This window comes from Eschrichtius robustus, chromosome 1, assembly GCF_028021215.1.
Source record: "Eschrichtius robustus isolate mEscRob2 chromosome 1, mEscRob2.pri, whole genome shotgun sequence".
In the NCBI taxonomy this organism is placed as follows: domain Eukaryota; kingdom Metazoa; phylum Chordata; class Mammalia; order Artiodactyla; family Eschrichtiidae; genus Eschrichtius; species Eschrichtius robustus.
The window spans coordinates 199,715,632-199,837,527 of NC_090824.1; the positions used below are offsets into that span (position 1 = coordinate 199,715,632).

General features: G+C 42.1%; 1 protein-coding gene across 4 annotated transcripts; it reads right to left on the reverse strand.

Moving 5' to 3' along the window:
- Nucleotides 1-26,618: 26,618 nt before the first annotated feature.
- WAC (WW domain containing adaptor with coiled-coil) lies at nucleotides 26,619-108,655 on the reverse strand. Of its 4 annotated transcripts, none has more exons than XM_068562851.1 (14): nucleotides 108,422-108,655; nucleotides 107,580-107,616; nucleotides 105,876-106,071; nucleotides 61,932-62,038; nucleotides 55,808-55,923; nucleotides 55,101-55,213; nucleotides 50,856-51,164; nucleotides 38,805-39,050; nucleotides 37,291-37,413; nucleotides 36,269-36,417; nucleotides 33,036-33,154; nucleotides 31,285-31,471; nucleotides 29,944-30,071; nucleotides 26,619-28,067 (listed from the first exon to the last, which is right to left on the reverse strand). In XM_068562851.1, the coding sequence occupies exons 3-14, from the start codon at nucleotides 106,012-106,014 to the stop codon at nucleotides 27,998-28,000; spliced, it is 1,806 nt and encodes a 601-aa protein (XP_068418952.1). In that variant the 5' UTR covers nucleotides 106,015-106,071; nucleotides 107,580-107,616; nucleotides 108,422-108,655; the 3' UTR covers nucleotides 26,619-27,997. The 4 variants fall into 4 exon arrangements, with proteins under 4 accessions (XP_068418952.1, XP_068418946.1, XP_068418960.1 ...); XM_068562845.1 differs by lacking the exon at nucleotides 108,422-108,655 and adding an exon at nucleotides 107,875-108,232; XM_068562859.1 differs by lacking the exon at nucleotides 107,580-107,616.
- Nucleotides 108,656-121,896: the final 13,241 nt, after the last annotated feature.

The window sequence follows — 121,896 nt, forward strand, 5'->3', positions numbered from 1 at the left end:
GTCCCATCTTTGATCTGCATCACAAAGCTAAAAGGCAATGGGGCAGGGACCCAGGACCCACCCAAGGCTTTAGAGTCACTTTACCAAGCCACCCTTCCAGATACTCTTCTGGGTAATTGGGGCACTGTTTCTAACCAAATAATTATTTCTTTGAGGTGCTAACTTGGTATCATCTTAACACAGGCAAAGCCATATTATTCAGAAAGCCCTTTTCTCTGGCCCAACTGTCATAACCCAGTAGAAACCTGAGCGGGAAGCCTTACTCTTGCATTAGAATGTCAGCCACTCTAGTGAAATAGTAAATTAATTTAGATCATATTTCAATCATCATTAGTATCAAATAGTTTTTCTGCGCTGCCCCACGTGCTAGAGAAGGGCTCCCCAGATAAGATTGCCAGAGGGAAAATTTGATACTTAGTTCTCACTTTTGATTTTTAAAATCTCTTATCGCTTTCTGGATTCCTTTCTGTGTTCACTTAACTTGGTTAACAGCAAGTCCTCGGAGACAGTTGGCAGACAGGCGGTATAAAGTGATGGCTGCAACTGGAGGGAATGAAGGCGCCCTCCCCTGGACACACCCTTCACCATCAATGGCGATGAACTTCGCAAGTACGTCCATCGTCCCTGCAGGGAGCGCTGCCTGTGATGAATCTTTCATGCTGAAAGCTCCAGTGCGGCCACAGGGAATGTGGGCCTATTTATTAGGATAAAGGAACCACACCAAAAAAACCACCCATCATCTTAAATGTTTCTACTTGAGGACAAACGGACTGCCTTACAAGGACTCCACTGTGCTTGTTGTGTTATGAAACATTGACTCGGGATAGAGCTTTTGCAAGAGAGATTAAGAACCTTGCTCCTTCTTCCTGAGATTCTCACCCCGTCACAGGGTCCTGCATCCCTCATTAGCCACGCGGCAAGGCTGGCTGGAGCCTAGGTTCTGACCAGTGGGATCTCCCAAGTCACACGGTACCGAGAGAATCGAGCTTTCTGTCTTGCAATCAAATCCCTGTCCAAGCAAGCCTGAGGCCCTGAGACAAGATTCTAAGCAGAGAGGGAAGGACAAATATCGTTGGCCTCCTGGCCGCCATGCAAGTTGGATAGTCTCCAAGCACCAGTTGGAAAGCGATGGGCCTGGGAGAACGGCAGTGGCCGAGCAGAGGAGGGTCAAGGCTGGGTTGGTGTGTGGCCTGGGGTGTGAACGGTGCTAGCCATAGGGAAAGGAGCAAAAAAGTTATTAAGATAAGTGTTTAGTAAAAGCTTATTAAAGAAGTTTCAGCAAAATGATTTCTAGCAAACTGGCTGAGAGCCACCCAGAGATGCCAACTGGTCTCTCCCTTGACGTCTTCCTAGCCTGGGTTTTACAAACTCAACCAACTACCTTCTCACCTAAATTTGGTAGCAGTTATGCCTCTTCTTCAACTATTACCTTGGTTTAGGATACAAAGCACTGGCTTCTGAGTTCACGGTTCAACGAGGACGCTTTTCCGCCTGTAAACTTCCCTGGCCTCACACCCCCTAAGTGTTTCTCCCCCAGGGTTTAGGGGGCAGTGGACTGGGGTGAGGAAGGCACACTTGGACCCCAAACACCACCTGCACCCTGGCAACACCGTGACTAGGCCTGTGATTCCTCCAGTCTTTTATTTTTCTTAATAAAGATGGATTTAATGGAGCTGTTTGCTTGTCATACACTTGGTGGCAGTCTTCACGTCTTCCTAAGCCTTTATTTTTTCATCTGTAAAATGGGAATAAAATAACCATTTCATAAGGTTACCGGGAGGAAGAATAAGACGTTACGTGCAACGCACATAGCACAACGCCCCTCATGGAGGACGTGCTTCCTTGTTATCTGAGTATCTGGTGAGGGCAGCCCTAGGGTTCCGAGGGTTCTGGCCAGGAGCTGTGTGCTGCACAGGTTATGTGATCTGAGAAGTGATGCCAAAGTGTTTCCTGCTTCAGTGTCTCCCTCCATTTTCTCGATGACCAAGTGGAGGTCCCGACGATAATTCCTGCTGCCCGGGAACATCGTGAGGGTTAACTAAAATACTACGTGAGGGGCTGTCTCCTAAGCTGCAAAGACTGGTTCCTAGTACTCTAAGGGGCTGATATGTGAGGAGGGACCATGTCCAGGAGAATGAGGACGAAGAAAGAAGAACCGGGAAGACACTGAATACAGACTTTGCCCACCCTAAATCACACCCAAAGGCTACCCCAGCTGTCTTTGAAAAGTCCAGCTCCCCAGATACGGTTGTGCTGCTGCAATGAACGGGCTTGTGCCAGAGGCAAACAGTTTACCATCACTTACTCTTTAGATTGAGAGGTTCCAGACTCACTGCTCATATTCCTGGGTCAACAGCACACAGATAACGCCGGAAGCTACGGCCTCCGGAATGCAGGGCCGTGGGGCTACAGAGCGCCTCCCTCACTCCTGCTACAGGATCGTCCTTCCCTCCCCACGCCCACCCGCACTGGAGAGACGGGATGGCCAGGGCAGCGTGGACTGCAATTTCCCCTCAGGCACTTCTGTTCCACCAGCCAAGGCCCACCAAGCAAATGGCAAAGTATATGGACACTTGCTGTCCTGCCCAGACTGACCTTTGAACACATGAGAAAATGAATAACCACAAAAGAGTTAGGTTATCGCAAGGTTCATTCTCTTCTAAAGTAACAAAAGTCACAACCAGTGTGTTGAAGTCTGATACCCTCTCCCCCTCCCCCTGCTACAGGGTCCTCAGTAATAACATTACGAGCTCAGGCTGGAATGTCAACTTGAACTTTAGCATTTGCAGCACAACCAACCATAACTCCGTTTAAGCAGACTTTTTTTATTTGATTGAGCATTCCAATTTACTCTGCACTTCCTGAGGCCCTTGGGTTAAAACAACATGATCTAATGCAATGAAAACCAGCAAGAAAATATATTCCTTACTTCCAGTAGCACCAGGCCAATTGAATCCACCCAAGCACACTTCAACGGTGTTAATCAGCCTGGAGATGAAATGGTTTTCTCTCCTTTCTTTATGTCCACACGTTCAACTCAGAAGCCCGCCCCCCATTCCACTCAGTCTTTTGATGGTATATAAACGTTCACAGTTTCAGGAATAACCCAGCATCTCTTGGAGCTAAAAGGTAGTATCACTGAATAGTTTTGAGGCAGAAAAGAAGTTCAGCCTTCAATAGTTAATTCTATAACTCCTGCCAGGAGTGTGGGGTATAAGAACTTTATAATATTCTTTTTTTTTTTTTTTTTTAGTATTTACTTATTTATTTATTTTGGATGCCTCAGGTCTTAGTTGTGGCATGCAGGATCTTTCGTTGTGGCACGCGGGCTCTTCAGTGTGGTGCACGGGCTTCTCTCTAGTTGTGGTGTTTAGCAGTTGTGGCGCGTGGGCTTAGTTGCCCCGTGGCATGTGGGACCTTAGTTCCCCAATCAGGGATCGAACTGGTGTCCCCTGCATTGCAAGACAGATTCTTAACCACAGGGAAGTCCAAAACTTTATAATATTCTTGAGGACATAAAACCAGGAAAGGGATCAGGGAGAAGTTGGTGCTGACTTGGGCTTTAAAGCAAAGACAGGACTTGGTAGATGAAAAGGAGAAAAGAGGGTGAGCTGGCACATGGGGCCACACGGTGAAGGCAGGTACGCACAGGTAAGCATGGCACGCGTGCACTCAACAAGTGTTAATAGGCATGTGCTGTGTGCCAGGAAATGGGCAGATCCGGGAGCCATCGATGAACGCAAATATCTCCTGGAATTTGCACTCTCGTGAAGGCAGACAGACAACAAAAAAATAGGTGAGTAACATGTGGAGATACCAGATGGTAACAAGTGCTCAGGTGAAAGGACAGAGCCAGGAAGGGAGTGGGGAGCTTGAGTCACAGAGTCACTCTTCCCACAGAGTGACCGAGGGATGCCTCTCTGAAAAGTGACCGTCTTAGTAGGACCTGGGGGAGGTGAGGGAGTGAGCTCGACAGCTCAATGGGGGAAGAGTGTTGTGCACAGAAGGTACAGTAGGTGCAAAGGCCCTGAGGTAGAACTACGTGCAAAGAGTGAAAGCACGCATTCTCAACAGGGAGACATCGTCCAAAGGGGCAGAAAATTCACTCTTGGAGGATGAAGAAAACTTACTCTTTTAATGTGTGAAGCAGGGTCCCCAGCCTCCAGGCCATGGACCGGTACTGGTCCACGGCCTGTTAGGAACTGGGCCGCAGGGCAGGAGGTGAGCAGGGGGCAAGCGAGGGAAGCTCCATCTGCCGCTCCCCAGAGCTCCCCGGCGCTCCCCGTCTCTCCTCGCCGCTCCACGTCGCTCCCCATCGCTCCCCATCGCTTGCACGACCGCCTGGACCAACCCCCCCACCCTGTCCATGGAGAAACTGTCTTCCATGAATCCGGTCCCTGGTGCCAGAAAGGTTGGGGACCGCTGGTGTAAAGCACAAACATAGAGACAGTAGATAATCAAATGGAGTATATTTATGGCATTAAGATTTCATGGGGACAGCAACAGTCAGCTCTACCCACCACCAGAGCCTCCCATCAAGCCTCTTAGATAGCCTCAACCACCAGAGGGCAGACAGCAGAAGCAAGAAAAACTACAATCCTGCAGCCTGTGGACCAAAAACCACAGTTACAGAAAGATAGAGAAGATGAAAAGGCAGAGGGCTATGTACCAGATGAAGGAACAAGAAAAAACCCCAGAAAAACAACTAAATGAAGTGGAGATAGGCAACCTTCCAGAAAAAGAATTCAGAATAATGATAGTGAAGATGATCCAGGACCTCGGAATAAGAATGGAGGCAAAGATTGAGAAGATGCAAGAAATGATTAACAAAGACCTAGAAGAATTAAAGAACAAACAAACAGAGATGACCAATACAATAACTGAAATGAAAACTACACTAGAAGGAATCAATAGCAGAATAACTGAGGCAGAAGAACGGATGAGTGACCTGGAAGACAGAATGGTGGAATTCACTGCCGCGGAACAGACTAAAGAAAAAAGAATGAAAAGAAATGAAGACAGCCTAAGAGACCTCTGGGACAACATTAAACGCAACAACATTCGCATTATAGGGGTCCCAGAAGGAGAAGAGAGAGAGAAAGGACCAGAGAAAATATTTGAAGAGATTATAGTCGAAAACTTCCCTAACATGGGAAAGGAAATAGCCACCCAAGTCCAGGAAGCGCAGAGAGTCCCATACAGAATAAACCCAAGGAGAAACACGCCGAGACACATAGTAATCAAAGTGGCAAAAATTAAAGACAAAGAAAAATTACTGAAAGCAGCAAGGGAAAAACGACAAATAACATACAAGGGAACTCCCATAAGGTTAACAGCTGATTTCTCAGCAGAAACTCCGCAAGCCAGAAGGGAGTGGCATGATATACTTAAAGTGATGAAAGGGAAGAACCTACAACCAAGATTACTCTACCCGGCAAGGATCTCATTTAGATTTGATGGAGAAATCAAAAGCTTTACAGACAAGCAAAAGCTAAGAGAATTCAGCACCACCAAACCAGCTCTACAACAAATGCTAAAGGAACTTCTCTAAGTGGGAAACACAAGAGAAGAAAAGGACCTACAAAAACAAACCCAAAACAACTAAGAAAATGGTCATAGGAACATACATATCGATAATTACCTTAAACGTGAAGGGATTAAATGCCCCAACCAAAAGACATAGACTGGCTGAATGGATACAAAAACAAGACCCATATATATGCTGTCTACAAGAGACCCACTTCAGACCTAGGGACACATACAGACTGAAAGTGAGGGGATGGAAAAAGATATCCCATGCAAATGGAAATCAAAAGAAAGCTGGAGTAGCTATACTCATATCAGATAAAATAGACTTTAAAATAAAGAATGTTACAAGAGACAAGGAAGGAAGGACACTACATAATGATCCAGGGATCAATCCAAGAAGAAGATATAACAATTATAAATATATATGCACCCAACATAGGAGCACCTCAATACATAAGGCAACTGCTAACAGCTATAAAAGAGGAAATCGACAGTAACACAATAATAGTGGGGGACTTTAACACTTCACTTACACCAATGGACAGATCATCCAAAATGAAAATAAATAAGGAAACAGAAGCTTTAAATGACACAATAGACCAGATAGATTTAATTGATATATATAGGACATTCCATCCAAAAACAGCAGATTACACGTTCTTCTCAAGTGCGCACGGAACATTCTCCAGGATAGATCACATCTTGGGTCACAAATCAAGCCTCAGTAAATTGAAGAAAACTGAAATCATATCAAGCATCTTTTCTGACCACAACGCGATGAGATTAGAAATGAATTACAGGGAAAAAAACGTAAAAAAGACAAACACATGGAGGCTAAACAATACGTTACTAAATAACCAAGAGATCACTGAAGAAATCAAAGAGGAAATCAAAAAATACCTAGAGACAAATGACAATGAAAACACGACGACCCAAAACCTATGGGATGCAGCAAAAGCGGTTCTAAGAGGGAAGTTTATAGCTATACAAGCCTACCTAAAGAAACAAGAAAAATCTCAAGTAAACAATCTAACCTTACACCTAAAGAAACTAGAGAAAGAAGAACAAACAAAACCCAAAGTTACCAGAAGGAAAGAAATCATAAAGATCAGAGCAGAAATAAATGAAATAGAAACAAAGAAAACAATAGCAAAGATCAATAAAACTAAAAGTTGGTTCTTTGAGAAGATAAACAAAATTGATAAGCCATTAGCCAGACTCATCAAGAAAAAGAGGGAGAGGACTCAAATCAATAAAATCAGAAATGAAAAAGGAGAAATTACAACAGACACCGCAGAAATACAAAGCATCCTAAGAGACTACTACAAGCAACTTTATGCCAATAAAATGGACAACCTGGAAGAAATGGACAAATTCTTAGAAAGGTATAACCTTCCAAGACTGAATCAGGAAGAAATAGAAAATATGAACAGACCAATCACAAGTAATGAAATTGAAACTGTGATTAAAAATCTTCCAACAAACAAAAGTCCAGGACCAGATGGCTTCACAGGTGAATTCTATCAAACATTTAGAGAAGAGCTAACACCCATCCTTCTCAAACTCTTCCAAAAAATTGCAGAGGAAGGAACACTCCCAAACTCATTCTATGAGGCCACCATCACCCTGATACCAAAACCAGACAAAGACACTACAAAAAAAGAAAATTACAGACCAATATCACTGATGAATATAGATGCAAAAATCCTCAACAAAATACTAGCAAACAGAATCCAACAACACATTAAAAGGATCATACACCACGATCAAGTGGGATTTATCCCAGGGATGCAAGGATTCTTCAATATACGCAAATCAATCAACGTGATACACCATATTAACAAATTGAAGAATAAAAACCATATGATCATCTCAATAGATGCAGAAAAAGCTTTTGACAAAATTCAACACCCATTTATGATAAAAACTCTCCAGAAAGTGGGCATAGAGGGAACCTACCTCAACATAATAAAGGCCATATATGACAAACCCACAGCAAACATCATTCTCAATGGTGAAAAACTGAAAGCATTTCCTCTAAGATCAGGAACGAGACAAGGATGTCCACTCTCACCACTATTATTCAACATAGTTCTGGAAGTCCTAGCCACGGCAATCAGAGAAGAAAAAGAAATAAAAGGAATACAAATTGGAAAAGAAGAAGTAAAACTGTCACTGTTTGCGGATGACATGATACTATACATAGAGAATCCTAAAACTGCCACCAGAAAACTGCTAGAGCTAATTAATGAATTTGGTAAAGTTGCAGGATACAAAATTAATGCACAGAAATCTCTTGCATTCCTATACACTAATGATGAAAAATCTGAAAGAGAAATTATGGAAACACTCCCATTTACCATTGCAACAAAAAGAATAAAATACTTAGGAATAAACCTACCTAGGGAGACAAAAGACCTGTATGCAGAAAACTATAAGACACTGATGAAAGAAATTAAAGATGATACCAACAGATGGAGAGATATACCATGTTCTAGGATTGGAAGAATCAACATTGTGAAAATGAGTATACTACCCAAAGCAATCTACAGATTCAATGCAATCCCTATCAAATTACCAATGGCATTTTTTACAGAGCTAGAACAAATCACCTTAAAATTTGTATGGAGACACAAAAGACCCCGAATAGCCAAAGCAGTCTTGAGGCAAAAAAATGGAGCTGGAGGAATCAGACTCCCTGACTTCAGACTATACTACAAAGCTACAGTAATCAAGACAATATGGTACTGGCACAAAAACAGAAACACAGATCAATGGAACAAGATAGAAAGCCCAGAGATTAACCCACGCACCTATGGTCAACTAATCTATGACAAAGGAGGCAAAGATATACAATGGAGAAAAGACAGTCTCTTCAATAAGTGGTGCTGGGAAAACTGGACAGCTACATGTAAAAGAATGAAATTAGAATACTCCCTAACACCATACACAAAAATAAACTCAAAATGGATTCGAGACCTAAATATAAGACTGGACACTATAAAACTCTTAGAGGAAAACATAGGAAGAACACTCTTTGACATAAATCACAGCAAGATCTTTTTTGATCCACCTCCTAGAGTAATGGAAATAAAAACAAAAATAAACAAGTGGGACCTAATGAAACTTCAAAGCTTTTGCACAGCAAAGGAAACCATAAACAAGACGAAAAGACAACCCTCAGAATGGGAGAAAATATTTGCAAATGAATCAACGGACAAAGGATTAATCTCCAAAATATATAAACAGCTCATTCAGCTCAATATCAAAGAAACAAACACCCCAATCCAAAAATGGGCAGAAGACCTAAATAGACATTTCTCCAAAGAAGACATACAGACGGCCACGAAGCACATGAAAAGATGCTCAACATCACTAATTATTAGAGAAATGCAAATCAAAACTGCAATGAGGTATCACCTCACTCCTGTTAGAATGGGCATCATCAGAAAATCTACAAACAACGAATGCTGGAGAGGGTGTGGAGAAAAGGGAACCCTCTTGCACTGTTGGTGGGAATGTAAATTGATACAGCCACTATGGAGAACAATATGGAGGTTCCTTAAAAAACTAAAAATAGAATTACCATATGACCCAGCAATCCCACTACTGGGCATATACCCAGAGAAAACCGTAATTCAAAAAGACACATGCACCCGAATGTTCATTGCAGCACTATTTACAATAGCCAGGTCATGGAAGCAACCTAAATGCCCATCAGCAGACGAATGGATAAAGAAGTTGTGGTACATATATACAATGGAATATTACTCAGCCATAAAAAGGAACGAAATTGAGTCATTTGTTGAGACGTGGATGGATCTAGAGACTGTCATACAGAGTGAAGTAAGTCAGAAAGAGAAAAACAAATATCGTATATTAATGCATGTATGTGGGACCTAGAAAAATGGTACAGATGAGCCAGTTTGCAGGGCAGAAGTTGAGACACAGATGTAGAGAATGGACATATGGACACCAAGGGGGAAAACTGCGGTGAGGTGGGGATGGTGGTGTGCTGAATTGGGCGATTGGGATTGGCATGTATACACTGATGTGTATAAAATTGATGCCTAATAAGAACCTGCAGTATAAAAAAAAAAAAAACAAACAAAACAACTAATACTAAAAAAAAAAAAAAAAAAAAAAAAAAAAAAAGATTTCATGGGGTGGTGTAAGAGGGTTATTAGGAAAAAAATATCTAAATAGGCATTTCCCTTTTGCTCCCGGTGGGGGCAAAAATGAAGAAAAGTCAAGAAACAGAGTTTGAGGAACAGAGGGCCGAGATGGCTAGAATGGAGTGATCAAGACAAGGAGTAGAAGAGGACAGAGCAGTTACGGGAAATGGCCTGATAGGTCACTGTAAACCCTTTGACTTTTACTCTGAGGAAATGAGACATTGCATCACAGAGGAGTGATGCAACTTAGCTTTTAAAAGAATCCCTCCGGCTGCTGCGCTGAGAGTAGACTGTGGGATGACCACTGTGGGTGGTCGCTGTGGCCCAGGTGACAGGTGACGGTGCTCTGTCTAGGATGTCCAGGCGAGGTGGTGGGAAGCAGTGGGTTCTGTGTCTGTTGAAGATGAGACAGACAGGAGACGCACGGATTGAACGTGAGGGTGAAAGAAGGAGAAGAGTCGAGCATGACTCCAAGTTTTGGCCGGAAAGCCAGGAAGGATGGGGTGAACGGTGAGCAAGAGAAGGAGGATGAGGAAGAGCTGCCATCGTCTTAGAGGGGACCACCGAGAGGAGAGCAGGAGAGGGCACCCGTCAGGAGACGGGGTGTGGTATGAGTGTGAGACGCCTACTAGGTGCCCAAAGACAGACGTTGAGGAGAGAGTTGAATTTCGAAGTCTGGGGTCCAGGGGAGGGGCCTGGGCTGCAGATATAAATCTGGTCCGTGAGGCCTGGCAGTGAGATCAAGAAGGCTGTGAGGCGGAGAAGAAAAAGGAACAAAAAGAGAGTAGACAAAGAGGAAACAAATTCAGTGGTGGATCCAAACGCAAGTATGTCAATAATTACATCAAAGATTGACGGATTAAACACTCCAGTTGAAAGGCAGAGACTGTCAGAATAGAGATTCTATACATATGCACTGTCCAGAAGAAATGCAGGTTAAATATAACAACACATGTAAGCCGAAAGTAAGTGGATGGAGGAGGATACATGAAGCAAAGAGCGGGCATGAGACGGCTGGAGTCGCTGTGTGACTACAGAGGAAACAGACTTTAAGACAGGAAGTACTTCCAGAGGTGAAAGGGGACATTTCATTGCGATAAAATGATCGGTTCATCCAAAGTCATAACAACCATAAACGGGTGTGTGTCTAACTACAGAGATTCAAAACACATGAAGCAAATACTGCTATAATTAAAGGGAGAAGGAGACCTCGCCACAATTCTAGTGTGAGATTTTAACACCCCCCTCTCAGCAATTGACAAGACTGCTAATAGAATAACTAGGCAAAAATCAAGAAAAACAAGAAGATCTGAACACTACCACCTACGTTTTTAGGTACCTGACAGGGGCAGAACACCGTTCTTTTCAAGTACTCATGGTACCTCTACCAGCATAAACTATACGCTGGGCTATAAAAAAGTCTCTATAAACTTTAAAATATTGAAATCATATAAAGTATGCTCTCTGACTACAACGAAATTAAATTAGAAATCAATAATGAAAATATAACTAGGAAAACCCCAAATATTTGAAAATTAAACAACACACTTCTGAACAATCCACAGACTGAAGAAGAAGCTAAAAGGGAAATTAGAAAAGGTTTCAACAGACTCACAGACACAGAAAACAAACTTATGGTTACCAAAGGGGAAAGGGAGTTTGGGATTAACAGGTACACACTACTATATATAAAATAGACAAGCAACAAGGACCTACTGTATAGCACAGGGAACTATATTCAGTATCTTGTAATAAACTATAGTGGAAAAGGATCTGAAAAAGAATATATAGATGTAATTTAATATATTTATATATAACATATATATATAACTTAATCACTTTGCTGTACACCTGACACTAATACAACACTGTAAATCAACTAAACTTCAATAAAAAAATAAAATAAAAATGAAAGTAAACAAAACAAAAAACAAAACAAAGAAGTTTTCGAACGGAAGGATGATAAAAATACAACATATCATAATTTGTGGAAGGCAGCCAAAGCGATACTTAAAGAGAAATATGCAGACTGCAATCTTTTAATTTAGAATCTAGAAGTCCAGCACAGGTCACCCCATTCTATATTTTGAGTGCTTCTGACATTTTAATCCTGCCTCAACAAGGGAGAAGCTCTCACTGAATAACTGAAGGTCTGCAAGCTTATCACTGGGTCCTACCCCCAACTCCCAAAAGCCCAAGTGTCTCCAAACAAGATGCCTGGGCTACAGGAGAACTCAGAGGAGAAGGCAAGCCTCCAACACCGTAAGTGCAGGCTTGCTTTGATGCAGATTTCTGGAAGGTTGGTGAATGAAGGCCATGAAATACAGTAAGTTTCTGCAAAGTCCAAGAACTTTAAACATCACCATCCCAAATAAACTGTAAAAGAGGAGATGCCACCAGAAGGCTCTGAACACTGTGAGGATGTTTTCCCAGCTCTGGTCTAGATACGTCACAGCTCTTGGTTTTAGGTCCAAGCCTGATTCCGTTTTCTAGATAAATAAACCCTCCCCAGCCCTGATCCTGCAGCTTTGCTTGAGCAGAACTGGTCTGGCGTCAGTGGAAGGCGTCCAGAGCAGGACTTCACAGCTGAGGCCGGAGCTGGTGTTCCGTCAGGCGCCTACGAGCCTCTGGAAGAAAGATCAGGCCCCGTCAACAGGTCTGCTCAAGTGGCACCGGTGACCATGCTGGCCAAGGCAGTGTCTAATTACAGCATCATCACGAAACTCATATTTCTCGCTCCTGCTTTGAATCAGAAGGCGTCAGCGCTGGATTTCATGCCGCGCCTGTGCGCACCTTGCACATGGTGCACACGCCCGTCTCTCAGCTGCCTGCTGGTCTGTACAGGCTCTCCTTCCCCCTGAACCCATTCCTTTGTTAACTCAGATCCCAGCGCATCCCCAGGCTGGAAGAGGCCTCCACACTCACACCCCGCCTGGCCCCTCGGGCTGCCGCAAGCAGGCCCTGCCTCCTTCTGCAGCCCTCCTGGGGTTTAGTGACCCTCCTGCCTGGAAAGTCTTCCTTTGCCAGACCTACAAACTTGACAGGATTCTAAAAATTACACGTCCCCTCGGGGCATCCTTAGCTGTGGCACCATCCCTGCGGGGACGCCCCTTCACCTGTCTGGGGACCACTGGACGTCATGGCCCGAGCCTCTCCGGACGTGACCCGTTCCAGGTCTCTGCAGCTCTGAGTCCTGCCGGGCGGGGCCGCGGCTCGCAGAGCCCAGGGCTGCGCACCACGCGGGCTGGGCTGGAGAGGGTGCGGCAGGGACGGGACGCGGCAGCCTCAGCTGGACCGCGGCCCCGCTCCCACTCAGCAGCGCTGCCCCCCTGCCCCTCCGCCCTCCCGGCCTGCCCCGGCGCTGGTCGCAGAGCTGGTGGCAGAGGTGGCAGGGGGCGGCGGCGGCGGCGGCGGCGGGGGTCTCCGCGCGACGGGCCACACGAATCCGCTACCGTCAGCCCCGGGCGCCCCGGCGGGGAGAGGCCTCGCTGGCTGCCTCCGTGCCTGCACCAGGAGCCGCCGCCCAGGCCTGAGCTCCCGCGCACAGCCCCCAGCCCCCCGCCCGCAGGGCGGGTGAGCGGGCGGCCCCCCGGCGGCAGAGGCCACGACCCCAGGCGTCCCGTGGCGCGAGCAGGGCGCTCGTGGCCCCAGGGCAGGAGGCCCGGAGCCTGTGACCAGGCCCGCCTCTGCCCGCCTCCCTGAGGGCCACCCGGCTCCGGAGGGAAAGCGCTCCTCCCAAATGTTTATCCGGCACCGCGCAGGACAGCTAGAGCGGAGGGCTCAGGACTTTCCCGCACGTCCTGCAGACCTGGCTTACGCGCGTGCGGTCAGGTCTCGCGCCCTCGCCGCGTGGACGGAGGCTTATTCACGCGGGGGGCCGGCCGCGCGGGCGGGGGCGCCTCCCCGCCTCCGCTTGCTCCTTCAGCCCCCTCCTACCTTCCGGCCTTTTTATTTTATTCTATTTGACTTTAAATGGTATTTATTTGTTTGTCTGTTGGGCTGCGCCGGGTCGCGGCGTGTGGGATCTTTAGTTGCGGCGAGTGGGATCCAGCTCCCCGGGCGCGGATGCAACCCGGGCCCCTGCCCTGGGAGCGTGGACCCTTAGCCACCGGGCTCCCAGGGCAGTCCCCCTCCCTGCCTTTCTGGTGGGCTTCTGGAGGCTTCCGTGCACATGCCCCGCGTCCACGACCCCCGAGAAGAGGCCTTCCTTTCTCCCGGGCCCCGACCCTTCTGGAAAGGCGGGCTGGGTTCGCGCCGGGAAGCCCTTGGCTGCTCCGACTCTGCTAAGTGGCTGCGGATGCCGTGGAGAAACAGGCCTTGACCTCGTCACCGACCCTGAGCCCCGCTTCGTTCGGCCCTCCTTGCGGGCGGCGGGGGCGTCTGCTCGGCCGGCGGGGCCCCTGGCTCAGGCAGCGTCGGGCTGGCGGCCCCACAGCCCGTCACCCACACGGGGGCGGTTCCGAGAGGGAAGGTCGCGGTCCCTGGAGGCGCCCGCGGCGGAGCTGAGCCGCGCGGCCCCGGGCGAGCCTCGGTCCTCGGCGCCGGGAAGGGCGCTGACTCCCGCGGCTGCCCCGATCCGCCCCCGAGGCGCCAGCCCGGCCGGATGCTGAGGTCCCGCAGCCAGGGCCCAGCAGGGCCCACAGCGCCAAGGTGGGCTTCTATTCCCTCCAGCGTAACCAACCTCGCTGGGCCTGGTGGGCAGGTGCATGGGGTCCCTGCCTCCCCGAGGGCCTGGGGCCCTGACCTGCCCAAGGCAGGACCCCCTCCCTGGCACACGCACACACACGCACACACACACACACCCGCGCACACACGCACACACACCCCATTCCCCAGCGGACCCACCTCACCCGCCAGCATTGTGCCCCCCTCACCCCCTTGAGGGCCGCAGGGACTGAGCGGTGGAAATGGGGCCCTTCCACCCGATCCCGGGCCCTTCGTGGAGGCCACGTCCCGCCGTGCCAGCGCTGCAGGTGCTCAAGCGGCCCTGCACCATCCGCAGCTGTGTCCTGGGAGCAACCAGGGCCACCTCCCACCTCTCTCCTTCACTCTTCCCAGAACCGCGGGGTGACCCCTGTCCCCCAGCATCCAGCTCACCAAGCAGTGAGGTCGGCCGCCTTCCCAGTGCTCCCGGCGTCCTGCTCCCGTCACCGCCCAGCCCCCAGCACCTCGCACCTGGACCGCTGCAGTAGCTCCTAAGGGCCGTGCTTCTCCCCTCACTGCACCCCCGTTCGGTCTGTTCTCGGCACACAGCCCTCCAAGATGTAAGCGCGATCTGCCCCAACCAAAACCCTCCGATGGACCTGGCTCACTTGTCACATGCCTCCAGGGCCCCAGGTGATCTGGACCCGCCACCCATCCAAGCTCATCTGCCGGTGCCCCTGCCCATCACTCCGCCCGCCCCACGCCAGGCCTGCTCTAGCCGGTGGGCCTTTGCCCGGGCTCTTCCTCTTCGTGATGTCCCCCAAGTCGTGGCTCCGTGTCACCGCTCGACCATGCTGACGCCCCAACACGCTATCTAAAGTGGCAACATGGGGCTCCCCCACGGTCCAGTGGTTAGGACTCCGCACTCCCACAGCTGGGGGTACGGGTTCGATCCCTGGTCGGGGAGCTCGGATCCCGCGTGCCATGGGGTGCAGCCAAAAAAATCAAAAGACAAAATAATTTTTCAAATGAAATAAAACAGCAGTCTGTTCCTGCACCACCTACACATCTGGATTTTCTCATCCTGCTCTTCTTGTGCTTTATTCACATCACTTATCACCTTCTAACTCACCACGTAATTTACTTAAGTGTGATGTTTACCATTTGTTGTCTGTTTTCCCGTGGAAGCATGCGCGTTCCAGCGGGCAGGGGGTTTTCAGTTCACTGATGTGTCCCAAGCACTGGGGAAATTTTCTGGCACACGAGAAGATGCTCGATTAATGTTTGCCGCGTGAATGGGCAAAAAGAATGTCGCCCTTTACCAACAGACACTGCGGCTCGTACTGGGCCCTGAAGCTGCCCTGCCAGTGCCACCGGGACCCCCAGAACCCATGGTGCGAACCCCCCTTCCTGCTAGCTCATGGGTGTGTGTCTGCACCTCGGCGGTGACTGCACAACTGGGATTAAACCGGCATCACCTGTTTAAGCCAGAGATGGAAGGAAATACAGTGAGTCCCCTACATCCGAACGAGTTCCATTCCAAGAGCGCGTCTGTAAGTCTGATTTGTTTGTAAGTCCAACAAAGTTAGCCTAGGTACCCAACTGACACAGTCGGCTATATACCGCTGCTTTCACGCTCGCTTCCGAACATCCTGGGCTTGAAATAAAGATGCTGCACTACTGTGGTCTACACAGTCCTGTACAGTAAAGTACACAAAAGCACGACCACTTGCAGAGGATGCACGCACGTGACAACGTACGCCAGAGACGTGAACTAACTCATGTGACTGGACACGCGAACGCACGTTGGCATCTTTGAGAGCTCGCGACTTGAAGGTTCGTGTGCAGGGGACGTACTGCACGAGAAAGGGCAGGAGAGCCCCCTGGGGATGGCCTCCCGCATGCGGCTCCCCGCCAGAGAAGCAGAGGGTGGGGAGGTGGCTTGGTCCGGTTCACAGGCCTGGCCTAACTCGCAGCCGCTCCACCGCTACCTGGGCGGGTGGAGGACAAGCGCCCCGCAGGGTCGTCACAGCGGCCACGGAGATGATCTTGTGCGACACCCCAATCTGTAGTAGGGACTTGATCGATGACTGAACGCAGTGGCGGCCTTTGTAGCCCAAGCAGCGTGGCTGCATTTGCCTCGCACGTTGGTCCGGCATCTCTGAGGCTCATCACTGCTGTCCGGGCACCACCGGCTCGGCTGGTAGCTACCCCGCAAAAGTAACATCCTGGCCTCGTACACGCACTGGCCTGGAACGGAAAGCTGAGAGATCAGAGAAGTGCAGGGCACGGAGCAGTCACTTATACAAAAGCAACCAGGTAGTTCAATTTGCTAATCCCCTTCATGGCTTCTCACCACAGGACGGTATAAATGAAGGCCCGATAGAGGGTGCAGCAAATACGCACGTTCCTGGTTAAAATGAAACATCCACAGGTGGTAAACTGCTCCATCAAACTCATATTCTCTTCCCCTTCGGGAAGATTTTTCAACTTCCTTCCTCTTCAGGTAGAGGAAGTCCCAAGCTTTGTTTCTAGAGCCACCACGGTACTGCTCACAGGTCTGCAAATACCGGACCCCGTCACTCCCCGGCCTCTCTCTTCGGAAAAGAGAGAAATCTGTTTCATTCGGTAGATTTGGCTTCTCCTGGCTGGGCTCTGCTTCCTTCTGTTCCCCCGGGGTCTGAGCAGAAAAGCAAAGATCAGATCGAAGCCGGTCTATCCCATCATCCGCCTACTGAGGTAACTTTCCCCACTTTTAAATTCTTGCCAACTCCTAAGAGATAACAAACCCCACTAACAATAATGCCTGCTTTCCCCAAAATTAGGTAGATAATAAGTACCATCGCTTTAGCACCTTCCGTTACATCCATCATCTCTCATTTAATTGTCACAATCACCCTTCAAAGCAGGTCACACAATCCCCGTGTTACCCGCGAGGAAGCTCACACTCCCCAGAGCTGGTTTTCACAAGGTCTCGGAGCTAGAAATCCGCAGGGTTGAGACGTGAACTCAGGTCTGTCTGGATTCCTTTGCACTGATTGTCCTGGCTGACCATTCGGTGTTCCCAGTGGAGATTAATCGCATCTCGCCCTGGGCTGTAAACCTAGCAGGTAAGGAAAGCCAGGTACCCAGGTGCCAGCTGACTCTCAGCTTGTCCCTAATATCCTCTCGGGGTGCGGCCGCCTTAGTTTCTTCATCTTCCAACCCCGACCCTACTGAGAACAGAGAGCCCAGCCCTGAACTACACTGTGAGTTTCTTGCAAGCCGGGAGCTTCGTGCCCCTGATCTAGGCGCTAAGTGTTCATGGTTGTTGAGCTAGACCTTGGACTCCTTGCCCGTGATCTAGTCATTTTTCCCGGTTCATCCAGGGTCCCACCCCCAAGGACCAGTGCTGCTATCATCCCCTGGCTGGCGTCTTCCTGTATAAACGGACCCCCCTCCGCCTTGGGCGACTGTCCCCCTGGACTCCTGACCTGCCCCATCCACCGGCCGGCGCTCTCATCAAATGGCCCACTTCCCCGTCTCCGGTTTCCAACTAGCCCGCTTTGTTCCTCCTCCAATCCAGTCGCCAGCACGGCGGTCCTGGCACATTTGACACTCAAGACCACTCGCATGATGAGAGTGGGTGGTGAGTAGAACCCCACCAGCCAAAGCCTTTGGGTATTTCAGGGTGGACAGAAGAGGGTAGGCAGACGGCTTCCTGCAACAGCCCAGCATGTCCTTCCTGCAGGTTCTGTGTTGCTCAGACGATATCCTCCCGTGTTCCTTCCCTCTGTCCCAGGCACTACCCTAGACTGCTCACCTCCACATGGACAACTACGTGTTCTGTCCATAGGGGCATTAGAAGAGTGCCCTCGAGGATGTCACCCAGCTCTGAAACCTCCAACTCTATGATTTAAACACCAAACAGTAAACCTACAGCCAAAGAAATAGCCAAAAACAGCCAAGGAACTGCTGTGCCCAAGGCAGGCATCTCATCGGATGCAAATCTGAGCTGCTCTCGCGGGCACTGCTTACCATCCCGACAGCTCCAGAACCAACAGATCCAACGCGACAGTGAGAGTTCAGATGAAGGGGGAGAGAATTTAGCAGAGGGTGTGATTGCTTCCAGTTAAGGGGTAGGGGGTTTACTCATTCAGCAGACCTTTAGTAAGCACTTACGTGCCAGGCCCTATTCTAGGCGCCGGGGACACTGCCGGAAACAGACGAGACACATACAGGCCCTGCCTTTGTGGGGTTTACTCCTCAAGTGGTGGGAGAGAAGCCACAAAGACATAACGACTGAACCTCATGAGGATGTGCGGTCCTGCTCAGAGCACGAGGGGCGGCTGTCCCCCTCCCTAACCTGAAGAGGAGCCCCTGACCACCCAACACACAGGTAGCTCTGGGAAGCAGCTGGGCTAGGGCAGAGGCAGAGAGGTTCTCAGCGGGAGAAAGCCAACGGGGCCTCGATGCTGGGGAGAAATGGATGACCACGGCCGCGGGGCGCACCTCGTGCGTTGCGTCGGGCACGTGCTAAGGACTTTCCGAGCACCGTCACGATTGTCCCGCCCAGCAGGTCCTACACACTATCGACAACATCGAGCCTCCTTGAGTCTATGGCAAGTCAGCTTTGAAGGGGCAGAGCCTGGATTTGACTTCAGTAGGTCAAACTCAGAGACGGTGCTGACTCAATATCCCCGCAAAAGAAGTGTGTTCATTAAAATTTAAGTGCTCCGCCATTTCCCCCTTCCTGTCTCTTCAGGGTCTGCTCGCAGTTCTAGCAACTTCTCTGAAAGCGTAACCATCCTCCTCTCCCGCCCCAGCCCTAAAGTGTCTGGGGGACCTTCCTGCGGGTTTGGATGATCTGCCTGAAGGCAGCCCAACACCGCCACCTAGTGTCACCAGCGGGACGGCCCAGCCCACCCCGTGCTGAGATCTGCAGGTCCTGATGCCGCTTCAAACCCTTTTTTTTTTTTCCTGACTGTGAAAGAAGATGCTTATTGTAAACCTTTCAAGTATGCTTGTCGAGAATGACTCTAAAAGCCCACTTACACAGTGGAAAGCCAAAGCAGCCCTGATCTGACCTCCATATGGATGTTTCTCTAATTTTCCTTAACTCCCAAACCCCCCAAATGGTATGTGTTCTTGTGATAGTGTTATTGGTTATGGGAGGTGCTACCCTTATCTGTGGGAGAGTCACGCTGCAGTGTGGAGGGTAAGGGCTGCAACGTCTACCACTGACTTCCAGATGGTCTGCGGGGAAGGGAGGGAACGGGGCTATGACAATGTTAGTGACCGATTCCGGATGGTAGCACACAGCTGTCCGTTGGACAGTTCTCTTCACGTCTCACATGTCTGACATTGTGCAAAATAAAAAGCCACAAGCATCACCGGGACGGGTGAGGAGAGAGGCCAACCATGTTCCCAATGTCAATATCCAGACTCAGGAATGGGGACCGTGTGTGCACTTGCGTGGGACTCCTCGGGGCCTGTGTGTTGCTTACGGGCAAGTCGGACCCTGGGGGACTGGATTCCAGCCAACAGCCTCAAGGGCAGCCTCGCACCTTCTTAGAGATCAGTGACTTTCCCTGCTTGGTAAGCTCGGTGGAGCCAACCAAACAAAATATGGGAAACCCTGCACGGCATTAGACAGAAGATGATGGACATGACTGACTGTTTGGAAGCAGAGAGGATGCAGGGAGAGGGGTCTCCCGCTGGCCTGCAGCACAGGCGCTGGTTTGAGTTGACTCGTCTTTTTTTTTTTTTTTAAGATTTATTTATAATTTATTCATATTTGGCTGCGCTGGGTCACAGTTGCAGCACGCAGGGTCTTCGTGGAGGCGCGCGGGGCTTCCCTCTAGTTGTGGCGTGCCGGTTTTCTCTCCTCTAGTTGTGGCACGTGGGCTCTGTAGTTTGCGGCACACAGGCTCTCTAGTTGAGGCGCGTGAGCTCAGTAGTTGTGGCGCGCGGGCTTAGTTGACCCGCGGCATGTGGGATCCTAGTTCCCTGACCAGGGATCGAACCCGCTTCCCCTGCCCTGGAAGGCGGATTCTTTACCACTGGGCCACCAGGGAACTCTCAGAGTTGACTGTCTCTTGAGCTCAGTTTCTCTCTCTCCCGGTTGTTACACAGGTGCCGTTCCAACCCCTCTCAATGTTGGACACAGTTTTCCTTGTAGATGCTCACTTTCCGTTCTTGATCAGCTGACATTCCTTTTCTATTTCTACACTAAAGCAGGAGAGGAGTCAGAAACAAAATGGAAAGTAACAATAGTTGAAGGGACTCAGGGAAGGGCCCCGAAGGGTAGGCTGACCCCTTCTCCGGTGGGGTTTGGGGCAGAGGACACAGTGCGTGTGGGAGAGGAGAATCCTCCAGGCTCCTGATGGGACCATGTGAGTCAGAGGTTGCGTCACCCCTGAAGTTAACTGCGCCCGTCACCCAAACATTCTTGCTGTGGACAAACCCCGAGCTAAAGTGAAGGGTTAAAAAAGTGTGCCACTTCTTTGCGTAATTGGAAGCACCGCCGAGGGGGGACACAGGGGCAGGGAGAGGGCACTTTGCAAGCGAGCTTCATGCCCGGATCCCCATCCTTTCCCTCCAGGCCTGTGGCGCGGTTCCCCTAACTGAAGTCATGGACGGAGCCCGTGAAAGTGCTAACTGACAGGGCGCAGGAGGCCGGTCCTGGTCAAGAGCGGCCTGCCCGCTGCCTTTCCCTCCAGTCGTGTCCAGGGCAGGGGAGACTGGCCTGGGGACTTGTCCACGTTTTTATTAACTAGACATTTGGTAGGGCGACAATGCTAGTCAGATATGCAGAAGTGTGCTGATGAATACTTAGCAACAGGCCCGGGGGGGTAAGTAAAACCTGGTTTGAGGGTTAGTCCATTTCCACGGTGTCCATATTACCACCGTGGCCAATTTCGAGCTGCCAACGTGCAGTCATTAAACACAGAGCTGGGAATAAATGCGCACAGTTGCACAGCCAGCGCCCTTGAGCTTGGCTTCCTCGCATCACTGAAAACCACAGTAGTATTTCCCAAAGAGCATTGGAAGTAACAGAGGCGATAAAAGCGTCTTTCTGTCCACGAGGCTGTCCGGGACAGCTTCCCGTGCTGTGCCGCTGAGCCTCACGCGACGTGGGGCCTGACATGCCGCCTCGTTCTCCCTCCTCACGGCTCAGCCCAAAGGTCACGTCTGAGGAGAGGCTTTTCCAGGCTCCGTGATAAACCCCTCGCCTCCCTCCCTTGTGGGTCTCTAATTTATTACCGTGTTTTGTTTTCTTCACAGCAACTATTTCTGTATGTATTAGGCATTTTGTATTGAATTCTGAATTTTTTGTGCATTTACGTTTTCAAATTGTTCATGACTGTTTTGCCTTGGCTGGAGCAAGCGCTTCACCTGTCCATACAGAGCATCTTTCTATCGATCAGCCTCCTGTTTTCTCCCTGCTAAGAAGCCAATGACTGCACTTGAATCTCCTCCCATTTCCTTACCCCAACGTTTCCGCGCTTCCCTACATCACGGGCCTCGTGCCCCGCCTTCTGGGGTCGCAGGTCTAGGTTGCTTCCACGTCACCAGTGGTGCTTTCACCACCTTCTCCCTCCATCTCTTGGTTAGATTTTGTCAGTTATTGCTTTCTTCAAGGTCTCTGACCCTTTTATGTTTGGGAATGTCTGCTGTCTTTATATTTGAACAACTTACTAACTGTAACATTTGGGTCAGAGTACAGTTTCTCAGACATCTGTTAGAACTTCATAGACGGCACTGCATCACATCCTGCCAGGAAGCGTTGCTGAAATTGGCACACTTTCTCTCGTCCCTTGTTCTGCTCGAGCTGGTTATTTGCTTGCTCGCTCTCAGGTCCGTTTTCTCCTCCCGTTTCTTCCCGTGTCAGGGCCGCAGAGCATGTGCCGGGCTCTCCTGCCGTCCTGCTTCTGGGTAAGCTCTGCTGAAGCGGGTCGAAGCAGAGGTGGGGAGGTGGGCCTTTCTCCCTCTCCCCGCAGCTGGCATCTTCGTCAGTGGGCTCGCCTTTGCCTTGGACCGGCTCCCCGGGCGGGAGCTGCCCCTCTGTCCGCCCTCCAGGTCGCTGCCCCGCTGTTCCCTCCAGTCAGGCCTGCCTTGCTTTACCCTCCGCCAGCTTCAATTTCCCTCCTTTGGGAACACCCAGGGTGACTTCTACCTTCTGGCTGGGCCCTAAAGTCAGGGGTGATTGATTGGATGTGCTGAACTCCACCAAAATTTTCTATCCGCTTTTCTCTCCAGCACCTTTCACAGATTATAGGACAGGTTTGTGATTTTTTCATTGTTTTGAGGTTTGTGGAGGAATATATTGGCTCTTCAAATACTTTTGTTTTGTTAAGAATCAGGGGATATTTCATCAACTATCTTATGCTGTAATTCCATCATCAGTATTTTACATAATATCTTTGCAACCCTTGTGGCTTGTCAAACAGGTAAAGAGAGATGGAGCCTGAGATTCTGCATTGGCATTTTAAAAATTAGAGCTTCTCCAACCATGGAACTATCTTCTGCTTATCACTTTTAGCAGTTTTAGCTCAAAAAGATGATAAAACGTCAAGGTATCAGAATAGAAAAAAAAAAAAAGTGAAATTTAAGGAAGTGGCCTGTTGATATTTCACAATGACTCTGTTCAAGCTCTCCTCTTTAATCATGAGTTCTTTTAGAATAAAAATGTCTGAATGCATTACATTTAAATATTAAATACAAATTTGAGCAATCCTACAAAGAGTTAAAATGTTTACTTCACTCATTCATGCAAAAATATTTGAGCATACACTAGGTGCTGATTTTTCTAGGTGATGGGAATACACAATAAAGAAACAAACATCATTGTCCTTGCATTCTGCCTTTTTCATCCAAGGTAATAACCCTGGAACTACCTCAACAGGATGAGAAAACTTGAGGTCGCAACACACCCACATAGGCTGGTCAAACTGGGCAATTAAACAGTAGGCACACGAAAAAAAGAAAAAGACGCCTGTTTATGAAGCGCACCCAGTCGCAAAAGCAGGGAATTCTCACACCCCAGCTGTTCTCCTCTAGGGTAGATGTGTGTAATAAAGATGCTCTTCCATCAGCGACACATCGCAGAACGTAGTATGTGTTTTCTGCCTACAACACCCATCCTGAAAGAAGGATCTGGTTGGATGTCAAGGCATCATCTGAAGCAAAGACATGAGCCTAGCAAACCTTCCCTCCCTGTGAATCTGGACCCAGTCTCCAACCCCGCTCACCCAGCCACGCCCTGCAGAAGCAGGGCCAGTTTCTGCTGGTCCATCTCCCCAGGCTTATCCCATCAGAAGTAGCATCTTGCTTCTCTGCGGCTTATTTAATCTTAAAATGTGTTCAAGTTGACTACCTTGCTGAGAGAGAGCGAGTGAGCGAGCGAGCACATTTCGTAATGCTAGCAATTAAAATGGGTTTGGAGTTCGGTTTTGGTAACCAATTGATTTCTTAAAAGGAAAAAAAACAAAACTAGTTGCTGTTCCGTTCCTATCTCCCAAGGCGAGAGGACCAAAATTACAACTTGAAGAAAAAGCTCCGTAATCTTTGTCGATCAATCCTCTTAAATTGATTCTGTCCATAGCCCCTTAACACTCGTAATTCATTCAGTAACTGTCTTCCGAAGAACGCCAGCGCGCAGGCATAGAGAGTGGTGTTCTGATTTGGATGGGAGGTCGGGGAAGGCCTCTGAGAAGAGACTGCACGGGCGGCCGGCTAGCTGTGCAGGCCTCTGGGAGCAGGGCTTCCCAGGCAAGGGAACGGAGGACCCTGGGGGACTGCCTGCAGTGAGCAAGGGAGGAAGCAGACACGAGACAGCGCCGACGTTCGCGGCTTGAACACAAAAGCCACGGGGCAGCTCTGGGTTTTGTTCTGAGCGTGACGGCACGGAGAGCAGGCTGTGCACGTGTGCGCGCGCGCAGACAGGAAGGCAGGAGGCCGTGGCAGCGCCGGCGAGGGCTGGGCTGGAGGGGCAAATGTGGGCAGGGGCTCTCAGGCCCAAAGCACATCGTGAAGGCAGAGCACGTGTGAGAACAGAAACGTCTGGGTCTTGAGCAACTGGGGGAACCGCGGTGTCGGCCCCTGAAGACGGGGAACAGGGAAGGATAAAAGTCTTGAGCGCAAGAGCTCCTCTTTTTCTTAAGAGAATTTGCCATGCATGGTAAGGCCAAGTGTTTAACTTGTCGGGAGCTCAAGGGAGAGACCACGGCTGGAGATAATCTGGGTGAAACTGACCTAAGAGTGGGATTCTTAAAGCCAAGGGCCTGGACGAGCTCACCTAGGCAGGATGCACTTTCAGGGTACTCCCAAAGCTCAGAATGAGGGGAAAAGGGTACAGCAAATCCTAACAGGATCCAAAGAATCCCAACTCTAAGCCAAGTTTTTCACTAAAACAGTGCAATTAAGAAATCATATGAAACAAGACTGGAACACAACTATTTAAAAATTTTGTAGTAACCTGGTATTTTACGTTTTCTTCTCCAAGCGCATAAAATTATGCACTCTTTCAAAACAGACTGTTCTGAAATAACTGCACAATGTAGTCAAAACATATTTATTACTTTTCAGTGTCATTTTGTACACTCCAGTACAAATACAAGAATATAGCCATATTTACAGGTATTGAAAAGAAATCCGTATATTCAAACCCCACATCTAAATACAGTAGCTTTAAGTCCTGAACTACAATAGTTCTGGTTTGCAGTGAATTACTTCACGCCCTGCCCCCTCCCCTTTGAAATAATCCCTTGAAGTTATTAAGGTCGTGTTTAAAGACAACAATAGATTGTTTCTCAAATGGATTCACAATTAATTCTTTGAAAAATTTTAAGCACCTCCTTTCCAAGATTTTACAACTGTGAAGCAGATACATAAAATCTGGAAGATAAAATCACTCATTTGGGCTATTAGAAGCAGCATAATGTCTTTAAAAAGGGCTGACAGAGTTTTCAGTGTGCTTAAAATCTGGAGATATAGACCAAGTTCTAAAATTAAAAGTTAGTCAAACTAGTTAAGCAGAAAACAAAGGGGAAAAAGACAGGGAGGCTGGCTCCTCGGGGATAAGACTCTAACAGGTCCACCTTCACAAAATACATTTTATTACAACATCAGTTTTTAAGGTTTGAATGTAACACCACTCATGTCCCTTTTAAAACAGAAAAATAAAAACCCTGAGGTTTCCCAGGGGCTATTTGCATTTCTAGTCTCAAACTATCTGAGCCAAGGTGTCCACCAAAATGAGATACATGCTCAAAGCCATGGCAACAGGACAACTAGATAAAGAATATTCTGGGATACTATGCCTATTTTAATAAATATTCCCTGGTTACCTCAAGAAGGTTAGTAGCTGGACACCATGTGTGTATTAAAGTGCAGTATTTAAAGTAATTCACTACAGAATAAGTGAATCAAATATTATAAAAATACTTCCACAAAATTTTTAATTGTTTAAAAATTCACCGGGAAAATTTCAAATTAGGCATCACATATGTGTATGTGAGCAGTTCCTTTGGGGATATAAACATTTTTAAAAGTCAAAACAATAAGGTGACATAGATCAATAAACCATTAGCAAATCAAGTTCAAAGTTAGCTTAAATCACAAGTTGCCATCTGACTGGGAAACATCTGCCTACTACATCATCTCTCCAGAAAAGATACAGGACTACATCAGTAAGGGTTCTAACTCTAACTTAACATAATTCTCCGGAGTTTCATTTACATGCACTAATCAAGTCCAGCAAATATCAACAATCTCACAGGTATTAACATTTCATGGCGATATAATTTATAACAGTTATTTTTTCTTACATTTTAAAAGTATCCTCAAGTTACAATTAAAAAAAAATCAGTTTCCAGTATGACTTTTAATTCTTAATTACACTGGAACATTTTTGTATTTTAGAAAGTATCATCCATACTATTGCTTACAGTTTACCTTTTTTTAAATTTATTGAAAAATCTGAGCATTATCTTCTATGCTTTAAATATGCTTAAAGCACAAGAGCAATTTGGAATTTTAGCATCCCAGAATGTAGAAACAATGTCTAACATCACAAAATAAGCCCTTGGTGCTGGCAGTTCTGAAAGCACATGAATACATCTGCCTCGAGAGGAAGAAAAGTCTCTAAATTGGGTAAGTTAAGATTTTGAAATTAGGAGGTTTTTCAGCATAAAGAAACCCTTGTGATCTGATTTAATACTGGCAGTGTCATGCTAAGGCCATGTGACCAAGATTTTAGCAAAGAAAAAAAAAAAAAAGCCAGGGTAATTTTATAGTAGCAATAGTTTCTTTTTTTATTTTAATATAGTTTCGGAAACAATATACAAAGCTGAGCTTTCCCACCATTTCCAGGTAACAGCAGGAAGCTCCAATTACACAAATTTAGCGTTTTGTGATGGCTAAGATCAGCAGTCAGCACCAGACTTGAACAGTCAGCTACAACACAATCATCCTTGAGAATGAAATGTCATTAATAGCAAGACAGGTAAACCAGGGTTTAACAAATGACAACCACTTGGGAAGTGACTTAATCATTCTTGTTGAATTTCATATTTCATTAAATATTCTTATACACAATTTCCTGTTAATCGCTTTAAACAAAACCTCCCTTAAGGAATTATTTCAATTAAGTATAAATGTTCAACAAGAATAGTTCTGACAAAGAATCCCCAGGTAGTTCAAATTCTAATATGCATTGACCGAAGGTAAAGAAAAATAACGATTTTTGTTTGTTTTAACATGTTTATTATAACAGATACAATTCACATCTGACTAGCTGTTTCCTCTTCCCCCCCCCAACCATGTTCATTGGGCCATTTCCTTATATTTGAGCCATCAATGTACTTTCAGCACACATGCCCAGCAGTACTTTTAAGTCCATTCTTACAGGGTGCAAATGGATTTCAATAATTTACACAAACAAGTGGGTTATGCTCAATCACTGCAGTTTTAAGCTACTGTACACAGGAATGAAAAGGTTATAGAAAAGTGCCATAGCAACAGTGCCTTAAGAAAGGAGGAAAAGAGGAGCCTTAAAAAATGGATAAAATCAGATCAAGGATTTCAGAGGGAAATGGAACACACGGGAAATGAAAAACATTTCTCTGCAAAACAAATGGAGAAGCACTGCTCTTGATCAGGTGCAAGTGTGGAAACAGTTGTTTCATGGTATTTTGTACACTGCCCATATGGTTCAAAATTGTATCCTTAGACACAGATCGCCTGGCGCTTGCACTGAATTTTTTGAAAATGCAAGATTTCTGAATGATAAATTAACCCCCCAAATTTTTCTTTAAAAAAGCTAATTTTGCAGACAGGTTTACATGTAAAAGGCTAGGTATTTAGCCACTTCAGCATTGATTAGTTTTGGATGTCTAAGCTCTGTTACACATGGCTTCCCATGGCTTCACTCTACAAAACATATTTACAACGTGAAGAATACATCTACAAGAAATCTACATTTCAAGGGTTTTACAAATCAATCTTGTATCTTTCCCCTGAATTGAATCTCACAGACCCCCACCCCTTGTCATTTCCTTTGCCCAGCTTAACGGTCCAAAGTCTACTTAAATGCAGCTCAAAAATGTTAAGACTGGGCAACAGATGTACAGTTCTGTTCTCAACACCATGTGCAATTATTCACATCTTCACACCATGAAGGAATTCTGATTTTTTAGCTTTTCGAGTTCCTTAATTTGTTGTCTCAAAAATAGTATCCTGAAAAATAAAAGAGGGCATTAGAACCCATGTGGTCATTATAAATGTTACAGAAAAATCAAACTTTTAACTATAAAAATAACTTTACAAAGAAAATGAGTAACTACTAGTTAAAACGAAGTAATTTAATAAAACTGATTAGTGTAGTTAGGACAAAATCACCATTTAAGTATCAGGATGACAAAAGTTAGAAGGTTTCCTAGTTTTCTAAAACCCGTTCTCAATAATTAGTTTGAATATAATGACTGACTTAAAAGGTAACTGTTCACTGTATCATCACCAGACACAAGAGGCAGCAGATAACATGAGATAAACTTACACTGCATGTTTTCTGGACCACAATATAGTAAGCCTAGAATTAACAAGCGGCAAGAGGCTAATCGTTTCTGAAGAACAATTCTCAACATAAATGTAGGTTCGTAAAAATGGAGCAAAGTCCAATTGACATGTATATCTAAAACAAAAACTAACACACAAATTCCACAGCTAACTCGATTTCCATGAACTCTGTTAACACTGTTCCTCTTCTGACCCCTTTCTTCTGCGAACTACGACGATTACTGCTTTGATATAGCATGGTATCTGTGTACAGTCAAACGTGATACGTGACATATGACTGATACGATACGTGACTGTTCAGTAAGCTGCTGTAACGAGTATCGCCTGCCTAGCAAGCCAAACTAAAGTTAAGTTTTATGTACGTCAGAACTACTTTCAGAGCAATCCTAGAGTAGAAAATTCCCAACTGATATTCAACAAGTACCTCCAGACATTTTAGTAGTTGAAAGGTTAGATAAAAACTCACTTTTCCAAGTTTACTATAAATCCCAACTTGGCATTTATTAAATTTTTGTGATTTCATGACAAGATTAACTCTACTTATTGACCCAGTCGCTCAATATAGACAGGAAGTGAAGCCATTGAAAGTTAAGTCCTCGATTTTGTAATAGGCATTGAAAAAAATATCTATACTATTTAACACGATATAGAAATCCTACTTGAGGTAAGATACTAGATTAAGAAATATGAGACAGAGGGGCTTCCCTGGTGGCGCACTGGTTGAGAATCTGCCTGCCAATGCAGGGGACACGGGTTCGAGCCCTGGTCTCTGAGGATCCCACATGCCACGGAGCAACTAGGCCCGTGAGCCACAACTACTGAGCCTGCGCGTCTGGAGCCTGTGCTCCGCAACAAGAGAGGCCGCGATAGCGAGAGGCCTGCGCACCGCGATGAAGAGTGGCCCCCGCTTGCCACAACTAGAGAAAGCCCTCGCACGGAAACGAAGACCCAACACAGCCATAAATAAACAAATAAATTAAAAAAAAAAAAAAAGAAATATGAGACAGAGTTTAAGTGAAAACAATTAAAGAAAGCAGATATGTATCGTTAAACTTCCTGGACAACTAAGTTCTTAATGCAATTGCCAAGGGGTCTATCGATGCTGCGAGGACACCGCAAACAGTGACGTGAATTTCAGCTGAAATACGTGCCCTCAGCAGGAGAGCGCTGCTCCCAACCGGACAGGGGGCTCCCGGTAACCGGCTGCTGGCAACACCCCGCTTTTTAGGTAAAACATCACTGGCACCGTGTACTGTCATGACGCAAGAAAAAAAGTCTAACAATGAAGCATTTACCACGGGTGAAGAGAAATAAAATCTAGATGCCGCTACCATTCGCTGGGAGTATTATCAAATTATGAAAACACAGTTTACAGTATCATGGAATGATACTGATGTATCAGAGAACTTTAAATTTCAGAAATGAAATTCGACTTACGTTCTTTAGTCCAATTTAAGATCTAATTATTTTAAGATATATAATTTTTAGCATTACCTAAAAAAAAACAGAAAAGAATTCATTTCAGTGAAAAGCTTACCTTTGCTCTCGCAAAGTTGCTTGAATTTCACATACTCGGACTAAAGATCTTAAATTTTTTAATTCAGTACAAATTTCTGACATATGAACGCTTCCCATGTTATGGGCTTCCTCTCGCAATCTCGATGCCTGTAATTAAAGAAATGAGAATCTCATGAAATATAAATCATATTCACATGCAAAAAATAAAACATTAAATTTGAGTGTAACTTTATACCAAGGTTACAGAGTAAATCTTTTCCTTTAAATTCACAAAAATGCTCATGAATCTAAGGGGGAAAATGATTTTCTTTTAAAAAACTGTCTCTAATGGTGGAAGGTGTTCACTTTAAGATTTCCCCTTCAGGTTTCCTTGGGGGGATAGTATTTCCCATCTCACAGTAGTTTCGTGCTGGGATAGAAGGACTCATGATTTGTGGTTAAATAAAGATGCTGGATCAGCCAAAGCAAAGTTCAGGTATTAACACTGATAAAAGGGCCTATATTGTATCCCTGTATCAAGAGACACACAATGTATTTCCGTGAACTTACAGAACATTTCAGATGGTTAGTCATCTGATAAAAGGGAAAAGCCAATGGCAGTAACTGCCATGTCCTAAGGTCCCTCATCCCAAAGCAGAAGTGTTTCCTAACTCCAGTAGCTAGTCTGGAGGGAGAGTCATATGATTAATAGTACAGCTGAACCTTGAACAACAGATTTGAACTGTGCAGGCCCACTTACATGTGGATTTTTTTCAATAAACACCACTGTACTACATGATCCACGCACGCTTGTGTGAACCTGAGGATGACGGACTCCGGATGTGGAGGGCTGACTGTAAACCACACTCGGATTTTCGACTACGTGGAGGGTCGGCCTCCCAACCCCTGAGCTGTTCAAGGGTCAACTGCACTAACAGGTTCTAAAGCTATCAGAGTGGCCGGCTGAGTAGAAAAAGCACAATGGCTTTGAGTCATAACACTGCAGAAACTGGGTGACCCTAGTGTAAATCTATTTGGTCTTAAAGGCCTCATTAGTAAAATAGAAAACTCATTATCTGCACTGGTTAGTAGTTTTAGAAAGTGGAGAAAACAAACATAAAGCACTTAGCACAGAGCTAAATGCTGAGCACTTGATAATGGGGGCTATACTGATAATTAAAATATTTTATGTGAAACCACAAAAAGTTACCTCACAAATATCCACATCAAATATTTTATAAAGTGACCACAGACAATCTAATTAGAAATTAGTTGTTTTAAATACAGCTTGAATCCTCTGGTCCAGATTAGATTTTCTCAAAGTAGAATTAAGTTGCCAGTCATCCAAAGGTTAAACATCTGCTGTGATCATGTAACATACCTGCTTCTCTGCATGATCTGCAGGCCATCCTTGAACATGTTTGATGAGATTTTCATTGAAGTGTGCTGCTAGCGTAGGTGTTAATGAACACGTAGGACGGGCAGATGAATTCTGTGGTACAACTGTTGCATTTGAGGCATTACTACTAGAAGTATGATTTGGACCAGGTGACGGACTTCTCTGGCTACTAGAAGAGAAAACACAATTGAATGTGTAGTATGTTTAAAAGTGGTCTCTGGGTATCCTAGACACTGTCTGTCAATACCTTTCATTAATTTAAAGGTACACAAATTCCTAACAAAAATTTCTTATTTTAACATCAAATAAACACAACTTAAAATCCGAAGTATACTTATATATCGTGTATTCCTAATACACTTTTGGGGGGTTACAAGAGCCCCTTTAACACTAACGTCAGAGTTGAATTTAAAGTATCAGTACTCTCCCAAATTTGACAGCAGAACCTGTTGACTTTGTATACTACACACACTAACAAGAATGTAACTAAGCAATGGTCACATTTGAACAGTTGTCGATATAAGGCACATTATTCTACCTTAAGTACATGAAGATATGGAGGGGGAAAAAGTACACTGTCTTTGACTGTTTAATATCAGAATAAAGTGCTGAATCAGAGGGTGAAATAATGTGAAGCAAAATAGACTTTTAATTGCAAAACAATGAATGAGTTTAGTGGCAAAATAAGACCAAAAAAAGCAACACTCTGAGGTTGCTTATCTTCTTCTAAAACTGTATGGCTAGGGCTAGGATTTGGGGATATAAATAATCACCCAAGTTGATTTCCTACCTGCTTCACATCAGTTATTTCCAAAAACTAAGTCTCCCAAAGGATGAAGCGTTTTCACCACTGAGGATATTTATAATTATACTGCAGCCTCTAATGCCAATTTAAAAGGAGACCTTCCCCCAAACGTTCTGAGCAACGGCAACGCTGCTAGCAGACAGCTTCCCAAAGCGATCCCTGTAAAGGGAACGACGCTCATGTGCATGTATATGCTCCGAAACGCTTGTTCAGACAACAACAATAAAAACAACCGCTGAATTATGCTGCCACCTCACAACAAGAAATAAAAATAGGAAAGTCCATCAAATGAAAATCATTTAAAGTTAATTAACCAAGAAAACCGACAACACAGTACAGCTCTACACAATACAGCTCTATGTCTGACAAGCAATCCGTATAGGGTCAGAGTTGAGGCTATTATTAGGAAAGACACACACACGCGTGCGGACACACACACGCGTGCGGACACACACACACACACACACACACACCAGTTGTAAAATACTGGCCCAAGTTTTAGATGTGAGATATCTGGCTTTATCAATACATTCAAATCTAAAACTGCTATTAGGAAGTTAAAAATGGTATCATTTCCAACTAATGAAGGAGTATAAAATCATGTGCCCTCTACAAGTATCACATATTATTACTCCCATCATATTTCACCAAGTAAAATTCTAAAGAGCGAGCCACTTTCTTCAAATTAACCCAGGATTCATTACTAGAGACAATCTACTTATTGTAGTAAGATTTGCCTTTGTAAATTTTACAATACAAAAAACTATGGTTAAGCTATTCACGGATTCTTCCAAGATCAAGTTCTACTACATATATATATATATATATATATATACACACATATATATATATAAAATAATATCCAAACAATATGGCAATATGCCACATTAAGGAAAAAACAACGTGGCCTCAACACACATCAACTTACTTTGAGCGCTGAAGACTTCGAGGAGAGACAGGTTCATGACCTTGCTGCTTGTCAGCAGTTACAGGCTGCTGTGTGGCTGATTGTGAAACTGGTCCTTGCTTAACTACCGGAGTATTAACCTGAAACGTCAAAATCTGGTGAGACAAGGCTTCTGCCACAGAGACAAAAAGCATGAAAACTAGATAAGAACGAAAGTTCTACCAATGAAATTATTTCTGTTATTATTCTATTATCTTCCCAATTATTTCTCTGCAGTGATTTTTAAGGTAACAAGAGTAGTCCTAACTGTCCTTACCTAATAAGATTAGTATTAGTGATACAGACACATGTAATTGTGTAAACTATTATCATTTAGGGCCGAAATCCACATACTTCTCTAAGTCTAGTTAGTAATCTTAAACACTTTATAATCTAGAGATTTGAAGAAGTAGAATCAAATGAGTTTCCAAAGGTCATGTAGTTAGAAGAAAGTCAAGTTTTGAGACTTAGATCTAATATCATAAAACAGCCCTGGGCCAAAAAATTACTTAGCAAACCAGCATAAGAAACTAGTTCTCCTGATTTTGAGCCCAGTTTTCTTTCCAGTACACTATATAATACCTCTTCTGATTTACTGTTATTTATTTACTGTATCAATAAAAATAAATACGTTACCACATCATACAAATACAGCTGCTCAAATTTCAACCACATATGAAGAGAATGTATATGCCAGTCTATCAGAGAATGAGCTACGGCCCATACATAATTCAACTGGAGTGGGCTTCAAAGAGATGTCACCCTATACAGGCAGACCAAGAGGTCCATGACTGCAGTGGGGACACATATAGTAGGGTGGCCAAAAAGTTCATTTGGGTTTTTCTGGAAGATGTTATGAAAAACCCAAACGAATTCTCTGGCCAACCCAGTATCATTCACATTCAGACACGACAGAGAAAAAACAAGCAGTCAAAGGTGGAAGCCCGAAATTAAGGCACAAAGGCAGACAGAGGCACCTGTGATTAAGTCTCACCGCTTGGCAGCAGAGGCTGTTATGCGGTGGGGGGGGTGGGGGGGGGATAATTAATATCGCCCCCCAGCGACTCTGGTTAGCACTGCTCCTTCTGAATACAGAAGAGCACGCTCTTTTATAAAGAATATTTTGTGAGATCAAATGTCCGCTTACTTTTAAAAACAACTCGTAAGTTTTTAACGCAAAAAACTGAGAGCCACCTGCATAAAGGATCTGAAGTGGCAACGTTAGGACCGACGGTACACCCAACACTGCCACCCACGCCGCGTGCTCTCAGGACGCCACCGCAGGAACGAGCTGTAAGCTCTAAGAATAAGGTCTCTGGTGCTAGAACTCACCTTGTAATTCTTCTCCCATCAAATACAGGCAAACAATAAAGAACTGCACAAAAAAACTAACAATTGTGACTCAAAATTTAAAAACTTAATCTAGACTGACCCCAAAACACACACAGACCAACGGCTGAAGTAGGGAAGATAAGCCAATAGAAGACCGAAGATCCGGCCCACCATCCATTTCAAGCTGTTTCAATACATTTTTATTTTTAAGCTTCTGCTTATGATTTTATTTGAATAAAGAGTTCTTTGGCATGAAAGTCTGAAAACAGCCCACTGTTTTACAACTAAAAAGAATTTCCTCCTATAGTTACCATTAAGAGTTAAAAAAAAATTAAACCTGTACATTCCAACCTCCAAATAGCTCAAGTTTTCCTGGTGGTGTGCTACAGAGCAAAGAACAAGCGTGACTGGGAACTGCTTATGAATCAGTGCGTGAGACTCCAAGGATGTAACATCAAGCTGACAGTAGCACGGTAAGGTCCTGTTCACAGCCCAGCAAGAATAGAAACCAGCAGCTTTCTAACTGTGCTCTGAGGAGCCAACCATGTACGATTTTGCTTGGACAACCAGGCAATGTAGCTTAGTATTAATAAAATGGGTTCTGTACTCAGAAAGACCTAGGTCTCAAAATCTGACTTGACCACAAAAATCAGACTTAACGGAAGATTTCATTTTCTATTAAATGAAGCAAATAGTAGCTGATGTGAAAATTAATACATATAAAGCTCTTAGCACAGAAACTGACTCATTTCTATAATCTGTAGAGAGGTGGATGGACCTAGAGTCTGTCATACAGAGTGAAGTCAGTCAGAAAGAGAAAAACAAATACCGTATGCTAACGCATATATACGTAATCTAAAAAAAAAAAAAAAAAAGAAAGGTTCTCATGAACCTAGGGGCAGGACAGGAATAAAGATGCAGACGTAGAGAACGGACTTGAGGACACGGGGAGGGGGAAGGGTAAGCTGGGACGAAGTGAGAGAGTGGCCTGGACATATATACACTACCAAACGTAAAATAGATAGCTAGTGGGAAGCAGCCGCATAGCACAGGGAGATCAGCTCGGTGCTTTGTGACCATCTAGAGGGGTGGAATAGGGAGGGTGGGAGGGAGACGCAAGAGGGAGGAGATATGGGGATATATGTATACGTATAGCTGATTCACTCTGTTATACAGCACACCACTGTAAAGCAATTATACTCCAATAAAGATGTTAAAAAAAAAAAAAGTATGGAGAAAATCACTGGAAAACATGTTCTCTGATATCTCAGTCTAAAAATTCTACAAATATTAAGACTCAATTAGTATACCTTCTTTATGCACAAAGCCAATTAAGAGAAGAGAACCAGGGGCTTCCCTGGTGGTGCAGTGGTTGAGAGTCCGCCTGCCAATGCAGGGGACACGGGTTCGAGCCCTGGTCTGGCAAGATCCCACATGCCGTGGAGCAACTGGGCCCGTGAGCCACGGCTACTGAGCCTGCGTGTCTGGAGCCTGTGCTCCGCAGCAAGAGAGGCCGTGACAGTGAGAGGCCCACGCACAGCGATGAAGAGTGGCCCCCGCTTGCCGCAACTAGAGAAAGCCCTCGCACAGAAACGAAGACCCAACACAGCCATAAATAAATAAATAAATAAATTTATTTAAAAAAAAAAAAAAAAAGAGAAGAGAACCAGTGTATAGAAGTGGCACAGATGCAATTCCCTCCTCCAAGCCCTCAATCAACTGAGAGTCTAACCTGAACCTATTCTCACTCACCTGTCATTCATCCCACCACTACACCTCATTCCCCAAAGAGGGCTTCTTCTCCAATACATATTCTAAAACATTATGAAACTTGCTTTAACCAGAAGTGGTTTCTTCCCCGGTTTCCCGCAAAGGCGACATACCTTTGGCTGTGATGCAACAGGAGGAGTACTAGCCAGAGGCTTGACAGGGACTGCGTTCGTCTGAGGTGTGCTTATTCTCGGAGACACGTACGATCTCGGGGATGATGCGTCAGACGTCAAAGACATCGGAGACTGATTAGACGGCTGGGCTGTGGAGAGTAAAATAAACCAAAACCCGCTGTAGTTTATGTGCAGGAGATCTTTACATCTCTCCACATGCCCCACACCCCCAAAGAGAACAGCTATCTGAAAAAGTCAGCATCTAAGCACTCGCTGGGGTCACAATGACCAACTGAGCTGCTGAGCGAGACCAGCACGCCCAGTGCGGCCCCCACTAGGTCTGCGAACATGCTCCCCTGGAAGGCCTCATCTCACCCTCGCTGCTTCTTTCCCACCCTACAAGGAGGCCTGACCGTCCCCCTCAGGTCCCCGCCTCATGAGACCACCCAAGGGCTGGCAGCCCTCACTGCACGCTGCGTCAGTAGGCCAGGCGTTCCTGCTCACTTTAGCAGCTTTCTGCACTGGGGCTGGGGGCAAGCCAGGCAACCCTTTCATTTCCCGTTTGCTCCTCTGTGTCCCTTCCCCACTGGGTACCTGCATGGAGAAGAGGGCTGGCTAAGTCAAGGCAGGACTTGAGCATTTCTACATCCTCTGGTCAAAACCCATCTAACACCAACTTGAAGCAAACTTCAACTCTTAAAACAGATCCAATGATTCACAAAGATTGAGGGTATATCATAGTTTATTTTAGCTTTGGAGTAAAATATCTCACTAACGACTTAAATGCTGAATATATACTATATTGCAGATGTGATGGCAACGGTGTTAAGATATATGTCAAAAGCCTGTTTCATCTAAAAAGGTAAAGAAAAATACTACTTGTATACAGCAGTGTTAACAAATCAAAATAAAATCAATATCATAGCTACGCTCTCTTCAAAGACTAAAAAAAAAAATCTGCTACGAATTCCACCTGCCCCCCACCAAGACACAATTCTAGAGGTATCTAAGAATATAAATACCTTGTGTAGAGAGCTGAGCAGCTTGAGAAATCAGAGAAGTTATGTTGAAAGCAGATGGTCCAGCAGTAAGAAACTTATGAATTATAGACTGCAATGAGGCTTGGGTCACAGCTGCTGTAAGAACTATAAACAGATTATATCTTAAATTCAAATAAAAACACAGTGGCATATGTGGTATTAGTTACAACTTGAAAACTCAAAAGGAACCCAGAAAAAATCTGGAGTGTTTCCATACTAGAACTCCCAAAATAAAAGTCTAGAAGATAGGAGTAATACAATGAGCCTAGAGATGTGAAGTGATCTGAGGCAGAGGCAAAGACATTTAATGGGTTTATATAATAAAACAGTAGAGTTTCCTTTACAGTAAAGTTTAGGTGTCCAGTTAAAGGAAACTCCTCTATGAGACTTTTAAAACAGCAAAGAGTACTCACCGGAACTTCTGATTATACCAGAAACCTATCGTACATAGGCAACGTACTTAGTACATTACTTGGAATTAACTGGATAAACAGCAGTTATTTCATGCGATTGCATTATTAGACCAGCTGAGCACTCAAACCCTACATCAACACTCACACACAACAAGCTTTCAAAAATGGATATTAAAAATCTGGGTACTTTGGAATACCATGTATTTTTGAAGCGTAAGATCTTTTATTATTGACATTTGCGTAGGCTATCATTTCTTCAAAATGTTTAAAAGCCCCACTTTGCCCAGTAAAATGTTCACCGATCAAGAAATGCTGAAGAGAATAAGAATGGAAGATTAGATTAATGACCAACTAGCCTAAGATACCTCCATTTTTAGGATAAAGGAAGAATTTAACCACTTATGTGGAAGTGTACACAAACAGAAAATTTTGCAATGTTCATAAGGCTTAAATGTTTCAATCTGAATGGTTTACGAATTAAAAACTACATCCACTTTTATTCAGACTTCTTTGAGGTGGCTGCCCAAATACTTTAGCAGTACACTGAAAAGCAAAGTTGGAATTAACAATGCAGTTAACTAGGAAAAAGAGCATAATGTTACCCATTACTTCCCTTCTCAAAAGTGTTTAAGTAGTTTAAGAACTACCTGAATTCCTATTCTTAGTAATTAGCATATTTTAAAGATTCCAAATAATCATTTACCGATATACATGAGATTTCTTGAAATATGTTAGAAACCAGGTGTTTTCATATCAGTTTTAGCAAATATTCTGTTTTCTGTTTTCACTTAAAAAGAAAAAAAAAAAAAATCACCATATACATTAAGCTGACGGAACAGTTATCTCCAGTAACTACCAGGTACACAGCAAGTCTTGAAAAATATACAGAAAATCCAAGTATTGCTAATTCAATTACAGTAACAAAGACCTTTAAGCTACGGGGGATATAAACTCCAAAGCATGAAGTTCAAATGTGAATTTCAAAATGAAACAAAGACCATTCCTATATTGGGGATTTTACTAATTACATAATTTTGCACAATGCAGATGAACTTTGTAGAAATTATCACAATGAAAATTTACCTTCATTTATCTTGGATATGTCCACATTAGAATTATTGAGTTGCAGCGTGGCTTGCAAAGCAGGAAGCAACTGTCTGAGCAGATTTGGGTCCTGCAGTAATGGAGGTATTGGTGACTGTGGGACAGGAGAGACAGGCATTGCTGAAGCAGAGGCTGGAGGGGCAGGCGTGGGGTTCAGTCCAGAGGCAGAAGACGTGGAAGGAGTTGTGCAAGAGTGTGACACCGATTTGTCTCCTGATGTAGATTCTAAATAAAAAGGAGATAATAAAGCTGAAAAACATTACTTCAATAGAGGAAACTGGAACCAACATCAAACAAGCAACACCCACGTGGCAGGCACCTAACTCAAGTAACCTCATTTAATATTTATAAGGTAGCACAGAGGGGACTCAGTAAATATCTGGCTGACTAGATATGAGGCAGACATTTCATATCCTGATTTCATAGATGAGAAAACTGAAAAAGATTACATAACTTGCTTGAAGTCACAAAACCTGGCAAGGCAGTGACTCTACCATACCCATGTCTGAGTCTCACAGTACCACACTCTATTAGTAATGCTGTCTCAAACACATGCACAAGCACACCTTCTTGTATTGCGTTTTGCCTTTATTGCATTTTGCAGTTGCTGCCTTTTTCTTCTCCCCCGGCCCGCCCAACAAATTGAAGGTTCTGCAGCAACCCTGTATTGGGCAAGTCTCTCCGTGCCATTTTTCCAACAGCATTCTTTTTTAATTAAGGCATACTTTGTTTTTTAAATATAATGCTATGGCACACTTAATAGACTACAGTATAGTGTAAACACAACTTTTATATTACACTGGGAAACCAAAAAAATCGTTTGACTTGTATTGTGAGACCTGCTTCACTGTGGTGGTCTGGAACTGAACCCACAATATCTCCATGGTATTGTCCTGTATTAACTACACTTCCAAATAAGCTTCCATTAGGATATAAAGGGACAGTACAACTCTCCAAGACTTAATTTCTATGCATCATAAAATAAGGTGAAAATGCTTATGACCACAAAAACAGTCTACTTAAGCATGACACCGGCCTTAACACGGATCAGGAGAGGCACGGTGGTAAGCACCCCAGAACGGACTAAGGATGTGATGACTAAGACGAGACCCTCCTACCCTGAACTTCCATCCTTACAACTGAGCTTTAGGACTGCATACTCCTCTTCGGAATTAAATATATAAAGTAATGAACTACCCTCTATTTGTACCACTTAATGATTATTAGCACTAAAAAAGATACTTTTAAAAGCAAGAAACTCCCACAAGACCCCAACCTCAGTGTTTAAAAATAAACCAAAAAAAGCATAAAACATGCATAAAAAATTATCCTTTGAAAGCCATCACTGCAAATTACTTATACAGATTCAATGTAACTGAAATTAAAAGCCCAATAGCATTTTGGTAGCATTTGACAAGCCAATTCTATAACTTATTTTGAAGACGTATGGGCTAGTAAGAGCCACAAAATGCTTTAATAAAAAGAACACAGCTACTGACATGCCTTGCCAGACATAAAAACTTTAACATTTAAGACAAAACCAATTTAAGGCAGGTTAGACTTCTGCATATGTATTTAAGTCTTTAGAACTAGTAGATGAAAACAGAGGAAAATAACTTTGATGTGAGGATGCAGAAAATAACAAAGAGCAAAACAATTAAACCCAAAGTACTGGTAACCAAAATACTTTAAGGAACTCCTATAAATCAAAAAAGACAAACTAAACAATAGAAAGGTGAACAAAAGACATGAAGAGACAATTCACAGAAGAAATGTGAATGGCTTAAAAACACAAAGGATGCTCAATTTCACTGATAATCAGGAAAATGCAAACTAAAAAGCAACAGAATATTCTTTTATGTTCATCAGACTGACAAAAATGTCCAAAGTCTAACAATACCGAATGTTCTCAAGTAGTAATGGAAACACCTAACATCTCAGGTGGAGACTAAACTCATATAACCACACTGGAAAACAACTTGACATTATCTAGAAAAACTGGAGCTACATGCACTTCACGACCCAGTAATTCCCCTTAGGTATACACCCGTAGAGAAACTCTAATGTACATAAATCTGGAGAAATACTCAACAATTCTCATAACAGTGTTACGCTTCTTTTTTTATTTTAGCACAAAACTAGAAACAAAACACATGTCCACCAACAGGAAAAAGAACATCAACTGGTATTTTTATACCATGAAATTTTACTAATACAGTCACCGTAATGGAGGAAAGAATTAGAAACAGAGGTCCAATGGGTTAACGACATTAAGACTAGATTATTCAAGATATTCATACATAGTCTCTTACAATCTTGGCTGAAAGGCTCTTGAATTTCCCACATATACCCATTTCTTGGAGATTTTCAAGCTCATATATACATTGTATAACTGAATTAAGACTGCTACTATGATGTATAAATGTTTCAGGAACACTACATTTGAATATTACACTGCTACCTAATAAGTATAAACCTTCACTCCCAATTCTAGGAACTAAACATTCATTAATCATCATGGCCCCAAAGAAGCCGGGAATTACTACTGAATAGCAAGTTTACTGCCAAAAACAAAACCCCTCCTCCACGGCCTTTTTATGCTACTGTAATGGTCAGAAGACCCAGAGACGATAGCTGCTTTCAGTAGATTTCACGGATGTGTTGATCTCATATGATCCACTCAGAAGGTCTAAGACATATTCATTTTTGTAAGGCAGATACTTTCATTTTAAAAGGCACACATTTTAAAGGAGGGTCTCTAAGTCTAGCAGATTGCCTACCGTGTTCAGCTTTGCTGTTTTGGAATCATAAACAAGTATAAAGAAACTTGAAGGAAATAAGATCTTCCTTGTGAAAAGTTTATTACTTCCTTGTGTCAGTTATTACATTTTATGAGGCAATATAGACTATAGCAGCAGTTTTCTCCAGATCATATACCTTAAGGTTCAGCTTAAGGAATAAACAGTTCAGGGGCATCTTAATGATGTTTAGAATGAAACAAGTTCTCTGTTTTTACTTCCTGCATGAAGTAAATTAGTACTTATATCCCTCTGAAATGACCCTTTTGTTACATTTTACTATGGTTTTCCTCTGCCTTTATAATGGTAGGAGTTGGAGAAGGTGTTTCCAAATTTCTTTCAATGCTGCTACATCTATCCACAGATTTGAAAAATTAACACAGGCTTGAAAATTCTTCAGTGTTGCCATTCAATCCAGGAAAAGGAAAACACTCCAAAACAGAAGATACATATCACCGCAAAGAAATAAAGTAACAATGTAAATAAAAACGTGTATCCTGAGGAAGGATTTCTTTTGCAGTTCTGTGAGAGATTATTAACGAACAGTATGGAAACCAGTTACTACTACTCAATACTTACGGGAACCTTGAGCAAGTTAACATCTCTAAAGGCCAGAATTTCTCTTTTTAAAAGGTCTGACTTTGCGCACGACTTATCAAAGTTTAAAAACAGAAAACAGATACCAGGGCTCCACCCCAGTTCTAATGAATGGGGCGGGGGTGGGGTGTCCGAGCATATGCTGAATTTCCAAGAGTTCTATGGGTGATTCTGGCACACCTTGCTGGTTATGAAAAAATAGAGAACTTCCCAGATTCCTTTTAACTTTAAAAAACCAAAGGAAACAAAACCAAAACAAAATTTTTAAAAATACAGCACAAACACAGAGAACTAGTGGAGAAAGGGCAAGGTCAGAGACAGCAAAGCTAAACTGCTTTTCCAGGTAGGTCTTCAGCATGCTATTTTCACACTAGTTACTTATTTTTAAAAACAGCTCCACTCACCCCCTTCTTCCTAAAGGACACAGCCATACAAATGCCCTCCCGAAGTATGTTACATCCTAAACATTTTTAATACTACTTGCCTCCATCTAGAAGTATAATTGAGAAAAATGATTGAGTGTGATAAAAATATAAAACGCCACCCTGAAAGGCAGTCTTGGTTTCATCATTAAAATATAAACGAAAGCTACTGGTTGGGTGCCGCTCCTCTGCGTTCAGAGCGCCCTACCACAGACAATACCCAGCATCCCTATTATGTAGCTTATTCTCTCTCGCCCTTCTATCAGAAAATGAACTCTTTCAGGAGAAGAATTTTGTTATATTTATCTGTGTAGCTCTGGTGCAAAATGGGATCTGGCAGCAAGATGGCATCAGCATGTACTTGCGGACTGGATGCCTGACTCGGCAAGAAAGGCTCAGGTGCATGTGTCTGTGCTGTTTTTCTTAAGCTCTAGGTTCAAAACTTATAATGTGGAGAAAAGCCTAAGGTCTCCAAAGATAATTCATTGAGCAGACAATGAACAGCTCACTTTATGCTATGTTTCATAAAGCTAAGTAATACTACATAGCCTTAGAGACAAACTTAACTTATTTAGATTCATTTTAATAATCATAAAATCCTCAACCCCCTTCTTCTTTTTTTAAACACTCAAAGGCAAAAAGCAACTATTCGGAACAAATACAGAGTCATTAATTGTGCTTTTTCTACACAGATATTTAATTTTAATTAACATTTCTATTTGTCTTTTTAATCCGGAATCTGTTACAATGTTAGGTTAACATACTTCATGTTTAAACAGTTTTGTATCAAACTAAAATTAAAAATCTGGATCTTTGAAAATAAAAACAAATAATGAATTTAAGTAAGAAAATTAACGTAGTGTTTTACATTACAAAGCCATTTCAAAAGGCTCTTCTGCTTTTTAACGTCAGCCTCTAGTCTCATTCTTTAAATGCAAACTTTTCCAAGCATTAAAGAAACCTAGGTTGCTTTAAGCCTATTTTTTCAGCTTTTGGCCAAACAACAGTATCCAATTTTAGCTCTAGCATGTTTATTTTTTTATTTTGTGTGCGTGTGTGTGTGTGTGTGTGCACGCGCACGCGCCCCTATAATTTTTTTAAGGATATGTGGTGATGTAGTCCTACGGTATTTTAAACTTAAAATGAGCTTTAAGGTCACTTTCCTACCTGATGTTTTTCTATCATTTGTAGATCTCTAACCAATTCTTATTGTAAGCCATGAAATAAGTATGTTACTCTGATTTTAATTTAAATTGTGTACATTAGCTTTGATAAAACCTTTTTCTCTCCCTTTATGCTTGTAATTATGAATTATTCATTTATACTTCCAATTTTTACCAGTAGGGGGAGTAACCTACCAAAGACTAGACTTCACAGAGAAATGTACCATAACCTAACTTTTTAAGGCTTAAGGTAATAACCACTCACCTCTTCTAATTATAGGCACCCTTTCAAAATACCCAAGACAACACAGACCAAAGTCAAAATTTTCTGACCCACATTTTTCTGGTATGCCAAATAACTCCTCTTCAATCTGCAATAAGATCTAACAAGATACTGCACGTAAAGAGTAAAAGGTACTGACTGCATTTCTAAACATTAATTTCCCACAATCCTCTGACAGTTGCTGTCATAATACTAAACAGGATATGGGAACAAAGCTCAAACTACTGATGCAACAAGGGCAGCCTGCTTGTTTCATTGTGTAGTAATGGTGTTACAACATGGAGGAATCATAAGGGAAAACAAAGTATACAAAAGTGTAGCAGAAAAAACCATAAAATAACTAGGTGACAACACCAGGTATATAATCTGTGACTTTCATTTTAATTTATTTTTTACTCTATAATTCATAATTTTAAATGTGTCTGTCCAGAACTTTTCTATGCATTTAAAATGTACATAAAAATAAGTATGGCATTGATGGATGTTTTATAACAATTATGTTTTTGCAACTTGCTCTTTTATTCAACCGAGAAAATCTTTATGCTAATACATACAAAGAGGATAAGCCTATTTTAAAACTTTTAACAGATTTTACTTAAGTGACCTCCATAATAACCATCTTATACACTCCTACCAATTGTGTTTCCCTACATTCAACTGTTAATTATCACCAACTTTAAGAGTGAAAAATCTCATTTTAATTTCCAATATTGTATTGGTAATCTTTCTCTTGAATTCTTTTATGCTGGTAAAATATACAACATACAATTTACCATTTTAACCATTTCTGGGTTTACAATTCAGTAGCATTAAGTACATTCACACTGTCATGCAACCATCACCACAATTCACCTCCAGAACTTTTTCATCTTTCCAAACAGAAACTCTCTACCCAATTAAACTATAGCTCCCCATCTCACAAGCCCAAAGTAAGCACTATTCTAGTTTGTCTCTCTATGAATCTGCCCATTCGAGGTACCCCATAAGTCGAATCACACAGTATTTGTCCTTTTGTGTCACTTAGCATAAGGTTTTCACAGTTCATCCATGTTGCAGCGTTTATCATAATTTCATTCCTTTCTAAGGCTGAGTAATACTGCATGTGTATATATGTGTGTGTGTGTGTGTATATATATATATACACACACACACACACACACACACATATATGTATATATCACATTTTGTTTATCCTTTATCTGCTGGTGGACACTAGGGTTGTTTCCGCCATTTGGCTACTGTGAATAGTGCTACTGCGAACGCTGGTGTATAAATACCCGTTTGATTCCTTGCTTTTCAATTCTTCTGATTACATACTTAGGCATGGAATCACTGGATCCTATGGTAATTTTATGTTTCATTTTTTGAGGAACTGCCAAACTGTATTCCACAGCAGCTGTGTTATTTTACATTCCAACCAGCAATGCACAAGGGTTTCAATCTCCATGGCCTCAAAAACACTTGTTGTCTTCTATTGTTTTTTAAAATATATATACAGTAGTCATCCTAATAATGGGTGTGAAGTGATATTTCACTGTGGTTTGATTTTCTTTCCCTGTTGACCAATGATGCTGAACACCTTCTTATGTGCTTACTGGCCATCAGACTATGTTCTTTGGAAAAATGCTGCATCAACTCCGTTGCCCATTTTTGGACTGAGCTGTTTCATTTTATTGTTGAGTTCCAGGACTTTGTATTTATATATTCTGGCTATTAATCCCTTATCAGACATGACTTATAAATATTCCCTCCCATTCCATGGGTTGTCTTCTCACTCTAGAGTGTCCTTTGATGCACAAAAGTTTTTAATTTTGATGAGGTCCAATATATCTATTTTTTTCTTCTGTTGCCGGTGCTTTTGGTGTCATATCCAAGAAATCACTACCAAGTCCTGTCTCATGAAGATTTTCCCTTGCTTTCTTACAGTTTCATAGTTTTTAGCTCCTAAGTTAAGGTCCTTGCTCCATTTGGAGCTGATTTTTCTAACTGTTCTAAAGCAAGACGGGCAATTTAAAATTCCTCTTCTGTAATTGCCTGTTCATATACTTTGCTCATTTTTCTATCGGATTGTTTTTTTTCATACTGCTTTGATGAATTCTTAATGTATCCTTAATGTACTGTTATTCATATTTGTTGCAAATATTTTCTCCCAATTTTGTATTTTTTTTTCAACCTTTGTTTACTGTATCTCTGTCACAGAGAAGTTTTAAATGTCTTATGTAGCCAAATTTACCAACTTTTTAAGGCAAATGTGTTTTGGGTCCTCATTTAAAAGGTCTTCCTTGCCCCTCAAGTTATAAACAGTATTTTCTAACATTCTTTCATCACAGGTATTCCCCCTGCCCCACCGATCAAAATGCCATCTTTATTACATAATGTCATTTTAGTGACACTTACTAAATCAGACTAACACCAACCGCCCCCCACCCACCCCCGGTTAACGTCCTCAGTTATTCAACAAATATTTAGGTACTTCTATGGCCAACTGGTCTAATTTTACATGAACATTTAGTAATCCTAAAAGTAGTTTGAAAAGTAGTTTAAAGCAAAGCAAGGAAGGGCTGAATGTGTCCCACTTACAGCCAGCTATGACCTCCTATGTGGGCTATAAAAGATTACTGCTCTTAACACACTGGGAAAAGTCTTCAGGTTCATTTTAACTTCACCCAGTCTACAAATATCATCAAAACACAAAAAGGAAGTTTATTCCAAGTGACTAACTCACATCTCACATTAAAGAAGGACTAATCCCCTCCCATTAGATTAAGACTACAGAACAGCATGTAACTATGTGACTCTTTAGGCAGGCTAATTTCCTGAGAGCTGCCTTGAGGTCACTGAATAGGTCTGCTTCTGTGGCTGCTCTGTTTACTTTTCAAACTTACCTCTGTTAATAAACCATAACTCTAAATTATTAAATAAGAAACCTAAAAGTCATTAAACTCTTCTGACCCTGGCATTTATTTGGCTAAATCAAAAAACAAGGACCCACGTCTCCTGCCTATTCTGTCATTTCACAAATCTGGAAAAGAGGCTGGGGTCAGGACCAGTTTAGAATGGTCAATGGGTTGCCAGCCCATAAAATTCAGTTTTAGACTTTTTTTTTTTTTTTAAGCACATCAGAGTTTCTCTGTACTTTGTTATATGGCTGTCCAATAAAGGAGTCTTGCCAAGAGATGTTCAAATGTTACCATAAGAAACGGATATAAATCTAAAAGGAGGCACCTGACGCCCTTGTCTCACCCTGCCTAACACTAGGTTTATTCTCTGCAGAACCCAAGAGCTTCCCAGCTCCTCCACACTTCTGTCCCTCAAGCAAGCACAGACTCATTTATCTACGGTTCTTTTCATCGAAAGACACACTGGCATTAAACAGACCTAAATCTATTTCTTTAATTAGACACACAACACATGTAACACTCTTCTTTTTCTCCAAATACATTTCTTAAACCGTGACCAATGTAGGTGCTTCCCCAACTCCCAACACATGCATTACCATTCTTTCACTTACTTATCCATATACCACAAACACTGACTGACTGCCTCTAAGTACTAAGGATACAGCAGTGGTTAGGACAAAGTTCCTGCTCTTCTGTTATTTATTAGAGCATTCTACTGCTGTCATCGTTAAATACAGTTTAGCTATACTAATAGCACTTAAGACCAAGAGACCTATCTTATTTGAACCATCAACCTCTTAATATAAATTATTTGTTAAGGAAAATCCAAACAAGGAATTCACTATGTTGATGAGAACAGTCAATAGGAAGCTTCACTTAAATAACATGGATGTCTCCACTGAGGAAAAAAATATACCGCAAATTAATGGACCTTTCACAAACTTAGACTAACTGGAAAACAATCTGAAAAGATCCAAATTGTTATACAATTTATTTAAGGAAACAATATTGTCTTCAATTCACACGCAAGGGGAAATACTTGGTAAGATTGTACTATTTTCCCTATACACCTAGGCAACTCCAAGGTAATCAAGTTTCTTCCTGTAAGTTTAAAATTACTATATTATATAATTTTCATATAAAGTTTGTGATCAGCAAACACACTTTGCAGAATTTAAACATGAATCACCTAAGATCTGTGAGGAGTTTTGAATTACTGGAGTCCAAACTAATATAGATTGGTGATGTCTTTCATTACGTACAGTTTTATGGAAAGAACATGGATTTTGGAGAAGCAGCCTCTTACACCAAATGTTTAAACTTCAGCAATGTGCAGACTCTTCATATCTAAGAAGACAATTCTTTCCCTCACAATGTTGGTTTAAGGAATAACCTAAAATGTGTACAAAACATTTAGCACCAAACCTGGTACACAGTTAATCTTTAATTACGTTCAGTTTGTCAGGAATGGTGCTTGAAGCTTCGAGGGAGAGGTCAGGGAGTGAAAAAAGTACAAAATGCAATAAATCATAACGTCTGACCCTACACAGGATAGTCTAATTGAAGGAACTAAAATTATAAAGTGGTAAGTGCAGTAACAGACAAAAAAACAAAGTATTTGAGAGGTTAACTGACACTGAGAACCTAAGGACATCAACGCTGGCCCTTAAAGAAAGAGTACTGAGTTCAACAGAATGGAAATGGAGGAAAGAATATGTCCTTTTCAGCAAAGGATCAAAACATGAAAGAGCATAACACGATCTAAAAAACTTTGTACAAGTTTGCAGCAGATGAATTATACAGGGAATGTTTAAGAGTGAAATACTGGAGATCAAGCTAGTAAGACAGGCTGCAACCAGACTGTCAAGGACTTGCTATCATCTTACTGAGAAGTATGGACTTTTCCTTTGGATAAAACCGTTAGAAAATTTTAAGCAAGGAAATAACACCATCCTATCTAAATTTTACAATGATGTCACTGTCAGTGGATCGACTGGGTAGAAGGAAGCACAGCAGTTATCAGAAGGTTATTTCAAGAGCAATGACCTGAGTCTCAATAATGGCAGTGGCAATAACAAGAGAGAGAGAAACGATACACGCCGGTAAGACACAGGAGGAAGAATCCAAGATTTGTTGATGGATGGATGGGCAAGAATGCTGAAGAACATGGAATGGTTGGGAGGATAGTGTTGTCACTGAGAACCTAAAAACTGAGGGAAAAGGGAGGAATTTGGGACACACTATATTCTGGGGAGATGTTAACAAATACCAACTGCTTGGAGAAGGAAGCAGACGTGTGTGAGTTAGAAATAAAGATTTGGGAGTCACTTATGTAGACCAGGTAGTCATGAGACTTGCGACCCAGCAAAAGAGGACATGTTGGGCAAGAAAACAGAACAAACCACAGTGAAGACTGCGCTCCACTGCTATTTACGGAGCGAGAAGAGAAGAGAGCGAGGGGACTGAAGGGCAGCAGCACCAGCAGTCAGGGGAGAAAAAAATTCCAAGAAGGAGGTAAGCGCGAACAACAGGTAATGTGAGATAAAGACCAAAGATCTTTCTGAAGGTCAAAGGTTGTTTTTTTTTCAAACTGAGAAGTGTTTTTTAAATAAATTTTTTCTGTAACCAAAATAAAACCGGCAGAACTGAAAAACCAAAAGCATCCTTTAGAAAGTATTACTACACTAACAGTTAATGCGTTAATTCAGATTTTCTCTCTCAGGAATTCCCTTTTGTAAATTTAATTCCGCATCAGGGCAAATACGACTTGCGCATATGAATTTTGGTACAAGCCATCTTTGGGAAATCTGACAACATCTGGAATCACCTGTTTATATATGATGCACTGTATGATGAAAGTATGTTTAGTAATGTGTAACAACTGCTACAGGGGAAATTCAAACAACATACATAAAAGGAGAGCAAACTAGAAGCAAAAGAAACCCAATTACTTAAATCCTTTGCCAACAAGTCAAATCAATGTGAAATAATGAGTCAGACAATAGAGTAAAAGCTTAAAGACTCATTAGGTCCACATAGCATCTCCTAAACCCAAAGGACATAAAAATTCCTCAACATTTACTGATGCTAATCTGCTAATTCATCTGCTAAGGGGTCTACCCAAGGTGATTTATTTACTTAATGCTTCTCAAATTTCCTTAGCTCCTCAAAACTGGGTTAAGTCTGGGACTGTGGCTGGTCTATGAAATAGGCTTATCCCATCACCCTGCTTCTTCCATTATGCATTGCCCCCCCAAGTGGTGGTTGCCACAGTTTTTCTGAACCTTCTATGGTTATCAGCACCGAGTTGGATAAACACAATTTGGGTTGCAAAGTTCAACTTCTACTCTTCAGACTTAACTCATAATTCAGACATTAAGACTCCTTATCTTATGGCCCACAACTCAGTTTTCTAATTCACAAACTGAAACCAATAGTTGCATGTATGCGGAAATGACAAGTTTTTAAATGTCTCTATTCATATTAAATGTTAATAGAAAATTGAGACAATTTCTAAACTATATCATGAAGATAATTATCACAAAAACCAAAAATTGCTTTATACAAGTATGATGGGACAGTCATTTAGCTGTGAAAAGTTATTGTATCCATTACTGTTATAAATTAAGCACTTGACTTCAAAGTGTCAAAGGCAAAAAACAGTTCTGAGGCTTCGTAATTAAAAAGAAAAAGAAAAAAGCTAAATATGGCTAACTCTAGATCTAAATCTATGCAGTAACATTCTAGAAGACTTTTTAAAAGAATTTATAGTTAAGCGTCTTATTTAAGCTAACGGAAATCATGCCATATAATCAGAAACTCAAGGAACTACAGTTCAACGTGCAGCATCTAGTGATAACGGCATACCTTTTCTTTCTGTCTTCTGTGCAGGGACAGAAGATGTGGGTGTAGGCAGTTTTGAGAGAGCAGATGCTCCGTTAGCATCGAATGATCTCTTTGGCTGGTGATCAGACTGCGGCGTGAATGGACTACAAGGCACAGAGCCTGGGGCAGCAGCTGGAGGGACCACTGGTTTGATGGGGTGCTGGGCTGGCGCAGAGCTACTCTGAGTCTCTGCTCTTGGCAGTCTGTAGTCTCTGTCATTGTGTCTGCTTGTCTGAGACAAAATATTCTGTGGGAGCAAACTACTGGCATCACTGGAATGCTTGTCTTCCACTTTAGTTCAGAGTTCAGAAAAAGAGATGTCGGAAATGACGGAAGGGGAAGAAAAAAGATGACGTTAGAAATCCTGTCTTTAACATCAGCCAATTTACCAACATACTTGTATTTAACATCTTTTTATAAAACTGCAAGCCCAGGTAGCGCCTGCAGTTTCACCACTAGCATATAAATATTCCAATACTGCAAGAGGAATTTTAGCTCAACTCTAAGTACTTAATCTATACTGAGATTTCAAGTGGGCTACTAGTTTTGGGGGATTCTTTAGAACCACACCATGGTTCAAACAGAACATTTTTTAAAAGATCAATATATGGAGAGGTATAACATTTTACTCAAATAAAATTTTAAAAATAGAAAAGGTAAACGGTCCATTCTTTTAAAATATGGATCTTGGTTCTAATAATTGACTGAATTATCCACAGTGGTTCAACTACAAAGGAATACTACTTTGTTGTTAGCCTGATTTTTCTGAATACTGAAGTAGCTAATTAGTGGGCTCTAAAGTAGTTGGTACTAGGGCTTAAATGACCTCATTTTGGGATGGCTGAATTTTATAAAGAACTCTGCATTCAATAAGCACATCAATTCATATTTTTAATCATGCTAACAAATACCAGAGTTAGTTATAAAATCAAGTTATAGATAATGCCATCTGAAAACAGCAGCCCTACATCTGCAGCAACGTCAGAAAAATACACCCGGTATTATCAGTCACGCTAAAAACAAATCCTCTTCCAATTTAAAGCCACAAAAATATTTTAAACTCAAAAGTACTTCTGCTTCCGCAAAAAGAGTACAAAAGAAGGAAAATTTCAACGATCACAGTAACAAAATATGTATTTGTCAAAAAATCTCCAGCCTAAATTACAACAGTCTCATCAGTAACCGAAGGATTAAAGCAACTTCCAAGGAGAAAAACACCTTAAGATTCAAGCACATGATATGTAATGATATTACCAAAGGATGCCCTCCCTGTTGAATACTGTGTCGTTTTTTCCAGTTCATGGTTCCTCCAAGTCTAGAGAGCACGAGAGCACAAAGAAGGAAGTAGGCTTAAACCGCAAAGCAGTTTTCAAGTTGTCAGCGCACACCTGCAGCAGAGACACTGCAGAGAGTTACAGCACACGAGGGCGCTATGGCGCCAACAGCTTTCTCCTGCTCACGACTCGAGACGCGACGCCGTTCAGCAGAGACTCCATCTGCACAGCCCCACGACAAGAACACTCAGCAAACATCTGCAGACACTTTTGGGTGCCACCACTGGGCGAGGAGAGGTGTGCTACCGGGGCTGGCACGGAGAGGCCAGGCGTAATGCTCTACATCCTACAACACAGGACGGAATCCACACGCATTCCCTGACCCCAAGCGCCATCCGTGCCACTGCTGAGGAACCCAAGTTAAAGTTTCTCTAACCACAGAGCAATCAGTCTGTGAGGCACCGATTAAAGGTAATAAAAATAATCAATAATACAACTACGCCAGTACAATTACAGCAGCAGTAATACCAAATTTAAAATTTTACCCCTACAACTTCACTGTCAAACTGTGGATGTTGTTTGCTACATTGCCAAAACTCCCGAAACACAAAAACGCTCTTTAAGAATCTTTTTTCCTACCTTTACCTCTATGTATGAAATGTTCCCAACCTTCCCTGCCCCCTCCACACGCACACCTCTTTAGCTGGCTGTTCGGGACAACAGAGCTTTAGGCCCTACCCTACATGAACACCAACGTACCAGACACATAGGAGACTCTGGCAGCATTTTTTGGATACACAAAGTTAAGCACTTCAGTGCCTAGTGACCATTTATTACTATCACGCCAAGTACAGTCAGTTGACCAATTAAAAAAAAAGTAGCAGCAATACAGCTGCAGCCCTTTCTCAAACATTACTTAAAACTCAAGAAGTGTGATAAAGGAGTACATTTCAGTACAAACAAAGACCCACCGACTCCTCATCTGCACTTCTAGGAATTTAGCTAAGGAAGTAACCAGGGAAGTGGGCAGAAATAGGAACAACAGCATTGTTCACTGCAGGAAGAAGCTAAAAACCACGCGGGTATCCACGGAGAGAGGATTATTTACGAATGGGGGCACGTCCAAAACCGGGACACCATGCAGTTAACGTACGTTGCACTATAAAATGGCAAAAGGAAACAAATCCTTGGAAAACATTTTTTTCTTAATTTTTTATGGCCGCGCCACGCGGCACGCGGGATCTTAGTTCCTCAACCAGGGATCGAACCCGCGCTCCGTGCAGTAGAAGCACAGAGTCTTAACCACTGGATCGCCAGGGAAGTTCCATATCCTTGAAACATTATTGAACAGAAGAAAAAGGTTAAGAACAGTAACATACAATCCTATTTTTGGTGTAAAATACATGCACATGTAGTTTTTATATACTTTCACAGGCAGCTAGAAAAAAGCGTATGTCTCCAAGTGTTCCTGAGTCATGAGATTAAAATACTTTCCCTCTCTCTACTTTTAATAACATGCCTAACTTCTGAAATCATAAAGAAGAAAGAAAAAACTGATTTCCCTTTTGAAAGAAAAAGATGCACACAGATAATTTGAAACCACAACTCTGATTTTATTTCCTTAAAGATTTTTTATTAAGCAGCCAAAAATAGTATTTTCACTTCCATCAACTTTTCTATCAGACCTCTAATTACCCCAAGAGAGGACGAGTGACTAGGTTATTTTGGAAGAACAAACATACTAGGCTCTGATCTTTTCTTCTCTGGGAACCATCAGCCACTACGTGGAGAGGCCTGGCCCAATAACCAAAAAACGTTATTTTTACACTCATCTAGCCACTCTTCCTGGATATCCACAATTTGTTCAGGAGGACCACAAGCTGGGCACTATATTTTTTTTAACCTGGAAAGGAAAACCTCTCATTTTTAGTTATTCGCCAAAAAGTCACAGTTACTTAAGATATTAAGTGAAATGGGATTACAACCCAAGTCTTCTGTCTCAAAATACAATATTCTTAAATTTCCTAACTTCAGTGCTTTAAACCACTGTTATTTTCTAAGAATTAAGTACAATTTCACTAACATAAAAAGTTAAATGTTCCAGGGAACATACTTTAAACATTCAGTCCTACAGAACTATATTATTTGTTTCATCTTAAGTAATTTCTCCCATCAAAAATTCAATATCCTCCACTGGGACCAAATATAACCCTACTTTTTTGTTTTGAGTTACAGAAGGAGAATTCAAACGCTTAAGTCTAAGAATTCCCAAAACACATCGAAAGATTCTCAAAACTTCAAAATTTGATGAAGAGCCTAAGAATTCTATGTGGCATTTAAATTTTATTCTAGGCAAGACAAGCCACTGGGAATAGAATATATTTAGTAAAATCTTCAAATTCAAATTTTATCTGAACTTAAAAATAAATGTATGTTACCCATATTGTCCAACTCGGACAAAATCTGACCTCAAAAGAACCTGAAGGTGCCCACAGTATGGAGACGACACACAGATCTACGATCATGGTGAAACCCATTTCCAGATACAAGGATGAACAAGCTTCTTGCTGATAACACAGACGAAGACAGGCACTTCACGTCACTCTCTGTGTGCGGCTATCGTTCAGTTACTGGACTGAAACCCAGCGGGTTTCTCAGTGACCAGTGTAAATGGGGGTGGGGTCTCTGGTCAATCCACAGCATGAAATCTTACTTCTTCACCAACTCAGCGGCATTAGAGCCATCACGGGTAGTGATGGACACCTCCACGTGCACCATTTCAAGAACAAAACGATGCACGTTAAGAGGACAGACCCGACACAGAAAACCTTTTATGTTTCTATTTCTTTTAGTTTACCTATATAAACGGCTGTGCACATAAATCTGTAAAGTAAACAAACTACAGGAATGAATCAAACATTATACTGGTTCAAAGAAAGAAATTAATACTTACTTCCACTGGCAAACCCACTAGTGGCTGTTGCTTGCATCACCTCTCTTCTGTAATCCCTATCTTTTGGGAAGCTATTAACTGCCATCTTGTTTGCTTCTTTTTGTCTCTGTTCTCTAAAAATAAAAGATACACCCATAAAAATTACAAGAGATACAATGAATCTACATTTAACACTTCTGGTCAAATGCTCAAAGAAACTGTATACGGAACATAAAAAAACAAGGCAGTAATATCATTCAACTGGTGTGGGACATGGGATATAGCAAACAACATTAATGTTTCTCACTGATGGCAATATTATACCCACTATTTACATGCCATTAACCCTACAACCAAAACTCTGTAATGATAATTCTACATATATGAAGGAAACATATTATTGTCCTACAAGAATGATAAAGTTTTCTAATACAAATTATAGGGAAGATGTATGATAGATTACAGATTAATATAGATTTTTAAATTACATAAACACAGTGACTGTTCACAAGGCCCTTGTGGACAGCTGCGCATCTGTCCTAGTTTTTCTGGTTTTGCTTTTCAAGGTAAAGAGAAACTACGGGAAACACAGACAACGGGCCAACCGCTGCAATGAAGGAGTGGTGAGCATCGCACTAAGAAGCCTGAGCTTAGAAGGTTTCGCACCCTGAGACGTCAGCCTGTAGAACCAAGAGCGAGAAATACTGTTCAGTTAGATGAGCAAATACCTTTCAAGCCACTCTTTTGGCTTTTCCCACTGTGAAACTTCTGTTCGACAGTTGTAGTAGTATTTCTTCCCAGAGGAGCTAATATGCTCAGACCAGTCATCGGCAGAATCATAAGGCTTGAAAACACATTTTAGAAAATTAGAAAACGTTAATACAATTGAATCACTTGGTATGAAATATCAAGGTCAATGGTTTTCAAGGCATACATATGGAAAAAGACTTGAGATAAAAGTGCCCTGATCTAAGATGTCTAAGATGTAATTATCTGCATATATATCTTAGGAGACCCTAGTCTATGAAAACCTTCAAGGGTAACAATGGAAAACTCTATAAAATATCAAATTAAACAGATTAGAAGGTGTATTAGGCACAGGAAGAATGACACGAAACTAACATCATAGTGACTTTAGAAAAGCATTACAAAGCCCCCCATTACCACAGTTTTAATTGCTGAAATCTAGTCACATGGAAAAGCCACTCTCAACTGACTGATCTGATGGCATGAGAGCACATCAGTTCTAGACACTCTAAGGCACAACAGTAATCACAAAGAGTGTGACAGAGAACAGCCTGCCTGTATTCACTGTTACTTAGTGGGAAAAAAGCACACACAAAAAAGCTTTAATGTAAACACAAAGCTAATTAGCAGCTATGGATTTGTTTCCACTTCAAAATTCATGAGCTGGGTCAAGTATTAACTAGACCTTGTCTCCCACAGCACATAGGGTCGGCGGTGCTGCTCATTTCCCCGTAACTAAAACTGGTCTGTCTTCCGAAAGTTCTCAGATACAGTAATTTCTTGCTAGTAATTTCATAGGCACTGTAAAATTATAATGAAGTTAGAAATATCTGAAAGGCCCAGTTCTCATGGAACTAATCTCAACAAAAGTAATGTTTAAGTGCCTGCACCAGCTCCAGGAAATCTGGTAGAACCCCAAGTACACTTGTACATGAATTTTACTGTTTTCAAAGGAGCTTTGAGGCTAAAATGAAATAAGGTTATACTCTGGCAGCCCATCCTCCTTCTGGGCTCACCAGAGTGCAGAGGAACACAATTTTAAAGCTTAAGGAAAGGGACTCTTATGTACTGCCTACACCCAGCTTTCTTTAATCTACCACGTAGGAACAAGCTGAGAGAACTTACAACTTGTCCACAGGTCACAAAAGTAATCAGTGGCACAAGAAAGGATCAAAACTCAGGTTTCTGGACATCTATTACTTCCACTAAGTCAATACCGATCCTGGAAATGCCGTAAGGATCCTGAGGACAGCTGAAGAAATGAGGCAGGCTATGCTCTCAGGCTGGTGTCTCAAAATCGTGAAGCTGCTGGAAATCAGCCCTGTGCTTCCAAACCTCTAAAGATCAGTGGAGAGTTAACTCTCAAGCCCTCTAGCTTCCAGGAGGCTTTGCCAGGCTGCAGGAAAGCCAATCACAGAAGGCCAAGTTCAAAAGGTTCTCTTCCACCACCCAGCACTCCCTAGACCTAAATCAGCATGCCCACTGAGCACCTCTATGGATGTACCTGGAAGATGTGGTTTGCTGGGCAAGTGGCCATATGGGGCTACTAGTTCGGTCTGGAGAGGCAGAAGGGGGTTTGAGGCAGGGGACAGAGGCCACCAGAGTAGAGCGGAGGGTCTAAGCCCGTGCCCCGCAAAGTGCCGCCTGTGCCGACTGTGGCCTGTCTGGAGAGACAAGGAGCCCCGGTCAGAGCTCACCGTGCTAACACACTGCTTCCCAAGCCGAAGGCCTGCTTTCAGGACAGACACTACCACAGCTCAACGAGGCAGTGTATCTCATGGCGGTCAACGTCCACTCTGGCACAACCTCCAGGACAGTTCAAAGTTCAAAGACCAGAACCTTGAAGAGCATGGGTTCTCCAAACCCTAGGTTAGTACTAGTTAATGTCTTACTTGACAGAATGTGCTCCAGGTATAGCACTGCAATCACGTACTAGTAACTTAAGCTCATCTTCTCCACCCTACTTCTATCCTCAAAAAAAGGTTAAGGAAAAAACCCTTAAGTAACAGGGTAATGTTTTTAAATGCTGATATGCAACAGCAGGTGTTAAATCCACCCCCCCCAGGTTGTATTTTTTTCAGCCTGACTAAGGTATAACTGACAGATAAAATTGTAAGACATCTAAAGCGCACACAGTAGCGATGACCACGTCTGTCTCGTCACCTCGCTCACAGGCACTTCTTCTGGGAGGACACTGGCGCTCTACTCCCCTAGCACGTTCCCATTACACAATACAGTGTCACCAGCTACAGTCACCATGCTATAGATTAGAGTCTCAAGTTCCCTGATTAAAAAAAGGTATCTAAAATTAAGAATTCAACAAGAGTTTTGCAAACATTTCAAGTTTTCTAAATTAGGCTTGCGGCAGTTGCCAAGTGCTGCCCAGGGACCCCTGAGGGACCCCGAGATCATTCACAAAATCACAACCATTTTCGTAATAATACTAAGACAAATTTTGTCTTTTTCCTCCTCATTCTATCACAAGAACACAGGGGAGTTTTCTCAGAGGCTTTATGGGAGATCTGATTATCACAAAAGACTGAAGGTAGAACAACTATGAAATTCTAGGTATCTTCTCTCTACTCAGGCATTTAAAGAGATGCTCAATGTCTATTTTTCAAAAAAATAGAAAGTTATTTTTCAAAAAAATATATTACATGTGTTGACATGTAATAGTTTTACAATTTTTAAATTATCTTTCAAATTTATCAGTTTTAATTTTTCATATGGTTACTCACGATGGAGTCCACATAAACAAAAGCTCTCAATTTTCATGACTATAGAGGCCCTGAGACTACGAAGCATGGAATGGCCGCTCTATAAGAACGGCACTGAATAGTTACTGAAGCAACCGTCTACTCTTTCAGTTCAAAATCTCTTTCAGAACTTATGTCAACGCTGCTTTCCTCTTCTTAAATAAAAAAGCATCCGCCTATTTACTCTCTCCAAGATACAGACTTCCACCACTTCTTCTCAAAGTTAAACTATGGAAAATAAAGTGTTAATCCCGAAATTTAATTATGCACTGTTAATAAAGAATAGTTTATTAAATAACATCAAAGATGGCACTCACTGTAACAAAGAATTTCATGGAGTCCTAAGAGTTCTATGGTTAAGTAGAATATCTTCAGTCAAGACTGGTTACAGAGAATAGATCTGAAGAAGAGCCTCCAACTTAAAACCTCCAGAAGATATTTAATTGATAACAGAAGATATTTAATTCATAACAAGGGGAGCTGGAGTATAAATGCAAAGTAACCTAGGACTGAATTTAAAGCACCTCCAGCAAATCTAAATTGGTAAACGATACTTAAGGGAAGATTCCAATTATAATGTCTTTAAATGGAAATAAATTTCTCTTCCTAAATAAACAGATTCTCTGAATAAAGAGATCTCTTAAAAAAAATCAGGAATATGCGTAACATAATCTAAGGCAGCCTACGTGATGTCTGTCAATCCTACCATGATTTATGTTAGGAAGGAGGCGGCGTTCAACAGGCTACATATTTAAATCCAAGGAGGCCTACATGTGAATATCTTCATACCAAAAAAACAAGGTAATTGCAACTCGACTTCCAACAGTTAACTTGATAAATATAAATCATCCATACAACCACATATCTGTGTGCATAACTCCAAATAATACTGCTACTGATTTTCAAAGACATTTAAAACTTAAAAAGCACAAAGAGAAAATAAAAACCCACTTTAAAAAAAAAGCTATTCCGTATTTTAACCTGGGTTCAAATAACGTGTTGACCTGGGTTACCTGATATTCTTCTGTTCATCTCTTCTTTCATTATGAAAGTATTAATGAAAGGTGACTTTATGTTTTACTTTACTACTCAAAAACCTTCCATTAGAAGTGATTTTAGGACAAAGTCAGTTTACAAGTAACCTTCAGAAATGTTCAAAAGCCAGGCTCTCAGTTAACATTAAATTTATAGTTTGTAAAAATGTCATTCCCCCTGGGTACACTATGGTGAAAAAGACCACTACTTGAGGTTAATTATATACCTAGAGTTGAAATCTACAGAAAGGGGAACCCTGATTCTGAAAACACATGACATTTAATCCGTCTTCAGTTTCCACTCACACAGTGCAGTCCCCTGACACCCTTTAGAATTTGGATCTTTCAAATTTATCTGATGCCCATTATTTATTCTTTCTCATTTCATTATGTCAATCCATTTCTTGAAAATCAAAATAATCAGAAACTGTTTTCCCTGAACAAGGAATTTTTTTCCACCGAAACAATGTCCACATGGCCCGCCTCTGTCCTAATAGCAAATACCAAATCTAAATTGTCAGTAATAAAGGGAACATTAGGTTAGTGCTAGCCTGTTAATTTAATGGGGCCATTTTTCACAAAAACAGAGATACTCATTGCAAAATCCTGAGTATATGTCTTAGTGAAAATGACTCAGCACAAGTAGTGTGATGAGAACACCTGTGAAGGTTCATCAAGCTGTTGTCTCAGTCTCGATACCACCCTTTCTCTATTCTGTGATGCTAAGGCTGGGATAACGCCAATTACATTCTGTTTAGCCAGCTGGCTTCCTCTTAGATTCTGCCAGTACCAGGCATTGAAGGAGGGCTGAAAGGCAGGAGGAAGGAGCCTTGCAGCGCAGCAGGTTCCAGTTTCCAGCTCTCAACCCAGAATCAGAACCAGCTTCATCGTACCTCGCAGAGGTACCGTCACCAACTGTGCAAGGCTCCTCCTCTGAGCAACTGGGTTCTGATAACCCCAACCTCTTCCTTTTGCTCCCAGCCGTCAGGGGTAATCACTACATGTTCCTTTTCCTTTCCCGTATTTGAAATTCTCTATGCTAAAATAACCGGTATGAGTCCTGTTTTCCTAATTTGACCCTAATATTTAAAACTGCTCTAAAATTTTCATGAAAATCACTGATGTCTCAATTTTCTATGGAAATGTAGTATCTACACTGATTCAACAAGAGACAAATAATAATAAACCCCAAGGGTTTTCAATACCGATTAAGGTATGATGATCACCTGAATAACCAAGGCAATGTCTGCTGGATTCAACCTACACGTCTATAGCCTTCTAGCTGTTCTTCCTTCCTACGATGTATTTTCCACACTGCTATCTGATGTTTTTTAAATTGCAAATATGGTACTTCACTGATTATACCCTTTTAGTAGCTCACCACTGCCTTTGCATATAGTTCATATTCCCTGGAAAGGCAGAGAATGCTTTGTAATCCGGCCCCATTTCTCTCTGTAACCTGAGCCCCTGCCATTCTTCCACACCATCGAAATCCGTGTTCTGCAAACATGTGGTGCTATTTCATATTTCTATGTCTTTGTAGGTGCTGTTCCTTTCCATGCTACATAAATTCCAACCTCTTCCACTGCGTGGGTTACAGTCAGTCTGTTGGCCAGCACACCTTCCTCATCCAGGCTGCAGCCCCCCTCTTGAGGGCTCTCCAGCAACATTAACATGCATCATTTTAATGGTTTACTTTTCAGTCTCCACCATAGGCCCAAAAGTTCCTTTAAGATGGGCTACATTTTCTTAGTTCTATACATCAACAACCTAGCATATGCCTGGGAAATTGAAACCTTATTTTTGAATGACTGTATTAAAACTTTTGTTTGAACCTTGACTCTAAGAAGTTCAACCTGAGTAACAGTTACTTCATTAACAATTACTTCATTTTTAGAAATACCTACAATTCTTCACTGGGTTTCATGCCTTTCAGGAGACGGACCTCTATGTCACTAGTGTCTTGTAGAGTATGTAATACAAGTAGAAACTCAATAAATTTATAGAATTTTTTTTTTAACAGAAGTTTATAGATTATGAAAAGAAGAAGCTCAAGTTAAGCCACTAGTTTCACAATCTAAAGTTCTTTGTATCTCAAATATCACAATGGTAAATTCTGCTCCATAGAGGAATGCAAACAATATTATTTCTTGGTGAAACAATACCAAGATGGCATATTTGGACCATGCTCAGTTCGAATAATAAGGCCAGCTCATTAGTTCAAGTGCGTTAAGAAAAGATCAACTTTGATTTAAAAAAATTTTTTTTTGCAATATATTCCAAAAACACAAAATTGGGCATGTTTATATACTTACTGCATCTGAAGTTTTGCTTGGATTATTGCTTGGATTAGAAGAATGTGAATTTGAACTATGAAGAGCACTGTGGTTGTGTGAATTTTCTTGGGGAGAGTAACTGGTCCCTGAAAAAAATAAAAAGCAAAGTGAACTGTAAGACACATTTGATGTTTACACTGGTTTCTATCAGACTACAGACCATTGTATATCACTAACTCATCATTGCAAAACCTCATTTTTATCATTTCTAGCAACTTGTAGCTTTTTTAAAAATAAAAGTTCTAATAAAGACACAACGTACAGAGAGAAAAAGGCAAAAAAATTCAACTGACAGAGAACTAGAAGTCACAATTATCCAGTACGTTTTTGCAATTATTTTGCAACTTCTTAAACTGTTTCCACACTTGTTCCTTTTAAGTTTTGCCACATTTCAACTAAAACAGTATGAAGTTTTCAAAAAGTTAAGTTTCAGGGAAGGTGCCTGCTTTCAAGATGATGAAGATGGCATCGTACCTCCTCACAACAGGACTAACGCTTCTTAAAAACTGCTTAAAAGTAACTCATGAGTTTTATGAATAATCTACACATCTCAGAGACCATCAGTGATGACGGTTTCTACTGTCTTAAGAAAAACCAAGATATAAATATCCACACTTGATTAATGATACAAAAAGGTCCACTACAAAAGTCTAATTGTTAGCACTTCAACTTCATTCCATGTATTTATTTTTCAGTATCAAGGTAACATAATTCAACTCCCCACCCCCAAAATTGAGCTGGCAAGTGGTATGGAGGCTACAAGACAATGAACAAAAACTGGAAGTGGGAAGAGCAATTTAGATGGTCCAGTGGTCCTGGAAATTAATTAGCAGTCAGAACCAGAGCTGTTATGAGAAGAAATGAATAAGAATTAACCATTTCAATCAACAGGAACAACTACAGGCCCACCTCTGTTTTATTGGGCTTTGCTTTATTGCTCTTCACAGTTACTGGGTTTTTTAACAAATCGGAGGTCTGTGGCAACCTTATATCTATCGGCGCCGCTTTTCCAACAGCACTGGCTCATCCCGCATCTCTGTGTCGCAATTTGGTAATTCTTGCGGTATTTCAGACTTGTTCGTGGGACTCTATCTGTTATAGCGATCCGTGGTGAGTGACCTTTGATATGCTACTCTAACTGTTCTGAAGCACCACCAACCAGCCCCACAAGACGGCAGACCTCACTGACGAAGGCTGTTGTGTCCCGACGGCCCCCGCCTGCCCCGCCTCGGGCCACGCTCTTCTCTGAGACACAGCAATGCTGAAATGAGGCCAGTTAATAACCCTGCAATGGCCTCTCAGTGCTCAGTGACACGAAGAGTCACACGTCTCTCACTCTGAATGCACAGCCAGACATGGTGAAGCTCAGTGAGGAAGGCAGGTCGAAAGCCAAGACGGGAAGCAAGCTGGGCCTCTTGCACCAAACAGTTAGCCAAGCTGTGAATGCGAGCGAAAAGTTCTTGAAGGAGAATTAAAAGTGCTGCTCCAGTGAACACACGGAAGAAAGCGCAACAGCCTTACTGCTGATGTGGAGAAAGTTTTAGTGAGCTGGACAGAAGATCAAACCAGCCACGACATTCCCCTAAGCCAAAGCCTATTCCAGAGCAAGGCCCCAACTCCCTTCAATTCTATGAAGGCTGAGAGAGGTGAGGAAGCTGCAGAGAAAACTCTGAAGCTAGCAGAGGTTGGCTCATGAGGCTGAAGGAAAGAAACCGTCTCCATAACATCAAAGTGCAAGGTGAAGCCGCAAGTGCTGATGTAGAAGCTGCAGCAAGTCACCCAGGAGATCTAGCTAAGATCATTCATGAAGGTACCTACACTCAACAGATTTCCAATGTAGACTGAAAGAGCCTTCTGTTACTTTCATAGAGAGAAGTCAATGGCTGGCATCAAAGCTTCAAAGCACAGGCTGTCTCTCTCAGGGGCTAAGGCAGCTGGTGACTTGAAGTTGAAGCCAATGCTCATTTACCATCTGAAAATCCCAGGGCCCTTAAGAACTCTATGCTAAATCTACTCCGCCTGTGCTCTGTAAATGGAACAGCAAAGCCTGGATGACAGCACATCAGTTTATATGACATGGTTTACTGAATATTTTCAGCCCACTGCTGAGACCTATTGCTAAGAAAAAAAGATGCCTTTCAAAATATTACAGCTCACTGACAAGGCATCTGGTCACCCAAGAACTCTGATGGAGATGGACAAGATTCGTGTTGTTTCCATGCCTGTTAACACAACATCTATTCTGCAGCCCATGGATCAAGGCTCATCTCAACTTCCTGTTCTTTTTTGAGAAATACATTTCATAAGGCTATAGTTGCCACCGACAGTGAGTCTTCTGACTGATCTAGGTAAAGTGAATTGAAAACCCTCTGGAAAGGATTCACCATTGTAGATGCCATGAAGAACATTCATAATTCACGGTAAGAGGTCAAAATATCAACATTCACAGAAGTTTGGAAGAAGCTGATTCCAACCCTCACGGATGACTTTGAGGGGTTCAAGACTTCGATGGAGGAAGGAACTGCAGACGTGGTGGAAACAGCAAGAGAACTAGAAGTGGAGGTGAAGACGTGACTGAATTGCTGCAATCTCATGATAAAACCTGAATGGATGAGGAATTGCTTCTCATGAATAAGCAAAGAAAGTGGTTTCTTGAGAGGGAATCTACTCCTGGTGAAGATGCTGTGAAGAGTGTTTGAAATGACAACAAAGGATTTAGAATATTCAGTAGACTTAGTTGATAGAGCAGCAGCAGGGTTTGAGATCATGGATTCCAATTTTCAGAAACAGGGTTTCTTTTTTGTTTTAACATCTTTATGGGAGTATAACTGCTGTACAATGGTGTGTTAGTTGCTGCTGTATAACAAAGTGAATCAGCTATACATATACATATATCCCCATATCTCCTCCCTCTTGCGTCTCCCTCCCACCCTCCCTACCCCACCCCTCTAGGTGGTCACAAAGCACCGAGCTGATCTCCCTGTGCTACGCGGCTGCTTCCCACTAGCTATCTATTTCACATTTGGTAGTCTATACATGTCCATGCCACTCTCTCACTTTGTCCCAGCTTACCCTTCCCCCTCCCTGTGTCCTCAAGTCCATTCTCTACATCTGCATCTTTATTCCTGTACTGCCCCCTAGGTTCGTCAGAACTTTTTTTTTTTTAAGATTCCATATATATGTGTTAGCATACGGTATTTGTTTTTCTCTTTCTGACTTACTTCCCTCTGTAGGACAGACTCTAGGTCCATCCACCTCACTACAAATAACTCAATTTTGTTTCTTTTTATGGCTGAGTAATATTCCATTGTATACGTGTGCCACATCTTCTTTATCCATTCATCTGTCGGTGGACACGTAGGTTGCTTCCATGTCCTGGCTATTGTAAATAGTGCTGCAATGAACATTGTGGTACATGACTCTTTTTTAGTTTCTTAATGAACCTCCATACTGTTCTCCATAGTGGATGTATCAATTTACATTCCCACCAACAGTGCAAGAGGGTTCCCTTTTCTCCACGCCCTCTCCAGCATTTATTGTTTGTAGACTTTTTGATGATGGCCATTCTGACCGGTGTGAGGTGAGGTGATACCTCATTGTAGTTTTGATTTGCATTTCTCTAATGATTAGTGATGTTGAGCATTCTGTCATGTGTTTGTGGGCAATCTGTATATCTTCTTTGGAGAAATGTCTATTAAGGTCTTCTGCCAGGGGCTTTTTGAATAGGGACTAGACTTCACATTCTATGAAACAGATTTATCTAGATCACTTAGCAAAACTAACAACTGTAACTTAACTTAAAAAAAGAAATGAGGAGGAAAAGGAATTTAGAAGTGGATCAAGAAGTCTCTTCCATTAAAAAGATGGGGGCTTCCCTGGTGGCACCGTGGTTAAGAATCCGCCTGCCAATGCAGGGGACACGGGTTCGATCCCTGGTCCAGGAGGATCCCACATGCCGCGGAGCAACTAAGCCCATGCGCCACAACTACTGAGCCCGCGCTCTAGAGCCCGCGAGCCACAACTACTGAGCCTGCGTGCCGCAGCTACTGAAGCCTACGCACCCAGAGCCCTTGCTCCGCAATGAGAAGCCCACGCACCGCAACAAAGAGTAGCCACTGCTCTCCACCAACTAGAGAAAGCCCGTGCGCAGCAACGAAGACCCAACACAGCCAAAAATAAATAAATAAAATAAATAAATTTAAAAAAAAAAAACATGAAAGTTAGGGGATGCACATAGAATATAATAAACAAGCACTATGAGCTCAGAATGAAGTAACGGCATGGCAAGAGAAAAGGCAATGACCGAGATTTAATCTTGGATAGGACCCAGCTTACTGGGGAAACTAGAAGCAGATTCAGACCCAAAAAAGCGAGTGATGTGACAAAAGACAAAAGGGGGTTAAGTGCCCAACAAAATGTAGGTGACAAAAGAGAGGAAATTTCCCAGCAAGACCGCTGCTTGAGATGCCTGACGGTTTCTTCATCTACTTACTTTTAAATTTATCTTGCTGGGTGGTATGTATTTATGTAAAACACCCTAAACTTTTTTTTTAATATAGTAGTCAATGAATTCTTCAATAAACACTTCAAGAATGAACACGACTGAAAGAAGACATCAGTCAAGAATAAGCTCAAGCATACAGGAAAGTTAACATGGAACCTGAGACTGCAGTCCTTAGAAAAGCCTGCTTGCGGAGTTGGCCCTTGGCTGGCACAGTGACTCTTCAGGAGGACTGACTGCCACAACAGTAACTGGCAAGAGTGGCTGCCTGTGGCTAAGCTGCTGTGCAGACAACACGGTTTAGGCTGAACACCTGCTTTCCTACTGGGGATCCAGACTTTTGGTACAAACTAGGCAGAGATGCCTACCTAAGAACCCAAATCCAATAAAAACCTTGGGTACTAAATCTCTAATAAGCTTCCCTGGTAGACAACATTTCACCAGTGTTGTCCCAATTCGTTGCTGGAGGAATGAAGCGTCTGCTGTGTGACTCCACTGGGGCAAGATTCTTAGAAGCTTGCACCTGGTGTCTTCCAGGTTTTGCCCCAGATGCCTTTTCCCTTTGCCGACTACATTTCGTATTCTTTCATGGTTCGTAAGTCATAGCCATGGTAATCAAGGTCCTATGACTCCTCTTAAGAGGATCACCAAACCTGGGGGGCGGTATGAGGACCCCAACACATTCAGTTACAAAGAAAAATCAATACTCCAAATTAGACTTCAAAGAAAATCTCTGCTCTATGCCAAAATCTGCACTTTTCAGATGTAACTCATGAATTTGTTTTTCCAAAAAAATCAAGCTTTACAGCTGCATGCAAATAAAAAAGGAACAGTAATATGGGCTACTACAACACCATACTTGTACACTACGAGTTGAGATTTCAGAAACAGGAGCTTTTTGAATGGGGACTAGACTCCACATTCTACGAAACAGATTTATCTAGAACACTTCGCAAAACTAACAACTGTTAACTTCAGAAAGTGAGGAGGACTTCCTTCCCTGGCAGTCCAGTCGTTAGGACTCTGCGCCTTCACTGCTGAAGGCACGGGTTCTACCCCTGCTCAGGGAACTGAGATCCCACAAGCCACGAGGTGTGGCCAAAAAGAAGGGAAAAAAAAAAAGTGAGGAGCAAAAGTAAGATACAGATATTTTACTGAAAGACTAGGAGTAAACTCACATTCTTAAGAATCCAAACTAAGTAAAAGATTTTATAGGAAGCATGATGAAGCAGGCAACAGAGCTTTAGATCAGGGCCCAAAGGATGCACTTCAGAACTGAAGGAGGGCAGCTTTGCCTCTGAGTATCAGGACTATGATAAGCTGAACAAAGGTAACTGTCCATTTAAAAAGCTACAGTTTATATTATCTTCCAAAGCACTGGGGGGGAAGGGAGGCATTAAAAGCACTGAGGCTTTTAATTTCTCCATGTAGTTCTTTCCAAAATGAAGTAACATGCAAGCAGGAAAACAAGGTCAGAGCAATGATGATGGTTATGATTTTGTACAGCCATACCTTTAAAGTGCTACAAAACAGTACTTCTTTGAAAACTCCTATTTTATCTTAAAAACTCACATAAATTTTTATATCCTATTCCATGATGGATGGATTTGTATGTTTCAGGATAAGAACAGAAGTGTTTTTTTTTTTAAAGTAGTAGTAGTAGTAGTAGTAGTAGCAGTAGTAGTAGAATGTAGAGTCTAAAGCTGAGAGAAAGAGTAAGTGATTTGAGGATGGTAACATATTCAAAGAAAAGTAGAGCCATACATAAAACTTGAACTCAGATTTTCAATGCTAAATCCAGAGATTTACATACATATATGCTGGTGAGAGATCACCTCGTAGATGCTGTTTGGCCCAACAAAGTAATGGAAGCAAAAACTGTTTATATGTCTGGTGCCCTTTATGCTTTCTTTACATTACCAAGAAAAAGGCCTGCTACTTTAAAGAAACAGAAATTATCTCCGTGAGAAAAGGAGAATTTGTGGATAAGTGGGATAAAATTGGTTTTAAGTAATACACATTTAAACCAACCTTAAAAAATTGAAGCTAAGACTGATGAAGCAAGTATTCAAGACTTCTCAGAAAGGGATACTACTGAGAATTACTTGGGGTCTTGCTTTTGGGAGGGGGCAAAAGGCAGGGGGGGGGGGGGCGGGGGGCGGTTTATGTCTATCCTTGCAACTTGATCAACCTACAGGAGTGGGCAAAGCTCTCCCCTCCGGAGCTCCAACCCAAGGCAGACATGAAAAGAAGACGTGGCAACATGACTGGATGCTAGTACCAGACTAGAACACAAGGATCGGCAAGCTACAACCTGCTGGGTGTGCGGTGCAGCCAGCCATTTACGTACTGTCTACAGCCACTTCTGCTCTTTTCATCGTGGCAGTGAGGATGCAGACTGGAAGACTAGAATTTTCACTATCCGGCCCTTTAAGAAAAAGTGTGCTGACTCCTGGACTGGACAGTATTCATCTAAGACAGAGAGTTAACATAACAATGTACGATGCTGACTTCTTCCCTGACAGAATCTTCACTACTTCAAAGGCAGAATAATCCCTCCTACTTGTCATCCTCTGAACTTCAGAAGGTAGATCTTAAGGGTGAGAAGGATATAACCTACAGTCTGAGAAAGATGGAGCCCTAAGAGAGCACTACGGGAAATGGACCCAAAAAATGTAGCAAAACTCACCTAACTCAGCAAGAAATGGGCGTTAAGCAATTAGATTGCCCTGGCATTTAGAATAAGGGAACTTGGACATTAGGTGGCAAGTGGGAAGTATATACAATTCTATATAAACAAACAAGGCTGGGAAATGCAACCAGCTTTTCTAAAGGTGAAACTAGTTTCCACTCTACTCAGGGGTAAAATATTATGGCATTTGTGTCCTTATTCAGAACAAGACAACCACTAGAATTCTCTACTACATCCTCAGACTTAGAAATTAAGTCTTAATGCCTTCTCCAAGAAACTGGAAACAACACGTAAGGTACACCTATAATGATAATGAAAGATTTCAAGTACATCCACCACCCCGAACTGCTATTCAAACTAACACAAGCAGATGATAGGCATGACTGAGTAAGGTTCAGTAGTGGACCTCAAACTTCAGTCTATTAAAAAATGTCGAATTCAAAGTTGAATTTCACAGAGACTGTGATTCACACGACATGAGACGGGACCTCCAGACCTGAATTGTTAATAGGCACTCCCTCTGTCAAGATGGTTCTGGTGGTCCATATCCAGACTGCACTTCATTCCAAGTGTCCTCCTCTCAGCCCTTCAAACCAGAGACCAAAAATATTTAAAAATAAAGGGATTTCACAAAGGAAGTCATGTATCTGTAATGGGTATTTCTGCCGTAACATAATAAATGCTTTCCTGAAAAACCTTAAACTCTGCAAAACTGCACACTAAAAGTTTTATGGGAAAAATAGGGTAGGAGCAAATCACTCAAAACTATGCAACTTTACCACAGCCAGAGCACTAACAAAAACCTGAACAGCACAGGCAAGCAGCTCAGCATGGCTGCAGATTGCTTCAGGGGATATTAAATTGCTGGGGTTGAGAACACGGAAATGAAATTCTGAGCATTGAGGCTACAATCCAAATGGACAGAGAAGAAAAGTGCAACTTGCCACAGAGGGGGAGCCATGCAAGACAAGGGGAGCAGACTTGAAATGTTCTTTAGGGGTCCTGCCTGTACAGCTAGTTGAGGGCTTTTTCTTTCTATTTGAAGGTTATAACCTTACTCCTACTATTTTGATTTGCACTGCCTAGAAAAAAAAAAAAATTTCATGTATGAACCAACACACAACTTCAGTTTATACTGATGCCATTTACCAATTGCATATGAGCTAACTGGTGGTGAGAAGCAAAAGTTGTAGCTAACCAGACTTTCTCCTGGGGAGAGGGGAAACAGATAAGATGACGTGTCAACAATGGGCTGGCATCTGACAGTCCCCTGTAGTTGAGTTACTCCCTACAGATCTGCAGTACCCAAATGACAGCCACTAGCCTACATATAGCTAGTGAGCACATGAAGTGCAGCTCCTCTAAACTGAGATTTGCCATGTGTAAAATACACACTGGATTCAGAGACTTAGTACAAAAGAAGTGTAAAATAGCACATTAACACTTTTATACTATGTACTATATTGAGTTAAATAGTATATTAGTAAAATTAATTCCAGACATTGGCTACTAGAAAATTTAAAATCGCATACGGGGCTTGCTGGCCAGCACTGCTCTAGATGAAGACGCCCGCTGACCGCTGATACTCAGTGAGGGGCCAGGGATGACGACTGTGCATAGGACGTTTCTCAAAGAACTGCTGCGTATCTGAAAAATCAGCTTCTAGTTAGCGGAGCCTAGAGCCTGATACTGCTTAATACAACCTGCTGAATTTTCTAGGAATGTAACTGTTGCCCAAATTGTATTATACTTAGTTTTGTTTTGAACTTTTACCAAGATGTTCACCACTTAGAAAAATCTCATCACCAATAATGCCATACAATACACCTGCACTTGTATTTATTACACAGAAATGGTATCAAGGAGACACCCTTGTTAAGAGAGTTAGGACCAAAAATAATTAAACTAGTAGAGACAAATGAAAGATAACAGCTCTCAATGACTTTCATTAATAAAGACTATTTTAAAAATAGTACTGCTGGGCTTCTCTGGTGGCGCAGTGGTTAAGAATCCTCCTGCCAATGCAGGGGACATGGGTTCGAGCCGTGGTCCAGGAAGATCCCACATGCTGTGGAGCAACTAAGCCCGTGTGCCACAACTACTGAGCCCACGTGCCTAGAGCCCATGCTCCGCAACAAGAGAAGCCGCCACAATGAGAAGCCCACGCACCTCAACAAGGAGTAGCTCACCGCAGCAACGAAGACCCAACGCAGCCAAAAATAAATAAAATAAATAAATTTAAAAAAAAAATAGTACTGCTGTCCTGTATGTTTATCCCAAATGAATATGCTAAATATTTTCAACACAGTGATACAAACTACTTTGTGAAAATTACATTTAACGTTATTTCCTTTGAAGCTGCCCTTATCTTTCCTACTCTTACATGTGCAGGTAGCATATATTATTCATGCTTGTCTACAGGCTAGAAACAGGGAATTTACAAAATACTTGAGAAGGTGTACATGCAACAAAGAAAACTGAGTTGGCTCCCTTCCTCACATCATACACAAATATTCAAAATGAATCACAGAAACTAATGTAAGAGCAAAAACTGTAAAACTCTTAAAATACAGGCGTAAAATACTGCCAAAAAAAACAAATGAAAAAGAAAAACAAATTAGACTTTGTCAAAATTAACAACTCTGTGCTTCAAACTCTGTGTCAATAAGAAGACAATCCACAGAATGGGAGAACACATTTGCAAATCTTATGCAAAGGACTTTTATCTGGTTCTACCAGTAGGAACTCTCACAACTCAATAAAAAAGAAAAACCAGACTTTAGAAGAGTGAAACAGGCTTTCTTGGTGGTCCAGTGGGTAAGACTTCGCGCTTCCACCTGCAGGGAGCGCAGGTTCGGATCCCTGGTCAGGGAAGTTCCGCATGCCACGTGGTGCCGCCAAAAAAAAGAGTGAAACATCCCAAATTTCCCCAAAGACGTACAAATGGCCAAAAGGCACATGGAAAGATGCTCAACAACATTAGCCGTTGGGGAAATGCAAATTAAACCTGCAATGAGATAAAACTTCACATCCATCAGGATAGCTACCATCAAAAAGACAGACTTAACAAGTGTTGATGAGGATGTAGAGCAACTGGAACCCTCCTACACACTGCTGCTGTGAATCCAAGCACTCAGCTGCTTTGGAAAACAGTCTGGCAGTTCCTGAAAAAGTTATACATAGAGTTATCATATAACCCAGCACTTCTACCTCTAGGTACATGTCCAAGAGAAATGAAAGCATGTGTCCACAAATGTTCACTGCACACTATTCGGAACAGCCAAGACACGGAAACAAACCAAATGTCCCACAAATGATTAACAAATGAATAAAACATGGTATATCTATACTATGGAGTATCATTCAACAAAAAGGAACAAGTATTGCTACATGTTATAACACGATGAACCTTGAAAATAGTATGCTAAGTGAAATAAGCCAGTAACAAGACTACAACATACTGTAGGATCTCACTTATATAAAACGTCCTTAATAGGCCAACTATAGAGACAGAAAGGAGATGAATGGTTGCCTAGGGCTGCGGGCACAGGGGAGCGGGGGAACAGTAAGAGTTACAGGGTTTCTTTTTGGATGACAAGAACATTCTAAAACTGGCTGTGGTGATGGCTGCACAACTGTAAATGGGTGAACTGTACAGGAGGTGAATTACACATCAATAAAAGTGTTACCAAAAAAAAAAAGTCTACCATACCTTACCTGTGACTTTTACTTGTCTAGCTTAGACAGAAGTCTGTCATCATTTCTCAAACTCTAATCCTATGAGATGCTTTGAATAAACAATCTTGCATGGTCATGTGAACCTGGAAAAAGCTGTATATGATACTGTCTTACGGAAAACTTAAATGTGCTTTAAAGGCTGAGAATTATCGTTAGTGAATAAACTTTAACCTGGGGGAGGGAATTAAGTACATGATACAACATGGACAAACCTCAAAAACACCATGCTAGGTGAAAAAAGTCAATCACAAAAGACCACACAGAATCATTTCTATGAAATGCCCATAACAGGACAATCTATCAAGACAGAAAGTAGATCAGTGGTCTGGGAGCGGGCAGGGAAGGGAAGAAAATGGAGAATGACTGCTAATAGGTATGCGAGGTTGTTTTCGGGGGGGGGGGGGGGGTAGAGGGGTGGCGGGGATTAATTGCGTGGTATGTGAATTATATCTCAATTTTTTAAAATAACATTTAAAATATATATATTTTTTTTACAGGAGGGGGAGGTTGGGGCTAACCACGCTGAGAACCACTCATTCAGTGAAGAGTACTCAATCAGGCCGCAATCAGGCAACCTGGGCTTCAGTCAAGATTTTGTCTCTACTTTACTGAAAAATGAAGAGGTCATGGAACTTCTACAGTTACCTCCACCTGCCAAATAAGGTGCTGGTCTACAGTGTGCAGGGCTGCAAAAGAGTCACAACTAGATCTGAAATGCCACCTTATGAACGTCAGCGGCCTCTCCTGACCTCCGCCACCTGACTTTTCACTATGGGATGATGAAGACTTTAGAGGGAGATTTTTATCCTCCTTTCTGTTAGCTCTTCACGAGGGCTGTATGAACAAAGTAACCATAAAAGCCTACAGCCTTCAAACTGCCTGTGCCCTCAAGATTCAGCGCCTTATACTCCTACTTGCCTAAAAATATTACCAACACATGACTCTCAACTCTGCAGTGACCTCAGGCACGTGGTTTGCGCACACGCAGAGCAAACAGGCAGTGAGCACCACGTGCCTATGCAGACATCTCCTCCTCCTTACTGACCCCAGCAGAAATTCGCTGGGTTCACCGTAATATTCTAACTGCTCTCCCACTATCATGCTTATCTCCATTTCAAAACACTCTCTACAGAACAAAGTAATCTTTTAAACATGTATCTCAGATCATGACATGTGTTTTGAATTTTAATGAGTACAGAAGGAAGCCATTCACTACACTTTGGCTACACTGGCCTCTTTCAGTTCTTTGAATATATGCCCAGTTCTTCCCTACCCTAGATCCTTCATACATTCTACCCCCTCACCGCTTATCTCCCACTCTTTGTCTGCTTATTTCTTCAGGTCATCCTTCAAGTTTCATCTTAAATGCCAAATCCTTAGAAAAGCCCTCCCTGATCCCTCAATCTAAAAACAAGCCCCCATCACAGCACACAACTGTCCTTAACAGTTATTTTTATGCAATGTAATTAAGACTACATCTCACATTGCTCCCTATGTTTTCTTGTTTTTAAATTAGCTGACTGGCTAGCCTAAGGACAGAATGCATTCCTTTGAGAGAAAAATATAAGTTAGTATGGAAAACAACACGCATTTTCAGTTAATTTATGAAATTATCGTACGATTCTAAAAGGGAGAGTAGGAAACAATGCAACTGAAAAACTAAGTATCCTCCCAAGCTGATGCCTTTAGAGACAGAAAGAGAGGCAGGTGCTGGCATGCCTAAAGGTCTCTCTCCAAGTATTTTCACCTCCTGACTCTTATCAACTGAGCAAGAAGTGGCAGAGTTTAACTTTGGAAGCCTCATGGTAACCGCTCACTCAATCTATGAAAGGATGAAAAATGACCAAAGGAATCTTCAAGTATGTGCCATGTCCTAAATGTTTCATACACTTAAAACTCTCAGTTACACTAAGATAGTAACAGAAACTATACAGATCTAAGAGGTTTAACTGGGTACAATGAAATAGAGAATAAACTTCAGTCACGGGAAACAATATGAGCAACTGGCATAAAAAGAGGTAAACACAGAATGGCAAGGGTTCAGAGGGCAATGAGTAAAACTAGTTTGACAGGAACACGAGGTTCCCAAATGAGATAAAAGGGAATAAAGCTAAGTTAAGCTAAAGACATCAAGGGCCTTGGAAATCAAACTAAGGGGAAAAAAAAAAAGAAAACAGATTTTTATCTTCTGGACAAAGGATTGTCAAAATAAATAATTTGAAACCTATTTTTTGCTTTTGAGGTTCTTTTTTTTTTTGGTGCTTTTGAACAGTACTAGGTGCACCATGAAAAAGCAGATTACAAGCAGGCATCTTTAAGGATAACATAAAAGACTAAAGAAGAGGTTTAAGAGGATTCTTTCTAGAGAAATGGTTATCTAATATTCTCCCCCCACCTTCAAGCCACAAAATTTCCTGCTTACATGGCTGGCTGCTCATCCTTCAGCTGCCCCTAAAAGAGCCCTTCTGTGACCACCTCCTACACCTGTCTCCCTCTCTCCTGCCATTACCATTTTCAAATCATAATTCATTTCCTTTATAGCACAGACCTCAGTATGAAATCATCCTGTTCGTCTACTTTAGATCGTGTCTCTTCCCCTAGGAGGGAAGCTCCCTGAGCACAGGGAGCCTTGCCTGTCATGCCACGCTATAAACCCTGCACATAGTTACAACGGTGCTTGAGTTTCTCAGCAGACTCTAAAACAGACACATGAACGGAAGCCCAATACCCCAACACGAGCCGCTCTTCCTGCCATGGGGATAGTGGGGGATTAAGGACAATAATTAGCCCAGTCACATTCTGGGAACCTCTGGGCTCCATACAGTATCATTTAAAAAGAAATGACGACTATCCAAAATTCAAGGTAGGAATTTATGTGTACGTCTTTATTTTTTAAGAAAATATTGGCGCTTTTACACATCCAACTGTAAAGATGCAGTCTGTTAAGAATGTTTTGCTAGCTAATTCTTCTGCAGAGTATTTGTAGTTAATTACAAATTAATATACTCATTTAAATTATCAATTTTAAATTATTGAAATTAATTATTGAAAGTAAGTACTTCCACCTTTTATGTTTATACAGTGTGTTCTAAAATGGCACCTGTATATTTTTTGCTTTTTATTATGGAAATCTTTAAACATACGAAAAAAGTCGTACAATAAGCCCAGTAATGCTCATCTCCCAACTTCAACAAAAATAGTATCCATATTTTTTTTTAATCACTTGAAACACAGTAGGAAACCTACACATGAATGAGTAGTACGTTAGCAGTGTGTGTTGGGTGTGTGCTCCTTGGTCCATCAATATATTTGGGGGTTTTAACTGTTAATGTGTTATTAAGCAGCTCATTTGGAGAACAAAGCATGTGGAAGAGGTCATCTTTTGATCCTCTCCTCAGTCCAGTATTGACCAGACTTTATCTGAATACATTTATAGACCAAATTTATTTGTAGTCCTCACGGTAATTTTCCACTGTGTTTTCTTTGCAGTACGCTCTTTTGGCTGTAATGGGTGCATATGTGTTACTAAAAGGTGAATCCTAAAATGAAAGGCAATTCCTGGGACCAGACAGAAATAAATTCTGTTGAAAAAGAGAAAAGCTAATATATTTGAAATGTTCCACTTTCTGTATAAAAGGAAACAATGTGGAGACGTTTTTGTCTTGTTTGAATAAACGATTCATCAGTGAAAAAAAAAAAAAAAAAAAAATGACACACATAATCTCCAGAGATTAGTTGTCGAAAGGCTGGGTAGTAGTAACAAGTTCTATGTATCATAAGCAGGTATGTAAACTTCACCTGTTAAATATAAATAATATGACAAAGCAAAAAAGTTTTAACAAGATACTCATGACCTGAAACACCCACTGAAATTGAAAATTACTCTCGACTTCCCTGGTGGCGCAGTGGTTAAGAATCCGCCCGACAATGCAGGGGACGTGGGTTCGAGCCCTGGTCTGGGAAGATCCCACATGCCACAGAGCAGCTAAGCCCGTGCACCACAACTGCTGAGCCTGCGCTCTAGAGCCCACGAGGCACAACTACTGAGCCCGTGAGCCACAACTACTGAAGCCCGCGGGCCTAGAGCCCGTGCTCCGCCAACAAGAGAAGCCACCGCAACGAGAAGCCCGCGCACCGCAACGAAGAATAGCCCCTGCTCGCTGCAACTAGAGAAAGACCGTGTGCAGCAACAAAGATCCAATGCAGCCAAAAAAATAAATTAAGAAAAGATCACTGAAACAGAGACTTAGGCTTTAAAAAAAAAAACAAAAACTTACCCTCCATTCTATTACCTGTACAACATAATATAAACTGGAAAAGTGCTTTTCCCAAGATTTTAAGGTATATGGAAGAAAAAAGGCAGCATATTCCAACAGAGTTACCTCAAGGAAAACAGTAAGTTTCCTCTTACAGATAAGACACTTTTAATATTGCTCTTGTGTGTCCCTTAATAGAGACATATGCAAACAAACAGCATTTACTCCGTCTGTTTTTGCTGGGTAGTCATCCTGCTTTGTATCAAGACAGGTCTGCAGTTTGGGATAAGGTACTGGTGAACTAACATTGGACACTTTGTACCTAGGTGTGCTCCAACTGTGAAATGGTTGTCTGTTAAAGGGAAAAGTCAACACCGCCATATCACCTAAACCAGTTTTATAAACATTTAAGTGGCATATGCAAAATACTATGAAGTATTTTAAAAATAAAAACAGAAGCTCAGAATGATAAGGGGGAAGAGAAGCTGCAACAGACAGATGACATTTGCTGATCACGTTTAACCTACATACTGATTTTATGACAACACGCTTTGGACGAAGAATATTATTTCATTATCTCTTCACTCTCCCTTCAGCCCCCATCTTCCTGCTCCCACCACCCTCCTTGTCCAATCACAGCTCTAGCCAGACTTAGATTATATAGATTTATTGAGCAGCTGTTTCGAACTTCCAAGGAAAAAGTATATAATCTGTTCCAGAATCAGACTCAGTCATAAAAGTAACCAACCGGAAAATCCTGGCCAACAGTAACAAGAATCGCAGAGCAGTAGCAGAGCACCAGGTGAATATTCAAAGTCTCACATGAATATACACCTTGAATGTTAACTTTTTAAAATATGTTGTCAACAGATAATGAAGAGCATTTGATAAATTTCAAAGCATTAAACACCTAACTGTAGGAATAGATGGATGTTTCCTTAATATGAAAAAGCGTCTAATGAGGAAGGATCTTTACGTAATGATCATCTTATCACCAGGCAATACCTTTTTAATACCAAGAACCACATCCACAATTGAGTCTTTTACTGTTTCTTTAATTGCAATAACTATTATTTGATTTTCTAAAATAAAGAACAGGTATTAATATTATAATTGGAAGCTACAGAAAAACATTAGGAAGGATAACTGTATCCTCACAGGCTTTTTTTCTGCACATACATCTAATACCCAAAGATAGAATCACACTACTTTATATGTGGATTTTTCTACTTAAATGGCAGACAGAAGAGGGGGGAGAGAGGGTCACGCGGCCCAACTGAGTAGAGAACTACCTGAATCAGAGGAGAGCCCTGCCACTCTAAAACCCTGCCTGGATCCACAGACATGACTCCTGGAAAGAGAATTAGACAGTGGAAGTCCAGGGCTTCCCTGGTGGCGCAGTGGTTAAGAATCCACCGAGCCCTGGTCCGGGAAGATCCCACAGGCCGCAGAGCAACTAAGCCCGTGTGCCACAACTACCGAACTGGTGCTCTAGAGCCCGTGTGCCACAACTACTGAGCCCGTGTGCCACAACTACTGAAGCCCACATGCCTAGAACCCGTGCTCCACAAGAGAAGCCACCGTGATGAGAAGCCCACGCACCACAGCGAAGAGTAGCCCCCGCTCGCCGCAACTAGAGAAAGCCCGCACACAGCAACGAAGAACCAAAGCAGCCGAAAATCAAATCAATCAATAAAATCATTTATTTTTATTTATTTATTTATTTATTTTAAAAAGACAGTGAAAGTTCGGAGAAAACAGTATGAACTGCTACTTTCCCACATGATCACTCTCCTCCTAATAGACACCTCCCTCACCTCCTTCCCTGATCTGGACTCAGTTTAGAAACCACCAACTTCTAAAGCTACAATTAAGATAGTGTCCAGGAGAGTAAGAAACAAAGAGAATCTAATCACACTTTACATATATATATATATATATATATCTATATCTATATCTATCTATCTATCTATCTATCTATATATATATATTTAAAACCCAACAGAATGACTTCACTCAAGTACACAGAAACCATTCCACACAGAGCCTGTGCAGAGACCAAAGTGGCAGTATATAACCTAAACAGATGAATACTTCGAAAGAAATCTCAGGAAACCAGTAACTTCTTAAACAAATTCTCTTTTATCTCAAGAAATAAAGAGAACATGAATTCTACGAAACAAAGCAAGAGATAAAAGGATACAAAGGCGGGGGGTGGAATAAATAAGAGGAGGAACTCAGTGAAAAGATGAAATCAAAGAAACAAAAACCACCTTAGAAGTAATGAAAGAATCAATACTGCTGCAAGCAATGTCAACCACAAGGAACGTAGACCTGAGAAATATCACAAAATACATGGGACAAAAGGACAGAGATTACAGCATTTAGAGGTAAGATGCCAGATATGAAAGATGAAGCCAACATATGTAGAACTGGAGGTCCTGAAGAGGAGAACAGAAAACAGGGAGGGCACCCAAGAGAAAAGAAAGCTTCCCTGAAATAAAGGAAGATCTCAGTCTGGAGACTGAAGGGGCTCACCATGTAGCAGGGAAAAGTAACAAAGAACCAATAAAAACTGACACATATCCTCACATTCTGGTGAAGCTGCTGAATTTTAAGCATAAAGACAGAATTCTTAAAGCATCCAGGCAGCAGAAGCATGTCACTTATGAAACAAAGAAGGGTTCACCGCAGACCGCTCCACAGAAAACACTAAATGCCAAAAGACAATGAAGTAATGTCTTCTGCTAACAGAAGAAAAATGGATGTGACCCAGAGAATTATTTTTCCAACTAGGATGTCATTCATGAGTAACACCAGAAAGAGGACATTCTCAAATGTTCAAGAACTCAAAAATTAAAGTACTCATAATCTGGGAGGTGATGGGGTTAGCAGATAACCCTAAGGAAAATCAAAGCGGCCACTCGCCAGTGGAGAAGCTGTGCTTTTGGGACAGGCAGCGTGCACCGCATGAAGCTGAACGCGGCTCCTTAACATCTGGGGTCAACAGCCACGCATCATTACCAAGCGTTTATTCTGATACCTGCCTTGTGCCACACGACTGACACTACACAGCAAATCACTGCCAAAATATACTCTTTAAACTTTTCCTTTGTTACTATTTTATAAAAGCCGTCAATGACATTACACACACACACACACACACACACACACACAGAGCACTCATTTAACAAATGTTTCATTTACTGAATATTTACTATATGCCAAAGACAGTGCAAGACACTAACAGAACAGGACAGAAGCCGTTCTTCCCTGAAGCTTAGTATAGCTTCCCAAACTTAACTACGTATTGAAAGAAACTGAGGTGCTTTTTAAACAGTTAAAATTGCCAGTCCCATTCACCACTTTTAATAATTGGAGGATTTCAGGCTTCCCTGGCAGCACAGCAGTTAAGAATCCGCCTGCCAATGCAGGGGACACGGGTTCGAGCCCTGGGCCGGGAAGATCCCACATGCCGCGGAGCAACTAAGCCCATGTGCCACAACTACTGAGCCTGCGCTCTAGAGCTCGCGAGCCACAACTACTGAAGCCCACACGCCACAACTACTGAAGCCCACACGCCACAACTACTGAAGCCCGCGTGCCTAGAGCCCGTGCTCCGCAACAAGAGAAGCCACCGCAATGAGAAGCCCGCGCACCGCAACGAAGACTAGCCCCCGCTCGCCGCAACTAGAGAAAGCCCGTGCGCAGCAACGAAGACCCAACACAGCCAAAAATAAATAAATAAAAATAAATAAATAAAATAAATAAATTTTTAAAAATAAATAAATAATTGGAGGATTTCTTCTCGGGTGACTCTGAGAGCCAGTCTGAGGAGCTACAGGTCTGCCACAGTTACAACATACACAGCTTACCCTTGAACAAAGCGGGTTTGAACGGCACAGGTCCACTTATATGTGGATATTTTTCAGTAGCGAATACTACGGTCCTACAGGGTCTGTGGTCAGTTGAGTCCGAGGACTTGGAGGAACCGAGGCTACAAAGGGCCACCTCTAAGTCACACTTAACCCCTGTGCTGTTCAAGGATCAAATGTACTGCGACCTCTCTAGGTCTCCTGAATCTTCAAAGGCAGATTAAATAACGTCCGGTAATCTTACTGTTGACTGCATTTTATTCTAAGTTTTTTGACAATAGCAGTACAGTCGGGATGGCACTTTGCTATAAATGTCAGAGTCTAGATTGTGTCACTGCTTCTTGAACAGTTTTTAAATGTCTTAAAAACAGTGACAGCAAAACTGACTTCTGTGAAAATATGTAACAGCTCAAGAGTTTAAGTTAAAAATAAATTACCTTAAATACATACTTAAGTATAAATAAATACAATATAAACAAATTAAATGTGAACAAAGTATATTTGTTCCACGGAATACACTGACCAAATATGAAAGTACAGGTTATCCAGAAGAGTCGCCTATAGTATGACCTGAGCAAAATGAAAAGCAAATCCGATACATTTACTATCACTCCACGTTAGATACAAATATTAAGCATTAAATTAGCACCTTTCCTTTAAAAAAAATTCAGGTATTTGTGTAATGACTTACAGAAGAATGTGATTAGAAAGATGGCAACAGATGAAAATTAAATTCTGGCAACAGTAACAGTTTGATAATTGATGACAATGAGTGAAGATTTTCCTACTTGCTACTGTGACTAAAGAGTTAAAGCAGCAATTATACCCCGGCATTCGTAACAGAGAAATGAAAAGTTATTTCACACAAAAATCTGTACATGAATGCACAGCTATATCGGTAATAGCCAAAAACTGGCAACAACCTAAATGTCCTTCAACAGTGAGTGGTTAAACAAACTGAAGTACATTATACCACAGAACACTACTCAGTAATAAAAGAGAAACACGCCATTGACACACACTCCCTTGGTTCTCAAAGGGAATCATGCCGAGTGAAAAAGAAGTCAATCCCAAAGAATTACCTACTGTGATTCCATTTACATAACATTCTTGAAATGACAAAACTATACAGATTGAGAACAGATTAGTGGTTGCTGGGGCTTAGGGAAGCATGGAAGGAGGGAGGTAACTGTGGCTATAAAAAGAATAGCACAAGAAACCGTGCTGAACTGTTCTATATCCAGACCTGGGCGGGAGTCACATTCATCTACTCACGTGATACAACTGCATGGAATGCACACGCACACACACACACAGAGCATGTAAAACTGGTAAAATCTGAACAGGCAGTGATGGTGTCAACATCAATTTCCTGGCTGTGACAGTACACTATAGTTATGCAAAAGTTTTGTTGTTTTTTTTTTAAGTAGCCAGCCAAAACCAAACAGCTGGGGTGTGAACCCAAGTGTGAACGCTCCTATTCTCCTGCCTGCTAACAAGTACAGGTGGTGTGGCTTTGTTCTCTCACTGCCCCTCATCAAAGTCATTCTTGCTGGAGGTGCTCTCCCCACTGGACTCCCTAACCTCCACCAATGCGTGCTTAATCACTCCCGCTCGCTCATCTGACCTCCATGGCTTTTCTTTCATGTCACTGCCATGGAATCCACGCGCATCAAAACATCCTCCAAATACGTCGTTCGCCATCTAGAGAAGCCCCAGTATCAGCCAATCATGTCAGTGAACTCCACACAACACTTTCCCAGTGTTCTTGTTCCTTAATTTTTCTTTCAAGTTTTTTTTTTTAAACACTTCTAGATTTGATGTCATTTCAGAAAGAAAATCTCTATTCAAATAATGTTTTACTATAATTCTCCTTAAAGATACAAGTCTTGTGTTGCTATCATTAAATTGCCATAGGTCTGAAAAATTCCGAAACCTGTTTAGTGCTGTAAAATATAGCATTTTAAGAAACACTTTCAGTAAAAGAAGAAGTGCCACATTTAACCTTCGCCCTTCTTTCAACTCCAAAATCTCACTTGTCCTACCTCCTAGAGCACGATCACTATGGTTTGGCTATAAGCCAAAATGAAGGAACGACAGAAATATTAGGCATCACTAAACATCCTACATAGGGCAGAGGAATCGGATTACTTGAAAAGAGTAATGCTGAAAGAATATGGTTCTTTGTGCCTAAACAGTATCCTAAAACAGAAGAACAAAAAACAAAGTAACATTTTTTGATTACCATATTTTGTAGGAATTGTTACAGATTTCAAGCGTATTATTCTATTTAATCCTCAAGCAAATCTTTGAGAGGGTAGTAAAAATGCCTGTGTTACAATTCAAAAAAGAGAGAAGTTTTAAATAATGAGCCCCAGGCTACAGAGTTACTGCGTGGAAGACAAACAGACCCCTGGCACTGATGCTCCTTTTACAGTATTTTCTTCGCACCACAAAGCTGCCAATGCACCACTATCTACATAAGTGACAGCTGCTACAGGAGAGCCCATACTGAATTAGTTTAACCCCTTCAAATAAGGGATAGAATGAAATGCCCAAATACTGTTAATTTTATTAATCTTTCTCACCTTTCTGATCTCCTAAAAGCATATTCTTAAATTATATTCAAATTCAGAAACAACTATTAACCATAACTATTTGCTCATTAAATCACCATATTATTCAGCAACTACTGTGTTCAAGGAGAACGTGTACCAGACCAAAAAGCACGCTGGAAATGGTCAGATCACTCTATTTGCATCAGATTTTCAATGAATGTCACTGCCCTTAAGGAACTGGGGGAAAAAACATTTAGAAAACCTATGAGAAAACAGAACTCACCTGAAATGTCTGCAGCGTATCATGTATCGCAGTCAGTTCCCAGCTCCCGGTTTTCTGCCCTCCTACCCTCTCAACCTTAACGCCCACCCTTACTCCACTGAAGCCGTAATACCTCACCCACCATTCCACCTAATGAAAAACCTTAAAAAGTTCTATGATCCCTGTTCCCCCCACTTAGGGTCAAAGCCCATTAAAACACACACACATCCACATACCCTAATGTAAACTGTTTTAAATTATTCTTTTTAAAAACACCAGTTAAAAGTGAACTTCTCCGGCAGTTTCTGTCAAAGGAAAATCTACAAAGGTGCCTTTAAGAACTACCATATGACCCAGCAATCCCACTCTTGGGCATATACCCAGAGAAAACCATAGTTCAAAAAAACACATGCACCCCAATGTTCATTGCAGCTCTATTTACAATAGCCAGGTCATGGAAGCATCCTAAATGTCCATCCACAGAAGAATGGATAAAGAAGATGTGGCACCTATCTACAATGGAATATCACTCAGCCATAAAAAGGAACGAAACTGGGTCATTTGTAGAGACGTGGATGGACCTAGAGACTGTCATACAGAGTGAAGTCAGAAAGAGAAAAGCAAATATCATATATGAACGCATATATGTGGAATCTAGAAAAATGGTACAGATGAACCGGTTTGCAAGGCAGAAATAGAGACACAGATGTAGAGGACAAACGTATGGACACCAGTGGGGGGAAAGCAGGGTGCAGCGGGGCGTGGTGGGGGATGATGAACTGGGCGATTGGGATTGACATGTAGACACTAAATGTATAAAATAGATCACTAATAAGAACCTGCTGTATAAAAATAAATAAAATTAAAATTCAAAAAGAATCAAATTAAATTTTATTTATTCAAAATAAATAAAAATTAAATTAAAATCAAAGCAAAACAAATTCATGGGAATAACAAACATCAAAATGAGGACAATTATATGAAACTAATCCTTCCCATGTTTAACTTAAAAAATGGTACCGCTGTGCTCTCTCCAGCTGTAATTAAGTAAACGGTAAATAATAATCTGTATATATTAGAGTAGTATATATACATATATCCCTTACCATCAATGGACTGTTAATGCCCAATCTAAGGCCACCCTCTACTTTGCACTCCAAGTGATCCCGCTTCTCTTATTCGCATGGACTAAGCGACTCCACGTCCTCCAATGGCTCTTCACCTTATTCAGGGCAGAAGCCGGCATCCCCTCCATCCCCATCCCCTGCAAGGCCTGCACAATGGGGCCCTGCTACCTCTCTGAGGCCATCTCCTGCCACCTCCCACTCTCATACGCTGGTGGTTATCTTGTTTCTCCAACACACCAAACATGCTCTCACCAGAAGGCCTTGACACACCCTTCTAGAATGTACTTCCTTCATCCTATATTCATATGCCTACCTCATCTACTTCCAACATTTCCATCGAGCAGCCCCAACTTCCCAAGATTATCTTATTTCCTCTTATTCAGCTCTATTTTTCTGCAAGGCAGCGCTTTTCTCTAACTCATATATTATCAGTTTATTCTCTCTCTCCCCCAAGAGAGCGTGAGCTTCGTGAGGGCAGATTTAACTACCTGCAGTATCCACAGGGCCTGGCACACAGGAGGTGCTCATGTATTTACGTGTCCTCTACCAGTGTCTCAGGCAAATATCATGCTCCCCCAATGGTTTTCTACCTTACACATTCCACCTGGTATATCAATACATTTACCTTGGTGGATTAGTACTACTACACATTCTTCACTCTACAGTTTTGTTATCTTCTCACCTTTCACTTCTAATCAACCTTTGACTTCTAGGTGCCTGCCTATTATATCAACTAAAAAGCCTACAGTGTATAAAAATTATGTTCTACTCTTTGTAGAGTGTCTTTATTCCCCAGGACAGCCCCACCTTGGGATTCCCTGAACTCCTTGAGCGCACCAGATTTTACTGATTCTGAAGCAAACTCATTATCTTACTTGCTTTCACTAATTATCAGCAATTGCCGTCCTTGACACAGTAAAGTGCAGTAACGTGAGCCAAGAAAGATGGACAACTGTGAACTTACCTAGGTTGGTTCACTTACATAAAACTTCTTACAATTTATATTTATAGGGACTTCCCTGGTGGTCCAGTGGCTAAGGCTCCACACTCCCAATGCAGGGGGCCCGGGTTTGAACCCTGGTCAGGGAACTAGATCCCACATGCATGCTGCAACTAAGAGTGTGCACGCCACAACTAAAGACCCCGTGTGCAGCAATGAAGATCCCACGTGCTGCAACTAAGATCTGACACAGCCAAATAAATATTTATCAAGGTAGTTTGTTGTGCATAACACTGGAGAACAAAGTAAGCGGCAGCAGGAAAAAAAATGAGGAAAAATTATTTCACAGAAGTAAAGTTTCATCTCTTAAGACCCGAGCTTGCTAAATCTCATATCCTTTCTATAGGTAATGATAATGTATAACATTAATACCGTTTTATAATACTGTTGTTATATTGCCTCAACATGTGATTTTTACTGGCACTGAAAATGCATTAAACTATGCCTAAGAGCGGGGCCCCCAACCCCCAGGCCACGGACCAGTACCGGTCTGTGGGCTGCTGTTAGGAACCGGGCCGCACAGCAGGAGGTGAGTGGCAGGTGAGGGAGTGAAGCCTCACCTGCCGCCCCCCATCGCTCCCCCCCATCGCCCCCCGCGACCGCCTGAACCCTCTCCCGCCTCCACTCCCCCGCCCCGTGCAAAAACTGCCTTCCACGAAACCAGTCCCTGGTGCCACAAAGGTTGAGGACCACTACCCAAGAGTTTATTAACTGATAACACAGGTACTCAAGTTAATTTCTGAACACCTCAGGGTATAGAAAACCACCTGTTTTTATTAGAAAAAGACTGTTTCAAGTTAAATAATCTTGACTTATGCAATTACCAGTCTCAAATGTTTAGGACAATCTCCATGTTAAAACTGTTATACATTTAATGACAAAAATGTGAAGTTTTCATTTAAGGAAACTACTGCTGGCAGGCAGGAAACACATAGTCTTCTACAACCCAAAATAACCCATTCACATCCAGGCCAAAAGCTGAGTGCTAGTGTAAAACAGTCCACAATTACTGTAAAAAATACCTGAAATTCTTTGATGCAACGAAAGCACTAAGATAGAAGAGACATTTCCCTAGAAAGCAAGGGTTTGTAAAAATCTTTACACACTGTACGTATGACTCAAACACACTGTTTGAATCACAGGTTATTCCAAAGTTCTCTAGTATGAGACACTACAGACAAAATGTCATTAAGAATTAGAAGGCGTGTGAGTGCTGACGACTCCAACTGGATCCTATTGAGCCCCAAAGTTTGTCACACTTGCTTCCAGGAGAAAATGAAGGATACTTCCGCAGACTTAAAGGGCTCATGTTCGCTTAGCATCAAAGTTTTAACTTATAGTTCTTTAAAGTTTTAAATATATTTAAATTAAAACATTTTTAAGTGTTAAAAGATTCCAAGTTAAAGCTTCTCCCAGACTTTCTGCCAACTAACATGCCGTGGGATTCGCCACAGGACTCCATCATTCATACAGCACAGAGCAGTGGCTGTCCAACTTTTATGTGCACCAACCTGCAGGTTAAATTTGCTGACATTCAGGTCTCAGCACCCAGAGGTTCTGACTCAGGCGGAACTGAGTGGCATTTTAAACACCCCAAGTGATTCTGAGGCAAATGGTCCCTGGACCACACTCTGAAAAACAATGGTACATGTTTCTGACCATGGCGGGGGGGGAAGAACGCTTCTCTAAAATATGATAAACATAGATTTCTCTGAAACATACTGAAGTATATTCTGAAGAACAAAGAAAAACTGACAAGACTTAAAATTACTGGCAGTATATTTCATAGTATATGTTCACTTTTTGTTCAAAAAACCCTCTGTAGACCTAAATGAATGCACTGGATTTAGTCTAAGATTGGATATTTAGTCCTCTGAGGGGAGAAGATTCACGAGAAACCAAGCATTTGAACAGTCTGTTGCTGCCCTGGGTGAGAACCACAGATGTCACTGTCATCCTTTCGATTATCCCATTTCAATGCACTCAATGTTATTACTCCTTAGTAATCATTCTGAATGGCACATTTTTAGATATCATTTATCAAACTAGCTAAGTGGTTGACTGAAGCTATCCGAGATACCCAGTAGGAAGGCAGACAGACCGTGAGGCAGGAAGGTACCTAACATGCTGGAGGAGAGTCAAGGAAGTCAGTGCTGTAATCTCAGCAAGTCGAGAGGAGGATCTAGAGACAGAATGTCAGAGAGGTAACAATGCTGCAGTCACAAATCACACACAGGACCTGCTGGCCATTGTTAAGGACATTCGAGAGGGTCTGCTGCCCTGAGAATAAACTGAAGAGTCAGAAGGTAGGAAAGCAGAAAAACCGGTTAGGAGGCTCAAGATTATTGGTCTGAGCAACTGAGAGGCTATAGTTTCTGCTTATCAAAATGCAGATGACTGGGAAAAGCAGGTTTGAGAGGGGAAAATGAGCAGCTCAGTTTTGGACACTACAATATAACCATCATAAATAAAGTGTTTCCTGGGATAAAAGATGTGCTAACTAACCTAGACTGGAGATTGGGAGGTTAGAGAAGCGACCTCTAAATTGAAGCCTGAAAAACAGGAAGGAATTAACTAGGCAAAGGGGAGTGGGGGAGAGACAGTATTCTAGAAAGAAACAGCACGTGTAAGTTACCCATGTGTGACAGATCTCCATTAGCTTCAGAGAACTACAGGAGGGCTAGACACAGAGAGATGCAGCAAGGTGTTCACTGAAACATTTGTGCTTTACCTGAAGGGCACTGGGGAGACAAAGATTTTTTCATAAAGAATGAGCAAATGTGCTTTTCTTAGAAGGTGATTCTGGCTGCAGTGTGGATAATGAACTGGGGAGAGGAGGGGACAGTAGACCACTGCTTTAATTTAGGCAAGAGGGGATCACGATCCCAGCTAGAAAAAAATGAGTAAGATTCACGAGCTATTTCAGAGGCAAGATCTAAGCGAGTCAGTAAGTGGATATTGGGGATAAGGGACGATAACAGCATTAAGAAAGTCAAGAGCGAAGCAAAGGAAAGGAAACCAAGATGCAGTTAAATGGACAACCAGGATATTTCACCCACACCTCAATGCTTATTCCATTACACAGTAAACCTAACACAGCATTATAAAAAAATACTTACCCATGCTAGATTATTTGCATTTTGAAAAATTCATTTTCACCAAAAACAAATCGCCAAATTTAGGTATTAACATGTACACTCTACTTACATACTTTAAACTTAAAAGACCACTAATGACTCTTCCCTTAACCTTAAATGGCGCTCTATATAATTTCATGACAACTTTGTTTTATAATTTTGTAAGTATCTCATCTATTAAGTAAAAACCAGAAAAGGCTGTATGTTCAAAAGAACATACACTAGAATACATAGAACAAAGAATACAAAGAATAAAGAATACACAAGAATTTCTGAAATATGAAATTAGTATTTCTTCCCTTTTTAAAAGTAAATCCACCAGAAAATGGTTTTTGACCAACAGAGTTTAAGTTTAAAATATTTAATACTCGGCATCTTGAGAGTCAAAATGACTATTTCCCGACAAAGCAAAAAAATGAATACTATATTCAGTGGGCAACTTAAGACTTAAATTGGAAGCTGTATTGACAAGGTCACAAACTGAATCACTTTTTTACATAAACAAAAATGATTTTTAAAGTATATACCATACAGTGAAAACTTTAGGGCTTCTGTTTATAATAGTCTTGAAAAGGCTCAGCCTTATTTCTCAACTTAAACTTAATGAAGGCAGAGGAAACTATCATGCTGTTCTATCCTTCTCTATATACAGTGATGAAAATACTACATGAACACTGGAGAGAAATATTCTAAAGGTCCCCACACAAACAAAAGAAGCCATACATACTACACTGCTGGCAGGGAGAGAGTTTTGGTTACCATGCAATGGCAGGACACACAGCAAATATCTCAAAGCATAAATTAAAGCACAAAAATTCAGAAGGTTCTCCTGCACACATTTCAAGCCATTTATTTGGAAAGGACCCTGGAGATTATCAATTCAACCTTGTTTAAAAAAGGGGAAGGAAAAAGAAAGCAGTCAAAAAATTACATGATTTGCCCATAGTCAAAAAGCTAAGAACAAGCAAACAAAAACTACAACATCCAGACCTCAAGACTGGTGCTCTTTCACCTTACAGTTTTCTCACCTTAATCCTTTTTACCAAGTTAACAATGCTATCTCTTAACAGCACGCCATCCTAAAAGATACATGTATCCAAACCCCAAAAAAGGAACTTCCTTACAATTAGAATCCAGTCAATATTCAAAGAGTTCTGGCTCTATGATTCAACGTTTTCCTTTTTTTTAGGTTTCAAATTTTACTTGGTAGTAGTTCTTTAACACGATGCTTTGACATGTGTATTAAAAACCCAAATGCCACCCAATAAGCGTCTTCTGAAATAACACTGCAGAACACAAAACAGAAGGTCCCCATATGCTTCCTGGCCTTCCTCCACTGACAGCAGTCTTAGTGATACTGAAAGGTTACAGAGAGGGAATATCTAGTAGGTCCAAGAAGACACGGCTAACAAACCCAACTTAGGCACCACTCTGACCAACAAGCCTGATTTTCTCCACCTGACAGAGGAGAAAGCATGATGATACACTATTCCAACACCACAAAAATATATTAGTGCTTTTAAGCCAGAAGATAGCTTTTTAAAAACCACACATATCCTTAAGAATAAACATTAAGAGAAAAAATCGGAAAGGTGATAAATAATGTGATGACGCTTAAAAAGATAATAAGCGTTAGAATACACACGTACAGAAACGTAGACAGGAACCTTCAAGCATTCACCGTAAGGAGTCTCCAATGATGAAAACTCTTACATGCACTTAAGTACTCCTCCTTTGAGAGCCTAGAGTATATTCACTCAAATATCTGAGGCCAATTCTTTAATCGTTGAAGATGTGCTTGACTATTAAAAATAACTAATAATTCAGTGAAAATACTGGTAACTAAGGTAGGAGAAAAGTTGGCTAATATTGTTTAGGTAACACTGTTTCAGATCAAAAACAAAATGGGACTTAAGAGAAATTAAGATCCATCTGTTACTATGGCTCTTGATTTTCAACAAGATGTGAATTCAACCCCAAAAGATTTCAACTGAGCCACTGCTGGACTGAAATAGTCTATGTTCTTTAAATGAGTTTACTTTTAAAAGTCATAATTTTACTGTCAAAATTTTACTGTCAAGAGCCAAAGTATGCCATGTTATAGTTGCATTCTTTTTTTGCTGATAAAAAAATGATCTTCAGTTAACATTTTAGTCACTTTTAGGAATAAAATCACAACACGATGAATCACTAATTAAAAATAATTAGAGCAGTAATTCTCAAGGGTGAAAGAAATGGAGCACCACATGTGAGAATTTCTGGGAAAGTCTTAATTTCAGTAAGCTTGAAAAACCTTATTGAATATTCAAATATAAGGGAATTTGGAAAAAAAAGACCAACAACCAAAAAAAAAAAAAAAACCCTACAAAAAAACCAAAAACTCACCTTATTGTCCTGCCTAAATATATCATAGAAAGTACTGTAAGATCTCCTTAAGTAGTCGGTGGGTGGTGCATGAATTAAAAGGATTTGAGAAACGATTTACAAAAGGAACAGTAAAAAAAATTAGTAAAAAGTCTGTAAAGTTTTAAACATCGTTATTCAAATTAAATATAGTATATTATAGTTTATCATAAGGCAACTGACAGTAGTCTAACTATCAAGGTGACTTAAAAGAACTGGTAATAATGTGTTGGAATTAACATACCAATTACCATACACAATTTTTTAAAAAGTTTATTTAGATAGTTTCCTGAAAATGTGAATAAACTGTTTGCTTCCTTCACAAACAGTACAAAAGCAACTTCAATCCAACCTAAGAATTCTAGAATAGTAAATGCACCTGAAAGCAAACTCTCTGAGGTTTACTACCACTCACCCGTTTCTCACATGTACTAGATATGTAAAATGGCATGTAAGTTTAACAGCACTGAGCACCTGCATTTATATGCCAGGCCCTGATACAATTAAAATTAACACAGCCTCTACCTTCCAGGAGCTGAGAGAAGGCAAACCACGTACGTGAACAATTACAACTCACTGGACGGCAGCTGTAAGAGGAACAGGGTCAAGGAAGGCTTCACACAACAGAAGAACTGGGACCCTGAAGGGTTAAGAGGTTTGCCAAGAAAAATAAGGTGGGGTAGGAGTAGTGAGAGGACAGTTTTGGCTGTGAAAAACACATACAAGGGGGACAAAAGTATCTGATGTTCTCGGACCGGGAAAGCAGTTTCTATACGACTGTAACAGAGAGAAAGGAGAGGTGGGGCTGAGAAAAGTTTGGACTCTTGGCCACGGTGACTCAGAGGATTTTCAATTCTTCAAATTTTCTAGCTATGTTTACAAGCAGAAACTCTATTCTGAGATGCCAACTTTCCAGCGTGAACATAACAGCGGTTTCTTTTCACCTCAGTGTCCCCTATGTACACCAGGCAGAAAGACCACCCAGGCAGGCATATGAGGAAGCAGGGAGGAAAACTCCCAGATCTGCACAGTCATGTTGCTCGTATGTAATGTGCTTCGATATAGAGCCTCCATGAGGTCTAGGGTTCCTCCTAAACACAGGAGGAAAGGAAAGGAAAACTTCCCAAGTATTAACCAAGACAGAGAATACTCAAGTTAGGAACGTCCCATGAAACATGCCTCATGAGCAAGAAGGTATGCGGACCTAGAAATCCAAGGAGAGGGTGCGCAGCAAGGACAGGACGACGCAGAGCGCGCTAACGTGTCGGTGCAGATAAACGAGACTCTGAGCTCAGGAAGCGCTTGTAACAGCAGCATGGAGAGGAAAGACAGCATGATGAAAAATCAAAAAACTACCAATAAGGAAGGAGAAATCACTTCAAAGGACTTCAGTAAAAGAACGAGTGGAAGGTTTTCAGTGCACCTGGCAACCAAGAGATTATTAGCAACCGCGAAAAGAGAAATCTCAATACTACAGAGAGAAGACGCCATAACAGCAATGGGCTAAATTTAAATTTTAAAACACTAAAACTTCTTAGTTGCATTAGCCACATTTCAAGTATTCAATAGGCACACGTGGCTCGTGGTTACCATACTGGAGAGCTCAGATACTGGACATTTTCAACTACACAAACGTTCTTTTGGACAGTGGCTAACTAACCTAGACTCTCCTTCCCAAATATAAACGTACAACTTCAAACAGCAAAAATATGAGGAAACCAGTAACATGGAGGAGATAAACCAAACCCAGACAGAAAACTTTCTGAGGGCACATATTTGACATGGGAAAAACTCGAATATAATATAAAATCTCAAGAGTATTTCTACCGAATCACAGTCATCAAATTACAATAAGTTATTTAAAAATTAAATCATCCAAAATAAAACTTTCAACAGGTGGACAAAACGAACACAGCTTTCACTATAACTATGGCACTAGGAGAACCTGCCATGGGATTCTTCTCCCCAGAGTACAATGTACTCTCATTCAAAAAGTATCCAAACACCTACTTTTTACTAAGCAAGAGATAAGAACAGAACCAAAACACACCTAACACAAACCCCAAAAGGAGAAGAGTCAGAAACAATTTTTAAAAAAGAAGGGGAGGGTGGCAGGAGGAGGGGAGAGGGAATGACCCTTTCTAAGGGTTATCCTTTGGCTAAAACAGCCTTAAGCAGAACTACAACAAGAAAAAAAGACCACATTTAACAAGGAGAGACTGGTGAAGGAGAAATCCTAAAGACTCTCAAGCTGGGGGTGGGAGAGTAGAGGAAAGCGAGACACACGCACTGTAATGGGTTAAGCTACCTAAAAAAGAACTAGGTTTGATGTGGACTTCTCATCTGCAACTAGGAATAGTAATCAATTTAGAAGGAGCTTCAAAAAAATTAAATAAAATTTTAAAAGATTCAAGGAAAAATGATTTTAATCTAGCCAAAAGATCATTCTCCATGTCTAGAAACAAAATGAAGACATGTTTGGGCATAGCAAAGCCTCAGATTACCACCCATTAAAAAATAATAGTTATGAATCTTTATGTAAACATAAAGGTAGAACACATAAAGGAAAAAATGCTTTTAAAAAATAAGTGAAATCAACTATCATACTGGAAAACTTTCTCACCTGTCAGAAAACAGATCAAGTAAACATTAAGAATAAAAGGATTTCTATTACATAGTAACGTACGACAGAATTAAAGAACTTGATCTAAACAGTTCTTTGTACCGAAGAGAAAAATACATTATTTTCAAACATCTCAAAAATATCTGCTGTCATTAAACTATTAACGAGAAAAAAAATCTTAATTCCAAAAGGCCAATAAAATTAGAAAAACAAAAAGCCAAATAATAATTTTTAAAATACCGATTTACAACATTCATTTAGAAATTTGAAGGCACACTTCTAAATACTCCTGGACTTAAAAAAAAAAAAAAACAAAAAGGAAAATCAAAACTGAAATCACCTTTAGGCCTGAATTAAAATGAAATCACTCTATAACTCTACATTAAAATCTATGTAGGGCTTCCCTGGTGGCACAGTGGTTGAGAATCTGCCTGCCAATGCAGGGGACACGGGTTCGAGCCCTGGTCTGGGAAGATCCCACATGCCGCGGAGCAACTGGGCCCGTGAGCCACAACTACTGAGCCTGCGTGTCTGGAGCCTGTGCTCCGCAACAAGAGAGGCCACGACAGTGAGAGGCCCGTGCACCGCGATGAAGAGTGGTCCCTGCTCGCCACAACTAGAGAAAGCCCTCGCACAGAAACGAAGACCCAACACAGCCAAAAATAAAAATAAATTAATTAATAAAATCTATGTAATATGAACAAAGCAGCAAAGTTTAGAAAATTTACATGTCAATCCATTCTACATTATCAAAGTAGGAACCAGAAGTTTCTATATTAGTGAAATTTTGATACGGTTCCCAAACAAGATTGTAAGAGCAATAAAGAGGTCACCCAATGACAAATACATGTCCAAACCTATCTCTCTAGATTTGACACCAGAAATCTGTTTTTCCCTCAAAATACGCGTATCAACTGCAATCCTCTTTAAATTCTACTTCTACCATCTTAATCCAAATCCTAATCACCTCAAATCTATAGCACAATAAGCACTGCTAACAACACACGGCTTTATATAATCAAAGGTTGGCTAACGTGCCCCACATCCGCACACTAAAGGACAACCTCAAAGCCTAACTGTACAGCGTGCCCACGTGCGAGGACACGAGGGGAAGTCGTAAGCAGTGTGTCGTCCCCTGAGCTAGGAACGACATGGTGCTGACAAAAGTCCCACTGAACAGCGAGCAGGAGCCACCAGCAGTTCTCCTGCTCTAAGGGGAACAGACTTGATGAAAATGAAAACCAACTAAGACATCAGTTAAACAGTAATTCCCTATGTCTGCACTAAAAATAGCAGTTTGACATTTAAATACTAAAAGGAGTGCTACATTTTAAAACCTGTTCTTCCCAAGAACCAAGAACATCCCTAAATTATGAGAGTCGGTATCAGGGACTCACCCAACTCCTGGTCAAGGTAACAATAAATCAATCTAGCCCAAATCAAACTGACGCGGAAATCTGGAGGGACCAAGTACCTTGGGTCTACTTTTGCAAAATAATCAACACTGACATTTAAGTTACATTACAAAGGAACTACCATACTTACACAAAAATACAAAACTGAGGTTGGTCTACAGCTTTAGACAGTACAGCCTTGTGACTTAACCCTGAAGAATATTCTTTATAACTTAAATGTCCCATGATAAACGAGACTCACCTCTATGCAGAGTATTAAATACGAATGCTTTAAAACCTTGATAAGGAGCCAACAGGCAGCAGGAACACATCGTCACAGAAAAGGCTGTGGGACAGGAGAGAACACCACTTCTAACAGCCTACCTTACTGTGTTCCAACTCCCATGTTTTCCCCAGGGCTTCAATGAATGTTTTCATAAACCACCAGCACATACTTTTATGAAGTTGGAAGAGTCTGGAAACTTATTCTTCACAAACGCATTATTAAATGCAGAAATATTTACCATGATCTTCTCCATCTAAGCCAAAATATTCCAGAACAACATCTTTTACTCGTACTGCTTTCTGGTTACCACAGAGGACTAGTTCTATGGGTACAGTACAGGTCAAAACCCTTCAGAAGACGCCAACCCGACGCCATGCTCTTCGGGCACAGCGCCACGCGATTCAGCAGGAATGATAGATTAAGCCAGAAGACCAGCACTACCTAACACATCCAACACACTCAGCCTGAGCTTCCTTTAAAATCCAACTATAGCTGACCCTTGACCCACGCAGGTTTGAACTGCATTGCTCCACTTACAGGCAGATTTCTTCCCCAATATACACATTCCACAGTACTCCACGAGCTGAAGTCAGCTGAATCTGAAACGCAGAGCGGTGGGTAAGGATGCTCGACTGTAAAGTCATACACAGAACGGCTACTGGGGCAGGGGGCTGGCTGGCACCCTAACCCCTACATCGTTCGACGGCCCACTCTGCTCCTCAGGGTCAACTGCAGGAAGACGGTCTGCTAGCACCTGAGGTCAGCCTGAGCACGACGACTCGGGTCAAGGCTCTGTCTTCCGCAGAAACAAAAACCAGATGAAGCTTAGCACTGGGCTGTCTCAGGAAAGCCTGACTGCACGGGAATGGGGGTGTGTGTGCCAGAGACACCTGATCTAAGTAAGAGCGGCAGCTTCAGATACGACCCAAACATATCCTGCTGGCCTGGCCAGCTGCTAATACTGGTTAAAAACTCCTCCACTTCCCAGCATTCGTTCTACTCTGGAGCAATGGCTGTTACATTAGATGCCACAGGATGCTAACTGAGAGATTTAAGGCGTAACTGTGTACAAATTATACTATTATCTGTGCACTAGAAAAGAAGGTGACGGAGAAGACAGTTCTCTGAAACTCAAGAAAGCACACAGTATGACCTGGCAAACAACCACTCCGACTTCTAGACTCCTAACGAGAATATTCACATTCCTTCACGTCCATCTCAGCGTTCCTCCTCTTGTGCGTACTCTCCCTAGGTCTACAGTCTGCATGTATCTAAATTAAACCAGTGTGTATTTAAAAATTCAGTTTTACACACACACACACACACAAAAATTCAGTTTTCTAGTCTCCCCTCCCCACCCACCCCCCATTGCTCTGACTGATGGTAATTCAGATGGAGTCAGGAATTTGTAGCTCTAAAAGCTTCCTAGGTGACCTGAATAGACAGCCAAATTTGGGGTAACTACCCTAAATGTGTGTCTTGGTTTACCCTTCCATCGATCCTAAAACTCTCTCAACTGCAGAGCTCCGGATATGAGCAGCTAACAAGCTAGCATGGCCCTGCAGCCCCTTCACGTCACTCTCACCCATCAGACTCCTCACCTGGCAAGTGAAATACCCAGGACAGTCCTTCCTAAGGACGAAGGAAGAAAGAAGCAGTAGCTTGAGACTGGGGCTGCTAGTCTGACACCAACTCCTCATCAGTCACAGGAATAAGGATAAACATAATAATGTACTATGTCACAGTCTGAGCACTTGGCTAGATGCTTCACAAGTGTTCCAAGGTTTGTAATTTTCATTCAACCCCACAGCAATCCTAGCGAGTGGACACAAAAACACAGAGCGAGTGACATGCCTGAAGTCAGCACCCAGCTACACGTATCAGCGACTGGACTAAAACACAAATCTAACTGAAAGATGGCTCCACCCATTGGTTAAGGATAAGAGATAAGTATTCACATTCTCTGAGCACTAACTAAAAGTACGCCTGGTCAGTCCTCTCAGATTGATACTGCCAACACCAAGTGTCTACTGAATCCACTGTGAAAATATACTAAAGACGAGCCAAATAACCCCATAATGTGAAACCATTTTTAATAAGAACTGCAAAGGCTATGTATAGTATCCTTCTCATATGTTATGGCACAAGAAGGAGTCCTATGAAAACTACCGACAGGATCTGAGGCGATTTCATTTTCTCCCTTCTCTGCATTTTCTAGTTTTTCTATAATAAATTCGTACTAACAAAGAAAAACTCTAGTACAAGCAGCACTATACAGTTCAAGGGCCCATTAACTCCAATCCTGCCTGGCATAAAGATGCTGTTTCAGAAATCAAGCGGATAAAAAATTTCTTCAGAAAAATAGGAAAACGTGTTAAGCTAAATAGGTCAACAGGGTGATCATATTCTCCAGAACTGTGCTGTCCAATTCCGTAGCCACTAACCACACGTGGCCAAGTAGGCACAGGAAATGTGGCCCCCAACTGAAATATGCAATTAGCGTAAAATACCAGATTTCAAAGACTTTGCACAAAAAAAGGATTATTAAAAAAAAATCTTAATAGTTTTTAAAACACCCAGTGCATGCTGAAATGAGAATATTTTGGATACGTCAGGTTATATAAAATATACTAAAGCTCACTCCTACTTCAACAGCGCTACTAGAAAACTCGTCTTCGTGGCTCACTTTGTTTCTACTGGGCAGTGCTGCTCTAAGACCTTGTCACTCACGTGCAGCCAACAACACGGCAACATCTGGGATCTTGTTAAAAAGGCAGACCCTTGGGCCCTACCCCAGAACTGCTGAACTAGAAAATGCATTTTAGCAAGATCCCCAGATGTTCAGCATACACACACACGTTGGAGAAACACTATTCCGGAAAACCACAATTTCATTTCCCTTTCCATCTTGACAATCCCAATGGTCTTTCATCTACCCACTTACTAAAATCTGCCAAGGTGTCAGGCACTGTTATAGGCAACAGGGATACAAGGGGATAAAATCATCAACAAATTTACTCCCTATTCTGGTGGAGTATATTCCAGAGGACACGCAAAACCGTCAGCCCTGCTGTAACACTTTTTGTCGAAAAATGCCAATTTGTTTGAGCACCGTTGATTTATCAGGAAACTACCTGAGCACGACGCAGATTTCCCCACTTCCCTACAAGCAACCTCACCCGGGAGGAACACCAGCTGCAGCCAGCTGGACCAGGCTGCACTGGAGTTCACGGCACAGACACGTACGCCTCCAACACCTGCCAGCTACCCCAGCTCAGCGTCCGAGTTATGGGTCACATCTCTCCACAGTCGGTTACAATCTTCAAAGGGTTATTTCAGATAACCCTCCTTCCGTCACTTCACAGTAACTCACAAACCGCAACCCTTCCACAAGCTGCTAACTTCAGGTCTTCGTCAAGGTAAAATGCCGCATCTACTGCATCGTTAGTGTACTCCTTGACAGTTTAACAAAGTTGTGCAAGATCTTCGCAAGGCTCCCCCCTTCCTAACGTGCCGCCGACGGTGTTCTTGGAGTCCTGTGCCCCACCCACGTCTCCCCCATAAACCCTGGGGTGCACTCGGCACGGCACGGTAACTTCCAGGAACACGTGCTGTAACACAATGACAAGAAGGCGGTAACATCAGGTCACCTAAGTACAAAGAAGGAACAAAGCAGTGGGAAGGACAGGCGATGATAGGACGGCTGTCTGAGTGACCGGAACGGCAGGTAAGGCCTCTGGGAGAGGGTGGCACTTCGGCAGACACCCTGCTGGAGAGACGGCACCAGGGGTACACACAGAAAGATGAACATCCCAGAAACGAGGAGCAAAATGTGCACAACTCTTGAGACAAGAACAAACCTGCTGCAGGGCCGGTACGGACAGAGCAGCTCGGACAAGGGGAAGAGGCCGAAGAGGTACCCAGACGCCAGATTACACAGGGCTTATCACAGGCCTCGGTAAGTAACACCGTCAGGGAAGGGTCTCGGGCGTGACAGTGACGTAAGCTGTCATTTTAACTGGACTACTCTGGCTACGTGCTGTGTGAAGCGTAAAAGATGTGGGACACCATTCAACAGGCTCCTGCAGAGTCCAGGCGGGAGAAGGAAGGAACAACAGTTTTATTTTAAGTACAGACGGTCCCAGACTTACCACGGTTCGACTTAGGATTTGTTGACCTTACAATGGTGTGGAAGCCAACAGGCAGGCGGTGGGACCCATACTTGTAATTCTGAATTCTGCTCTTCTCCCAGGCTAGCGAGCGATATGCGGTAGGATACGCCCTCAGGATTGGAGCTCCCCGTCAGCCACGTGACTAGAAGGCGAACCACCCCTACACTTACAGCCATTCTGCTTTTCACTCTCAGTACAGCAGTCAGTCAGTTACACGCGATATTCAACACTTTACTGTAAAGCGGGCTTTGTGTTAGACAATTTTACCCAAAATGATTTTGCTCATGTAAGTGTTCTGAGCACATTTAAGGTAGGTTACATGTATTAAATGTAACATGCAATAAACTAGGTACTATAGTTTAAACTACAGTACTTTTTTATAGTACATTTCCAACTTACGATATTTTCAACTTTCGGTGGGTTTATTGAGATGTAACCCCACTGTAAGTCGAGGAAGATCTGTGCTAAGAAGCGGTTACAGCTGGAGTACAACTTTAAGGTAGAGATAAGGTTTTATATGCAGCAAAAAAACTCGCTTCCTACTTTCAACAATTAATAGTAGGCTAAATAACTAGATTATATGTTCATCAGTAAAACAGGAAGAATCCTGATCGGCCTAATTCAATGGGTTATGGGACCAGGTGAAAAACAATGTAAAAGGGCTTTCAAGATTATGAAGCATCACGTAAATCATAAAAAGGAGAGTCTTCATAGGATATACTTTTAACCCCTAAGTAACTGGTTTTGAAATGACTGACAAACAGTATCTCCAGTTCTTAGCACAGGGTCGCAGAAGTAGAGTCCAGGTACAGATGTGGTCCCAGGTACAGAATCTCTACCAAGATACCCCAGCTCATTGCTAGCTCCACTCTTTCCAGCATCGAAACAAAATGGTTCACTACATAAATCAAAAGCATTCTGCACAACAGAATAAGACAAACAGAGCCTCAACAGGAAGACAACCTAGAATATATAAATTTTCTGTGAATTATGGACCAGAAATCCTAAGTATGTTACACCAAGAACTTTAGATACATCTTGCAGAACTAAAACAGTTCAACTGAGACTGCCTTAAAAGATCAAAGTAAACCATTCCAAAATATTTTTGATTGTGAAATTGAAATCCATTATATCATAAATACATAATAACCACCTCTTTAAGAGTAACAAACAGGTTAAAATGTGATGACTAGAAGACAAATGACATGGTACGTGTTCAAACACATGCACAAATGTTTAGAGCATGTATTTCCTAAAATTAAGGAACACTGAAGAGCTGAAATATTAAAACTGTTTATCCACCAACCTTACTCTGTTCCTCTTGAAATGGAATACCTATTTCCTGTGGTCTTTTTTAACTGACCTATGGAAACCCAATGCAAACCTATCTGCCTAGTTTATTACCTTACTACATATACACTGGACCAATAAAAATAGATAATACTTACCTATTTTCACTAGACAGAAAAACACTTAATTCAAGTATTAGTAAATTTTAGATTCTGTATGAAATTTCCAAGTTGCTTTGAAAACAAGCCTCTGTATACGAGGGCTTAACTTGAGAAAAATGGCTTCTTCCTAGTAAAATTGGCAAGCTTTCCCATTAAAACTTATTTTTAAAAGTACACTAACATGATCATCTGGTCTAGAACTACACACACACACACACACACACCACACCTACACCCACACCCACAGTACCACTGTCAATGCCCTGATGTTGATACCCTACTATAATTCATTAAGATGTATCCAGAGCATTAAGAGGATACAAGTAAAGTCATCTTTATACTAATTTGTAATATAGTAAACACCCACCAAATAAAGTTCAAATATGCCTGAATGTTTCATCTCCAACAGTGTACACAAGTTACCAGAGTAGAGAGGACTAATTTCTAGACTCATCTGTCACTATGGGTTCCTTCCATAAAAGTAAATCTTCCCTCATCTGTAACCTGTAATACAGGGATACTATCCGTACCATCTACCTTCCAAGGTCAGTGAGGATCAAATGAGACTGTTCATTTTATAGCACTTTCTCACATTACAAACGCACAGCATATTTCCTTTTATTCCAAATGTAAGTTATATGAATAACCGTAAGACCGTACTGTGCAATTATCAGTCTATTATTTAATGTGAAAATACTAAAACATTACTAAATTATACTTTAAAAACTATAAAAACACCAATTATCCCCAAATACTCCCTACTGAACAATTCCTTCAAATGTTACAGTAACCGTCATTTGACAATTGTATTAAATAATTTCCAAATTTCTCCAGATATAGCTAAATGACAAAAAAATAAAATAAAAGCTTTCATTATGCAGCTAAAAACTTTAAAATCTTTAGAAATGTAACCACTAAGGGCAATTTTTCCTTTGTACTCAAAGGTATTTGAATGCTAACTAAAAAGCTATGCAAAATCACTGTAAGTCCCACAAATCAGGGAACCGATACAGAATATTTTTCAATTAACCAATTGAGCTACGCTATCTCCCCCAAAAAGATGTTTCTAATAAGTATGTTTCTGACAGTTAATTCTTAGAGGGATGATGAGAAAAATGGGACAACCCCCAAGAGGCTGAAGTTTTGTGGAACAGCTTTACAGAATCCTTGTAAAGATAGCCTTCATTCCTAAACTCATTTGTACTATCAACATTCTTAAAGTTACTTGGTAAAATTATCCTCAGAACTAGTTTCGTTAAAGAAAAGCATACTTTAACGAAATGGAAAGAGTTTTAAAATTCCACAGAAGTACAAGTTCAACCAGAATTGTACTGTCATACTTCTGAGGTGGGGGGAGGTAAGCCGCACCTTTAAAAACATGTCTAAGCTATAAAAACAAATCCAGTATACCTTAAGATTCTTGTTTTTGGTTATTTTTAAACAAAAGATATTTTGCAGATAGATCACAGAATATATAAAAATAACTTATTCCACAAAGTTAAACAACCTTCTAGGTAAGTTATAATGTCACGTAACTTCCCTTAATTACGACAGATATCTACATTCCCTTTCATAAATCCTATGGGATAAAAACCTCTAATTCTTTTATAACTGCACATACTAAGCTGGAATAAATCCTTCTTAGCTGCAGATTTCTGAAAGTGACGATCCTCCTCAATCCCTGCTTTCTGACTTTTTATGATGTACTTTAAAGTCATTTTATATATTACTCTGAATTGGCACTTTTCAAGGAAATCCAAGGTGCCATGGAAGAAATCTAGTAAATTACTGAAAAAAAATATGCTGTGATGTGGACAGATGCCAGTAAAGCCCCATTTGGGGGGGGATACACACATCTTTAAATTAGGTAGTTATTAAAATTATTAGATTTTTTAAATCCTAAAATAAAAATCAATTTGAAATTAGTTCAATAAATATAGTAACCTGTTCTTACATTAAACTGTTACTTACAAATGCTGAGTGCACAGATAATCCAACTCACTTGCATTTCACTTTGGATAATGGTTTTGCCTGTTATGTGAACATTTATCTAAATATATTTGAATTCATATTTATTTAAAGATAAAAATCTCAGGGAATAAAAATGCCTGTAATAAAATTACATATTCCCCTTAAAATCTCAGTTTCAAACTCTCATTAGCAAGGAAAAAAAAAAACACACCTGGAGTCAAAGTATAGTGACTAAATATATCAGTATTAACTGAGGGAAGAATCACCACTTCACATCTTTAAAACACAGAATTAACATCAAAGATGCACTCCAAGCTCAAGAATGCATATCTGATTTTATGGTATTCATTATTATTCCTACCTAGTGTAAAGTAATATGGTAGCCAGGTATATGAGAGACAATACAGTCAGGGATGAAGTTAATATTAGTTAAAAGGCTCCAGACAAAGAAAAGCAAACAGCTAAAAAAGCAAATCAGAAAGTGGGGTTTAACTGAGCAAGTGACTAGATCAGAAAAATAAGTTTCTTACAAATGCAGGTAAAGAACCATCAGCAAGCAAATGCAAATAAAAAGGAAACTAAAAGCAAACAAGAAATATCTGGACTACACACAGGAAGGAGAACTAAAATCAAAATGAATAAAGAAAAAGCACAGAAAAAGCAAGCAGCTAAACCACCACCACCAGCTCTCCAGAGTCAGAGCCTTTAAGAATAGCTTCAAGGCCAGGATCACATCTTAGCATTACTTCCAGGAATACCACACAACTGTTGACACACAGCAGATGCCCAATGTTTGCTGAATGAATGAGCAACAAAATGTTCTTGGGATTATTTCACCTGTAAAAGAATTTACCAGGCATGGTTCACTGTAAATGTATGAAAGCATTTACAGAAGTCAAGTTTCCTAGAGTACTTAAAATGACCTCCTTCCTGGACTTGGGGATACATGATAGATTAACCAGATCATTATCACTAAAAGACAACCTGGGATACTCATCCATAAGGAGATGAGGTGCCACATCGTATTTAGTCACAGTCACCAAAATTTTAAAGATAAAGCAAAATACAGTGCAAACAGTACTGCCTTCTAAGAGCTAACATTTGAAATGAAATCCACTACAGAAGAGTGGCTGGTAATAGAAACATCTCAGACTACACAAACACTATGAAAATTTACCCACAAAATTAAAAACGTTAATAGTTTAAGTAATTCTGTCCAAGAACTTGTAACGCTTAATAACCAAACCCATCTGCTGTTACTTACAAACAAATATATAGTTTATCTGTGTAAGCAGCACAAAGCTATACTATACGTAACGGAGAACTATATTCCCCTCCCGTTCAATAACCACCCACATATTCCATCTCAATGCAATCTTCTGATCATTATTAATTCCTCAACCCAGTAGTTATATACAGAGGCGGCCAATGTTTCTCAATATCCCATCACACTGAGTAGAGCTGACTTCCACCCTAGGAGGCAAAAAAGAGAACCAGAAGATGCAGAATTCTTTTTTTTTTTTTTTTTGAAGTAAAGCAAAATATTGAGAAGCTAGCTGAAAATCAGACAGAAAGCCATGTGAGACTCCACCGAGTTTCCTTAGAAGTTTATAAAAGCACAATCAATAGGGTATATTTATTTCGAACACGTTATCTATTAAGCAATTTAAGATCTTATAGCAGGGCAAATAGAGATTAATTGCCTCAGCGAAATTGGTTTATCCCTCAATGCATCCTTTAGACATGAAATGTGATTATTTTGGTAAATTTTGGCCACATTAAATCTGAAAACAGTTAACAGTTTATTAACTTTTTTCCTCAGCCTTCCACCTACCACAAAGAACTTGAGGCAAAGGAATAGCTGAAGGGTAACACCACTGGGGCTAACTTTTAACAAGGTGAATATGTAAATAAATATAGAAGTTACATTAATGAGATCCTAGGGAACAGGAAAAATCTCACTTAAAAGTTCACAGCAAAAACTTAAGAAAAATTTTCTGAATCACAAATGATTTTTTTAATCTGTGAACTGTCTCAAAATACCTACTAAATTTTTAAATTCGTACTTTACCATCAGGTGACATGGCTGAACTCCTTAAAAAAAAAAAATTCAAGCAGAAACAAGTATCTCAAAATAAACCAAGCCAAATAAACTGAAACCTTTACTTGAAGAGGCGAAAGTTCCTTTCTTGGAAAAACGTCCTGCACTTCCCTCAGCATTCATAAAGCACTGGTGGGCTACAAGCATAAATGCATTCTCTAATTATCAGCTACTGGAGTCCAGTTTTGGATGCTGAGGTCAGCACCTGTTATCTCTACATCACTTGTTTGGGAATCAAATAAATTAATAAAAATATTCTGATGACATAACCAGGCAGTAATGCCTGCAAGCTGGAAACATGACTGACACCTTTTGTTTTATACAGAATTATCATGAAAAACAAACATGTGAAAGTTTCAACAAAAAAGCTACTCACCACCATCCCTCTCTCTAACTCTGTGAATATGCACATTTTTGGCCTTACTGTGACCTGTGCTGTCACTGTATTTGTTTTCAGGACTATCAGATCTCCGCAACATTTTATTTGGTGGTGAAGGATCTGCGGCGTCTCGCATTTTTTCATGTCTGTGATCACCGCTACTGGGGTGACTCTTCGATGAATACTTAAGTGCCTGTAAAACATCACCCCCCCAAAAATAAGAGAATTAAAACCTTGAACTCAACTTTCTGGGTTAGTTCTACCGTAAAACTTGACATATTAACTTCATTCCGTTTTATGAATTTGTATCAAGAAAATTAAAATTTCCTTTTCCAATTCTTTCAGTTATTTAGACAAGACCTAAATGCCTAAGAGTTACTGTAAGGCCCCTCATACAAATCAAAACACCACGTTCAAAAAAAGAGATCCACTCCACTCATTACCTTGTAAGTACAAGAAATCATACACTTTGGTAAATCAACTCAATTAATCTTTCTGGGAATTAGAAAGTTTAATCTAAAGGAGAGTACTACCGTCATCCGTTTTTGCTCTGCAACTGCTACGCTAGACACAAAATATAAGCAAGCATGCACAGGTTTCTGCAATCCAACAAAACAAAAGCATCACTTTCTCCAATTCTTGGGTTCAGGCACGTAAAGCATTTGAGACCTGACTTCCCTGCTCTTGCAGGTGCGGGAAATAACGTTAAGAGGCAGAAACGCTGGCTACTATTTCTGACCTATCACAGCGGAACTTAATGGAACTCCCTCACAACAATGTATCTGAGACAACCACAACATGGCAGTCTTTCAAAGCGCATCATCAATTATGCTTTGGAGGGCCCGGCTCAACAGGGTTTGACCTCTGACTTATGCAAACTAATGAACACTGTTTTGCACATCAGGGGGCCTAGGGTTTTTAACTTGGGCTTTTAACAAATCATGCTGGCCAGTAACACAACCGTCAGCTTAGAAACCTGCTCTCCTACCCGGTAAGGGATCAGACGCAGAAAGTCTTTCCTCCTAGTGTCATCTGAGCGCTGCCAACCATGTCTGAGACCCGCCCCACCGCCGGAACCAGGGGCCACTTCTACCAGGACTTTTTTTTTTTTTAATTACAGGTTTACGTGCAGCCGCCGCAGGCACACACACTAGAAGCACCTTCCTTACTTAGAGCGGCTGCCTCAGCACCCAAAGACCTCAACTCCGGCAGGAACAAAAGCGCCATCTTCCACTAGTAATGCACTTAGCCGCCCCGAAAACAAACTGCGAAGGGAGAGCGCTCCACCGCGCGCCCAGGAGTCGCAAACCCGTCGGCAGCTTCGCCCCGGCCTCGCGCCTACTCTGGACACCCTTCCGGCAACTTCTCGTCGCCCCGCTACAAAGGAGCGTGGCTCCAGAGGCCCCAGCGCCTCGCCCCACCGAGTCCCTCCCGCCCAGAGGCCCGAGTCCGGCCCCGCCCGGCCGAGAAGGGCTCCGCTCGCCACGCGGAGCTGCGCTTCCTCTAGTCACCTGTCAAGATGAGCGCCCACACCTCGCCGGCGAGCGCCGCGGGGGCCGAGCGCAGGCTGCGGGCGCCGCGGAGCCGTGGCCCCGAAGGGCCTGCAGCGGCTCGCGAAGCCTGCGCTCGAGTTGCGGCTCCTCCCTCCCCGCCAGCCCCGCCACCCCGCCGGCCCCGCCGGCCCCTCCGGCCCGCGGGTACCTGGTAAGGCTGCGCGTCCCCCCGCCGGTCGTGACAGCTGGAAAACAGGAAAAGAGGCGGCCTGAGGCCGGGGGCCCCGGCGCCCCCCCCGCGGAGCCCCTGGAGCCCGCCCGCGCGCACACGCACACTCGCGCCCGCCGCCCGCCCGCCCGCGCGGCCGCTCCCCCTCCCGGCTGCTCTGGATCAGGGTTAACAACAAAAATGGCGGCGTGGCCGGCCCAGATAAGGAGCAGCCGCCCCCCCGCCGCCCGCCCCGCCGCCCGCCCCGCCGCCCCGAAACGAAAAGACGATTTACCCATCACTGAGTCTCTGCTGTTTCCTCGCATACATTACCATCAATGCCCGGCCTGTGAGCGTGTGTCGGGGACGGGGAGCGGCCGCGGAGCCGGGCGGCGGGCGGGCGCGCAGGCGGCGGGCGGCGCAGGGCCCGGCGCGCCCTCGGCGACGCTCAGCACCTCCCCGTCACTGGCGCCGGCGCTCCCGGGCCATCCCCTCCGTCCGCACCACGCTCACGCTCGGCTCGGCTCAGGCCGGGCAGCGGCGAACCGGGGGAGGGGGCACCAAGACGCGTCCGGCTCGGCCCCGCGCGCAGCGACTGCCTCCTCCGCCTTCGCCTCCTCCCGCTCCGCCGCCGCCTCGCCTCCTCCCCCCGCCGCCGCCGGGTCCTCCTCCTCCTCCGCCGCCTCCTCCTCCTCCTGCCGCCGCCGCTGGTGCCGCCGCTGCCGCTCCACCAACTACATCCGGGCAACTCGGCCGCTGCGGCCTTCGGAAACCCTCGGCACTTTCCGCCGCGCCCCTCCTCTCCCACCCTCGCGCGCTCCGGAACGCCGCCTTCGGCAAACCTCGGCTCGCCGCGGCCCTCCTCTTCCTCCGCGGCCTGGCTCGCCTCCTCGCGACCCGTCCGCTCTTTCCGGTCGCCGCTGGGGGCCCGCACGCGCGCGTCCGGTCGCCGCCCTTCCACTTTAGGGGTAGTCCGGCTCGGGGAGCCGCCCGAGACTGCTCCCGGGGGCCCCGGGGCGCGCGGGGCGGGCGGCGCCTTCGGGAGGAGGCCGGTGGGGCGCGCGAGGAGCCATCGCGGACTTAATAAGGGCGGCTGCGCTGCTGCGCGTGCGCCCGGCGGCGCGGGGCGGGGAGGCGTCCCGGAGGAGCGCGCGGGCCGCCGCCCCCGCCCCTGCGGGCTCCGGCCGGGAAGCCCCTGGTTGGGCGGCGGGCGGACGCTGGCCCAGGCGCCCGCTCCGCGCGCGGGGACGCGAGCTGCCCCGGAGGCCCGCTCTTCGGAGCAGGACCCGGGGCCTGCGCGGCGGCCTGGGGAGGGCAGGGCGCGCCCCTGGGCCGTCGGCGTCTTAGAAGTAAGTCATCGCCGGAAGCGCGGGGCGAGGGCGGCGTGCGTTCCGGTTCACTGCGCGGAGCGCCCGGAGCCCGTGGGCCTGCGCCCCCCGGGTGGGGGGTCCGCGGGGGCAGAGCGAACGCCGCCGGGGCCGCTGATTGGAAACGCGCGATGTGCCTGCACGCGTGGCGGGGGGGGGGGGGCTTGGAAAAAGTGTTGTTTACTGTTTTCCACTCCTAGCCGCGCCCTCCCCTCCATCTCATTTCTTCGTTTCCCATTTTTCTCTCTTGTGGCTCCTTTTCGCTCACGTGCGGTCGCTTGGAGGTTCTGCATGTGAATGGAGGCCTGGGGAGTGCTAAGGGAATTGTTGTCAAGGGAATTTGGTGGCGCGCTCCAGGCACAGCAGCAGCGTTGGCACGTTGGGAGGGAAAAAAATCAACTCTGTCCCCCCAGCTAGGCTTTCCTGTACGGCGGTGGTATCTAGGTGGTTTTATTTCTCCTTCTGTTCTAAACTTCTTGTAAGGCAACACTGAATGAAAAGTGTAATAAACATACACTAAACATACAACAGTTTACATGGAAGAAAGAGGCAAGGTAGGAAACAAATCAGAAGAAACAAGGTCCTTCCAAAGAACTGATTTAATTGGTATCCAACCAGTTACATTATGGTTGGCCTAATGAAGAGGTGGAACGATGCGGGGAAGAAGGCCCAGAAATCACAGCTGATGGTAAAAGAAATAAAAAGTAACTACGTAGCCTTATTTGTCACATCTGCCTGCCAAAAGCTAAGATTACTGCCGTTTGGGAGGACTAGTAAAGTCCACTTAAGGCCCACCGAAGCTGTCAGTAACTAAGAAAAAAACTGCCAGTGACTGAAATGAGAAAAAAAAGAAAAGAAAAACCGGAGTCTTTTAAGTGTGGTTTCTAAACACTTTTGTGACAAGTACGCTGAAGACGAAAGACATCAGATTGGAAAAGTACAGAAAGTAATACATAAATCTCATGCAGAAACTTTTTGAAAGCTGGCAGCAAAATTTATTACTAATTTCTTGTTTGATGATTACATGTCTGCTGAACTTGTTATATACTGTTTGATCAAAAGCGGCAAACCGGGCTGAGACACGCAGCAAACAGTTGTAGGCAGTGTACAGTCGGTCCTCGTTATTCTCACATTCCATGTCTGCGAACTCCATCTGCTCACTGCAATGTATTTGTAATCCCCGAATCAGTATCCACAGGGTTCGTGGACGTGCACAGTGAAAAATGTGACTTGCCTGACAGGCACTGCTGAGGTTAAAGGAGACGACACTCAGCCTTGTTATGTCAGCTCTTGCGCTGTAAACAGATGTGCTTTTCACGGTACATACAGTGTCATGTTTTTAGCAATTTTTTTGTGCTTTTTTACTGGCGGCTTTCGTGTTTTAAGTGCCTCCACACCCCCACCCCAGGCGTAGTGCTGAGCTGCTGTATAGCATTCCTAAGCAGAAAAAGGCCGTGTTCTTTGTGGAGAAAACATGTGTCGTGCATCGGGTTCATTTAGGTTTATCATTAGTGCTCTTGGCCATGATGAGGTCAGTGCTGATGAATCAACAGTACATTAAATAAGATGTCTAAACAGGAACGCACATAAACAAAGTTATGTATCAGTCAGTTGACGAGAATGTGACCGCAGGATCTTAGGAACCTAACCCTGAGCTCCTCCAGGAGCAGTTTAGCGTTCCCGGTGGCTTTATAGAACACAGCTGAATCGACTGTTTACTAAAGGACACATCTAAATGTTACCCGCATTTTATAAAATCTCATCTCGTCGCCTACTTTAGATTCCGTTATCTGTTGCTGTGAGTCGTCCTTTGGAAATACCTTCCATCCTTGCCTTCTCCCTCCACTTTACATATCTCACCCACAGCCCTGCTCAATTCACTGCATGCTTGAGGAAAACATAACACCTTGCTAACTCTGAAAAGAGCTCCCTGTGTTCCTCACCCCCCTCCCACTAACTTCCCTGATCTGTTTACCCTGCCCTCTTCAACAGCTGTTTAACCTCTTCTAAACCTGACAGTACATCCCCAGTCCTTGCTGTGTTGCTTCTTGTTTCTCTAAGATGATAGACGGAATCAGAAATCTGTAACAGCTCTGGCCCACGCCCACCTTGCATCTACCAACCTTCCTCCATCTGAATACACTGCTAGCCTCCATAACTGGATGGATGGTCAAAATTCCTGTCCAAGACCAAAATTGCCACTTTTGCATTGAGTTCCATTTTACTCTTGGAATTGTCCTCTTTCCTTAGCACATTTTCCGCTCTCAACTTGATCGTTTTTGTCAACTTGTAAAGATTTTAATAGCTAAAATCTTGATCATATCTCCCTCCAAATACTACCCCATTGTTCTGATCTGTTCTCCTATACAGAAGAACTTCATTTGCACGTCTGCTACTCTCTCTTGAACCCACAAGTCAGACTTGATCCCCAGATGCCACTGAAACTAAGGCTCCGGATCCTCGGGAGCCTCCACGTTCTCAAACCTGATTTTCGTTTCTCAGTCTTCATCTCACTCCACCCGTCAGCAACGTTTGACACAGCTGATGACTTACTCTCTTCCTCCTGAAGCCCCTTTTCTCGCCTGCCAGAATTCCATTCTGTATTTCTCTCTTGCTTCCTAAATGACTGTTACTTAGTCCCCTTGCTGGTTCCCCTCTTTTTCCAGCCTCTAAATGCTGGAGTACCCCAGGATTCAGATCTCACAACTCGTGGACTGCTTCTCCTCTCTGTTCTTTCCCCCTCAGCAGCCCCATCCAGATCTCTGGCCAAATGAAACCCACATTTGAATCTCCAGCCCACACCTTTCCCCTAAACACTAGACTCGCACTTAACTGCCTGCTTTACAGCACTGCTTGAATGTCTAATAGGCATGGCAGATTTAATATAGTCTAAACCAGACTGTTAACCTCCGTCCCACCCCCCCCCCCGCAAAAGATTGTGATTTAGTGTTCCCTATTTCATGAAATGGCAACTCCATTCTTCCAGACTAAAACCTTTGGAGTCATCCTTGATTCTTTCATACCTCACATCCACTCCATCAGCAAATCCCACCAGCACTATCTTAAAAATATACCCAGAGTCTGATCTCAGCTCACCACCTCCATCACAGCCACGCTGATCCAAACCGCCGTCTTCTTACACCTAGACAATAGCAAAGGCCACCGAGCTGATCTCCCACTTCTACACTTGCTTCCACGTCATCTACTCACTCACGGCAGCAGTCAGGGTGATCGCTTTGAAAGTCAACATCATTCCTATCTTAAAGCCCACTGATGGCTTCCGTCTCACTCAGAACAAAAGCCGTGGTCTTTCATTCTTACCGTGGTCTGCAGGGCCCTGCGTAAACCGCTCCCACCCACATTACCTCTGGTTTCACATCCAGTATGACATTTTTGCGTGCTCAGTCTTTTCCCACCACTCCATCCTCCACTTTCCTCCACTACACCAAGCACGTCTCTGTCTCAGGGCCTCTGCACTAGTATCATCCTGCCTGAATGCTCTTCCCCTTGGTACCCACGTGGCTCACACTGTCACTTCTTCAGGTCTCTGCTCAAATCTCTCATCAGAAAGGTCTGAACTCTGAGAACTATGTAAACAGCACCCCACCACCATCTCTCTCCCTTACCTTGCTCTATTTTTCCTGTACCACTTGCCACGTAATATGTTGTGTATTTTGTTTATTGGTTGTCTCCCACTAGAATGAAGGTTCTGTGTGACATAATCAGATAAATATTTGGTGAGTGAAAGAATATTTACCTACAAAAATATATACAAAGAAAATAGCAAAATATTGTAATTCGCACAAAGAAAAAGATACATGGGTTTATTTCTGCTTGCTCTCTTAACAATGGAATTATAAATTGAGTCCTGCTGTCACAAATTAAATGGGAGTAAAGCTGGATTATTCCTAATACTCGTAAAATATTGTGAAAGGTAACATTTGAAAATTTATATAAATTTGTATATATAGCAAATCTTATGCAGACTACTTGCATTTTTGTTGAATGAGAGATCTCAAATTTGTGAATGAGCAGCAAGATCCATATTTCAGCCAATAAATTAACACACGTCAACCATTATGGGGGAGATCTATCAGCCGAAACGCCATCGGTGACCCTGATTTTAGTGTGACCCTATTGGTGGAGGAAGAATCAGAAAGTCACGTCATCAGGCCTCTAGTTGTAAAAGAGACTTTTAAAAGGTTTGCTAAAATTTTTAAAGGGTCACAAAATAAGAATACATTCTCTGAAATTTTTACCAAGTGCTTTTCCTTTCTATCTTTTTTCTCTGTCCTTGCCCTTCTCTCAACTTGGCACAGTTTAGTGTTTAAAAGCATGGGTTTTGGAATCAGAATGACATAATGTGGAGCTCTGGCTACATTATTGACTGGCGAGCAGTGTAACCTTGGGCAAATTGCCAGAGTCTCAGAGGTTATGCTTCCTCATCCCTAGAATTGACTTGATAGGGTATAGGGCTGTTTGTAAAAAGTTAATGAACTTCCGTAGATAATTTAGCAGCACGTGGCACATACATAACTCCACTGCTGGTGGATATCATTCATTCATTCAAAAAAAAGCGTTACTGAGTTTCTGTGTATCATGTCTTGGGAACATAGTATTAAGCAAATTCACTTGGTCTCTGCTCCTATGGAGTTTATGTTTTAACTAAGTGCAGTACATAACTAAAAGGAGACCCTTTGTGTTCTCAGATTTGTGATGTGAGGCTTTCATTCAACTATGTTGAAAAATAGCAAAAATGCAACAAAAATTATGATTTAGAAAAGGGGAATAAAAACTTCCAGGACAGCACCATATCAGTATATGGTATATCCTTCTAAGCTGGGGTAATAGTGTAAATAATGGAATCAGCAGGTCCTGGGATTCCCACCCTCCCCACACCTCCCCAGGATCCTTATTGACTCATGTATTCACAGTTGAGCTAAGGTCTGGATTTACAACTTGCCCGTTTTTTGGGTTTTTTTTTTAAGTTTCTCCCAGTGATAGATAACAAAGTGCAGCCAAGATTGAGAGCTATACCCTAAACCCTTTGCCTCTGGGAAAACTTCAGCCTCGATTAACCCAACTATTCACTTTCTCAGTACCTGGAAGCAGTTGCATGCTGCTGAAGGCTGTTGAGTAAACTTCTGAATAGACTGATTCCACTAAAATCTCATGAGCACCAAACAGACGGACCCTCAGTACAGCCAGGCAGTCTTAGACATTTCTCTCTTCAACCCCCTCATCTAATCCAAAAAGTTTCTCAAACTTCCACTCTCCTCTCACTGTGCTGCCTCCCCTTCACTTTCAGAAGATAGCACCTCCTTCCTCCTAAACTGAAGCCCCCAAATGGAGATTTCTTCCTGCCTCAAAATAGCCAAATTTACCTACACACAACTTATCCTTCCTTCTACTTACTCAACAATTTACTGAGAACCCACTGGTGCTGGGAATACATCAATGAACAATACGGACAAAAATCTCTACTCTCCTGGGGCTTACATTCGAGTGAGAAAAAACAAACATAAATAAGTGATATGGTAATTTGGAAAATAGTAAGTGCTATGGAGAAGAGTGGAAAATGATAGGGAGAACTAGATTAGGAATAATATTTTAAACAGAGTGGTCATTGAGGTGACATTTAAGCAAAGACTTAAAGGTGATGAGAGAGAGGAGTGTTCCTGGAAAAGGGAACGGTGAGAGCAAATGTCCTGAGGCAGGAGTGTGTCTGGTGTGTTCAAGAGCAATAAGGAAAGCTGTGTAAGTGAAACGTATTGACCAAGGGGGAAAGTATGAGGAAATGAGGTCAAATAGTTTAAAGGAAGGGATGGGGGAGTAGGTGATGAAGGATCAAATAAGCCACTATTAGAAGGCTGGCTTTCATTCTGAGACAGATGAGAAGCCATTGGGGAGTTGAGCAGAGAAGTGACACTGGCTACTGTGTTGAGAATAGTCTATGACAAGGAAGGATGCAGAGAAACTAGTTAGGATGCTACTGCATTGTCCAAAGGTCACTGTTTCAAAACAGGAGTTAAGCCTCATCTCTAAGGCCACATCCTTCACATATGCTTTCCAGCCTTCCACTTTAAGGAACTAGAAAAAGAAGAGAAAAGTAAATCCAGCGATAGCAGAAGGAAGGAAACAATGAAGGTTAGAGGAGAGATAAATTATAGATATAGACAATAGAAAACAGTACAATCAATGAAACCAGAAGTTGGTTCTTTGAAAAGATCAATAAAATTAACAAACCTTTAAATAGAATGACCAATAAAAAAAGAAGATCCAAATTACTAAAATTAGGAAAAAATGGGGATATTATTACCAACCATATAGAAATAAAAAGAATTATAAGAAAATACTATTAACATTTGTATGCCAACTAATTTGATGACCTAGATGAAGTGTACAGATTCCCAGAAACAAAGTACCAAAACTGACTCAAGAAGAAATAGAATAGACTTAACAACGTTACAAGTAAGAATATTGAATGAGTAATCAAAAAGCTTCCAACAAAGAAAAGCCCAGAATCATATGGCTTCACTGGTGACTTCTATCAAACATTTGAAAAAACACCACCAGTCCTCAAACTCTTACAAAAAATAGAGGAAGAGAGAATCTCTTCCTCTAGGCCAGCATTACCCTGATAACAAAGCCAGACAAAGACATCACAAGAAAATAAAACAACCAACATAGTCCCTAATGAATATAGATACAAAATGTCCCTAATGAATATAAATACAAAAATCCTCAACAAAAGTAACCCAGCAGCATGTTTAAATGATTACATACCATGGCCGACTGGAATCCACAAAATTATTAGTGCTAATAAATTTAGCAAATTCACAAGGTACAGGATCAACAAAAACCAGTTTTCTTTCTATACACTTGCAATGAACATTCCAAAAGAAATAAGAACACAATTCCATTTACAATAGCAAAAAATAAAATACTATGAAATAAGTTTAAATGAGACGTAAACTACATTGAAAACTACAAAACATTGTTGAAAGAAAGCTACAAAACATTGACAAGTATTTACAAAATATTAAAGACCTAATTAATGGAAAGACATTCCCTGTTTATATTTTGGAAGACTTAATATTGTTTGGATGCCAAACTGATCTACAGATTCACTGCAATCCCTATCAAAATTCCAACTATGTTTTTTGGCAGAAATTGACAAGTTGATCCTAAAATTTGTATAGAGTTACAAGGGACCCCAAAACAATCTTCAAAAAGAAGAAAGTTGGAGGACTCATACTTTCTGATTTCAAAGCTTACTACAAAGCTACAGTCATCAACACAGTGTGGTATTGGCGGAAGGTTAGATTGATAAGTCAGCATAATAGAATTGAGAGCCCAGAAATAAACCCATACATGTGTGTTAAACTGATTTTTGACAAAGATGTCAAAACATCACTGGTGAAAGACTAGTATTTTCAGTAAATGCTGCTGAGAAAATTGTATATCCACATGCAAATTAATCCGTTTGAACCCTTACCTCACACCATATGAAAACATTAGGCTTCCCTGGTGGCACAGTGGTTGAGAATCTGCCTGCCAATGCAGGGGACACGGGTTCGCACCCTGGTCTGGGAAGATCCCACATGCCGCGGAGCAACTGGGCCCGTGAGCCACAATTACTGAGCCTGCGCGTCTGGAGCCTGTGCTCCGCAACAAGAGAGGCCACGATAGTGAGAGGCCCGCGCACCGCGATGAAGAGTGGCCCCCGCTTGCCGCAACTAGAGAAAGCCCTCGCACAGAAACGAAGACCCAACACAGTCAAAAATAAATTTAAAAAAAAAAAAAAAGAATAAAGGCCACAAGCAAAATTATTAAAAAAAAAACAAAAACATTAACTCAAAATGAATCAGAATGTAAGAGGGCAACTATACAAGTCTTAAAATATTGGGGGTAAATCTACATGACTTTGGATTTGGCAGTGTTATTCTTAGATATGACATCAGGAGCACAAGTAACAAAATGAAAAGTAGATAAATGGATTTCATCAAAATTTAAAACTTCTGTGCACCAAATGACACTATCAAGAAAAAGCCCACTGAGTGGGAGAAAATATTTGCAAGTCATATATATGATGAGAGTGTATTATCTTAAATATAAAAATAACTCCTATAAAGTCATCAATAAAAAACAACCCAACTTTAAAACGGTCAAAGGACTTGAACAGACATTTCTCCAAGGAAGATATTTTAAGGGCCAACAGTATAAGAAAAGATGCTCAATATCATGCCATTAAGGAAATATTAACACAAATCAAAACCACAATGAGATACCACATCACACCCACTAGAATGACTATAATTAAAAATCAAACCGGTGTTGACAAGGATGTGGAGAAATTGGAACCCTCCTAAATTGCTAGTGGGAAAGTAAAATGGTGTAGCCACTATGGAGAACTGTTTGGTGCTTCTTTGGAAGTTTAAACATAGGATTACTTTATGACTCAGCAATTCCTACTCGTAAATATATACTCCAGAGAAATGAAAACAGGTATTCAAACAAAAGCTTGTACCTGAATGTAGCCAAATAATGACCAAAAGTGGAAACATCCAAAGTGTCCGTCAACATATGAATGGATAAATTATGGTATATACATACAATGGAATATTATTCAGCCATAAATAGGACTGATGTACTGATACAGGGTACAACATGCATCAACCTTGAAAAACATGCCAAGTGAAAGAAGCCAGACACACACACAAAAAAACCTAAGATTCTGATCCCATTGGTATGAAATGTCTAGAATAAGCAAATCCATAGAGATAGATTAGTAGTCGCCAGGGACTAGGGACTAAGATTTAGACAGTGCTGATGGTTTCAGATGTGAATGTACTGGAAGTCACTGAATTGTACATTAAAATGGTGAATTTTATGTTGTAAATTTTACCTCAATTTAAAAAAACAAAAACAAAAAACAAAGAATCGGTCCCTCCCCTCACTATTTTCTTTCCAAGCACTCTGTCTACTCCCATGGCCTCTGTGTATAGTTACCACCTATACACAGATGCCTCACTAATTTGTATCTCTAGCTCAGATCTTTTTTCTAAGTTCCAGGCCTGAATATCCAACTACTTACTTACCTAACACCGCCACATGAAAGCTTCAAATGCATCTTTGAAATGTAGAAAACCGAGATCATTCCCTGGCCTTTCAAACTGGGTCATCTTTGAATGTTCCCTATCAGTAAAGGTTAAAAATAGCTCACACTCATTGAGGGTTCACATCGTGTTAGGGCTGAAATAAGTGCTTTACATCCATCAGTTCATTCAGTCCTCATAAGAACCTCATATATTATCTGCTTTCACACAGAGAAAATTGAGAGGTCAAATAACTTGTGGATATCACACACCATGCAAGTAAAGCTAACTTTGAGCAAAGGCATCCTGACTTCTCTTTATTTTTTTTATTTATTTATTTATTTATTTTTTGCTGTGTTGGGTCTTAACTGCTGCATGCAGCCTTTCCCTAGTTGTGGCGAGCGGGGGCTACTTTTCGTTGTGGTGCGCGGGCTTCTCATTGCGGTGGCTTCTCGTTGTGGAGCTCGGGCTTTAGGCACTCAGGCTTCAGTAGTTGTAGCTCGCGGGCTCTAGAGCGCAGGCTCAGTAGTTGTGGCGCACGAGCTTAGTTGCTCTGTGGCATGTGGGATCTTCCAGGACCAGGGATTGAACCCGTGTCCCCTGCACTGGCAGGCGGATTCTTAACCACTGCGCCACCAGGGAAGTCCCATTCTGACTTCTCAAAGTCTATGTTCTTAATACTGCTGGACCATCATCCACCTTTATATAGAAACCTAAAAGTCATCCTTGTCATTTCTCTCCTTTACACGCCATAGCCAATTCATCATTAGGTCCTATTGATTTGATTTCCTAAATATCTCTCACTCTATCCAGTTCCTTTTATCTCTACTACCACCAGCCTCATCCAAGCCACTATCCTTTGTCTCTACAATGGCTTCCTAATTGACCACTCCATGTCCAGTGAGAACAACCTAATGAAAAATAATTATAATTTTGTATCTTCCAAGTAGGGAATTCATATTGTCTTATGCCCACGGAGCATTTACAAATATTAATCAAATTTGGCCACATAGAAAACCTTACTGAATTTCAAAAGCTTGTAATCTTAAAAGCTACTCTTAAGATCTCAGTGCAGTAAAACTTGAAGTCAACAAAGGTTACCTTTAATTCTTGATTTTTTTTTTTTTAGATTTTTTTTTTTTGACATGGACCTTGTTTTCTTTTAAGTCTTTATTGAATTTGTTACAATATTGCTTCTGTTTTATGTTTTGGTTTTGGTTTTTTGGCCACAAGGCATGTGGGATCTTAGCTCCCCGACCAGGGATCAAACCTGCACCCCCTGCACTGAAAGGCAAAGTCTTAACCAGTAGACCGCAAGGGAAGTCCCCTATTTCTTGATTTTTAACTTCTGGTTCGTCAGTATCTCCAACATTCCTGCCTTCCTTCTTGGTGATTTTAATATGCATATCAATGCTCTAATACCTTGGCTCCCATCTTCTTGAACTCCTCTCCTTTTCACTCTGCCTAAGTCATTCCCTTGATCATTCTCTAGTTGGAGCTTCTTATACCAGTAACTACAAGCCCTCCATGTTCTCCATTTCCTGCCTCCCCTTCTCTGACCATCACCTCCTGTTTTCCAGCTCACCCCTCTAGATATCTGGTTCTCGACAATTCTTCAAACTCATTGAGAATTCCAGTTATTGATTCTATCACTGTTTCACTGCCCCTTACCCTTAGTTCCCTCTTTACCCTGTTTAAATTCCATAGTCAATCATTGATGACTCCCTTAGATATTCCCTTGATTTCTTCTCTTGATTCCTCATACTCTCCTGGCAAAACCATAACTCATACCTGGCTCCCAGGTAGTTGAACATGACTGGAAGAAAAATGAAAGCATGGTAAGAGGTCTCACTTTAAATTTATGAACACAGACCTCAACTGATCTCAAAATGCTGCCAGGCAATCACTCTCCCCTTTTCTTACACAAGTATTTGATACCGTTCTTCAAATATTTTCTACTCCCAGTCTTACCCTCAGTGATAACTTTTCATACTTCCTGGAGAAAACTGAAACAATCAGAAGAGAGCTCCTGCCACTATATCTATCTGCCTATCAGCATTTGAACTCATGTACTCTGCTTTCCAGCCCATTACCGTATGAAAACCATCCATGTTCTCCACGCTCTTATCTAAAATCAGCATCTCTGCTTGTGTACTAGATCAGGGATCAGCAAACTGCAGCCTGTAGGCCAAACACTGGTCTTTGTTTTTATACAGCCCATGAACCAAGAATGGTTTCCACATTTTTTAATGGTTGGGGGGAGAAAACACTATACAACAGAGACCATGAGTGGCCCTAAATTATTTACTGTTTAGCTCTTTACAGAAAATGTCTTCTGATTCCTGTACTAAATCCCATCCTCACTCGCCTACCCAATGATATTGATTCAACAATTCTCCCTTTTCTCTCTTACATTAACAAGTTTTTGCCTCCATACGGGATTATTTCCACCATCATCCAAGCATTCTGTTATTTCTCTCATTTAAAAAAAGTACAAAACTTGATCTCCCTTCCCTCGCTCGTTACTGTCCCATTTCTTTGCTCTCCTTTGCAACACAGCTTCTTGCAATAACAGTCTATACTTGTCTCACATTTCTCCCTTCTAATTCTCACTCGAATCTACTCCCAACTAGGCTTTCACTATCACCAAAACTGCTCCCGTCAAGGTCACTAATACCCTCCATATGCTAATTCCAATGGTTAATCTTCAATCCTAATATTAGTTGACCTAACAGCAACATCTGACACAGTGGTTCACTCCTTCCTGCTTGATACACTTTCTTCACTTGATTTCCAGAACACCATGCTCTGTTTTCTCCCTGCTGTACTGGTGTCTCCTTTACTGGTCTGGTGCTTCTCCCTGGTCTCACATTAGAGTACCCGAGGGCTCAGTCCATTCTCCATCTGTACATCTCGTTTCATGGCTTTCAAAACCACCTGTTTGCTGGCAACTCCCAAATTTAAAACGAGCCTTGACTTCTGAAATTCAGTTTCCTATATCTAACTGCCTACTCAACATCTCCATTTGCAAGTCAAATGAACATCTAAAACTTAACATCCAAAACCAAATTCCTGATCTTCAACCCTAAACCTATTTAGTAGTCATACTCGTTTCACTGATGCTAAATTCTATCCTTCATGATTTTGAGGCTAAAAACTTTAGAGTCATTCTTGATTTCCCTGTTTTACACCATACATCCATTCTATCAAGAAATTCTGTTGGCTTTGCCTTTGGACTAGAACCAGAGTCTAATTACTTCTCTGTTCCTCCACTGCCACCACCCTGATCCAAGCTACTGTCATCCCTCGCTGCATTACTGCTCAGCTGCCTACTCCATGATCTCTCTGTTTCTACCCTTGCTCCGCATAGTTTGTGCTCCATATAACAGCCAGTGATGCTTTAAGAATATAAATCTTATTGTGTCACTTATCTGCTCAGAATTCTTCAATAGTTCCCCATTTCATGAATAATGAAACCTAAAGTAACAATGGCCTCCAAAGGCCCTACCTAAACTGGTCCCTCTTGCCTCTCTGACCTCATCCCCAGTTCTCTGCCCTTACCTGCTCCAGTGGGCTTCTTAGTCTTCAAGTACTCTGGCGTCCTACTGCGTAAGGGCTTTTGCACAAGCTGCTTGCATTCTTCTCCTGTATGTGCACTTGGGTAACTCCTTTGCCTCCTTTAAGTTCTTGCTCAAATTTCACCTTCTCAATGAGGCCTAATTTGATCAACATATTTGAAATTGCAGCCCCCTACCTGCCCTTATGATTCGTCGTTCTCTGCTCTGTTTTTGTTTTACCTGTAACATCTACCATGTCCTAGCATGCTATGTAATTTACTTATTATGTTTATTG

Bases quoted from the DNA above. Each gene is read 5' to 3' on its own strand.
- WAC (XM_068562845.1), bottom strand. From the start codon at position 107,915: ATGGTAATGTATGCGAGGAAACAGCAGAGACTCAGTGATGG. The intron at 51,165-55,100 runs GTAAGTATTAAT...TCTGAACTAAAG, and splicing joins TAGTGGGTTTGCCAGTGGAA to TGGAAGACAAGCATTCCAGT. The intron at 28,068-29,943 runs GTAAGCTTTTCA...TTTATTTTTCAG, and splicing joins GCAACTTTGCGAGAGCAAAG to GATACTATTTTTGAGACAAC.